The 103,884-nt window shown below is 43.4% G+C and overlaps 4 protein-coding genes across 10 annotated transcripts; all 4 read left to right on the top strand.

Moving 5' to 3' along the window:
• Positions 1-3,407: 3,407 nt before the first annotated feature.
• LOC118088116 (cytochrome P450 4B1) lies at positions 3,408-27,818 on the top strand. The gene is made up of 12 exons (XM_035121278.2): positions 3,408-3,672; positions 4,700-4,841; positions 13,836-13,880; positions 15,323-15,450; positions 17,545-17,669; positions 18,441-18,592; positions 20,381-20,487; positions 20,714-20,904; positions 21,147-21,280; positions 22,230-22,294; positions 23,323-23,405; positions 26,918-27,818. Exons 1-12 carry the CDS (start codon positions 3,487-3,489, stop codon positions 27,084-27,086), a joined length of 1,527 nt encoding a protein of 508 aa, XP_034977169.1. The 5' UTR covers positions 3,408-3,486; the 3' UTR covers positions 27,087-27,818.
• Positions 27,819-29,163: 1,345 nt separating this feature from the next.
• On the top strand, positions 29,164-45,718 carry LOC118088221 (cytochrome P450 4A12B). 4 transcript variants are annotated; one of them, XM_035121566.2, is made up of 13 exons: positions 30,461-30,597; positions 32,219-32,352; positions 33,711-33,852; positions 34,653-34,697; positions 35,191-35,318; positions 36,429-36,559; positions 39,897-40,048; positions 40,405-40,511; positions 40,934-41,124; positions 42,474-42,607; positions 43,229-43,293; positions 44,775-44,857; positions 45,542-45,718. In XM_035121566.2, the coding sequence occupies exons 3-13, from the start codon at positions 33,711-33,713 to the stop codon at positions 45,708-45,710; spliced, it is 1,347 nt and encodes a 448-aa protein (XP_034977457.1). In that variant the 5' UTR covers positions 30,461-30,597; positions 32,219-32,352; the 3' UTR covers positions 45,711-45,718. The 4 variants fall into 4 exon arrangements, with proteins under 4 accessions (XP_034977456.1, XP_060132905.1, XP_034977457.1 ...); XM_035121565.2 differs by lacking the exon at positions 32,219-32,352 and having other exon boundaries at positions 29,164-30,597; XM_060276922.1 differs by having other exon boundaries at positions 30,455-32,352.
• Positions 45,719-46,130: 412 nt separating this feature from the next.
• On the top strand, positions 46,131-64,761 carry LOC118088222 (cytochrome P450 4B1). 4 transcript variants are annotated; one of them, XR_004692963.2, is made up of 13 exons: positions 48,129-48,472; positions 49,644-49,785; positions 50,440-50,484; positions 52,664-52,791; positions 53,185-53,315; positions 53,930-54,081; positions 55,652-55,758; positions 57,510-57,700; positions 58,325-58,458; positions 59,078-59,142; positions 61,099-61,181; positions 61,512-61,744; positions 64,626-64,761. XR_004692963.2 is itself a non-coding variant. In XM_035121570.2 (12 exons), exons 1-12 carry the CDS (start codon positions 46,267-46,269, stop codon positions 61,678-61,680), a joined length of 1,350 nt encoding a protein of 449 aa, XP_034977461.2. In that variant the 5' UTR covers positions 46,131-46,266; the 3' UTR covers positions 61,681-61,959. The 4 variants fall into 4 exon arrangements, 2 of the variants coding, with proteins under 2 accessions (XP_034977461.2, XP_034977459.2); XR_004692964.2 differs by lacking the exon at positions 64,626-64,761 and adding an exon at positions 60,856-60,978 and having other exon boundaries at positions 61,512-61,529; XM_035121570.2 differs by lacking the exons at positions 48,129-48,472; positions 64,626-64,761 and adding an exon at positions 46,131-46,269 and having other exon boundaries at positions 61,512-61,959.
• A 10,469-nt stretch (positions 64,762-75,230) lies between these two features.
• Positions 75,231-97,409, top strand: LOC118088550 (cytochrome P450 4B1-like). Its single transcript, XM_060276924.1, has 12 exons — positions 75,231-75,546; positions 77,914-78,055; positions 78,964-79,008; positions 82,974-83,101; positions 84,420-84,550; positions 86,327-86,478; positions 86,786-86,892; positions 87,320-87,510; positions 89,732-89,865; positions 90,032-90,096; positions 96,111-96,193; positions 97,241-97,409. Exons 1-12 carry the CDS (start codon positions 75,349-75,351, stop codon positions 97,407-97,409), a joined length of 1,545 nt encoding a protein of 514 aa, XP_060132907.1. The 5' UTR covers positions 75,231-75,348.
• Positions 97,410-103,884: the final 6,475 nt, after the last annotated feature.

The raw sequence follows: 103,884 nt of genomic DNA, 5'->3' as shown, positions 1-103,884 counted from the left end.
GCATGCGACGCCTCTCCCTATGGCATCGGCGCTGTCCTGGGACACCAACTCCCGGATGGAAGAGAGGTGCCGGTGGCATACTTCTCCCAGACGCTTGCTGCAGCCGAACGAAACTACTCACAGATTGACAAGGAGGGTCTGGCAATCGTGAAGGGCGTAAAAAAATTCCATGATTTCTTGTACGGGCGGCCCTTTACCATAGTGACTGACCACAAGCCGTTGCTTGGCCTGTTTGCCCCTGAGAAGCAGACCCCCCAAGTGTTGTCTCCACGTGTCCTCAGGTGGTCAATTTTCCTTGCCGGCTACCAGTATGCACTAATCCACCGCCCTGGGAAGGCGATGGGCCACGCAGACGCCCTCAGCAGGCTACCACTACCAGAAACAGGCCCCGACCCAGCGCCTGCACAAGAGGTTATGACCCTGGAGCTGCTTCCCGACCGACCCATTCAGGCACGAGAAGTTGCGCACCATTCCACAAAAGATAGGGTCATCTCCCGGGTCCTGGACTGGGTGTGGCAAGGATGGCCCAGCAGCAGCCCCGGGCCAGAATTCGCTGGCTACACAAACCGCAAACATGAACTGTCGGCCCACAAGGGGTGCCTGTTATGGGGAAGCAGGGTTGTTGTTCCCCAGCCCCTCCGCAAAAGGGTCCTCACAGCCCTACACGAGACACACCCAGGGGTAGTGAGGATGAAGGCCCTTGCCAGGAGTTATGTGTGGTGGCCGGGGATTGACAGAGAGATAGAGGCCTGGGTCCAACACTGCCAGACCTGCCAAGAATCCCGCCCGGATCCCCCAAGGGCCCCAGTCCAGCCCTGGGAGTCTGCCCGACATCCATGGTCACGCTTGCACGTGGACTTCGCTGGCCCCTTCCAGGGAAAAACATTCTTCATAGTGGTGGATTCCTACACCAAATGGCTGGAGGTCGCACTGGTACCATCCACTTCTACGGCGGCAGCCATCCGGGTACTACGTAAGCTGTTTGCGACCCACGGGCTCCCTGACACCCTCGTCTCGGACAATGGAACCGCATTCACGTCAGAGGAGTTCCAGACCTTCACAGCGCAGAAAGCCATCCGCCACATCCGCTCAGCACCATTCCACCCTGCCACCAATGGCCAAGCGGAGCGCATGGTGCGGACCACCAAGGACAGCCTCCGCCGCATGACACAAGGGGACTGGGAATACCGCCTTGCCGCATTTCTTCTAGCACAGCACAGCACCCCAAGCACAACGACGGGCCGGAGCCCAGCTGAATTACTAATGGGCCGGCGCCTTGCAACTAGACTGGACCGACTTCACCCCGACAGAGCTCAGGATGAGGTAGTGGTGGGGAAAGGCAGGAACCCCCGGACATTTGTGGCCCAGGACCCAGTGTATGCAAAGAATTTTGGGGCAGGCCCAGCATGGGTACCCGCCACAGTCACCAAGGTGACCGGTCCCGTGTCGTACGAGGTACTAACGGAAGGGGGGCAATGTTGGCGCCGCCACTGCGACCAGATACGGCGACGATTCCCAGGAGGAACCCGGGAGGAGAGCGGGACAGAGGGGTCCCAAGGGGACAGCAGGGCAGTGAGGCCTGTAGAGCGAGAGGGGTGGGCAGAGGAAGCAGAAGCAGTAGGCACAGAGGGGCGCCCCAAGGCTGGAAGGACACCGGAACCAGAGCTACAACCTAGTGGTTCAGTGGCGCCAGACCAGACAGCCCCGGCACAGCCAGCAGCCTCGGAACACGAGCCAGAACCAGAACCCCTGACCAAGGAACACCCCAGGCCACAACGCACACGGAGGCGGCCAGCAGACCTTGGGGACTACGAATGCAACTTCCCGGGCAGGACTGGAACTTAGAGGGGAGGGGTGTTATGTACTGAGCTGAATCCTAGAACAATAGGATTCAGAATCAGCGGGAGCTACCCAATCCAACTCCAGGTGGAAGTGAATCCGCAACCTGATTGGCCTGCTGGAGCAGCCAATCAGGCGGCTGGCAGAAGTGAATCTGCTACCTGATTGGCCTGTAGGAGCAGCCAATCAGGCTGCAGGCAAAAGTCAATCCACAATATAATTGGCCCACAGGTGTAGCCCTGAAGTAGCCAATCACGCAAGGCCCATTGTGTAAATAATGTATATAAGCAGATGGTTTTGGGAAAAGAGCCATTCGTCTTCTCTTCTCCTCCTTGATGACTATGAGCTGAATAAAGAGCATGAAATTCACTCTTGACTCCGAGTACATTTCAAAGATGAAAGAGACCAAAGCCCTGTAATTTTCGTTTACATCCTCAGACCTGTCAACCCTGTGTAAAACTGCTGGATGAACCTGGTAATCTAGATTTATATCAGTCTTAGTTCAGCACAGAAACTGCTTTAGCTGCTCTGATGAATGACTTACAGTATCCAGGAGAGAAAGAGGGGGCATGTGGCCCTGAAAATTCTCCTTGATCTCTCATCAGCTTTCATTCCTTCTTGATATATTGGCTGGTTTGGGAACTGGAAATACTGTCTTCAGTGGTTCTATTCCCACTTCCTTGTCCAGTTTCAGAAAGTGGTAATGTGTTCGATCTCTTGCTATGAAGTTCCATGGGGTTCTATTTTTGTCTCCCATGCTTTTCAATATTTGCATGAAGCCATTGGAAGAGGTCAGAAATCTAAGTGAGGTGTCATCGATATACAGATGATATCCAGTTCCATGTCTCTTTTGCAATGGAGCCACTGATAGGCTGCCTGAGGGCCAATAAACTGAAACTCAATCCAGACAAAAAGAAGGCTAAATTGGCAGATTATTCATTTGACCAGGTAGGTAGGTTGAACCCATTATGAATGGGATTACAGAGGCATTGCCCCTGAAATATTAATGCCTCTGACATTGAAGGTAGAACATAGGCATGTACTTGTAAGGCAATGTTGCTGAGTTCAGCCCTAACTGATGGATGCACCTGTATCCTTTGCAACCGCACTCCAACACCCACCCAATCTGATTCTTGGGTGGAGGGAGGCACAGTAAATGACAAGAGTAGAGATCAGCCTCTTGCACCTTACATTGCTTAGCTCATTCACGCTGCAAAGCCTCAGATCACAATGGATCGTTTATCCGCCAGCTTGAACCCTAAAAGCAAACAGAAGGCTTTTGCAATTAGCTCTTGTCTGATTCAGTGGCTGAGATTACATACTTTAGGCATAGCCACCAAGGGCCCTTGCTTTATAAAGGCTTACAGATTAATTCAGGTTAATCAGCTGAGCTGTAGTGATATTATTTATAGCATAATCGGTAAAATGCTGGTCTCCACCCCTGTTTTTCTCCCTTCGTTTGTTTGCTCACTTTGGAAGTGGTGTTGCACTTCATGCCAGCCTGATGAAATATGATATCTAAGGTGTTCCCACCTTTTTGTTTCATATACTGTATAGCATTACTACAGGATTGCATATGAGCTGCATCCAGTCATACTTCAACCAAGAGACCCAGAAGCTGCTTCCAGGGAATTCATACTGAGCAAAATGCAACTCGCCTTGCCTGGACTGGGGTTAAACCTTTACCTGTTTTTTTATGCAGCTGCTACCTTCTGTCTGGTCAGCGTGCTCCTGAAAGTCATCCGGCTATGCCAAAGGAGGCAAAAGCTGAGCAGATCTTTGGAGAGCTTCCCAGGGCCACCGAAGCATTGGTTTTATGGACACACCAATGAGGTAGGACTTCTTCACCCAATCTAGTAGAACTCAGGAAAAAAAAGTGAGTGATTGTAATGTTTTGTGCCAAACAAATGTAGTGCTGTTGCCATTGCTGGTACATCAGACTTTTCATGAGCGACTACGATGCGAGTGGCAAAGGGCACAAACTAGACATTGTGGTGCCATGACCTATGTGTTAGAATGTGAGCTAGATTCCTATAAAGCAGGATGTAATTTCACGTACAGAGAGGCAGACATGAAACGAATGTTAGAAGTGCCTATCTGTACTTTACCCCAGAAGCTGCTTGTCCCTAGCCATGGTGCTGTCGCCTTCTGGTTCAGCACCCACTTCCTATTCAACCCACCCATACACTACCTTAAATCAGCCATTTCTCACATTATAGGAATTTGGTGATTAGATTCTAACACAGGGATATGTCGCCATCACACTGAGGTTGCTTCCAGGCTGTTGCTGTTTTGGGGAAAGTACTAGGTTTAGGAGAGAAACCTAAATGGGGTACAAATTACAGGATTAAGGGGATAGTTTTGGAAGGTATCTGATAAGCATGCTATGAAGCAGCCCAATGCTTATTGTGGAGTGAGAGATCCCCAATGGCCTGGGGACTTTGTGCTTTAAAGCAGGCTTGAAATGTTTCTGATCAGAGAGAAGGCTGAATCTCCAAGGAAATGGAGATCTATGTTATGCAGTAGCCCAAAACTTGTTTAGGGGTCTAAAAACATATGTGCTTCCTTGTTCTGATTGCTCATGCAGATCTGCATCAGATATAGGGAATTAGGAATCAGCTTCATCTCATGCCTGATCAAAGACTTTGGAAAACTAAAAAACTTGTTTGTTACACCATGATATTTTAGGTGGATATAGGCTGGGTACAATTGGTTATACCAGTGTAAAGCTTCTGAGACCATCTTTATATGTAATGTTTATCAGGCTGACTTAAGACCCTGAGATGGCCTGGAGAGTGGGAAGCCCACACCTAGTTGACTATAATAGCATTGATTTGATTTTTGTCCCCAATTGCCACAGCTCGGTCGAATTGGAGAACTTTCCACAATGGTGTCATGGTCGGAGAGATATCCCAACGGCCATTCCTTGTGGTTTGGAGCTTTCTTGGGGTTTCTCAATATCTACCATCCAGATTACGCCAAGGCTGTATACAGCAGAGGAGGTAACAAAATGGTCCATTTTAAGGCAATACCTTTACATCTCCTATCTGTACACTCAGTGTCATTTGGTAGCTAATATGTACTGATGGGGAACATGTGGCCCTGCAGATGTTCTTGGACTTCCATTGCCATCAGCCCCAGCCAACATGTCCAATGGTCAGGGATGATGGGAGTTGTATTCCAACATCTGGAGCAGCCCAGGTTTCTCATCACTGTTATGTTGTAAGAGCTTAGCTGTAGAAACATAGGTAAAGGTAAAGGGACCCCTGACCATTAGGTCCAGTTGTGACCGACTCTGGGGTTGTGGCGCTCATCTCATGTTATTGGCCGAGGGAGCTGGCATACAGCTTCCAGGTCATGTGGCCAGCATGACAAAGCCGCTTCTGGCGAACCAGAGCAGCACACAGAAACGCCGTTTACCTTCCCGCTGTAGCGGTACCTATTTATCTACTTGCACTTTGACGTGCTTTCGAACTGCTAGGTTGGCAGGAGCTGGGAACGAGCAACGGGAGCTCACCCCGTCGCGGGGATTCGAACCACCGACCTTCTGATCGGCAAGCCCTAGGCTCTGTGGTTTAACCCACAGCACCACCTGAAGCTGCTTATACTGAGTAAGACCATTGGCCCATCTAGCTCAGCATTGTCTACATTGACTGTCAGTGGTTCTCCAGGGTCTCAGACTTAGGTCTCTCTCAGTCCTAACTGGAGATGCCAAGGATTCATAGCTGCCAAGTTTTCCCTTTTCTTGCGAGGAAGCCTATTCAGCATAAGGGAATTTCCCTTTAAAAAAGGGATAACTTGGCAGCTATGCAAGGATTAAACATGGGACCTTCTGCATGTGAAGCAGATGCCACAACCATATTGTAAACCAAACCAAACCAAACCAAACCAAACCAAACCAAACCAAACCAAACCAAACCAACAGCCATTTTAGCCCAGGAAACCCAGGAAGGTGCGAAAAGTATTGCAAGTATCACTATCGAATTATATGTGAGATAGCAAATGTTAACTTGCCTCACAAATGGTAATTGATTGAGATTGAGGGGGAAATTACCTCTGAGATACAGTGGTTGCACATGGTGCTGAAGCTCCAGAAAGAGTTCGTTGTTCAGAGGAAGCCTAACCATGTCACTTCTTTGAATCATTCTGAGTGTTAGTATCTGTGTTTTGAACTTACCATCATATTTTCTCATACCATTTTGCAGGTTTTTACTTGTTAAACTTGCAGCAAGCCCAAACTTACCTGGAAGGCATAGAAGTTGGCATTTTATAATAAAAGAAGAGTAGGCCTGGCACTCTTCTATTGCAACCCTCTAATTTGCTCTATTGGCATCAATGCTGAGTCTTCTTTTCCCCTGGTCCAGGTCAATGGTAGAACTACCAAGTATTCCTACCAGCCTATGGTTATGAAAAGTCACATACCCAACACAGCTCAGCATGAAAGGTTGACTAGGATTGTACAGATAGTGTAATCAGGAACAGAAATCCAGACCTCGGTGAAAAGCTACAATTCCATTTTAGTAATTACAGAGGCAATGTAAATGCCTATAGTTAAAAAACACCTGCCCATAGGGTGTTCGCCACAACAGGAAAACTATTTACAGATCAGCCAGGGCTCAAACAATGTGATATCTTCAGCAGAGGAGGGGCGATGACCAGCCTTTCAATTTCCAGGTGGAAACAAGCCAGAAATCAGCCCAAGGCAAAGATTCGTCCTTTGAACAGGCACCTGTCTGATCATAGAATCATAGAGTTGGAAGGGACCCTGAGGATCATCTAGTCCAACCCCTGCAATGCAGGAATATGCAGCTGTCCCATATGGGGATTGAACCTGCAACCTTGGCCTTATCAGCACCACGCTCTAACCAGCTGAGCTATACATCCTGCAGCCTATTGTTCAGTGAGTTCTTGTTTAAAGCTCTGTCTACAATTAGCACAGTTGGAGCTAACTGTGTCCGATGGTTCTCATTTGCTTTTCTTCCCCCCTTTTCTCCATATGCAATAATCTTTTTTCTCTTACGCTTGCAAAACAAATGGTCCCAGTGTGCCCTTGCATTCTTTCTTTGTTTACACGCTATAATTACTACATAAATGCCACGTGGAAAATGTTTTTTCTTAAACATCTGGCTAAAAGTGGAAAGTCTCTCTAAAACATGGAACAAAGCCATGATCTTAACTTACTGTACTGAAACATCAGTTTGCCTGGTTTAAATATCACCCCCCCTGACATTTTCCCCTGTTGATGGCACTTTCTCTTTTTCTTAAGGTTCCTTCCAGGTCATGCCAATGCCGTGTGGCCTTTTTAGGTTTGACTTGTCGGCATCTAATCAAGGTGTAACTCGCATGTTCCAGCGTTCTCTACCTCCATGTTAGCTAAAAGCATAATAGTTTACACAGATTCAGAGCAAGAGCTTCACTCATATCAGGCCAGGTTGACTAGGCTTTCAGTGTGTTTGGCTAGAGCAACAGAAGACTGATGTTTTATGTGGTTGATATGCTTCTTGAGATGACAAGAATAAATATCGACATCCTGGGCATCAGTGAACTAAAATGGAAGGGAATGGGCGAATTCAGTTCGGGTGACTATCATATCTACTACTGTGGGCAAGAATCCCGTAGTAGAAATGGAGTGGCCCTCATAGTCAACAAAAGAGTGGCAAAAGCTGTAATGGGATGCAATCTCAAAAATGACAGAATGATCTCGATACGAATCCAAGGCAGACCTTTTAACATCACAGTAATCCAAGTTTATGCACCAACTACCGGTGCTGAAGAAAGTGAAATTGACCAATTCTATGAAGACCTACAACACCTTCTAGAAATGACACCAAAGAAGGATGTTCTTCTCATTACAGGGGACTGGAATGCTAAAGTAGGGAATCAAGAGATAAAAGGAACAACTGGCAAGTTTGGCCTTGGAGTTCAAAATGAAGCAGGGCAAAGGCTAATAGAGTTCTGTCAAGAGAACAAGCTGGTCATCACAAACACTCTCTTCCAACAACACAAGAGACGACTCTACACATGGATATCACCAAATGGGCAGCATCGAAATCAGATTGATTATATTCTCTGCAGCCAAAGATGGAGAAGCTCTATACAGTCAGCAAAAACAAGACCTGGAGCTGACTGTAACTCAGATCATCAGCTTCTTATAGCAAAATTCCAGCTTAAACTGAAGAAAGTAGGAAAAACCACTGGGCCAGTAAGATACAATCTGAATCAAATCCCTTATGAATACACAGTGGAAGTGAGGAACAGGTTTAAGGATTTAGATTTGGTGGACAGAGTGCCTGAAGAACTATGGATGGAGGCTCGTAACATTATACAGGAGGCAGCAATGAAAACCATCCCAAGGAAAAGGAAATGCAAGAAAGCAAAATGGCTGTCCAACGAGGCCTTACAAATAGCGGAGGAGAGGAGGCAAGCAAAATGCAAGGGAGATAGGGAAAGATACAGGAAACTGAATGCAGATTTCCAAAAAACAGCAAGGAGAGACAAGAGGGTCTTCTTAAATGAGCAATGCAAAGAAATAGAGGAAAACAATAGAATGGGGAAAACCAGAGATCTGTTCAAGAAAATTGGAGATATGAAAGGAACATTTCGTACAAAGATTACCATAATCAAGGACAAAAGTGGTAAGGACCTAACAGAAGCAGAAGACATCAAGAAGAGGTGGCAGGAATACACAGAGGAATTATACCAGAAAGATATGGAGGTCTCGTACACCTCAGGTAGTGTGGTTGCTGACCTTGAGCCAGACATCTTGGAGAGTGAAGTCAAATGGGCCTTAGAAAGCATTGCTAATAACAAGGCCAGTGGAAGTGATGATATTCCAGCTGAACTGTTTAAAATTTTAAAAGATGATGCTGTTAAGGTGCTACACCCAATATGCCAGCAAGTTTGGAAAACTCAGCAATGGCCAGAGGATTGGAGAAGATCAGTCTACATCCCAATTCCAAAGAAGGGCAGTGCCAAAGAATGCTGCAACTACCGCACAATTGCGCTCATTTCACACGCTAGCAAGGTTATGCTTAAAATTCTACAAGGCAGGCTTAGGCAGTATGTGGACCGAGAACTCCCAGAAGTGCAAGCTGGATTTCGAAAGGGCAGAGGAACCAGAGACCAAATAGCAAACATGCGCTGGATTATGGAGAAAGCTAGAGAGTTCCAGAAAAACGTCTACTTCTGCTTCATTGACTATGCAAAAGCCTTTGACTGTGTCGACCACAGCAAACTATGGCAAGTTCTTAAAGAAATGGGAGTGCCTGATCACCTCATCTGTCTCCTGAGAAATCTCTATGTGGGACAAGAAGCTACAGTTAGAACTGGATATGGAACAACTGAGTGGTTCAAAATTGGGAAAGGAGTACGACAAGGTTGTATATTGTCTCCCTGCTTATTTAACTTATATGCAGAATTCATCATGCGAAAGGCTGGACTAGATGAATCCCAAGCCGGAATTAAGATTGCCGGAAGAAATATCAACAACCTCAGATATGCAGATGACACAACCTTGATGGCAGAAAGCGAGGAGGAATTAAAGAACCTTTTAATGAGGGTGAAAAAGGAGAGCGCAAAATATGGTCTGAAGCTCAACATCAAAAAAACCAAGATCATGGCCACTGGTCCCATCACCTCCTGGCAAATAGAAGGGGAAGAAATGGAGGCAGTGAGAGATTTTACTTTCTTGGGCTCCTTGATCACTGCAGATGGTGACAGCAGTCACGAAATTAAAAGACGCCTGCTTCTTGGGAGAAAAGCAATGACAAACCTAGACAGCATCTTAAAAAGCAGAGACATCACCTTGCCGACAAAGGTCCGTATAGTTAAAGCTATGGTTTTCCCAGTAGCGATGTATGGAAGTGAGAGTTGGACCATAAAGAAGGCTGATCGCCGAAGAATTGATGCTTTTGAATTATGGTGCTGGAGGAGACTCTTGAGAGTCCCATGGACTGCAAGAAGATCAAACCTATCCATTCTTAAGGAAATCAGCCCTGAGTGCTCCCTGGAAGGACAGATCATGAAGCTGAGGCTCCAATACTTTGGCCACCTCATGAGAAGAGAAGAATCCTTGGAAAAGACCCTGATGTTGGGAAAGATTGAGGGCACTAGGAGAAGGGGACGACAGAGGACAAGATGGTTGGACAGTGTTCTCGAAGCTACGAACATGAGTTTGACCAAACTGCGGGAGGCAGTGCAAGACAGGAGTGCCTGGCGTGCTCTGGTCCATGGGGTCACGAAGAGTCGGACACGACTAAACGACTAAACAACAACAATGCTTCTTGTATCTGCTATATCGCTCAGTAAAATCATTGCAAGTTCTGGGGTTTGCTCCTTAAGAGTGCCCACTGCTCTTCCTTTTCACTACTGTCCTCTCCCTTCCCTGTGCTTCTGAGCTCAGTTGGCACCATCTTCCAGAGAAAGAGAACACAAGGCATGTTCCTTGTCCTTAATCCTAAACTGCTTGTTTGGAGATATCAGATGATCAGGCAGTAATAGCAAGGAGGAGGAGGAGGAGGAGGAGGAGGAGGAGGAGGAGGAGGAGGAGGAGGAGGAGGAGGAGGAGGAGGAAGATGGCCAGGAGGCTCCAGGAATTGGCAGTGGGCCTTTTACTGGGGCATGAGTTATCCAGTGATACCAACTGCTGCCTCTGGCCCTGAGTAGAAAGCTAATACTTTGTGTGTTTGGAAAATGTTTGCCAGACCACTTCAACAGCTTTCGAAAGAGAGCTTTATAATAAGGTTTTCTGAGAAGAAACCTGACTCTGTTATGAAGTGGTGTGATAACAGCAGGATTCCTATCCACTACTTTACCTGAAGGTCACTTCAGCTCTTGACTGTTTTATACCTTCTACAACATTATTATTCCTAACATGCATTTGTAGGAATAATCAGTGGGCTTCGTATGTTTGTTTTCAGCTCCTTACTAAATATATGAGGTGGCAAAATGGTTTTCATTTAAACAACAAGAACCAACACAGTTTTCCTAGCAAATCTTAATTAACAGCACTTCTGCTACGGGGTGAGCTCCCGTTGCTCAGTCCCAGCTCCTGCCAACCTAGCAGTTTGAAAGCACGCCAAAGTGCAAGTAGATAAATAGGTACCGCTACAGCGGGAAGGTAAACGGCATTTCCGTGTGCTGCTCTGGTTCGTCAGAAGCAGCTCTCTTGGCCAATAATGCGAGATGAGTGCCGCAACCCCAGAGTCATCCGTGACTGGACCTAATGGTCAGGGGTCCCTTTACCTTTACCTTTACCTTTACCTGTAGCAGTTGGCACCTTCCTCTGTTGCCTCCAGCTGTTTTCACTGTTACTTCTGCCTTTGGTTGATAAGTTCTTGCATGATCATTCTAGCAAGACAGTGGGAGCTAGTCATAGAGATGCTGGAGAAATTTGATTCTGTGGGCATTTAAAACCAAATTATCAATTTCGCAGTTTCCGAATTTTTGAACCAAAACATGGCTATCCTTTGAAATGCGCAGGTATTTTTGCAATGCAGTATTCTAACAAATGTTTATTAAAAATATATATTAGGGGAAAGTGTGCATAAAAGTGAGGGTATTAGTGAAAAACAACAACAAAGATGCATTATGTTATGGAATGGCTTGCGGAATGTGTACATTCATCAAAACTGCATATAAAATGTGTTTACTTGCACTAAAATTTGCACTAAAATGCTGGTGAAGTTTCATGAGGATTTTCATTTTTTAAAAAAGCAAATAGGAACAACATGTGGATAACTGAATGTCAGATTGGAAAAATGAGACCTGGAGAGAACCAAACTTGACAGATCCTTCCCTCCCTAGCCAGCAGAAGTAGTAGCAGAGCTGAGACCCTACCCAACTCAACTCAGAGTGGTAGTAGTGAAAAGCCAATTTTAAAAGGTAAAACCTTTTCCCCCCAAGTATCCAAGGCAGTGCTGGATTTACATATAAGCTAAACAAGCTATAGCTTAGGGCCCCACAATCTTGGGGGCCCCACAAAAATGTAAAGAAAAAAAATTGGATGTACATTTCCAAAATATAAGATAAAAAAACCAAATAAAATAAAACCTACATACAGCAACAGTGTTTTGTGTTGTGTAGGCTCCCATGATGTAAGTAATGGGCCCTGCCTGCTTTGATAAAATACATATTTTGTTATGTGCAAATTAGGTACATATTAGGTCCATAAATTACCATATAGCATGTATTCAACATAAAAAACAGTGGCAATTTGTTGTTGACAAAGGACAGCTGGATATAGAAAGGGCCCCATTACCGTCAGTAGCTTAGGGCCTCATCAAACCTAAATCCGGCCCTGATCCCAGGCATTAAAAACAACAGCTTAAGTTGATTAAACTTGATGGCATAGCTGCCAAGTCTCCCGTTTTTCGTGGGAAACCCCGTATTTTAAACCGTTTCCCGCTGGCAGCCCAGATTGAAAAAAAAAACCCTGTAAATCCCCCGGATTTCCTACCTGCCAGGGAGGCTCCATTTTGGGTCCTGGCGCCATCTGATTTCCGGTGCTCATGTCCAGACATGTCCGAACATGCGTAGAAGCGACTTCCGGTGCCACTCTGCCCATGCCTGGGCACCGAAAGTCAGGCAGAGCGGCACAGGAAGTTGCTTCTATGCATGTCCGGACATGTCTGGACATGGGCACCGGAAATCAGGCGGCGCCAGGACCCAAAATGGAGCCTCCCTGGCAGGTAGGAAATGGGCACCGGAAATCAGGCAGCGCCAGCGCCGGAAGTTGCTGCTACGCATGTCCAGACATGCATAGAAGCGGCTTCCGGTGCTGCGCTGCTGCTGAACCTGCATTTTTCAGCGGGAGACTTGGCAGCTATGCTTGATGGTAAAAGTCCAAAATGAACTCAGGAATGTAACAGAGACATATTTAAATGTGGAAAGGGATTGAAAGCCAGAGAGGAAAGGTGGAAAAAAAGAGAGAGAACATAGATTGTTTAGTGGAGCCTACATTTCAGATTATTGGAGGAAAAGGGGGATCTTCAGTGTGGAGATCAATCGATGACATTTCCTCCTCCTCATATCAGCATGGAGATAGTTGGAAGGGAAGGGAAACATTGCCTCTATGTATTTCCTGAAGAGCCAGCGACAACATTTTTTATGCCTTCATATCTCAGTATGGAAGTTTTGTAGGAGAGGAAAGGAGAAAAGTTTTCTGTTTATCTTTAGCGATGTTTCTCTCTCCTCATTTCACTGAGGAGATGCAAAGGGAGGGGGAAACATTGTTAAAGATCTGGACACAGCCTTTCATTCTCCCTATTTATTCTTGGAATTGCATGTGTGGCATATGCCTACAACACTTAGGACAGCATGTACAGTATCTTGAGTGTGTGTGAGAGAGGGAGGAGATAATGTATGAGTGTGGAAGAGGAAAATGAGTCAGTGTTTCTGGAAGAAGAACTCCCTACTTCTGGCTCTGATGCTTGTCCACCTTGTGATGAAAATAGATGTACAAGAGCATCATGATCAGCATCATGTGTGTGCACTTTTTTAAAAAGCCATATCCTTAGTCAACATCATTAATTCAGTGTGTGTGTCAACATGATATTTAGAAAGCAACCAAAAATAGAATGTTAAGTTGGAGGGGTACTAATTGTAAATTATATGTTTGTGTGGGTGTTTTTGTTTTTAAGGACAACAACAACAACATATAGATAAGAGGGGAAAATGAAACTACAACAACAAAAGCGAGAAAGGCAATAATAAGACACCATTTCCCCATGATAATATTTTAATTTTTTTGCCGTTTCGTAAGAGTTACTTAAATAAAAATAAAAATATTTCTACTAGTTTAGCCAGCCCTCAGCATTTTGTGTCCATTATTCCATTTTGCTATGCTTTCCCTGTGCTACTTGTCCGCTAATGGTTGTATCCAACCAATGTTAGCCATACTCAGAATAGACCCACCGAGATTATATATATATATATATATATATCCTGCTCTCTTTTTCTGCATTGTTCAATGCACTCATCCTTTTTGAATGTTGCAGATCCGAAGGCTCTTGATTTCTACAATTTTTTTCTCCCATGGATCGGTAAGTATGCTTTTGGTTATTACATTTTGATCAGGAATCTCCAACTTCTTTAGGCCCTGGGGCACATGTGGAAATCTAAGGAACTGGTAGAGAGTGCCCCCCAAATACCCATTTCACAAAAGAAAAATTTGAAGATGCTCAGAACAGTCCCTCCAAAAAGAAAAGAACAACCTTAAAATGACTTGCACACAGCCTAAAACAAGAAACACACAAAGAAAAGGGTGAAGGGTGGGGAGGTTATTACTTAAAAAAGGAAAAGAAAAAGCAAGCAAGTATGGGATGATGAGGGAGCTCTAGCAGGCACCAATGGGCCCATAGTGACCACAGCTGCCACACTAGGGACTCCAAAGTTAGACGAATTAACTTAACTTAGGGATTCTTCTTGTGGTGCTATCCCTGATTAAATGTGAACAAGGAGTTTCCTCATATGATGTACTCTACCCATGACATACTATCAACCTATATGATAAAATCTGAACACCGAGTTCCAAAGAACAGCCAAATAAGAGAAACGTTGATTGGGATTCATCTGTCTCGGGAGACACTGGCCTTTGGGGATGAAGCCAAACTGTTGGAGATACAGAGCCTGCTGTGGCTGTAGAGACCAATAGAGGAGAGACATGTTCTGTTGCAGCTGGGGCAGATGAAGATGTCCGGTTGTGCTGAGGCACTTGTACAATGGCATTACTTCTTTCTGCGCCCCTCCCAGCAGTCATTCCTCCTTCGGTCACTGCTGTGAATATGTACAACTTGTTATTGCATTGGTCCTTGCATTTAATGTATGTGACAGCAACATACCTCAGAAGTGCCAAGGGGATTCAAGCTCTTATTGCTCTTTCAAGCAAATTAGTCGTTTCTCATTGGACTTTCTGTCCCTTGGCTGACCTCATTAGGGGAAGGGCAGCTTTTCACATTCCATTTATGCATTAAGTTTTGTTTGTGTTAGACCACTGGCATCTATTCTGAAGAACGGAGTAATCTTCTTGGGAAGACAGTGTATGAGCAGCTCTTCGGGCCCTTTGGATAAGGTTGCAGTGCATGTCACTAACCATTATGCTAAGTATCTTGTATAATAATGCCCTGTTCAGACTGAAGCCCCTACTACAATACAACCAAAGATCCAATTCCTATTAAAGTTTGTTTCCTGTGTTAAAGTCTGTCATCACGACTGCTGTATCTCCTTTCATTTGTGCCACTCCTTTGTTCTGCGATTCCAGAAACTGCCAAGGTTGAATTCTTTGTGGTAGCAGGGTGGAGATCAACATGATGAACCGCATTAATGCCAACAATCTCTGTATGTCATTTATTGAGAGTATCAGTTGCAGGATTAGATGGGGTTTGGCATGGAATTTTAAATCTTATTAGCGTGCCTCTGTTCAGACATGTTCTGCAGAGATTACTAACAAAAATGAGATTTGACTAGCTTTTTCGTTCCACATTAGGGAAAGGGCTACTGGTATTAGATGGGCCCAAATGGTTCCAGCACCGACGTCTGTTGACTCCGGCATTTCACAGTGATATTTTAAAGTCGTACGTGGCACTGATGGTCGATTCCACCAAAGTGATGCTGGTAAGGGCTTTAAAAACCCCAAAAATCTCACCTCTCTCTTATATCTAATAGAAGATCTAAGCCAATAGTATTGTGGTTAAACTAGTGCTTTTTTCTGGGGGGACGCAGGGGTATGCATACCCCTAAACATTCTGTGAATCTTTGTACTTTTGTCCATTTACCCTATTTATTTTTCCCACTTTGAACTATAAAATGGTGATTTTCTTGAGTCAAAACACTTTTTAAAGGAAAAAAAGCACTGGGTTAAACTATTCCAGCATGGCAATTACACTTTGTGCCCAGGTACCAACCTTGATCAGAAATGTTGTTCCTACTCATAGCTTATTCACAAACTTAAACCATCTTGTTGTACTCCTCTGAGCCTTGATTTCCTTTGGATGGTGGAGTACAAGCCCAGCACTTTCATGCAGCAAGATGAATGTACCTGCTTCAGGCATCACCCTGATGGTGAGATGAAGACATGAATTTGTAGCTCTTTAGTATTGGCCCTGAGGTTTGGCTTGGGATTCTAGAGCTCTATTTCATTCAGCAAAAATGTCTTGGGCTAGTACTATTAGAGGATTCAAGCATTGCTTTATTTTCAAACACATAAGTAAAGCATCAGGGAAAGCAATGAGACAGTCCTACAAGGTACCACATATGTGGCTCCATGTCAGATCACCCTAAAGGGACTCTGCCTTCAACAAATTCATAGCTTTGCCTCTGCCTCTTCCAAACACCCCCTAGCTAGAGCAGGCATAGGCAACCTCGGCCCTCCAGATGTTTTGGGACTACAACTCCCATGATCCCTAACTAACAGGACCAGTGGTCAGGGATGATAGGAATTATAGTCCCAAAACATCTGGAGAGCCGAGGTTGCCTATGCCTGAGCTAGAGGATGAGTGTCACCACTACCCCCAAGCTGAGTACCTCATGCAAGCACAAACATTGATTCTCAAATAGCTCTCATTGAGAAAAAGCTGACTGTCATCCAGAAATCTGCCTAACAAAGGAAATGGGTCTCATGGAATTATATTTAGACATAGTGTTAAAAATACAGGCAAAACACACATACCACCAACAACACCACAACAGGGTCACCAACTGCGATCCTTACTTGTGCCATAAACATAATCTATTAACTCACTAACTGATCATATGTATGTTGTATGTTGCATATATAAAATATTTAAGGGGGCCATACACCCCAGGTTGATGGGCATTGCCATTTAGATGGTGTATCATGTGATCAATTATGTGGGGTGGGGCTTACCCCCCATATTTTATTCAAGTTGGCACCCCTGATAGGCACCTTTAACTGATTGGAATTTGATCATCAAAGATTTAAAGGGCTTCCACATTAGAAAGAAATGGAAACCATGATACCACAGTATATAAAAATAAGAATTCATTGCTTACTACACATGGTAGGTTGGTTAGTAAAAAAGGTAAAGGGACCCCTGACCATTAGGTCCAGTCGTGACCGACTCTGGGGTTGCGCGCTCATCTCGCATTATTGGCCGAGGGAGCCGGCGTATAGCTTCCAAGTCATGTGGCCAGCATGATAAAGCCGCTTCTGGCAAACCAGAGCAGCACATGGAAACGCCGTTTACCTTCCCGCTGTAGCGGTTCCTATTTATCTACTTGCATTTTGACGTGCTTTCGAACTGCTAGGTTGGCAGGAGCTGGGACCAAGCAACGGGAGCTCACCCCATCACAGGGATTCGAACTGCCGACCTTCTGATCAGCAAGCCCTAGGCTCAGTGGTTTAACCACAGCGCCACCTGGGTCCCTAGGTTGATTAGTACATGATCATAATCACCCAAATCTGATTGCTCCACTGCCGTTGAGATGATTGCCAAGTTCTCTCTCCAATCTATAATTGCAACAAGGGATTTTGTGGTATTTGTGGTTGTAGGGGAAATCCCCCGGGTGTCTAATGATCTGACTAAATGTTTTTTACCGTGAATTGTAAATGTACTAAATAAAGAAATGGACAGTGTGCCCTGCTCATTCTCCATGTGGTCTAGCAGCATGTGTGGCATATGGATGCCAGAAATCTAATCATCTGAGAAATTTCCTTTTGCTGTGTGAAACCTTTCTCTCTTACATTAGGATAAATGGGAAAGGCTGATCTCAGAAGATAAATCACTGGATATTTTCCAGCATGTTGGGTCTATGACACTGGACAGCATGCTGAAGTGTATCTTCAGTTATCGAAGCAATTGCCAGCTTGACAGGTATCATGAGAACTGCTGGGGGGGGGGGGAGATAGAGGGAGAGAGAGAAAAGACTTATAGTACAAGGGAAAAATTAACTCCAGTTTATAAATGAACCACAGAACAATTTGGGTGGTGGTGGGATCACTTTTAGTATAAATCATTGTCTAGTGAGAACCAATTCACGTGAGCATCAGGGCACAGAAACTGCTTGAAACCCCTGCACCTGTTCTTTCCAGGTCTATGGGCAGTCTCTCACACGTCCCATGTTACAATCCAGAGTGGAATGGGTCTAACTCAGGGGTCATCAAACTTTTTCAGCAGGGGGCCGGTCCACTGTCCCTCAGACCTTGTCTATATTTTGAAGAAAAAAATTGAACAAATTCCCATGCCCCACAAATAACCCAGAGATGCATTTTAAATTAAATCACAAATTCTACTCATGTAAAAATACGCTGATTCCCAGACAATCCGCGGGCCGGCTTTAGAAACCGATTGGGCCGAATCTGGCCCCCTGGCCTTAGTTTGCCTACCCATGGTCTAACTAATCAATATCCACCAAGAAGGCTTGCAGTTGTGCTAGCAGGCTAGGACTCGGCCACGATAATTTGCTCTCTCAGATTAATTTGCCTCAGAAGGTTGTTGTGAGTATAAAATGGTGATGGTGGGAAAGACTATCTATTTCTTGGAGGATAGGTGGGGTTAGAGTGTGATAAACAAACTACATTGCTTTGTATTGTGCCTGTTAAAAATAATCACATCTCAATTAAACTCTTTCTTTGACTCCTCTAGTAAGAATACATATGTCCAAGCAATTAGTGACCTCAGTTGTTTGATGCAGGAAAGAATACAGACATTTCTCTATCACAATGATCTAATCTATCACCTCTGTCCTCATGGATACCGTTTCTTCAAGGCTTGCAGAATAGCCCATCGACACACAGGTATTTATTTCCTTCGGTTCTTCTCTTCAGTGGAGGGATCTACACCTGTATGTACATAGCCAAGGCAGCAAGCCTAACCCCACTTACCTGGGAGTAAGCCTTATTGAATTAAATGGATCTTACTTCTGAGCAGATTTGGTTAGGCTTGTGCAATAACACCCCACGGGCATGGAGAGCCAGCTGCCAGGCCCCAGGCAGAACCCAACTGCAAAATTTAATCTGCAGAAAGTCAACCTGGGCTCTCCTGGGGGGTGGGGGTGGGGATGCTGAGCAATTCTGGTGCCTCTCAAGGGTTTCTAAACCCTTGATTTTTCAGCAGGGGTACTTCAGCTATGGAATAGCCTCCCCAGAGAGACTCGCCTGGCACCTGCATTACAGTCTTTTCAATACCAGAAGATCTTTTTTATTCACTCACATTTTTTTACTTGTGTTGTAAATCTGGACCATAAACTATTTTATGCTGCCTTTATGTAAGGATGTCTCAATTGCTGTCTTTTATTGATTATTGCTGGTTTCTGATTATTGCATATTGTATTTTAAACATTTTGTTGTAAGGGATTCAGGTAGTGTGGCCATATTTCAAAAATCCAGACACAAAAGTTGTTGAGCTTTTTTGGACAACGTTTTTGAGCTATTTTTAACGAATTCCGCCAAAATCTACACTTACGACGTGTTCCGGACATATGGCAACCCTTATGTTTACTGAAGGGCAGGTATCGACATTGAATGAATGAATGAAAAGTGGGCAGTATTCAGCTAAGGATGCAATCCACACACCCTTTGCTTCCCATGGGTGGGGGTTGGATTGGGCCCCTTCACCCAGCCCTGCCAACCTTTGCCAGCTTTCACCTGTAGAGTGATGCCAGCATTACTCTCCTGGCACAGAGCTTCTCCTTCCAGCCACTGAATGGGTGGGTGGGCAGAAGTGTTACTGGTGGGAACCCCACTTGTGGCAACCAGTGAAAAGCCCCAAAATGGGGGGGGGAGTATTCCAGGAACAGGGAGGGACTGAGCTGGCCTGGGATCTGTTGGCTCCCAGGCTCTCCTCACTGCTATCATGTAACAGCTTCTGGCCTGATCACTGCGCCGGCTACAGGATGGTGCAAAAATTGGTCTGCCCCCACTTTCTGCTCTGGCTGTCCCTGCCCTTCAGTTAAGTCCCACTGGACAGCCTAAAACCGTGGGTTTGCTCTGAGAATGGCTTACTTAATTGCCACCCAAAATAAACTGATGTGTAGACTTTTTTTTAAAAAAAGAATATTTGACAGTTGATAACGTGAGGTTTCATATATGATTTCTGACAAAATCAAGTCAATCAAAAGACACTAGCAAGTCTAAAGTATGCGAGTTTCCAATTTTAAGGTTAAGGTTTTACATTTCAAACTCAAAATGTCACATCCAAAGTTAAATAGCAATGTTTGCAAATATTTGTTTGCAAATATTTGTTTGAGCAGGTTACACCAGGATATGGAACAGTCCTAAGACTCCTAACCTTGGACTCAGTTATACAGCTGCAAAGCAAACATTTTAAGTGCAATATACAATGCGACACTAGATGGTGACGGCGAGCCTTATGGAAAATTCAATGTATTTTTTAAAAATATTGTTAAAAGAAGCATTTTCAGAATGTTTTTTATATGTGTGTAGATTTCACCCTTAAGTCCTGTTCCACTATGGGAATTTCCTCATCCTTTTAAAGTTAGTAACATACAGAAAATTACTTTGAAGCAGTGAATGTCATGACAACTGTTTGGGGAAATTATTAGATTTATTACTTTTTTGACACAGAAAAGGTGATTAGGGAAAGAAAGGCACTCCTTAAAGATGAACGGGAACTCGAGAAGATCCAAAAGAAGAGATATCTAGACTTTCTGGATATTCTTCTCTGTGCCAGGGTGAGTAAAATCCACATCATCATATATTTCCAGATAAGGGATATATGCACATATGCAACCAATAGTCCTGTCCCTTAGATACATTGGTTTACAGTGTTTCTATCTCCCTGCCCAGCCATAAAGGGCTTCCAGAGTGGCTTCCTAATCCCATGAAGGAGGCAAGTGGCTGCATGTGACGGAAAAAGTCTTCCATGGCTTTTGACCTTGATCATACTCCATTTTTCAGGATGTAAATGGTGAGGGATTATCTGATGAAGACATACGTTCTGAGGTGGACACTTTCCTCTTTGAGGGTCACGATACCACCACCAGTGGGATTTCCTGGCTCTTATATGCCATGGCCCAGAATCCAGAGCACCAGCAAAAATGCAGGGAGGAGATAAAGGAGATTCTTGGAGAGCGAGAGACTCTGCGCTGGTGAGAACGTCCTTTGCTCCACTATCTGTTTTTCTTTTGTGAGAGGTACATGTGTCTCATATTCAAGTTTCTCTCCAGTTATTTCACTGCAAGTATAAATGCAGAATATGCAAGGATGCTCAAATCTCCTTTTTTGTCACTTCTTTTAATATTCGACTCCACTGTCTGTGTAGTATTTTTGTCTTTTTGTCACTTGCGAATCTTCCTCACAGTTTGTTTGTTTGTTTGTTTGTTTGTCCCAGGGATGACCTTAGTAAGATGACTTACACTACAATGTGTATTAAGGAAAGCCTCCGTGTTTATCCTCCTGTTCCTCAAGTGTACCGAGAGCTCAATAAACCCGTCACATTTGCTGATGGAAAGACATTGCCTGCAGGTCTGCTTCGTTATGTTTGATTATCACAATCACAATCACAACACCTTTATTGGCATATATGTTTGATTATATTTCACAGCATTTTCAGTGACAGACATGAAGGATGGGAACTGAAAGAGTGGCAATGGTGTTCCGATTGTGAGTTTTGTGACAAGTATCTGGCAAGATGTGATAAGAGTTGACTTGCTCAGTTGCCTTGAAGGATATAATTCTCTATCTGACTTTGGAGTCATGTGCCCCTAAAAGTTGTTGAGAGGCTTAGAAATTGTACTACAAAAGTTCTTTGTGTTAGGACACTGGAACTAAAGAGGCAAGACACAAGATTTGAGACGTTACTAGGGCAACTGCATTAAACTACAACATGAAGAACTTCGAAGCTGAAGAGGAAAAATCCATGTGTGGGAAATACACATCCTCTGTCAGGCTTTTAAGTATACCATGTCCAAATTTCAAAGTAGGGCTGGCTAAGATCCTTGCCTCACTGAAGACAAGTTTGAATTCGACAAGCCAATGCCGGGATAAGGCATCTTCATATCTTCCTCTGCAGATATATTTACATATTAAACTATGCACCACTTCGGAGGCTGTTTGTAAAACTGGCTGTGGTCTGGGAATGACAAAATAAATAAAAATGAAATATAAAGTCACCCCGAGGACTTCCAGCTTAATCTTTCTGTTCCATGAGTTCTGGCAAAACTCTTTGTCACCTCAGAGAATGACCATTCTTCATGAAAGCAGACTCAAACCCCCACTAAGGCATTGTAACCTACATGCATGTAACTCAAAAACACATGCCACAAAATACATTGGGATGCCATAACAGCTGCATCTTAAGCAATCCTTCCCTGGAGCCTTTCTGCAATCCAGCAATGCAGCACTGAAAACACAACTTTGTGATGTGTTCTGTCTTCCATTTACTAATCAGGTATTTCTCTCCTCTCCTTAACAGGTGCTTTGATATCCCTGAATATTTATGTTCTTCACAAAAATCCTGAAGTGTGGAAGGATCCTCAGGTACTTATGCTCTGGAGCATTGTTCGGTCATTGGTTTAGAGCATGCTGGATGCACATTTAAAGCATGTTTATTGCACACTGAAAGCAGGTGACTCCTCCCCCAAGAATAATAAGAACAGTTGTTCCTGCTTCATGGAGCTTCCATTTCTAGCACCCTTAATATACTACAGCTCCCAGGATTCTTTGGGGGTAATCATGTGCTTTGACTGTGCACAGAATATGTTTTAAATGTATAGCATGGATGTGCACTTAGAATCACAGTACCACAGCAGTGTTGCATGCAAAACGAGATAAATGTACAGTTGATCAATTCCTTATGTATGAGGTGGAGAATTTGGGGGTGCTCTAGGATCTGGGCTTCTGGTATTGTACCCCACTTTTTGACGGGGAATCCCTTGAGAATTGTGCAAAATGGGAAGAGTTGGGGCATGAAAATTTGCTGCAACTTGGGACAACTTAGCATTTCACAGCCTAATGTTGACATACCCTCCAACATTTGTCTGATAAAAATAGGGACGTCCCATTCCATAATGATAAGTTTACTGTTTATACACATCTTACTAGGTTGCTACTATTGTGGGATAGTAGAAAGTAGTATGGAGGAGCCACTGGAATAGATGGCGATAACCCTGGGATAAAGAGACATTGATGACAAATCGGGGGCGTTTGGATAATGAGGAAGGGCTGTAGCTCAGAGTACAAGCTTGAGATGCGGTATGTGATGGGTCCAACCCCCGGCAACTTTCTACATGTCTGTGTACATCCCTGTTGCCAAACTGAAGGCTATCCCACATATACATGTACATCACTTGAATTCTGTCTCTGAAGTCTGGCATCTGAATGCATGAAGTGACCTCAGTGAAACCACTGTGCTTTACAAGAGTGAAAGCTCCTCTTGTGATGTTGTACCCATGATTCACTTGTGCAACATCACTTGATATTGCAGTAATCCAGCGATGAGCATGCATGTGTGAAGCAGCTTGTTTCGGATGCAAGCTGCTGATAACTACAGTCTTGCTCTCTTTCAGGTGTTTGATCCTCTAAGGTTTTCACCCGATAATTCATCTCAAAGACATTCCTATGCATTTTTGCCATTTGCTGCTGGACCCAGGTAATACAACTAATGATGTGAAGTTGTTCACTGAAAATAGACAGAAGCAAGAAGAAAGACAGTCAGCCCAAAGCAAAACTTGATTCATATGATGGATGAGTGAAGTTCATCCTCAGAATTATGGGTTGCTGCTTGCCTGTGTGTGGTTCTCACTGATATTGTGACAAGGAGAATGGAACAGCCCTCTTCCATGGGACAGAAGGTTTGTTCCAGAAAGATTAGCTTTCCCCCCTTACAAAGGGGTCCCTGTGTGAGTGTTCTGTTTACTGAGGCTTTAGGACCAATCCACACTCGTTTGGGTCGTTTCTGCCCCCAAGTCCAGGGTAATCCATGTGGGGGTTTTTCTATGGATTGAATGCATCCATAGTGAAGCAGTTTTCTGAACACACCACAGATCTTGCTCTTAATTTAGCATACTATTGTGCTTAATACACGGATTCATGGATCCTTAAGAAATAGTTTTTCTGTGGATATATTCCGCCTGTGATGACAACAAGATTAAAGATTAAAAATAAACTCAAAATGTGGTTAGTGTGAATGGAGTATTGTAAAGACTTAGATGGTCATAACTGAGGATCAGGAATCTTGCACCAGAAGCCAAATTCTTCTTTATTTAAGCCCTCTATGGAAACGCCCCATTGCTTTAGAACAGGTTTTGCCAAGCTGGCAAAACAGTTCCCATCAGCACGAATTTGCTGGCTGGAGCTGAGAGGAGCTGAGGTTCAAAATGGCTGTAGGGCAGCTGAGATTGGCAAAGGCTTCTCTAGAAGTATTCCCACCCCACACCAAAATGTTTTATCTTGTATGTAAACCACTTTGAGATTTATTTCTACAATCAAGCAGAATGGGTGACTCCCCATATGCGAAGTACCGGGAGATCATTAAATAATCCAATTCATGCCTGGAAATGGCAGGAGAGAGGTGTGGAGTCCTCATAGTTCATGAGGAGACCCTCAGTGAGGGCAGAGGAAGCCCCAAAGAGGCCAGAGGTGCAGCAAGGCCTCGGTCCAGTATACCTGAAGGAGCGTCTCCACCTCCATCACTCTGTCCGGACACTGAGGTCCAGCGCTGAGGGCCTTCTGGCAGTTCCCTCGCTGCGAGAAGCCAAGTTACAGGGAACCAGGCAGAGGGCCTTCTCAGTAGTGGCACCCGCCCTGTGGAACGCCCTCCCACCAGATGTCAACAAGAAAAATAACTACCAGACTTTCAGAGGACATCTGAAGGCAGCCCTGTTTAGGGAAGCTTTTAATCTTTAAGAAATTAGTGTATTCTAATATTTCTGTTGGAAGCCACCCAGAGTGGCTGGGGAATCCCAGCCAGATGGGCGGGGTATAAATAATAGATTGTTGTTGTTGTTGTTGTTGTTGTTTTTTAAATACATTTTATTCCAATTTTCCAAATTCAACAAATTAACAAAACCAATCTTTTATACAAAATCTTATATTCACATCTTTTACCTTGCTCCGCCGAGCTATGACTTCCCCCCCTCCCTTCATGCGGGTTTCTTGTTAATTCCCTTTTTTGCAGTTCCTTTTTTGACATATTGGTCAATTCGTAAGGTTTATTTTAATCCTGCGAGAGTTTTTAATGATCTACAGTTTTTCTCCATATAGTCCACATATTTACTCCAGTCCTTTTGAAACCTTGTCTCCCCCTGGTCACGAATCTTGCATGTCAATCTAGCAAGTTCAGCATAGTCCATCATTTTTGTCTGCCACTCCACAATTGTAGGTAATTCCTGTAATTTCCATTTTTGGGCTAACAAAGTCCTAGCTGCGGTTGTTGCATACATAAACAGTGTTTGATCTTCTTTTCTAATCTCTCCTCCCATTATTCCTAACAAAAATGCTTCTGGTTTTTTTGGAAAAGTATATCTAAACATCTTTTTCAATTCGTTATATAAACTTTCCCAAAATCTTTTAACTTTTTCGCATGTCCACCACATATGATAAAATTCACCATCTTTCTCTTTACATTTCCAGCAACTTTTGTCACTCATTCTATACATTTTAGCTAATTTAACTGGAGTTAAATACCATCTGTACATCATCTTATATACATTTTCTTTCAAGGCAGTACATGCTGTAAATCTTAAAGTTTGATTCCATAATTTCAACCACGCATCATATTCAATATTATGCCCCAAATCTTTTGCCCATTTAATCATCACTTCTTTTGTCAACTCATCTTTTGTATACCACTCCAACAACAAATCATACATCTTTGCCAAAAGCTTTGTTTTGCCTTCTAGCACTTCTATTTGAAATTTGGATCTTTTATCCTCAAAACCTATTTTTCTATCTTCTTTAAGCACATCATTTATTTGATGGTATTCTATCCATCCTGTTAACACTCCTTTAATGTCCTCAAAAGGTTTTAAACTCCATCCTTTTTCAGTTTTCATCAAGATTTCCTCATACGTGGCCCGCCTCTTCTCCATATTTACTTTCTTAACTGTTAATACCTCTGCTGGTGAGACCCACCAGGGTGTTTTAGTCTCTAACAGCCTTTTATTTCTTTCCCACACCTCGTACAGAGATCTTCTTATCACATGATTCGTAAACCCGGTATGTGATTTCTTTTTGTCATAACATAAATATGCATGCCATCCAAATCTATTGTTAAAACCTTCCAAATCTAACAAGTCCGTATTCTCTAGAGTTATCCATTCTTTTATCCAACAGATACAAGACGCTTCATAATAAAGTCTCAAGTCTGGCAGGGCGAATCCACCTCTTTCTTTCTTATCTACCAAAATTTTATGTTTTATTCTAGGTTTTTTCCCCTGCCAGACAAATCTTGATAAAATCTTTTGCCACTCTTGGAATTGCCTCGTACCTTTAACCACAGGTATAGTTTGAAATAGGAATAACATCTTAGGTAATACATTCATCTTTATTGTTGCGATTCTTCCTAAGAATGACATTTTCATATTAGTCCATCTTTCCAGGTCTTTCTTTGTTTCCTTCCATACTTGTTCGTAATTATCACTATAAAGATTAATATTCTTTGCTGTCATCCATATTCCCAGATATTTTACCTTTTTAGCCACGTCGAGTCCATGTTTTAACTGTAATTCCTGTTTTTCTTCTTTCGTCATATTCATTGCCATAACCTTGGTTTTTTGTCTATTTAATTTGAATCCTGCCAATTGGCCAAATTTCTCCATTACTTCTATAGCTTCTGCAACACTTTCCTGTTGTTGTTGTTGTTGTTGTTGTTGTTGTTATTTGCGCTGCCCAGCCTCTCTGTCTAACAGCTGATGTAGCTGCTGCTTTCCTGTGTGTCCTTCAGCCTCCTGCCAGCTCCTGATACCGTATTTTTTGGTATGGATTGAAGAGAGAGTAACAGTAAAGGTGTTTAGAGGGGGCTCTGCACCTTATGCATGCAGGCCACACCCCCCCCCGTGTAAGTGGGGCGGTGCTTATATGTGATTCTTATGACATGAAATACTAAATAAAAATTATTATGGGGCTGTTCAAGTTTCAGCTTGAATGTTTTTTCTTCCTCAGGAATTGCATTGGGCAACAGTTTGCTATGATGGAGTTGAAACTGGCGGTTGCTCTGACTTTGCTGCGCTTCCAAGTTGCACCAGATCCTGCTAATCCTCCCCTTGAGAAACCTCAGCTCATCATGCGCTCTTGGAATGGGATACATTTATATTTAAAGAAGCTTACATAGATTCTCTGTCAACCACAGAACATGACTCTTGTAAATAATAAAACTTGTGGAGCTGCTAAGATGTGTTATCTTTATCGCTATTTGGTAGATCAGGAGAAACATATTACAGCCAAACCTCGGCTCTCGAACGGCTCCATTTTCAAACGTTTCTGCTCCTGAACGCCAAAAACCTATCAATAAATGCTCTGGCTTTCAAAGATTTTTCGGAAGCCAAATATCTGACACGACTTCCGCTTGAGTGCAGGAAGCTCTTGTAACCAATCGGAAGCCGTTCCTCAGTTGTCGAATGTTTTGGAAGCCTAATGGGATTCCTGAACAGATTACGTTCGACGACCGAAGTTTGACTGTATACATTTAAAGAGATATGATACCAATTGAAACAGCTGCTATAGCTTCCCCCCACAATTTAGGCAAGTGCCACCCCTGATGTTTTTCAGCACCTGCCAAAGACCTTCCTCTTCCAACAAGCCTTTTAAGTAGAAATCTTTCCTAGCCTGCACTTGTATTGGAATCCCCCCATGTGTTTGAATTTTAAAAATTGCTTGAGTGTTTGCCTCCCTCAGTTCCATTGGGAGGAAGGGTAAGATATTAAGCAAGCAAGCAAGCAAGCAACAAAAGCCTCTATGAGAAGCAGCCATGGTGTTGAACAACTTCAAGTAAACATGCATAACAGAATCCAGCAGGGCCGTCTTAAGCACCTTTGGCGCCCTGGCGCCGAGGTGCGACGGATCCCTCCGCCGCCCCCCGCCGCCCAGTTTGGCGCGACGGGCGGGTGGGCTTAGCGCGCAGTGCTTAGTGCTGCGCGGCGGAGCAGCCAGCGGGCGGGCGGGAGCAGCTGCGTGGCGCCCCGCCCTGGCGGGCCGGCGCCATGGCGCCCTGCGCCACCCAGCCTGGCCGTAGAGCCGGCCCTAGAATCCAGTTACAGACACAGATTATAATAATACCTAGTACAGATGACAGCAAATGGTTAAATTATCTTAGAAGAGTTGTATTGTGTGACCCCCCCCCCCCCAGTGAAGCATGGATATTGGTGGGACCTGACAATTTTGTGTCCTTACTAATAAAGGAAATAAAATAAAAAACCAACTCAGACTTCCTTGAGCCAATATTTCTTTGCTTCACCTCTCTCAGCACTCATCTCTGTTGTGTAAGACATTCAGATAGGGCTATATCCGAGACATTATTGAACCATTCCTCTTTAGGTAGCATCAGACATGACTTCTGACCTGAAGGAGCGTCTCCACCCCCATCGTTCTGCCCAGACACTGAGGTCCAGCACCGAGGGCCTTCTGGCGGTTCCCTCGCTACGAGAAGCCAAGTTACAGAGGGCCTTCTCGGTAGTGGCAAACCACCCTGTGGAATGCCCTCCCACCAGAGGTCAAAGAGAACAACAATTACCAGACTTTTAGAAGGCATCTCAAGGCAGCCCTGTTTAGGGAAGCTTTTAATGTTTGATGGATGGATTTTAATATTTTGTTGGAAGCCGCCCAGAGTAGCTGGGGGAACCCAGCCAGATGGGCAGGGTATAAATAATAATGTATAATAAGGTATAAAGGAACTGTGATATAAGAACTGAATAGAAAACCAAATGAGGGGAGGGAGGGAAGTCAAGCTCGGCAGAGCATTGAGATTGAGAGATTTGGAAAGAATTGTTAAAAAGATTGATGTTTGTGTAGTATTGTATTTTTTAATGTTTGTTTGTTTTGTGTATTGTCTTAAATGTGCTTTAATTGGAAAATTTAATAAAATGCTTTATAAAAATAAAATTAATAATAATAATAATAATTATTATTATTCAATTGTTCCAATGACCATCTAAGCCAAGCATAGGCAAACTCGGCCCTCCAGATGTTTTGGGACTCCAATTCCTATCATTCCTGACCACTGGTCCTGTTAGCTAGGGATCATGGGAGTTGTAGGCCAAAAACACCTGGAGGGCCGAGTTTGCCTATCCCTGATCTAAGGCACCATCAGTAAGAACAAGTCAAGACATCACTTGGCCCTGGTCCCTTCAATTGCCAGGGGCATGGTGGCATGTTTGATTCCATAGTACATCTATGAACTGTGTGGCATATCTGTAACTTGTTTTTCTACCCAGCAGCTCAAGGTTGTGTACATTTTCCTCCCCTACCTGCTTCTATATTTGCAGCAGCCCTGTGAGGGGGGCTAGGTTACGTTAATATAGATACATACGAAGCAGCAGGGGGGCCAATCCACATACAATGTACCAGGCCCAGGGAATCCTGTTGACATCTCTGAGATTACCATTGCTCCTGATCTGGAAATTCTCTCAGCTGGTGCATAATGCTGCAGCTAGACTGATGGTGGGGACAGACTACAGCCAGCACATAACTCCAGGGCTTAAAAGCTTTCACTGGATACCCATACACCACTGGACCAAGTTCAAAGTTCTTGCATTAAATTACAGGGCCCCAAACAACTTGGACCCAGGATACCTGAAGGACCCCCTGGTTCCATATATCCAGGGCTTTTTTTCTGAGGGAACTCACAGGAACTCAGTTCCGGCACCTCACCATTGCCATTCTAAGAAAACAAGGGAGGTGGTTCATAGTGAGTTCCAGCACCTCTTTTTCTAGAAAAATAGCACTGCATATATCCTTGGGAAGTGATTTTTGATTGGCAGAATGTCCCATGGAAAAAGCTGAAGCCCCCTTACCCTGCTCCATAGCTCCAGACAAATTTGCAGAATTTCTGTGTTTTTATTTTGTTTTCTCCTGCATAAATCTTGTACTTCTTAGCTCCTACGATCAGAGGTTTGGGAATTAGCTGTGCAATCTGTGACATGACAACCCATTAAATAAATAATTATACTTCCATACAATAAAACTCAGATTAATGTTTACAGAGAGTAAGTATATGACCTCAACATACACAACACACACACATGCATTCACACCCAACACAGTCACATCTAGGAACTGCATTTTTTTAAATGACTGAATAGATATTAAAGGGTGCAATGGTTGTTACACTGTTTCCTGGCAGAGAAAAAGGAGAGCTGAAAGGGAGAATGTTATTGGTTGTTGGCCCCACCCAGTAGACTTTGGCTGGATTAAAATTACAGTTCCTATAGTCAGTAAGATTAGTGCTTTGGGGAAAGTATGTGGGTGGTTTTTGCAGGCAAATACTTCTGACTTCTGATTTTCCTGGTAATGTACCAGAGATTACAGCAATTTGCAAAAAGATAGTGTACAGTATTAGGACTAGAACTTCTTCTAGAACTGGCACTTTCAGCAATAGGAGCTCAATGGAAGAAGGCACAGTGAACCAAGGTGGGAGTATGAAAACTGTTCCAGAGACGGTCCTAAATTCTTCTTGGTCTTGGCTGCCTTGGGATTTCTCTCATATTTTCCACTTGACAATTATTTTGAGCTTTGCCTATGTGGCCCTGAAAGCTGTTCAGCTGTATCGGAAAAAACAGTACCTGGTCAAAGTTCTCAGATGTTTTCCAGGACCTCCAGCGCACTGGCTATATGGCCATATCAAAATGGTAAGGTGGTTGTGCAGGCGGTATGTATGTGGCAGAGCGAGGGGGGTAGAGAAAGTGTCTTTATGTATTTACTAAGCTTTATGCTAAGAAAGTAATGGATCAATGCCCACATTCTTCTGTGTTATGTAAACATAAGTGAGAAATGTGCTTTTCGCTTGCTTTTTCTACTAATACAGATTTAGGAGAAGGTCTTCACCCTTTCAAATGTAAGGAAAAGTCTGCTTGCACTTTTAAAAGTGCTGTGTAATGTTTGTCCACATTTGCAAGAAGTAAATATTTTTGTGTGCTTTGGGACTCCCTCTTTATTGACACTAGGCAGGCACCCTCACCACAGTGGTTTGGACACTGACTGAACACGTCTTTATTTCAGCAAGCACCTCAAAGTGCAAGTAGATAAATAGGTACCGCTACAGTGGGAAGGTAAATGGCGTTTCCGTGTGCTGCTCTGGTTCGCCAGAAGCGGCTTAGTCATGCTGGCCACATGACCCAGAAGCTGTACGCCGGCTCCCTCGGCCAATAAAGTGAGATGAGCGCCGCAACCCCAGAGTCGTCCGCAACTGGACCTAATGGTCAGGGGTCCCTTTACCTTTAATCTCTGAGTCTCAGTACTCTCTGTTTTTTATTTGTCCAAACTTAAATCTGGTTCTCCACATTTCTGCAGTAACTTGCAAATTATGATTTAAAAAATATATATATTCATGAAAATGATTTAGCATTTTACCGCAAATGTCTCATAAGAAACACATTTTCAATGCACTTTTAACTAATACACATTTTTGAAAACATTTTCCCCCTATACAGTACTGTGTATCTTTGTACATTATTTTCACATACGTTTATTTATTTTTATGCACACCTTTACCTAATATATACATTTTTTCTAAACTTTGTTTGCTTGGAGAACTGCATCACAAAATTCAAAGTAAATGTGAATTTCACACGACGGTTGTGTTTTGATTCTCATATTGTTTTGGAACATGGAAATTTTGCATATCTACCTTTAAATGTGAACTGAATCAGCATCCCTACTCAGGAGTTCAGTTTACATTCCAAGCTAGAGAAGAGCTTTTGGGGGACATTGTGCTCAGTTCAGAACATCGCTGAACATTATGAATGGAACTAAGTCATATTCCAAGGTAAATAATTGCAAACTGCAGCAACACACTAGAGATCAGCTATAGCAGATCTGCCAGCCATTATGCTAAGCTAAGTTGCAAGGGGTGCTTCATGCCATTACTTCCTCATATCTTGTTTGTTTCACACTTTTTGAAATGCAAGGAAGCAACATATGATGGAATTTCCCATCACGTTTGTACTAAAAGCTTTCAGCCATTGCCAGATACAGGGCTGAACTGCAAACATTTAATCCAACATTCAGAAACCAAAGAATCTACTCAGCCAGTAGAAACAAACATTTCTTCTTGAGAGCACTTTGAAGGAAAATAATAGAGAACCTCATATAATCTGTGCTGAACACGAAGAGCAGCATAAACAGCATGTTATGTGCTCATGACTTAAGGACTTTAAGATGATATGATTATTCCACACCCATCCTACATTCTAGAAGTATAACATTAACTTGGCCTTGACTGATACCTGCTGAATATTTTCTTATCATTAGGTACTTGTGGTCGGGGGACAAAGTGCCAATTTGGAATGCCATTCCATTATGAAAAAAATGAGAAGGATTTTGAGTGCAAAATTGTACAGCTGTGACTCACGTGTTATGGAACTCTCAAGCTTTTCAATTCAGGGGTGTGTGTGTCATATTTTCTTTTTCCTAAACAGAAGACTGGCATACAGAGTTTATTTTACTTTGAAAATTAAAGCCTGATCCATAGCTAGGTCAAGAAACTGACAGCCGACAAGCAATTATTAAATTACCATTGCTTATTTTAAATTGAAAATCAATGGTGCAACTTCAACATACCACGGAAGTCTTCCATGAGACATTGTTCATGTATGCTGAGCACTCTGCAACCGTTTGCTGGCTCAGATGATTGCTTGGCAGTTGGAGGGTAAACAACACATTTTCTTTCATTAAGAAAGGGAGGTATCTTGAAATTTTTTAGTTTTCAATGTTTCTAAAGAGCCTCTTTCCTCTAATACTCATGCTTATGATGGAAAGCTCGAAATGTGTGTGCACATTTATCACAGGCATATCCCAGTCCCTCTCTTGTTAGTTTCTATACACTTATATGTCCTACAACAGGTCCAGGGTACCTTTGGCTGACTAGATATTGTTCAGCTACAATTTCCATCAGCCATAGCCACTGCTCATGCTTGCTAAGGCTGATGGGAGTTGTAGTTCAGCAAATTCAGGAGAGCCAAAGGTTCCCTGCACGTGCTCTATTATGTTCTTTGTGATATCCTACTGTGGGCCCAGTCACAGTACCCTCCACCCCTGTGCAAAAGCAATAGCTATGGTGTAAAGGAACAAACATGGCAAGACAACGATCTGGGGTAAAAAGTGGTCAAAACTTTATCGATTACAGGTATAGGTAGACTTTGGCTCAGGCATTGGGTGTATTATTAGCCTCCTACTGGAGGGCTGAAATTTTGAACGGGGTCATGCATTGTTTTGTGGACTCCCCGAGACATGAATCTCTAGTCCCACATTCACCCTCTACTCCCTGGCTCCCCTATTTGACGTGCAAATGTTTGCATTTGTGATTGATCTATTTCTCTTATGCAATCTTACCTAAAACGGGAAAGATTTGCACGCATAAAGGAGCATAATCAATCATAAATGCTATATAATAATGTTATTATAATGGTTCGATTTATTTCAATTAGGAAAAAAAATGTTTTTCTAACTATTATTTGGTGGCTGTTTTCTTCTTCTTAAATTTAGACACCAGTGTATGTTCTTCTACACCTGGGAGGTTCAGTGCAGAACAGAAAGAAAGCAGATTTTAAAAGACTGCGGTGTTGGGACAGAGTCAAGGGGGTGAATAATCCCATTGTTAAATATGCATCCTAGCTTAACGTTATAAACCATTGCATTATATAATCATCTAAGTCTGATTTCATTCTGAACTAAACATTTAATCACGGTGTCTGAGATGTAAACTGACTACTGATCTTTTTTAAAAAAAATAATAATGATGCAGATGAAACCGGAAGAAGAATTCCTGAACATAGCTGCATGGACAGAAAAGTACCCACACTGCCATCCACTTTGGTATGGAAATTTCTTGGCTTTCCTGGCCCTCAACCACCCTGAATATGCAAAGGCAGTGTACAGCAGAGGTGGTAAGAAATTTGTATCTTACGTCCTTCTGATTGTGCAGTTACATAAATATGCTAGAGGCTGTCAAAATTATCCATGCATTTATCTCTGGGCAGTAAGTTCCGCTGTTCTTTGCATTTATCGAGATATGAATGTAAGTGATTCATATTTCAAGGCCATCCTAAAGCAACCTTCCCCAAGCTGGTGCCCAGTTTAGGGAAGCTTTTAATGTTTAACAGACCATTGTATTTTAATATTTTGTTGGAAGCCACGCAGAGTGGTTGGGGAAGACCAGCCAGATGGGCGGGGTATAAATATTATTATTATTTAAGATGTTTTGAACTCTAACTCCCACCAGTCCCTCACTGCCAGGCAAAGAGCTCCAACTCCCAGCTCTAGTTCTACCCAAGTCTTTAATGCTTAGATCAGATTGGTAGAGAAGGCACATTGCAGGCTACAAAGTTCAACAGGTACACTAGAGAACTGGATATTTCCTTTTGGAAATTGGGGGAAGCACAACTGTTTGCCCAACAAATGGCTGGAGTCCCCAGGGCTGGGCAAGGAAATGGTCACACCTTGGAATAAGCTGGGCCTGCAAAGGTTGTTTGTCTTAAATCACATGTGCAAAGATGTGGGAGTGTGCACTGGATCTGGCTGCTGAAAAGCAAGGAAAGGCAAGTGAGTGAGCTCTGGGTGCCCATAAGAATTCCCTGGATTGAGGCAACAGAGTTCAATTTAGCAAATGAAACATCTGCATTTGTTCTCACAAATACTGTATCATCTCATGCTAACCTCATTGTCTCTCATTTATTACACTATTCAGATCCTAAAGCTCTTATAACATACGACTTCCTAATTCCATGGATTGGTATGTATTTTCTCTCACTAATTTTATGCAGCCCTGTATTTCCTGCATCGAGCATATACATATATTCTCAGCTTTCAAAGTTCAAACTTCCGTTGGGTCTACGGGAAGCTGCTAGTGTTTGTTAAGCTGGTGCCCTCCACACTGGCCACATAGGCCAACTGATTTCTGCCCATTTTGCTCAGGAATCAGACTCTATCGTACAATCTCAAAAGTCTGTCCTTATAGAGTCTATGAAGATGGACTTTTCGGGTTGTAAGGAAATATACACACTGCATTCCATGTTTTAGAAATCCTTTAGTAGGTAAATAGATTCTTAACGTGAATTGTTCCAGCAATTAAGTGCCTACTTCAATGGGTTAAATATGGTGCTGGTTCTACTATAAACCCTGTCATCTGTGGTGGATGATTTACCATGTGACCCTGGTGGATGTGCCTAAGAAAGACAACATTATCTTTGGCTTCTGTTCCTCATTTTTCTCCCTTTCCCTGGCAGGAAGAGGGCTTCTAATCCTGAATGGGCCAAAGTGGCAGCAGCACCGGAAACTGCTGACTCCCGGATTCCATTACAATATTCTGAAGCCTTATGTGACTCTTATGGCAGAATCAGTCCAAGATATGCTGGTAATAAACCTCATTGTTACTTTTAGGAGGTCAGTTCCAGTCTCAGAAGTAGCTCATCCATGATCTCAGTCCTGCTTTGAACAGACTCAGAGGGCCTTTAAATTCTCTTTTTCTTTCACCTGAAAACCTCCTCTGATATACCACAAAGATTTTTTTTGGAAAAGTTTGAGTCCGAAGCCCCCATCGAAGTGTGAAACTAGTTGAGCAGCCCTTTGGGTCGCAGGCAATGAGTTTGCACCAGCATTGAATTCTAAGATTCCTTCACAAACTTGTGATCATTAAGATTGTCTTCTTTAGTTCATTCACTTTCTCAAGATAAACAGATGGTGACTACCACTATCTTTCTTTGTGGAATGCCTCTTCATTCTTCTCCACATTTCCTCCCCACAGGCTTTATGTGTGTCCCTGAACTAGGCTTACCAGCCAGTAGAGGAAACTGCCCAGCAGACAGTGGTGGCTGATGCACATTGCGACCAGTAGGGTAGAAGGCAGGGTGGTCAGCAATAAGTGGAGCCAGAGCAAATGACAGACAGAGCCAACTAATCTTATACCATGCCGAGTTCTAGAAATGCAACACTGAGGCTAAAGACACAGGCATGCCTTTGACTGGTTATAAGTAAAAAAGGCATGTGGGTGGGGTCACCCTGAGGTTGATGGGACAGTCCAGTCATCCTAATGAACTAGCCTCCACTGCTAGGAGGGGTCTAGGCAAATTGATGTATGGGGAAAGGGTTAAGCACCTGTCCTTCTCACCCAATGATTCTCCCTTGGAAATGCTTTCTGCCATGCCATGCCTTAGTATTATGGGGTAAGCACCACTGTGGTTACCTTGTAATATGCAATTTCACCTTCAGTGATGTGAGTACATGAAAGGACCCAAAGTCCATTTTTAGAAAGAAGCAGCTCAGAAAATAAATATAACTTATTCTGCAGTTAACTAGCAAAATCCATAGTTGGGCAGCCACTGACATACTTGACAATCTAAAGTTTTCATATATTGACCACAGAAGATCATATATTGTTCCAGTATCTAATAATGAATCATCTAATCATTCTAGAGACTTCCGCAGAATGAGACTTCTCATTTCTGTCCCTTTCCTAAAATATTAGGATATATGGGGGAAGCTGGTACCAAAGAATGGCACAGCATCAGTGGAGATGTTTGAACATGTCAGTCTGATGACTCTCAATACTATTATGAAATGTGCCTTCAGCTACCAGAAAAATGCTGAAACGGAAAAGTGAGTATAAGATGCCTGTTTCAGGCAAAGTGGGAGCCCCAGGCAGATACAGTCTTTCTTTTCTGTGCCATGGGCTAGCAGTCACAGGAGTTGCAATCACCTCTGCAATCTGCATATGGTTAATGAAGCCATTCAGGATGATGGCCATCACTACATCATTCGTGTGCAAATTCTATAGTTTAACTGTGTGAAGAAATACTTTCTTTTGTCTGTGCTGAATCTTCCAACTGTCAGCTTCAACGGATGGCCCTGGGTTCCTTTCTCTAGCCCCTGGACCAGTTTGTTTGTCCTTATTGTGAGATAACCAGCCTCATCTAACCACCATGCTTAAGTCTAATTAATGCATGAAGGGGTTAAGACCATAGAGCACGGGTGTCAAACACAAGGCCCGGGGGCCAAATCCGGCCCGCCAGACCTCGTCATGTGGCCCGCCGAGCACCCCAGCCAGCGGGACCCAGCAGCGGGACCTTGCTGCTGAAGCGCCGCGCCGACAAAGCGCCGACAAACAGCTGGGGCACGGGGGGGGGGTAGAAAGGCGGCCGGAGCAGCGCTGCGTGGAGCGCCCCGAGCCACAGCAGGAGAAGGAGGAGGCAGCTTGCCGGGTCAGCGCCCAGCAGTGCCGCACGGAGAGTCCCGAGCCTCTGCGACGCAGCAGTGCTCTGTAGCACTTTGAATCCTCCTCCTCCTGCCATGGATCAGCGCCTGGAAACGGCTGCTGCTGAAGCACAGACAAAGCACCCAGCAGCGCCGCGTGGAGGAGGAGGAGGATTCGGACTCTCCACACAGCGCTGCCGGGCACCGACCCGGCAAGCCGTTGCCTCCTCCTCCTCTTGCCTCACCTCCTCCTCCTCCTGAACGTGAGCTCAGCAGCGGCTCAGCCTCACGAACATGCAACTCTGAGGCTTTACGCACTTCTCCTAAAACGGACACCCGCTGCCTCACGCTGCACGGGAAATGCTTTTTGCCCCTGGGTCCCTTCGCGCTCTTTTCTGGCGCTGAATCAAGGCGGCGACCCCCCTTCCCTTTCTTTCTTCCTCTCTCTCGTTCTTATTCTTTCTTTCCCTCTCCTTCCTTCCTTCTTTATCTCTGTCTTCTCTCCCTTTCTTTTTCTTTCCTTCTTTATTCCTTCTTTCCTACTCTTCTTTCTCGTCCCTCTTTCCTTCCTCTCTCCCTCCTGCTCCCTCTTTTCTTTCTTTCTTTCTTTCTTTCTTTCTTTCTTTCTTTCTTTCTTTCTTTCTTTCTTTCTTCCTTTCTTCTTTACTTCCTTCCTTTCTTCCTTCCGTCCTTCCCATCTTTCTTCCTCTCCCTCATTCTTATTCTTTCTTTCCCTCTACTTCCTTCCTTCTTTCTCCCTTTCCGTCTTCTCTCCCTCTTTCTTTTTCTTTCCTTCTTTCTTTCCTTCCTTATTTCCTACTCTTCTTTCTCTCCCCTCTTTCCTTCCTTCCTCTCTCCCTCCCACTCCCTTTTTCCTTCCTTCCTTCCTTCCCTTCCCTCCCCTCCCCCTCCTCAGAAACATAGGATGCTGCTTTATACTTCTGGCCCTTAAACCCTGGAACCAGGAGAGCAGCTCCAGTGAGTCAACCTCAGCCAGTCCCTTTGGTGAAGGGTGGTGGCTCACTGGCAGAACATCTGTCCTGCATGCAGAAGGACCCCAGCATCTCCAGGTACTAGTAGCTCTGCAAAGGTCCTGCATGAAACCCTAGCGAGCCTCCACCACCCAGTGCAGTTACCAAAAATCATTTTTCAATAAATTGTACAATAATTGTACATTTGAATATCTACTTGCCATTATTCTGACTATGTTTCTGCTTTCAGAGCTAGTTATTACTTACATTATTACAAAAAACAGTAATAATTGAATGCAGTGACAATAATTCATGATAATAAAGAGTGGACACATAGTCCTACAGATACAACCGGCCCTTTGAGGGTGACCAAACTGCTGATGCGGCCCCCGATGAATTTGAGTTTGACACCCCTGCCATAGAGTAAGCTGTCCTGCCAGGCTTAGCTCACCTTAGAAGAGAGTAGGTCAGGCATCCCCAAACTGCGGCCCTCCAGATGTTTTGGCCTACAACTCCCATGATCCCTAGCTAACAGGACCAGTGGTCGGGGAAGATGGGAATTGTAGTCCAAAACATCTGGAGGGCTGAAGTTTGGGGATGCCTGGAGTAGGTAATCGGAAACTAATGGCAGGCTGGGATGGGTGTAACATGCTCAAACCGTCTTGCCCTGGTGAGTGACCTGGCTGCCGAATTCTGCACCAGCTGAAGTTTCTGAGCTGTCTTCGGTCCAGTCGTGACCGACTCTGGGGTTGCGGCACTCATCTCGCATTATTGGCCAAGGGAGCCGGCGTACAGCTTCCAGGTCATGTGGCCAGCATGACAAAGCCACTTCTGGCGAAACAGAGCAGCACACGGAAAAGCCGTTTACCTTCCTGCTGTAGCGGTACCTATTTATCTACTTGCACTTTGAGGTGCTTTCGAACTGCTAGGTTGGCAGGAGCTGGGACCGAGCAACAGAAGCTCACCCCGTCGCAGGGATTCGAACCGCCAACCTTCTGATCAGCAAGCTGTAGGCTCTGCGGTTTAACCCACAGCGCCACCCGCGTCTTCAGAGGTAGACATATGTATAATGTGTTGCAATATTCTAACACAGAGGTTACCAAAGTATACACAACAGAAGTTGTGTATCCAGATAGGGATACAGCTAGGCTACTAGCTGAAGTTGATGGAAGGAACTCCTTGCTACTGATGCCACCTAGGTATCAAGTGACAGCAAATGATCCAGAAGTACCTCCAAATTATGTCCCCGTTCCTTCAGAGGGTGTGTAACCCCATCAAGAGCAGGCAACCACCCATCCATCCAGCCTAGGGAACCACTCACCAACAATGTCTCAGTCTTATCTGGTTTGAGCTTCAATTTCTTGGTGCTCATACCAAGGCAATTTAATGTTCCAGCATTGCCACACCTGCAGATGTAAAGGAGAAGCAGAACTGTGTTTGATCAGCATAATTGCTGACAACATACTCCAAAACTCTGGATAACTCCACTCCGGAGTTTCATGCAGGTGTTAAGTCGTGGGGGATAAAATTCAACCCTGATGAACCCCACATTAAAGGGTCCATGGAGCTGAGAAGAACTCCCAAAGCATCACCCTCTGGAAAAAACCATCCAAGAAGGAGTGGAACCACTACAAAACAATGCCTCTCACCCCTGCCTCTGATCTCAAATAGAAATGGATCTAGAAATTGGACTTTAAAAAAAGCATGTAATCTAACCTTTTTTTGTCTTCATTTTGTGCTTATATTTGTTTCCATTTTCCTACTGTCCACAGAGACAATTCCTACATTCAAACTGTATTTGATCTCAGCTCCCTGTTTTATCAGAGACTGAAAACACCTTGGCATCACAATGAGCTCATTTACCGGTTGAGCTCCAAAGGGTGTCGGTTTTACAAAGCATGCAAAATTGCCCACCATCACACAGGTATGTATTTTTTACTTCCTGGCAAGAACTTTTTCTTCCTCCTTGTCCCCCTCCTCTTCTTCTGAGCTAATATATAAATCTATTTCCTAATAGAAAATTCAAAACAAAAAACGTACTGTTTCAGTACCATTAGGAAAAATAAAATTTTAACAGTGTCGGTATGATGTGCTAAGGGCATATAAAATGTAGGTGTGAAAAGGAAAAAAACCAAACCAATTTAATATGGGTTAAATGATTAGTAACACAGTGGATTTATTAGGAAGGTTAGAGAAATTAGAAATTTAAAAAGATTGAATATATTTGCTTGCCTCTTGCGCATAGCTTTATTCATTTCATACTGTATGTCTTCAATGCAGAGAAGGTAATAAGAGAGAGGAAGGATTCCCTCAAGAATGAGAAAGAGCTTGAAAAGATTCTGAAGAAGAGGCATTTGGACTTCCTGGATATTCTTCTTTGTGCAAAGGTGAACATTGCAAAAATAATGCACCTATGCATGCTATATTGCTAAGGGCTTTTCCAGCCATCACTAATCAGTTCAGATGACATAGCCCAAGCAAAACTCCCATGGTCTGTAATATATACATAAAATGGTAAGGCTGTCATCACACTGCAGTTTCTGTGGCTGCTGACAGGTGGCCATGTCAACTCCAGCAGGATGGCAGAATGGCGGGTAGGCATGTGAGTGAGCAAGCATCATGGGTGGCAGGTGGCCCAGGTGAGCTGTTTAATTGGGGGGGGTGTGCTTCAGAGAGCAGTTTGGCAAACTGCTTTCTGAAGCACCTCCCCTTTCTTTGATGTGAACTGGGGGAGGAGGAAGGTCTTTGGAGAACTTTAAATATTGGATCTCACCAATTGTATAATACGCTATGTTCCCTGTGCGGTTAGGATGAAAATGGAAATCCATTGTCGGATGAAGACATACGTGCAGAAGTGGACACATTCATGTTTGAAGGTCATGATACCACAGCTAGTGGAATCTCTTGGCTCTTTTATTGTATGGCCCAGAACCCTGAGCATCAGCAGAGATGCAGAGAGGAGATCATGGAGCTTCTTGGGCAACAGGAGGATATTCAATGGTCAGACTCAATTATTGCTCAACCTTAAATGTTTATTTCCTGCTTAATGGGGTTTCTCAAAAATTAAGAGATGATGAAGGAGAGGAACACTGCAGAGTAGTTTAGTATCAAAGTAGTCCTCAGGTTGTGTAAGTTCCAGGGAAGATGGGCCAGTCCTATACTGTAGGAAAAGAAGTGTGGTATCTGAAGAAGTGTACATGCACATGAAACTTAGTTGGTCTCTAAGGTGCTACTGGAAGGAATTTTTTTTATTTTGTAGGAAAAGAAGTTCTGATTTCTATTTCTATATTTAAATCACTACTATGGCTGCTGCACTGATGTACTGTAGCTAGTGTGGTCATGCTTGTATCGCCAAAAATAATGCAAAAATCAAAATATATTATCAAAAAGAGACAGCTCTTCAAAAAAGAGGACTGCCCTATGTAAAGTAGGACACAATTAGCCACCCTCACCCATTACTTGCATGAAGAGGTAACACAGTTACAACAGATGGGCTGTGGACTGAGCCCACCAATACTCCTGGACTCTAATGTCCTGATAACTTCTAAAGAGGGGAGCCTCCTCTATTCAAGTGGGATTCCAGCATGATTTGCTTTCTAGGTGGACTTCCTGCATGGTTTAATTTCCCATAACAAAAACAGTTATGTATGCTGTATTTCATTCAATCAATCATTTAACTTATTTACTGCCTTTCTCACACTATAAGATACAAGGTGACTAACAGAATAAATTAAAATAAATACAGCATATTTTTAACAGGATTATGCAATATATATATATATATATATATATATATATATATATATATATATATATAGCAAATCCTGTTAAAAACATCCCTAAAAGCACAGATATTCACTAATATATGCATCTCCATGCATGCAGTTCGAAAGCACATCAAAGTGCAAGTAGATAAATAGGGACCGCTCCGGCGGGAAGGTAAACAACGTTTCCATGCGCTGCTCTGGTTCACCAGAAGCAGCTTTGTCATGCTGGCCACATGTCTGCGGACAAACGCTGGCTCCCTCGGCCTATAGAGCGAGATGAGCACCGCAACCCCAGAGTCGGACACGACTGGATGGTCAGGGGCCCCTTTACCTTTACCTATTTGGCTGCAGAAGTGCAAATTTGGAAGGATGGCTGTGTTTCAGTTCACATCTTGTTCCAGAAAGTGTGAGTTAGATACGTTCACCTTCGAATGTGAACTGAATCAAATTTCTCCTCTCCCGCCATCTCTTGTATTGAGCAAGGACAAACGAAATAGTGGATTCCACTCTGTCTCCTTTTTTGCTTCATCTTAACAAAAGTTTATGCGACTAACTCCAGTAATTTTGGGCGGTGTCTTTAAGGGACGACTTGGGAAAGATGACGTACAGCACCATGTGCATTAAGGAGAGCCTTCGGCTTTATCCTCCAGTACCTCTCATAGCACGAGAACTGAATTCACCTGTGACCTTTGCTGATGGACGAAGCTTACCAAAAGGTAGGCTTTCCCTCTCTCTGTTCTGCAGACTTCTTTTGAACTCATTCCTTCCTCTGGCACCTTCATTCTTACCCTGTCTTCACTATTTAATTCCACTTTCTCTTAAACTTCCATCAAGGGTGGCTAACCTTTTATGGACCACATTCACCCTTGGCCTACCTTGTGGGGTTACTGACAACTGTGATGCGGCCACCCCACACTCTTGCATGCACACACGCACATTCATGCACACGGATAATATGTGGAGGACACACACAGGTGTGCATGCCTACACAGAGGTACACAGAGGTACATAGCCCCTGTGTTCAGATGGACACTTTCTGGAGCTGCTAGGCCTTAGATAGACCATCTCTTGAGGCCCCACCTACACCTAAATGAATTCATTGGGCAAACAAACAAATATTATATGACTAGGAAAGCACAACCGTATGCTTTCCAACTGCCTTCCTGTACTCTGTGCAGGATCATACCTGGATACTCTGAAAATCTGCCTGTCTTTGCAACAAGTTATGGAGAATGAATGTTTTGCTAAATGCCACTGGATGGCAATTAATTCTCATTACAGTACATAATATCACTGCTGACGAAATGATAATAGATGATGTGTCTCTTTTTTCACAGGCTTTCTAACTGCATTGGATGTTTATGGTCTTCACAGAAATCCTGAGGTTTGGGACAATCCTGAGGTAAGTATAAAGGGATAAAGGGCTAAGCAAAACCTTTCTGGTGAGACTGAGAGAAGCTGACATGTTTTGAGAAAAAAATGGTGGAGAACATCAGAATAATTGCCATAGACACATAAAATTTCTTTGAGAAAAGAGGCCAATTGTTTGTCACACTAATACTGTGTCACTAGATGTGTGGATTTATCCCAGTGTTTTTCCAGCTTCTTGCTTGTTTTACCTTACTAAACGCATCCAGAAGTATTCCAGTTTGGAGGTGAGAAAGGCTGATTTAGTCCATTGCCCCATATCAATGGCCTAATGCCAAACTATCTACCCCCTGATATGATATTAGATGTGGAACAGAAATATATAAACACAAGGGATGCCTACGTTTCCCTATGTGGATAGTACCAGCTCTAGAGTGTGTGCATGAGAGAGAGAGAGATTTACATTGGTCTCATGCCTTTGCTCTCATCGAAATCTCTTCTTTGCCAGCTGCTGTTAGCAAAAAGAAAAAAGTTTGGATATATCTTCACACAACTCTGATGTCAAGTTTAGTGTGTCCCTCTACAGAATTGGTTTAGTACAGTATGAGGAAGATACTGTACTAATTAAGCAGAGGGACAGACCACATGTTATGTATTATGTAGTTATGATTCTTAAAATTTTGCTTAAGCACTAACAAAATGGCAAGAATCTATAGCAAAAAGAAGAAGAGTTTGGATTTGATATCCCGCTTTATCACTACCGGAAGGAGTCTCAAAGCGGGTAACAATCTCCTTTCCCTTCCTCCCCCACAACAAACACTCTGAGGTGAGTGGGGCTGAGAGACTTCAAAGAAGTGTGACTAGCCCAAGGTCACCCAGCAGCTGCATGTGGAGGAGCGGAGACGCAAACCCGGTTCACCAGATTACGAGTCTACCACTCTTAACCACTACACCATTGCAAAATATATTAGCAAAGCTGCTGTGGAATCTTGATCCAGAACACATTCCTAATGAAGATCAGGACCTATGGAAGTGTTCTGCCAAAACTCCACCCACACCCACCCACAAGTCCCTAAAGTGCTGCTTACAAAAATTGTGCAGGCTTCCCATTCAAAGAGCAACTTCAGGAGCAACATCAGCACCACAGCAGGGGGGGGAAAGGTTAGCATTTCCCTCCCAACCCCTGAAGGCCTGTTGCTGATCTGACACCCCAATGACTGTGTACAGTTTTAAAAACATGCACACTGATGAAATAAACATCATGTCTCATTTGGCCCAGGCATTTATAGATATGAATGAATTTTCCTTCAGTTTACACTGGGGAAACATATTGCTAAGAGTTCAGTCCTATAATCCTATACAGAACTAAGCCCCATGGAGCTCAATGGGCATTATGACCTGGTAAGTGGGTACAGAACAGTATTCTTTTTTGTGAATGTCCCTTTTTCCTTTAGCTCTTTCTTCCACTATATCTGTTGCCATTCTAATACAAAGTTCCATGATTTTCTGCTATAGGAATTTAATCCTCTAAGATTCTCCACAGAGAATTCAAAGAATCGCCACCCATATGCTTTCTTGCCTTTTGCTGCAGGGCCAAGGTAAATATTTCCTCACTCTATACTTTGCACTGTTCCTACCATAAAGGGAGCCTTCGACATGAAAGACATAACTATGTTCAAGGCTTATAAAATTGTGGTGGGGACACGGGTGGCACTGTGGGTTAAACCACAGAGCCTAGGGCTTGCCAATCAGAAGGTCAGCGGTTCAAATCCCCGCGACGGGGTGAGCTCCAGTTGCTCGGTCCCAGCTCCTGCCAACCTAGCAGTTCGAAAGCACGTCAAAGTGCAAGTAGATAAATAGGTACCACTACAGTGGGAAGGTAAATGGCGTTTCCGTGCGCTGCTCTGGTTCGCCAGAAGTGGCTTCGTCATGCTGGCCACATGACCTGGAAGCTGTATGCCGTCTCCCTCGGCCAATAACGCAAGATGAGCGCCGCAACCCCAGAGTCGGTCACGACTGGACCTAATGGTCAGGGATCCCTTTATCCTTTGCCTATAAAATTGTGGATGAGTCCACAGCAAAGCAGAATCAACTGCCAGCATAAAACAATATATACTCAAAAGCCTAAAAGGGTTGGGCATACAAAGGAGAACAATGCCAGACATTCATTTCTGGGGAGGGAAATCTAAAAGTGAAGGAGCAACATCAGAAAATGCACTGATTTGACCCTCTCCAGAATGCTCTTCTGTCGGTAATGTAATGTTGCCCTTTATTCTACTCAGGAACTGCATTGGACAACAGTTTGCCATGAATGAAATGAAGGTTGCTCTTGCCCTGACACTCCAGTGCTTTGAGCTTTTGCCTGATCCTGCCAACCTCCCGATTCCCATGCCGCAAGTTGTCACCCGATCCATGAATGGGATCTATCTGAAGCTGAAGGCTCTCCACTGATGCTTGCTGTTACCAGAGTAGTAATGTTTGCTTCAGGACTCTCAATTCCTGCCAATAAAGAGATACATACTGTCCCTGATAAAATATGTAAGCACCCTACATGCAAAGAATTATTATTACAATATTTCCCAATAACAGTGACCTGGATCCAGCAATGATGTGGGGAAAAGGTGGGGATTTAGTGCCCACAGGGTGGAACATATTAGAATGTGTGAGCGAAGGTTCCAGCTGTTCCCATATAACTATAGAACAAGCTGCCACAAAGTTGTTCTGGCATTTTGAGCCAGCAGTGCCAGCCGAATCAGAAAGTCTTCAGGACTTTTTCTAGGCAGTGAGCAAAACGAAGCAGCAGTCAGCTGGCGATGGGGAATCTAATTAATCCCTTGTGGTCCTGGCTCCCCGGGAGTTTCTCTCAGTTTTTCTATTGGACTGTGATGTTGCTCTTCACCTGCGTGGCTCTGAAAGCCATCCAGCTATTTCAGACAAGGCAGAACCTGATCAAGGGTTTTAGAATTTCCCAGGACCTCCAAGCCACTGGCTATATGGCCATATCCACATGGTAAGGGATTCTCTGACTTTCCTGGTGAGATGTTGGGTCTCTCTTTGTGAAATTGCATTTCTCAATAAGGACCTGGAAATTGACTGGATTCTGTGTTACCAGCCACCGTTCAGTTGTGCCTAAAGAGTAGAGCACAGAATAACTACTTTCTGGAGCTCTGGTTCCAATTCATATTGTGGATCAGAGGAATCCTACCACAGTGCTTTCTCTGCTTCATATCACATTCTGAAAGGATATTGTCTATGAAATAATGGTGTTTCATTATTGTTGTCGTGCAGTTTGTTTGCACCTGCAAGGCAACTGGCTTGGGTACTATTGAACCTGTCTACTGCAGAGCTTTGGTTATTTGCAAGATAGACTCTGAAATCAAAGTTTAATATGCCTGGATTTTAATTTTTTGTATGTTTTACATCGTTGACTTTGGGGTTTGTTCTTTTAATAAAACAAAGTATGCATCCATCTGCTAAATAAAAAATAGGTCATAACTATTGTGTTTCAAGGACTGTACAAGGAGAAATCCTGATCTTTTGGACTTTCTCATGCCCCCTCCTTGTTGCTGATCTCACATCAACTGTTCTGTGGGAAGGGTCCTGAACACTTTTTAAAAATATGTAACAAATATTTGTTGTAGTTATTAAATATGTAAGTTATTTGTAAGACTTCTTGGAAACATTGATTTCCTGAACTATGGAATATAAATTACTGTGATAATAGAAGAATGAATAATAAATCTAGAAGTTGCAAATAAGAAAAATTATCATTTTGACTTCTTGTACAACTTATGGAAATGTATTAACCATTTTTTAAAAAAGGTTAACTAAGCTATCTAAATTTACACAACCTACCATATGAATAAAATAATAATTTTATAGAAAATGAGACACTTTTTAGGTATAACTCATGTATTTTTCCTTTCTTGAGCTAACCTAACCTCAGCTGGGAGCCCATGGCTTAGTCCAATAGCAGGGCCTTGAATAGCTCCAAGCTGCTAACTTCCTCCAACCAAACCTAGAGCAGTGCTTTTTCCCACCTTGAGCCCCCAGGTGTTGTTGGACTACAACTCCCATCATCCCTGACCATTGACTAAGATGGTGGAAGATTATGGGAGCTGTGGGCGAACATCATCTGGGGACCCAAGGCATATTTCTGCAAAACAATGTCATTAATAGAATGTGTTGTTCGGTTTCATTTCCCCAAATACATGCATTTTTATGCACCATTTACCTCAGTGTATGTTGGAGAACTACATTGCAAAATTCGGAGAAAGGCAAATTTTGAATAATGTGCTTTGTTTCTTGTATTTTATTGTTTCAATTTAAAAAACAAAAACAAAGATGGAAATTGAATCAAATATGTCCCCTATCACTATTGGGGAATTTGCAGCTACTGGTAGACATCAGTTCCTGAGGGGAGACTGGCTCATGGGATGCCTCTGGCTTGATAGAGCCTTTTCCAAAAGTATAGGATTCAGTCCATGCAGATGATGAGGGAAGCCCAACTCAAGCAGGGGTTGGCTGACACCATTTATTCCAACTGGAAGCAGTTGCTATTGCTCAGTAGAAACACTGCACAAAATAAGAGGCAAACATAAAACCGAAAGAATATTTTCTTCCCTATCAAATGCCCTTCTCTATACCAGTCCTCCCTTGAAGTCACTGTGATATCTTCTTTGAATATCAGTGAATTCTGGGTGTACCAAATACTTCCACGGATAAAGTACATTTTCACCTTGCATGGAGTTAATTAAAACAGCATTTCCCAATAACAGTGATCTGATCCAGCTCTGAAGTGAGAAAAAGGGGAGGATTCATCAGCACCCAATGGGTGAAAGTAATTAGAGTGTGTGGGTGGAGGTTTAAACAGTTCCCAGATTCCTGCAGGACCAGCTGCCAAAAAGTTGTTCTGGTAATTTGATGCCACTCACAAGAAAAAAGCCAGCAAAACAGCAAACCTTTTGAGGACTTATTCTAGCTACTGGAGCAAAGCAAGCAGCAGGCAGCTGGTTATGGAAATTGTAATCAATCTCTTGTGGTCCTGGCTACCGGGGAGTTCCTCTTGGTTTTTCTTTTGGACTGTGGCATTGATCTTCACCTGCGTGGCTCTGAAAGCCATCCAGCTATTTCAGACAAGGCAGAAACTGATCAAGGGTTTTAGGAGTTTCCCAGGACCTCCAAGCCACTGGCTATATGGCCATATCCACATGGTAAGGGATTCTCTGACTTTCCTGGCGAGATGTTGGGTCTCTCTTTGCGAAATTGCATTTCTCGATAAGGAACTGGAAATTGACTGGATTCTGTGTTACCTGCCACCGTTCAGTTGTGCCTAAAGAGTAGAGCACAGAATAACTACTTTCTGGAGCTCTGGTTCCAATTCATATTGTGGATCAGAGGAATCCTACCACAGTGCTTTCTCTGCTTCATATCACAAGGATAAATCTGTTTTTTGTTGTTGTTGGCATGCAAAGACTACATCAGGAACACAGAAAGATAGATGAAATCAGTGGATTTAAACTTTATGATGTGACACAGAATAATTACTTTCTTGCCGAGTGTTTCCTCAGCTTCATGTCACATTCTAAAAGGCTATTTTCTATCAAATGTGCTGCTTCATTAATGTTGCCATTCAGTGTGCTGGCACCTGCAAGGCAGCTGGCTTGGGGACGGCTGTGCTGGGTCAGCAGACTGGGCTCCACTCATTGGCTGCACATGATTGGACTGTTGGAACTTTTGATTTGCCCAAGGAATCTACAATAGCTAGTCACTGGGACATGATTCATGGCACCTTCTGAATGGAGGGCCGCCAACAAGGGGCCGCAACTGCCGCCCACTAGGAACCGGATACATGGCCATTGTGGGCTTAGTCATAGTGCCCTCCCTACTGTGTGAAGGCAATAGTTATAGTGTAAAGGAACATACTTGACAAGACAACAATTTGGGAGGGGGGAAAGGCCACAACCTTATTGAGGTGGACTTTGACTCACATGTATATCCATTTCATTTTCCTGTTGAAGTGCTGAAATTTTGAACAGGGTATTGCCACGTATTGTGGCCTCCCCAATATGCTGATCTCGAGTTCCATATTCAACCCTTACTCCCCGACTCCCATATTTGGCATGCAACAGTTTGCATTTGTGATGGATCTGTTTCTCTTATCCAATGAAATGAAATTGATAAGGGGAGGCCAATGTCGAATAGAAAGAAACAGGTTTAAAAAGACTGTGGTTTTAGGACTGAGCCAAGTGGGTGAATTATTTCTTTGTTACATATGCATCCCAGCTGAAAATTATACACTATTACATTACCTGATTATCTGTTTTCATCCTGAACTAAACATTTAATCACAATAACCAAGATGTAAACTGGTTACCAATACAGATGAAGCCTGAGGAAGAATTCCTGAACGCGGCAGCATGGACAGAAAAGTACCCGCACTGTTATCCACGTTGGTATGGAAATTTCTTGGCTTTCCTGTGCCTCAACCACCCTGAATATACAAAGACAGTGTACAGCAGAGGTGGTAAGAAACTTATGTTCCTCTGATCATGCAGTTAAATGAATATGCTAGAGGCTGTCAAAATTATTCGTGCAGCAAGTTGCACTGCTCTTCTGCTCTTTGGTTTTATCGAGATATAAATGTAAGTGATTCATATTTCAAGGGCATCCTAAAGCAACCTTCAAGATGTTTTGAACTCCAACTACCACCAGTCCCTCACTGCCAGGCAAAGAGCTCCAACTCCCAGCTCTAGTTCTACCCAAGTCTTTAATGCTCAGATCAGATTGGTAGAGAAGGCACAATGCAGGCTACAAAGTTCAACAGGTACATTAGAGAATTGGATATTTCCTTTTGGAAATTGGGGGGAAGCACAACTATTTGCCCAACAAATGTCTGGAGTCCCCAAGGCTGGGCAAGGAAATGGTCACACCTTGGAATAAGCTGGGCCTGCAAAGGTTGTTTGTCTTAATTCACATGTGCAAGGATGTGGGAATGTGCATTGGATCTGGCTGCTGAAAAACAAGGAGAGGCAAGTGAGGGAGCTCTGGGTGCCCATAAGAATTCCCTGGATTGAGGCAACAGAGTGCAATTTAGCAAATGAAACATCTGCACTTGTTCTCACAAATACTGTATCATCTCATGCTAACCTCATTGTCTCTCATTTATTACACTATTCAGATCCTAAACCTCTTATAATATACAAATTCCTAATTCCATGGATTGGTATGTATTTTTTCTCACTAATTTTATGTATTCCTGTATTTACTGTGATATTCTTGCATGAAGCATATACATATATGAACAGCTTCCAAAGTTCAGACTTCCTTTGGGTCTACAGCAGGGGTGTCAAACTCAAATTCATCGGGGGCCGCATCAGCAGTTTGGTCACCCTCAAAGGGCCGGTTGTGTCTGTAGGACTATGTGTCCACTCTTTATTATCATAAATTATTGTCACTGCATTCAATTATTACTGTTTTTTGTAATAATGTAAGCTCATTCCCTCCCCCACGCGGATCACATTCCTGCGTCGTGGCGCGTGTGTGGGAGGGGATGTAAACGAGGGAAATTTGAACTAAAGGTGGGGATCGACGGCTTGGGGGGGGGCTCAACTAAACCTTTGACAGGAAGGAGAAAGCCACTGCTGGGATTAAAAACCTGCAGATGGAAAGAGGGCTTCCCTCTCCTGCCCTGCGCACACCCAAACCCCGCTAGGCAGGATGCCACACCTTGCACCCCCCCCATGTTTTGGAGAGGGGCAGGAACATGTGGTGCAGCGCCAACTCCCTGCTTTGCTTTTGCATCCTCCCTCCTCAGCGCCAGAGTCCCTTCCCCTCGCGCTGAGGGAGGGCAGCGGATTTCCCGAGGAGGAAGGCGGCGGCAGCCCCAGCGGATGTGCATCTTCGCCTCAGAGCTGCTCTTCCCCCCCCCTTTCGCCCGCTCGCTCGCCCACCTCCCGGATGCAGCCGAGGAGAGGAAGGGAAGCGGCGGGCGGCGGCTCCCCAGTGCCGCCTCACTCGCTCTCGGAGACAACAGCAAAGCCCGCCAAAAAAAAATCCAGCGCTGCTCTGTCCCGGCACCAACTTTGCTGGTGGCGCTGTTGTCGTCTTCGCCACCGCCTCTCCCTACCGGGACTGCAGGCAGAGGAGGCTTGAAAACCTCCCCCCCCCAAAAAAAATTCCCCTCCCACCTACTCAAACTGCGAGGCGACTCCATCTGGAGCCCTACATCACGAGGGGCTGAGAGGAGGCGGCGGCAGAGCGGGAAGAGCAGGAATCCGTGCCGTCACCGCCGCCTCCCTCCCGGCCGCCCCCCCCCGGGGATCAGCTCCGCCGGAACTGAGAAGCCAAAGGGCGGCTCGGGGGTGGGGGGCAGAGCAAAAGCCAGGCACCCTCCTGAGTGTCTATGAGGAGAAAACGGGGAAAGAGGGAAGAGAAACCCGGCTCCATCAAGAGAGCGGCTGTTGCGCTTCGCCTACTTCCCCCTCAGGCTCACTCCGCGTCCCTTTCGCCCGCTCGCTCGCCCAACTCCCGGATGCAGCCGAGGAGAGGAAGGGAAGTGGCGGGCGGCGGCTCCCCAGTGCCGCCTCACTCGCTCTCGGAGACAACAGCAAAGCCCGCCAAAAAAAAATCCAGCGCTGCTCCGTCCCGGCACCAACTTTGCTGGCGGCGCCTGTAGGGCTTTCCTATCTCCTCGGCGGGCTTCCTCCTCCTCCTGCATCTCACTTCCCCGTCTGGCCGCTGTGCCACCGCCTCCCTCAGCCTCATTCGAAATTGAAATTCCCTGGCCAAAGCCGTCAGCGCGGCTCCAGCGCCCCAGCCTCCGCCTGCAGCCCCGCCCCCGGTTTTGACCCTCGGCCAATCGCAGGCTCCAGAACTACTGTTAGCTGCTAATGTCGGCGGCGGCTACGCGGGCCACATGACGATGTCTGGCGGGCCGGATTAGGCCCCCGGGCCTTGTGTTTGACACCCGTGGTCTACAGGAAGCTACTGATATTTGTTAAGCTGGTGCCTTCCAGGAGGCTTCAATGCCAGCTTTATTCCTTTGGCCAACTGATTTCTGCCCATGTTGCTGAAGAATCAGACTCTATAGTATGTTTCCCTAAAATCTCAAAAATCTGTCCTTATAGAGTCTATGAATATGGACTTTTCGGGTTGTAAGGAAATATACACACTGCATTCCATGTTTCAGAAATCCTTTAGTAGGTAAATAGATTCTTAACTTGAATTGTTCCAGCAATTAAGTGCCTACTTCAATGGGTCGAATATAGTACTGGGTGGATCCTTCTACTCTAAACCCTGTCATCTGTGGTGGATAATTTACCACGTGACCCTGGTGTATGTGCCTAAGAAAGACAACATTATCTTTGGCTTCTGTTCCTCATTTTTCTCCCTTTCCCTGGCAGGAAGGGGGCTTCTAATCCTGAATGGGCCAAAGTGGCAGCAGCACCGAAAACTGCTGACTCCCGGATTCCATTACAATATTCTGAAGCCTTATGTGCCTCTTATGGCAGAATCAGTCCAAGATATGCTGGTAAGAAATGTCATTGTTAGTTTCAGGAGGTCAGCACCAGTCTAAGAAGTAGGTCATGCACCTTGATGATCTCAGTCTTGCTTTGAGCAGACTCAGGGGGCCTCTAATTTCTCTTTTTCTTTTACCTGACATACCACAAAGATCTTTTGAAAAGTTTGAGTCATAAGCCCCCATTGAAGTGTGAAGCTAGTTGAGCAGCCCTTTGGGTCGCAGGCAATGAGTTTGCAGCAGCATAGAATTCTAAAATTCATTAACTTGTGAACCTTGATATTGTCTTTAATTAGTTCATTCACATTTTCAAGATGAACAGATGGTGATGTCTCTAATAATGAATCATCTAATCATTTGGGAGACTTCTCTATTCTCATTTTTTCCCCTTTCCTAAAATATTAGGATATATGGGGAAAGCTGGAACTCAACAACCCCACAGCATCAGTGGAGATGTTCGAACATGTCAGCCTGATGACTCTTGATACTATTATGAAATGTGCCTTCAGCTACCAGGAAAATGCTAAAACAGACAGGTCAGTATAAAATGCCTAATTCAGAGATGGTGGGAGTCACAGACAGATACAGACCTTCTTTTCTGTGTCATGAGAAGCAAGCCTAGGATTGCAGTCACCTCTGCGATCTGCATATGGTTAAGGAAGCCATTCAGGATGATGGACATCCCTTCATCTTCGGGGAATAATTTCTATAGTTTAAATGCATAAAGAAAACTTTTCTTTTGTCTGTGTTGCTTCTTTTAACCGTCAGCTTCAATGGGTGGCCCTGGGTTCCTTCCTCTAACTTCTGGACCAATTTGTTTGTTCTTATTGTGAGATAACCAGCCTCATCTAACCACCATGCTTAAGTCTAATTAATGCATGAAGGGGTTAAGACCATAGAGTAAGCTGCCCTGCCAGGCTTAGCTCACCATGGAAGGGACCAGGTAATCAGAAACTAATTGGCAGCCAGTGCAGTCAGGCCAGAATTTGTGCAATATGCTCAAAACATCTTACCCTGGTGAGCTACAATGCCGCCAAACACTGCACCAGCTGAAGTTTCTGAAACTGTCTTCAGAGGTAGCCCTATATATATCTAATCTTCTTTTTTGTCTTTTTGTGTTTTATTGGTTTCCATTTCTCACTGTCCACAGAGAAAATTCCTATATTCGAACTGTTTTTGATCTCGGGTTCCTGGCTTATCAGAGATTTAAAACACCATTGCATCACAATGATCTCATTTACCGGTTGAGCTCCAAAGGGCGTCAGTTTTACAAAGCTTGCAAAATAGCCCACCATCACACAGGTATGTATTTTTTACTTCCTGTCAAGAACTTTTTTCTTCCTCCTCCCCCCTCCTCTTCTTCTTCTGAGCTAATATATAATTTTATTTCCTAATAAAAAAATTCAAAAGAAATAAAGATATTATTATAAGTATAAGTATTGGTATGATGCACAAGACAATTTTTTAAAAATAATAATTTATCAATTGGTCATCTTAGAAAAGTTAGAGAGACTAGGGTTTATCATTGAAATCAACCAGCACCTTGGCAATATATTTACCTTCCTATTAATTCATCTTATACTTCATAATAACATGAATTCTCTTTCTGGAACCCTTAAATCTGATCATTTGTCTAACATAATGAATATATCTTTCTTATTAAACCACTGAGCCTAGGGCTTGCTGATCAGAAGGTCGGCGGTTCGAATCCCTGGGACGGGGTGAGCTCCCGTTGCTTGGTCCCAGCTCCTGCCAACCTAGCAGTTCGAAAGCACGTCAAAGTGCAAGTAGATAAATAGGAACCGCTACAGCGGGAAGGTAAACGGCATTTCCGTGCGCTGCTCTGGTTTGCCAGAAGCGGCTTTGTCATGCTGGCCACATGACCTGGAAGCTGTACGCCGGCTCCCTCGGCCAATAATGCGAGATGAGCGCGCAACCCCAGAGTCGGTCACGACTGGACCTAATGGTCAGGGGTCCCTTTACCTTTACCTATACTTCTCAGAATCTTTCATGAATGCAGCCAATTTAATCATTTCTATCTGTCCCCAGAGACATATCTCATATTTCATTGTCCTTTTCCCACATCATTCCTGTTCAGGATTTCTCCCTGGCTTCTAGCAACTGTCTTTGGAGATCATGTAACCTTTACTGAATTTTTAAATGTCCAGCAAGGTGAAAAGACCCTCAGGAAACCTGGCAGATAAAAGGGCAGAGTTTGCATCTGGATTATTATCTTCCCTATATTCTGGGACCTCTTTTCCTTTTTAGCTTTCTCCTATGTGAAGCTTTAATACCAACATGATAATTCTCTCTAAGAATAAAAAAAATCCTTCCAGTAGCACCTTAGAGACCAACTAAGTTTGTTATTGGTATGAGCTTTCGTGTGCATGCACACTTCTTCAGCACACGAAAAGTCCTCATACCAATAACAAACTTAGTTGGTCTCTAAGGTGCTACTGGAGGGATTTTTTTTAAAAAAAAAAATGTTTCAACTACGGCAGACCAACACGGCTACCTACCTGTAACTCTCTCTAAGAACATAGGAATAGCCTGTTGGCTCAGGCCAATAGCCCATTCTAGTGCAACATCCTTTCTCACTGTGGGAAACCAGGAATCAGAACCCGAACACAAGAGAAATCTCCCCTCCTGTGGTTCCCAGAAAACAGCATTCGGAAGCCTTAATGCTCCCAACTGTGGACTGAAATTTGGACTGGAGACCGTTAGCTCTTTAAGCTACTGATCATCCTAAGCTTCCTTTTCAGAGCTCTGCTAACAAAAGGCTTTGTTACCACAAGCATAACACAGTCTAAATATATTTGCTTGCCTCTTGCGCATAGCTTTATTCATTTCATACTGTGTGTCTTCAATGCAGAGAAGGTAATAAGAGAGAGGAAGGATTCCCTCAAGAATGAGAAAGAGCTTGAAAAGATTCTGAAGAAGAGGCATTTGGACTTCCTGGATATTCTGCTTTGTGCAAAGGTGAACATTGCAAAAATAATGCACCTATGCATGCTATATTGCTAAGGGCTTTTCCAGCCATCACTAATCGGTTCAGATGACATAGCCCAAGCAAAACTCCCATGGTCTGTAATCCTATATAATAAAGTACAAGTGTCTCTGCGTCCAGTATTCCCTGTGTCCCTGGGTTTGCGCTACTGCGCATGTGCCCCACAGACACAGGGACTGGACGCACAGAGCGCAATCCCTGCGCACTCACTTGCGCCCTCGAGCTGGGGGGGGGCGGAATGCAGTTCTCTCTCCCTCAACGGCTTCCCCTCCAAACCGCCGTTCCGCGCCTTGCCTCCCGACTAACGGCGCAAGGGGAAGAGGGAAAGGAACCGCGAGGGATTGTGACGTGAGCGTGCGATGGAGCCGCCGTTCCCCACCCCCACCCCACCGCCATCGCCGTTCCCCACCGCCACCCCATCGCCGCATCCCAACCCCTCTCCCCACCCGGCGGTTAAGATAGCCGTAAAAAGAATGAGGCAAGGCGGGCTCAGCTCTGGGTGGGTTGGGAAAGGCGGGAGGGCGTGCGTGCACGCGGCGGGAGACGCGACGACGTCAGGGGAAGCACACAACGGACGCAGGGACACAAACAGCCTAGAGCACCGTGGGAGGGGCCAGAGAGTCCCGAGCCTCTGGGATGCAGCAGTGCTCTGTAGGACTTTGAATCCTCCTCCTGCTGCCGTGGCTTGGCGCCTGGAACTGGCTGCTGCTGCTGCTGCTGCTGAAGCACCGACAAAGCACCCAGCAGCGCCGCGTGGAGCGCCCCGAGCCACGGCAGGAGGAGGAGGATTCAAAGTGCTACAGAGCACTGCTGCGTCCCAGAGGCTCAGGACTCGCCGACCCGGCAAGCCGCCACCTCCTCTTCCTCCTGCCGCGGCTCAGCACCCTCCCCGCTAACGCGCAACTCTGAGGAGGCTATACGCACCTCTCCTAAAAAAAGACACCCGCTGCCTCACGCTGCGCGGGAAATGCTTTTTGCCCCTGGGTCCCTTCCCGCTCTTTTCTGGCGCCGAATCATGGAAGCGCCCCCCCGCTTCCTTTTCTTTCTTTCTTTCTCCCTGTCTTCTCTCCCTCTTTCTTATTCTTTCCTTCTTTATTCCCTTCCTTCTTTCCTACTCTTCTTTCTCTCCCCTCTTTCCTTCCCCTCTCCCTCCTGCTCCCTCCTTCCTTCCTTCCTACCTTCCATCCTTCCCATCTTTCTTCCTCTCCCTCATTCTTATTCTTTCTTTCCTTCCTTCCTTCCTTCTTTCTCCCTTTCTGTCTTCTCTCCCTCTTTCTTATTCTTTCCTTCTTTATTCCCTTCCTTTTTTCTCTCCCCTCTTTCCTTCCTCTCTCCCTCCTGCTCCCTCTTTTCTTCCTTCCTTCCTTAGCTCACTGTTCTAGCACTCGTTATTTTAACGGGCTTCAAGATACTAGTATATACATAAAATGGTAAGGCTGTCATCACACTTGCAGTTTGTGTGGCTGCTGACAGGTGGCCATGTCAAGTACAGCAGGATGGCAGAATGGCGGGTAGGCACATGAGTGAGCAAGCATCATGGGTGGCCGGTGGCCCAGGTGAGCTGTTTAATGGGGGGGGTGCTTCAGAGAGCAGTTTGGCAAACTGCTTTCTGAAGCACCTCCCCCTTCTTTGATGTGAGCTGGGGGAGGAGGAAGGTCTTTGGAGAACTTAAAATATTGGATCTCACCAATTGTATAATACGCTATGTTCCCTGTGCGGTTAGGATGAAAATGGAAATCCATTGTCGGATGAAGACATACGTGCAGAAGTGGACACATTCATGTTTGAAGGTCATGATACCACAGCTAGTGGAATCTCTTGGCTCTTTTATTGTATGGCCCAGAACCCTGAGCATCAGCAGAGATGCAGAGAGGAGATCATGGAGCTTCTTGGGCGACAGGAGGATATTCAATGGTCAGACTAAATTATTGCTCAACCTTAAATGTTTATTTCCTGCGTTATGGGGTTTCTCAAAAATTAAGAGAAGATGAAGGGACAGCAACAGTGCAGAGTATTTTACAATCAGAGTACTCTGACCACAAGTCTCAGGTTGCTTAGGTTCCAGGGAAGCTCTCCTATGCTCTTGAACCCTATTTGCTATATCTTAATAAACAGTTAAAAAGGTAAAAGGTAAAGGTAAAGGACCCTGACAGTTAAGTCCAGTTGCAGACAACTCTGGGGTTGTGGCACGCAACTCGCTTTACAGGCCGAGGAAGCCGGTGTTTGTCCACAGACAGTTTTTCCGGGTCATTTGGCCAGCATGACTAAGCCGCTTCTGGCGAAACCAGAACAGTGCACGGAAACGCTGTTTACCTTCCTGCCACAGCAGTACCTATTTATCTACTTGCACTTTGGGGCGTGCTTTCGAACTGCTAGGTTGGCAGGAGCTGGGATCAAGCAATGGGGGCTCACCCCGTCACGGGGATTCAAACCGCTGACCTTCTGATTGGCAAGCCCAAGACTACCACAGCGCCACCTGCGTCCCTTAATAAATGGTTATGAGACCTAAATCTGGCAATTTTGGGCTGTGTCTTTAAGGGACGACTTGGGAAAGATGACGTACAGCACCATGTGCATTAAGGAGAGCCTTCGGCTTTATCCTCCAGTACCTCTCATAGCACGAGAACTGAATTCACCTGTGACCTTTGCTGATGGACGAAGCTTACCAAAAGGTAGGCTTTCCCTCTCTCTGTTCTGCAGACTTCTTTTGAACTCATTCCTTCCTCTGGCACCTTCATTCTTACCCTGTCTTCACTATTTAATTCCACTTTCTCTTAAACTTCCATCAAGGGTGGCTAACCTTTTATGGACCACATTCACCCTTGGCCTACCTTGTGGGGTTACTGACAACTGTGATGCGGCCACCTCACACTCTTGCATGCACACACTCACATTCATGCACACAGGGAATATGTGGAGGACACACACAGGTGTGCATGCCTACACAGAGGTACACAGCCCCTGTGTTCAGGTGGACACTTTCTGGAGCTACTAAGCCTTAGATGGATCATCTCCTGAGGCCCCACCTACACCTAAATGAATTCATTGGGCAAACAAACAAATATTATATGACCAGGAAAGCACAGTCGTATGCTTTCCAGCTGCCTTCCGGTACTCTGTGCAGGATCTTCCTGGTTACCCGTGCAACAACTCTGAAAATCTGCCTGTCTTTGCAGCAAGTTATGGGGAATGAATGTTTGCTAAATGCCACTGGAAAGCAATTAATTCAGATTACATAATATCACTGCTGATGAAATGATAATAGATGATGTGTCTCTCTCTTTTTCATAGGCTTTCTAACAATATTGGATATTTACGGTCTTCACAGAAATCCTGAGGTTTGGGACAATCCTGAGGTAATAATAAAAGAAGAAAAGTCTTGACCTTTCTGGTGAGACTGAGAGAAGTTGACATTTTCTAGTATACCTGAAGGAGCGTCTCCACCCCCCATTGTTCTGCCCAGACACTGAGGTCCACCTTCTGGCGGTTCCCTCACTGCGAGAAGCCAAGTTACAGGGAACCAGGCAGAGGGCCTTCTCAATAGTGGCACCCGCCCTGTGGAACGCCCTCCCATCAGAAGCCAAAGAGAAAAATAGCTACCAGACTTTTAGAAGACATCTGAAGGCAGCCCTGTTTAGGGAAGCTTTTAATGTTTGATAGATTATTGTATTTTAATATTCTGTTGGAAATCGCCCAGAGTGGCTGGGGAAACCCCGCCAGATGGGTGGGGTATAAATAATAAATTATGATGATGATGATGATGATGATGAAGACGACAACGACATGCTTTAAGAAAAAGATGGTGGAGAACATCAGAATAATTGCCATAGACACATAAAATTTCTTTAAGAAAAGAGACCAATTGTTTGCCTCACTGGTACTGCAACATTTGACTAGATATGTGGATTTATCCCAATGTTTTGTTTTACCAGTTTCTTGCTTGTTTTACCTTACTAAATGCATCCAGAAGTATTCCAGTTTGGAGGTGAGAAAGGCCTATGGAGATCAGGACCTATGGAAGTGTTCTGCCAAAAATCCACCCACCCCCACCCACAAGTCCCTAAAGTGCTGCTTACAAAAACTGTGTAGGCTTCCCTCTCCATTCAAAGAGCAACTTCAGGAGCAACATCAGCACCACAGCAGGGGGGGGAAAGGTTAGCATTTCCCTCCCAACCCCTGAAGGCCTGTTGCTGATCTGACACCCCAATGACTGTGTACAGTTTTAAAAACATGCACACTGATGAAATTAACATCATGTCTCATTTGGCCCAGGCATTTATAGATATGAAGGAATTTTCCCCTTTTTTAATTTTAAAAATATACTTTATTGATCTTTTAAAAATATACAAAATTATTAAATCATATAGCTCATACATGACAAAACCATTCATACCAACATAAACATTGATTAAATCATATAAATCATATAATCACATACATATCTAATCCACTCATACAAACATAAGGATTAATTAAATCAAATTAAATCATATTAAATTAAATCAAATAAATCATATAAATCATAAATGTTTCAAACCCACTCTTCCAACATAATACAACTGATAAATACAAAATCACAATAATTAAATTACATAAAGAAAATGAAAAATGAAAGTCCAGAAAAAGGAAAAAAGAAAAATAGGAAGAAAAAAATAATAATGGTGAAAAGAGCACATGGATCAAAGAAAAGAAAAGAAAATAGATAAAAATTTCCTTCCTACTATTTGCAACACGCTTCCCTTTACCTAATCCCTTTTTCTGCTATTTATCTTTACTTTCTTTATTTACTTTCTATTATTCAAACCTTTTTCCTCTCCTTTTATATCTCTATTCTAGACACGCTACTATATTATTTTCTATGTTCTCTTTTTCCAGATAGTCTTGTACATATTTCCATTCTTCTATTATTTTACGCCTAGGTACATTTCTTGCTATTGCTGTTAGTTTTGCCAATTTTAAATACTCTATTAATTTTTCTTGCCATTCTTGGACTGTTGGTATCTTTTTTTCTTTCCAGTTTTAAAAACATGCACACTGATGAAATTAACATCATGTCTCATTTGGCCCAGGCATTTATAGATATGAAGGAATTTTCCTTCAGATTACACTGGGGGAAACATATTGCTAAGAGTGCAGTCCTATAATCCTATACAGAACTAAGCCCCATGGAGCTCAATGGGCATTATGACCTGGTAAGTGGGTACAGAACAGTATTCTTTTTTGTGACTGTCCCTTTTTTTCCTTTAACTCTTTCGGCCACTATATCTGCTGCCATTCTAATACAAAGTTCCACGACTTATTTTCTGTTATAGGATTTTAATCCTCTAAGATTCTCCACAGAGAATTCAAAGCATCGCCACCCATATGCTTTCTTGCCTTTTGCTGCAGGGCCAAGGTAAATATTTTTTCACCTATACTTTGCACTGTTTCCTCCATAACGGGAGACTTTGACATAAATCTTCCATGAAAGACACAACTGTGTTCAAGGCTTATAAAATTGTGGATGAGTCCACAGCAAATCAGAATCAACTGCCAGCATAAAACAATATATACTCAAAAGCCTAAAAGGGTTGGGCAAACAAAGGAGAACAAAGATGGTGCCAGACATTCATTTCTGGGGAGGGAAATCTAAAAGTGAAGGAGCAACATCAGAAAATGCACTGATTTGACCATCTGCAGAATGCTCTTCTGTCTGTAATGTAATGTTGCCCTTTATTCTACTCAGGAACTGCATTGGACAACAGTTTGCCATGAATGAAATGAAGGTTGCTCTTGCCCTGACACTCCAGCGCTTTGAGCTTTTGCCTGATCCTGCCAACCTTCCGATTCCCATGCCACAACTTGTCACCCGATCAATGAATGGGATATATCTGAAGCTGAAGGCTCTCCACTGATGCTTGCTGTTACCACAGTAGTAATGTCTGCTTCAGGACTCTCGATTCCTACCAATAAATATTGGTAGGCACTATTAATATTAATATTATGCACTACACTTCTACAGAAGCTGGTTCAGGAAATGGCACCTCTTCCAAATATAGATTTCCCCCCTGTATTTTCAGTCAGCTATTACTGCAATAAAAATGTTCAGTCATCGCTTTTACATTCTCAACCCAACATGCTTCCTTTTATCCTACCAGATCATATTCTGAAATAAATGCACTGGATTAACTTAAGTCCACTGGTTTCAAAGTGTTTACTTTGGGCACCACTTATTTGGGTTCCTTCCTTTGTCCATTACACTATAATGTTATATATATAAGAAATCCTAAGAATACACAGATACAAAAAGAAATAAAAGCATTACAAACACAGTTTTCTTAATTGGTCAATCAAGAGATTGAATCGAAAATCAAATGGATGAAACAAAAATTGTTTGATTCTGCAAATAAGTGTGGTAAACTACTTGCCTGGCAATTGAGAAAAAGACAGAAACAGAATACCATCACAAACCTCGTTCAAGAAGGGAAAAATCTGGAACACCCGACTGAGATCAGAAAATGCTTTCAAAAATATTATAAGCAGCTGTACAAAAGAGGAAAGGAAGATAAGGATAACATAGAGCAATTTCTGGATAAAAATGGCTTGCAGAAAATCCCCGAAGACAAGAAATCCCTACTTAGCCAACAAATTTTGAGACAAGAAGTAGAACAAGCGATAATGCAAATGCAACTGGGTAAAGCACCAGGACCTGATGGACTAACCGCTAAGTACTATAGAATGATGAAAGGTTGGCTGATTCAGCCTTTAATGGACTTATGCAACCAAATATTGAAAGGTGGGGAGGCGCCGGAGTCTTGGAAAGAGGCCTACATCACGCTGATACCTAAACCAGACACGGATAGAACCCAAGTCAAGAACTATTGCCCAATTTCATTATTAAATGTGGATTACAAAATATTTGCAAATATATTGGCTTCCAGACTGATAAGAGTTTTGAAAGACATTATCCACCACGACCAAGCAGGTTTTTTACCTGGGAGACATATGAAAGACAACATAAGGAACGTGGTGGACATCTTAGAGATGCTGGAGCAAAAGAAAAATACAAAAGCCATATTGATGTTCATAGACGCCGAGAAAGCTTTCGATAATATTTCTTGGTTGTTCATGAAAAAGAATTTAGAAAGGATGGAGATTGTCCAGAATTTTCTGGATGCAGTAAATGCGATCTATTCAGAGCAAAAAGCTAAAATTATTGTTAACAATGTGGTATCAGAAGAAATTAGAATTGAAAAAGGAACAAGGCAAGGGTGCCCCCTTTCCCCTTTGTTATTTATAACAGTCCTGGAGGTTTTACTCTCATTGATTAGAAAGGATGAGGAAATTAAAGGAGTAACAGTAGGGAGAAAACAATTTAAACTTAAAGCCTTTGCAGATGACCTAGTATTAACTTTACAAGATCCAGAATCCAGTGCAATTAGGGCACTGGAGCAAATACATGAATTTGGATGTGTGGCAGGTTTCAAACTGAATAAGAGTAAAACCAAAGTCTTAGATAAGAATTTAGATTCTATCAAAAGAGAAAAGTTACAGAATGAAACTGGTTTGTCATTTGTTAAGAAGGTGAAGTACCTGGGTGTGAATATGACTGCTAAGAATTTGAATTTATTCAAAGATAATTATGTTAAATTATGGAATGAAATTAAGAATGATTTAGAAACTTGGACAAATCTGAAATTGTCTTTGTTGGGTCGCATTGCAACAATTAAGATGAATGTATTGCCAAAGATGTTATTTTTATTCCAAGCATTGCCAATAATTGATAAGACGGAATGTTTTAAAGAATGGCAAAAGACGCTTTCGAAATTTATATGGCAGGGGAAAAAACCCAGGATTAAATATAAGATTCTAACTGATAGTAAAGAAAGAGGGGGCTTCTCCCTCCCAGACCTAAAGATCTATTATGAAGCGGCTGCCTTTTGCTGGATGAAAGAATGGCTTTTGCTAGAAAATACTGATGTATTAGATTTGGAAGGATATGATAATGCATTTGGTTGGCATGCGTATTTGTGGTATAATAAAGTGAAGGTTCACAAAGGCTTCAAAAATCACATAATTAGAAAATCATTGTATAATGTATGGATTAGATATAAAGATCTATTAGAAAGAAAAACACCTAAATGGATTTCACCTTTAGAAGCTAAAACACATAAGAGATTGAATATGAAAACCGGTTGGTTAAACGGTTGGTTAAAATATAGAGATTTGTTAATAGAAGAAGGAGACCAATGCAAGTTAAAAACATATGAACAGTTAAAAAGTAAACTGAATGATTGGCTCCAATACCATCAGATTAATGAAGTATTTAAAATGGATAGGAAAGTTGGTTTTCGATTGGAAAAGTCAAAGCTGGAAACAGAATTGTTAGAACCAAAATCAAAAATACTTTCCAGAATGTATAAGTTACTGCTTGAGTGGCATACGAAAGATGAACAAACAAAGAATGTTACGATATTGTGGGCAAAGGATGTGAGACATAATATTCTGATGGAAGATTGGGAAAAACTATGGAAACAGAATGTGAAATTTACTGCGTGTAGTCTTTTAAGTGAAAATATAATGAAAATGATGTATAGATGGTATCTTACACCAGTAAAATTAGCTAGGATGTATCATAATAAAGATAACAAGCGTTGGAAATGTAAGAAAGACGAAGGTTCCTTTTACCACATGTGGTGGACTTGCCCATTAGTAAGAGATTTCTGGGGAAAGATTTATAATGAGCTGAAGAGAGTGTTGAAAAACACATTTACCAAGAAACCAGAATCCTTCCTATTGGGTATAGTCGGAAAAGAGATCCCTAAGAAAAATGTTAATTTTTTCATTTATGCCACAACAGCGGCAAGAGTACTATTAGCCAAGAACTGGAAGTCTCAAGAACTACCAACAGTCGACGACTGGCAAATGAAGATGATGGAGTATATGGAGATGGCTAAGATGACCGGGAGAATCCGTGACCAGGGAGAAGAAGCAACTGAAGAAGATTGGAAATATTTCAAAATATATTTGAAAAAATATGCTAAAATTGTGTATTAAGATGAGATTTAGAATTCTATAGACACTGTGGATTTAGAGAATAAGTGAAGTAATAAGAGGGACGAAAGATTTGATATGATATGAAATTTATATAAAAACGTATAAGAAATTGCTAAAGATTAAAATGAATTGAAACGCAGACCGACTGAACCCGAGGAGGTCCCTATATATAATGTTAAAAGAATTTGGAGTTATATTTGGATATATTTTTTCTTGTCTTTTCTTTTCTTTTTGTTGTTGTTGTAAGATTGTTTTTTGTATGTCTTTGTTATTCTTTTCTTTATAAAACTAATAAAAATTATTATAAAAAAAGAAAAGAAAGGATTTAACAAAAAATAATAATAGAAGGCGATTGGGCCGCATCCGGCCCCCGGGCCTTAGTTTGGGGACCGTGCAATAGAGGGATAGAGGATGTTTAGTTGTCATGAATTCTTTGCTACCTTGCTGTGATTTTATGGCAAACTATCTCCTGTGCCTATTGAACCTGTCTACTGCAGAGCTTCGGTTATTTACAAGATAGACTCTGAAATCAAAGCTTAATATGCCTGGATATTCATTTTTTGTATGTTTTACCTCATTGACTTTGGGGTTTGTTCTTTTAATAAAACAAAGTATGCATCAGTCTGTTTAGTAATAAATAGGTCATAACTATGGTGTTCCAAGAATTGTATGGGGAAAATCCTGTTCTTTTGAATTTTCTCCTTGTTGCTGATCTACATCAATAGTTCTGTGGGAAGGGTCCTGAACACTTTTTAATATGTCACAACTATTTGTTGTGTTTTTAAAATATGTAATTTACTTGTAAGCCTTCTTGGAAAGATTTCCTTCCTGAACTGTGGAGTATACGGTAAATCGCTGTGATAAGAGAAGAATGAATAAATAAATCTAGAAGTTGCAAATAAGAAAAATTATCATATTGACTTCTTGTACACCTTGTGGAAATGTATTAACCTTTTTTTCTTTTTTAAAAAAAGGTTAACTAAGCAATCTACATCTGCAAACATTACCATATGAATAAAACAATAATTTTATAGAAAAGGAGACACTTTTTAGCCCATGGCTTAGTCCAGTAGCAGGGCCTTGAATAGCTCCAAGCTGCTAACTTCCTCCAACCAAACCTAGAGCAGTGTTTTTTTTCCGTCTTGGGCCCACAGATATTGTTAGACTACAACTCTCAACATCCCTGATCAGTGACTAAGATGGTGGAAGATTATGGGATTTGTGATCCAACATCATCTGGGGATCTAAGGTGGAAGAAAGCTGAAACGGCACTCTGTCCTCATGAAAATCTATAATATTAGTGCCAATTTTTCCAAGCGTACAAATGTATGTAATTTTGTCTAATATGCATATTTTTTACAAAGCAATGTCATTAATAGAATGTGGTTTTTTAATTTCATTTTCACTAATACATGCATTTTTATGCACAATTTACCTCAGTATATGTTGGAGAACTACACCGCAAATTTCAGAGAAGGGCAAATTTTGAATAATGTGCTTTGTTTCTTGTATCGTTTCAGAGACTGCGTATTGTTTCAATTTTTTAATATGAAAAAATGGAAATTGGGGGATTTGCAGACTCTTGATTACAGATGTAGGTGGACTTTGGCTCAGGGGTTGGGTGTATATCTATTTCAGCCTCCTACTGCAGGGCTGAAATTTTGAACAGGGTAATGCCATGTATTGTGGCCTCCCCAAATTGATAATCTCTAGTCCCACATTCAACCTCTACTCCCTGCTCCCATATTTGGCATTTGTCATTTGTGATGGATCTGTTTCTCTTATCCAATGTTACCTAAAACTGGGGAAAGATTTGCAGATTTGCACCCACAAAGGAGCATAAGCAAACAAAAACTTTATATTACAGGTAGGTAGCCGTGTTTATCATGTATCATTATACATGATAAAGCTATCTTTAGCCATCTCACCCTTTGCTTTTTCCTGTAAGACAAATTGCAGTCGTTAACAGTCATCATTGAGTTTCCGCACCTATATCAGTCAAACACCCAATTCCCACCACCCTCCTGAGAATACCCTTCCCCACCCTCACACTATATCTGGAGACTTCTGTTTCAGTGTATCTGAAGAAGTGTGCATGCACACAAAAGCTCATACCAATGACAAACTTAGTTGGTCTCTAAGGTGCTACTGGAAGAATTATTTTTTTTAAAAAAAAAAGCTTTATAGGATTACTTTACAATTGCTTCTTCATGCTTAGCTAGTGTATGTTCTTCTACACCTGAGAGGTGGAAATGAAATTGATAAGGGGAGGCCAGTGCAGAACACTGGCTTTAGGGCCATGTCCACATGGTAAGGGATTCTCTTACTTTCCTGGCGAGATGTTTGGACTCTTGTAAAACTGTGCAGAACAGAAAGAAACAGAATGAAAGCAGGTTTAAAAACTGATTAATGATTCAGATGTAACCTGAGGAGAAAACAGCTTATAAAGTCAAAGTCAAAGAAACGAGAATTCCGAGACCCACTCTTGCTCATCCAAATCTGCCCCCTTTTTCTGCCCCTGTGTGAAAGCCATTTAATGACAGCTCCCCGGTGTGCCAAGTTTCCTGGATGAGAATAATATCAAAGCCAGTTCAGCATGTAATAAACCTCAGTTCTCTGTTGGATGAAGCCGAGCCAGCCATGGTCCAGGTGAGATGGGCAATCTTTTGCTGTTCTTTTCATTGTCATGCAGCTACTTTGCCAGCCACAAGATGAAAATGAGTTCTTCTAGGAGGTACTTGGCTCTTGTAGGAAGAAGGCCCAGGTAATTGAGACTGCCACTCCTCTGTTGCAGGCAAGTATGTTATTGCATTCAAATCTATCACCTCCAATTCTTGCCATGGCTCAGCAAAATCAGATTGGTAGATAAAGCCCATTACAGGCTACGAAGTTCAACAGGAACGTAAGAGACTTGGATACTTCCTTTGGGAAAGTGTGGGGAGCACAACTATTTGTCCCACAAATGGCCGGAGTCCCCAAGGCTGGGCATGGAAAGGGGCACACCTTGAAGCAAGCTGGGCCTGCAAAGGTTGTTTGTCTTAATTTGCATGTGCAAAGATGTGGGAGTGTGCATTGTATCTGGCTGCTGAAAAGCAAAGAAAAGCAGGGCCGTCTTAAGGTCATTGGGCGCCCTGGTGCAGGGATCCCTCGGGCACCCCCTCACTCTTTAAAAAAAAGGAAAACTCTTACCTGGCGTGCCGGGCGGCGGGAGCCTCACGGCGGCCCCCGCACCTCACAGCAGGGCTGCGCTGTGCCGGAGGCCGCCTGCCTGTCCAATGCCTCCGGATTGAGTGGGGGAGGGGGCACCGCTGCTCCACGCGGCCTTCCTCCCTTCTCCCAGCAGAGCAGGGTGCCTGGGCAGGCTGGGCCATGCCGGGTTCCTTCCCGCCAACAGGGTGCTGCGTTTCATTGGTAGAGGTGCTGCCATGTGGCGTCACCTCTACCAATGAAATGCAGCGCCGGGGTGAGGGATGACCCTAGCTTCCTTCCCTGCTCTCGCGGCGCGGCTGGTGGAGGGAAAAGGGAGGCCGTCGCGATGCTCTCCCACTTGCTGGGGCACCCCTCAGCGCCCCCTGATCGCCCAGGCGCCGTGGTGTATTGCGCCACTAGAGTCAATGGGGGAGCTGGGCCTGAAGAAAAGCAAGTGAGAGAGCTCTTAGTGCCCACAGGAATCGCCCAGAATGAGGCAACATAGTGCAATTTAGCAAAGCATTTACCGGTAAGTGTGTTCTTACAGATACTGTTTACCATGTCATGCTAACCTCATCTTCTCTCATTTATTAAAACTATTCAGTTCCTTAAGCTCTTGTGATATAAAACTTCCTTATTCAATGGATTGGGATGTATTTTCTTTCACTTATTTTATGCATCCCTGTAGTTACTGTGATATTCTTGCATAGAGCATATACATATGTGCCCAGCTTTCAAAGTTCAAACTTCCTTTGGGTCTACAGGAAGCTGCTGTAGGTCAGTATAAGGTGCCTATTTCAGACAAGGTGGCAGCCCCATGCAGATAGTCTTTCTTTTCTGTGCCATGGACTGGCAGTGGCATGAGAAGCAAAACCACTGTTGCAGTCAGCTCTGCAATCTGCATATGGCTAAGGAAGCCATTCAGAATGACAGCCATCATTACACCTTTGGGGAGTAAATTCTATAGTTCAACTGTGTGAAGAAATACTTTCTTTTGTCTGTGCTGAATCTAACAACTGTCAGCTTCAATGGATGGCCCTGGGTTCCTTCCTCTAGCCCCTGGACCCAATTGTTTGTCCTTATTGTGGGATAACAAGCCTCATACAGTGGTACCTCTGGTTACTAACTAAATTTGTTCCGGAGGTCCATTCTTAACCTGAAACCGTTCTTAATCTGAGGTACCACTTTAGCTAATGGGGCCTCCCGCTGCTGCCGCGCCGCCAACACGCAATTTTTGTTCTCATCCCAGGCAAAGTTCTTAACCCGAGATACTACTTCCAGGTTAGCAGAGTCTATAAGCCAAAGTAAAATAAAAAATTCCTTCAGTAGCACCTTAAAGACCAACTAAGTTTATATTTTGGTATGAGCTTTCGTGTGCATGCACACTTCTTCAGATACACTAGAAACAGAAGTGTCAGACCCTATATATATACAGAGGGTGGTGGGGGTGGGTGGGTGGGAATGGGTGATGGGCTGATGGGAGTGGTAAACCTGTAGATGGATGTTAATGGCTGCTGATGGCTGCAATTAGTCCTGGGCTGAGGTGCTAAAGAAAGCTTGATCATGCATAATGAGATAAGAATCCGATGTCTCTATTCATCCCAGGTGCTTCCATGGTTTTAAGCTTGGTAATGATTTCCAATTCAGCAACTTCCCTTTCCAGTCTGTTCCTGAAATTTCTCTGTAATAAAACAGCTGCTTTGAGATCTTGTATAGAATGTCCTGGGAGATTGAAGTGTTCTCCTACTGGTTTTTCAGTCTTATGGTTCCTGATGTCAGATTTATGTCCATTTATCCTTTGGCGTAGGGTTTGGCCTGTTTGTCCAATATAGAGAGCTGAAGGGCACCGTTGGCATTTGATGGCATACACAATGTTAGAAGATGAGCAATTAAATAGTCCTGAGATGGTATGTTGGATGTTGTTGGGGCCAGTAATGATGTTGTCCGGGTGTATGTGGCAGCAAAGTTGGCATCTGGGTTTATTGCAGGCTCTGGTACCATGTTAAGTCTCATTATGCATGATCAAGCTTTCTTTAGCACCTCAGCCCAGGACTAATTGCAGCCATCAGCAGCCATTAACATCCATCTACAGGTTTACCACTCCCATCAGCCCATCTCCCATTCCCACCCACCCCCACCACCCTCTGTATATATATAGGGTCTGACACTTCTGTTTCTAGTGTATCTGAAGAAGTGTGCATGCACACGAAAGCTCATACCAAAATATAAACTTAGTTGGTCTTTAAGGTGCTACTGAAGGAATTTTTTATTTTGCTTCGACTCAGACCAACACGGCTACCTACCTGTAACTATAACCCAAAGTGTTTGTAACCCAAGGTGTTTGTAACCCGAGGTACCACTGTAGAACTAGCATACTTGAATCTTATTAATGCATGAAGGGGTTAAACCCATAAAGTTAGCTGTCCTTAGCTCACATTGGGAGGGACTAGGTAATCCCAAACTAATTGGCAGTCAGTGCAGTTGCACCAGCATTGGTGCAATACGTTTGCAACCTGGTGAGCACAGACTGAATCTTCTGTAACTGTCTTCAGAGATACACCCAAGTATAACGTGTCGCAATAATCTAACATACAGGTTATCTAATAGTTACAGATAGGTAGCCGTGTTGGTCTGGCACCTTAGAGACCAACTCAGTTTGTCATTGGTATGAGCTTTCGTGTGCATGCACACTTCTTCAGATACACTGAAACAGAAGTCACCAGACCCTTATATTGTATATAGTGAGAGGGTGGGTAGGGGTATTACTTAGAAGGGTGGTGGGAATGGGTGATTGACTGATAGGTGTGGAAACCCGTTGGTGGCTGTTAATGACTGCAATTGGTCTTACAGGAAAAAGCAAGGGGTGAGATGGCTAAATATAGCTTTATCATGTGTAATGAGATAAGAATCCATGAATTTATTCAGACCTGGTTTTATCTTGGTGGTATTGGTGAGTTCTTTTTGGGTGTGTGGAGGGGTGTTGAAGCACAAGGCTTCTGATTTTGCAAAATTTACTCGTAGGCCCGACGCCATTGCAAACATTGCTGACAATATACGCCAAACAAATACTTGACACAGGTTACATTGTTCCTGGCAGCTTAATACTGCACCCATAAAGCTGATAAACCAGTAACACAAGATATTAGTCCACCACATCTATTGCCACACCTGCAAATGTAAAGAAGAACTAGAGTTGTGTGTCCTCAGAATATTGCTGACAGCATACTCCAAAACTCTGGATGATGCCACTAGCAATTTCATGTAGGTAATAAACAGCATGGGGGGGGACCCCACATTGAAGTCTCAATGGGGCTGCAAAGGTAAAGGTAAAGGGACCCCTACCATTAGGTCCAGTTGCGGACGACTCTGGGGTTGCGGCACTCATCTTGTGTTATTGGCCGAGGGAGCCAGTGTACAGCTTCCAGGTCATGACTAAACCACTTCTGGTGAATCTGAGCAGCACACGGAAACGACGTTTACCTTCCCGCCGGAGCGGTACCTATTTATCTACTTGCACTTTGACATGCTTTCGAACTGCTAGGTGGGCGGGAGCAGGGACCGAGCAACAGGAGCTCACCCCATCGCAGGGATTCAAACTGCTGACCTTCCAATCGGCAAGCCCTAGGCTCAGTGGTTTAACCCACAGTGCCACCCGCGTCCCTTCAATGGGGCTGTAGAGAACTTGGAATATACTCAGGGTTGAGTAGTGATTTCATGCTCTTTATTTCAGCTCATAGGAACAGTGATTGAATCCCCCCCCCAAAAAAAAAACCATCTGGCTTTATATACATTGCAGTGGTACCTCTGGTTGCTCCCTCTGTGAGGGAGCATTCCCAGACCTGCTGAAAGAGGCAGTCATTAAACCGCTTCTTAAAAAAAACATCTTTAGACCCGGCCAATACGGCCAATTACCGCCCAGTCTCAAATCTTCCATTCTTGGGCAAGGTGATTGAGCAGGTGGTTGCCGAACAATTCCGGGCACGCCTGGAGGATGCGGACCATTTGGATCCCTTCCAATCGGGATTCAGGCCTCATCATGGGACTGAAACTGGCTTTGTTACACTGGTTGATGATCTCCAGCGGGCTAAGGACAAAAGTGAGAGCCGTTTCCTAGTTCTGCTGGATCTCTTAGCGGTTTATGAAACAATCGATGATAGCATCCTTCTGGACTGTCTAGAGGAGCTGGAAACTGGGGGCACCGTTATGCAGTGGTTCCACTCCTTCCTCCTGGGCCGTGTTCAGAAAGTGGTGTGGGGGGTGGCTGAATGTTCAGACCCCTGGGCCTTCACTTGTGGGGTGGCTTAGGGTTCCATCCTCTCCCCCATGCTTTTTAACATCTACATGAAGCCGCTGGGAGAGATCATCAGGGGGTTTGGGCTGGGTGTCCATCAATATGCGGATGATACCCAGCTCTACCTCTCTTTTAAATTGGAACCAGTGAAGGCAGTGAAGGTCCTGTGTGAGTGCCTGGAGGCGGTTGTATCGAGCTCCATGCGGCACAGGAGCCCCTCTATTTGCACCTCAATGTAATTTTTTTCTATGTTGGAATGGGGTAACTGGTATACCTGACAGTCCGTGATCTCCGTCGAGTTGCCTTGGTGTGTTGGGCTGCAGGGCCTGGGACTCTTGGGTCAGCCATCTGATGCGGGGCGTTGGGTGGGGCAGGCATAGCACACCCGGGCGATATGTCCCTATTTTCTGAATTGTCTGCACTCTGCATTGCAGAAACGGCAAGTCCTCTTCTCGTGGCTCTCCCCGCAGCTTGCGCAGTTCCCCTCTTCTGGCCAAGGCAGATGGGCGTGTTGCTTGTGTGCGCTGCTGCACTCAGTGCACGTCCTCCCTGTCGGATTTTGAGTCGTTGGCTGGAACCCTTGTGTGGACCTCTCGGAGGCTTCAGATGCCAGGGCCTCCTCTAGGGTGACCTGGAACGTCAGATCCTTCTTGGCGTTGAGGCATCGTTGCAGATTCTCGTCCCTCAGGCTACCCACGAAGCGGTCGCAGAGCATGTTCTCAAGCTCTGTGAAGTTGCAGAGCCTGGTGGCCTGGGGGGAGAGAGGTCACATACTCAGTTATGGCTTCCCCGGGGGCCTGCCGCTTTGTGTAGAAGGCATTGCAGCATGCTACCACTGAAGGCTGTGGCAAGAAGTGCCCCTTCATCCGTGTTGTAGGGAACAATCGTAATCTTTTCAGGTGCGAGGAGGGCCCGGGCGATCTCGAATGTCTCCTCTCCACAGATGAATGTCGTCCTCTTCTTGACTGTGTTGGTGACATCCTTTGCCTCAAGGAGGAACTGGAAACGGGTGGTGTACCCTTCCCAGTCTCCTGAGGTTGGGCTGGACTGCGTGAAGCTGCTGTCGGTTGCCATTCTGGGTCCTTGGGTCCCGGAGCTGTAGCTTGGATGCACGATGCGATGTAGTGGTGTGACTGGCGGTGGGCTACGGTACGTGGTGCGGTGCGTGATAGTCAGCTCAGCGGAATCCCATCCTTGTCGCCAGTGAAATATACTCAGGGTCGAGTAGCGATTTCATGCTCTTTATTTCAGCTCATAGTAACAGTGATTGAATTTTCCTCCAAATCTCTGGCTGTATATACATTATTTACAAATGGGTCCCATGTGAATGGCTGGTTCTCCTTCCCTCCTGGAGCCTGATTGGTCTGAACCTGCAGGCCAATCGGTTGTTGCATTCTAGGATCCTACCTGACTATTGTTCTAGGATCCAAGCTCAGTACATAACAGAACTCCCCAAGCATCACCCTCTGGAAACAACCAACCAAGGAGGAATGGGAAAACTACAAAACAAAAACACCTACCCCCCACTATCCAAGACGGTTGGGCATACATTGGAGAACAAAGATGGTGCCAGACATTCATTTCTGGGAAGGGAAGGAGCAACATCAGAAAATGCACTGATTTGACCATCTCCAGAATGCTCTTCTGTTTGTAATGTAATGTTGCACTTTATTCGGAAGGATGACGAATCTGCATATAGGCGGGAAGTAGATCATCCTGTCTCCTGGTGCAGCAGGAATAACTTGGTGCTAAATGCCCAAAAGACAGTGGAAATGATAATTGATTTTAGAAGGCATCCTCCCATCTTGTTGCCAATCTCCATTCTTGGTAACATGTAGTGGTAGAGTTCTTTAAGTTCTTGGGCTCTATGATCTCTCAAAAATGGAATTGGTCAGATCAATGTTATTATTAAAAAGGTACACCAGAGATTGTATTTTTTGCAACAACTAAGGAAATTTAATCTGCCCCAAGAATCGCTGGTCCAATTTTATAGAGGTACTATTGAAACTGTTCTCTGTAATTCCATTACTGTCTGATATGGTACAGCCTCTAAGCTGGATAAGAAGAGGCTCCAGCAAGCAATAAGAACTGCAGAGAGGGTAATTGGTGTTAGTTTTTCTCCAATAGAGACACTTTATGCCGCTCGAATCAGGAAGAGAATAGAGAGAATTGCTGTAGACCCTTTGCATCCTGGTCATCACCTGTTTGATATACTCCCATCTGGACTCTATATACAAAAACGTCCAGGCACATGAATAGCTTTTTTCTTTGTGCCATCAAACTGTTGAATCTGTAGTTGTGGGTGAAAGGGAGGCCAGTTGGTGGTATGGGGTTTTTAGCTGTGCTGTTGTATTGTGAGGGGAATAGTGTTTGTATGAGGTACGTTTTTCTTTACATTGCAATGTAGTCAAAGCAAAATTCCAAATATGGTTGATACTTGGCCAATAAATTATTCTAAATTCTAATTCTAAATTCTACTCAGAAACTGCATTGCACAGCAGTTTGCCATGAATGAGATGAAGGCTGCTCTTGCCTTGACACTCCTGCACTTTGAGCTTTTGCCTGATCCTGCCAACCTCCTGATTCCCATGCTGCAGATTGTCACCCAACCCAGCTGAAGGCTCTCCACTGATGGCTCTCCACTATTACCACAGTAGCAATGCTTGCTTCAGGACTCTCAATTCATGCCAATAAATAAATACATACGTCCCTGATAAGATATATAAGCATCCTACGTGCAAATTATTATTATTACTCTACAGTATTTCCCAATAACAGTGATCTGGATCCAGTGAATTATTACAGTATTTCCCAATAACAGTGATCTGGATGCAGCTCTGAAGGCAGGGAAAGGTGAGGATACAGCGCCCACAGGGGGGAAACCAATCAGACCGTTTGGGTGGAGGTTCAAGCTGTTCCCATATAACTACAGCACCAGCTGCCACAAAGTTGTTCTGGCATTTTGAGCCAGCAGTGCCAGCCGAATCAGAAAGTCTTCAGGACTTATTCTAGACAGTGAGCAAAACGAAGCAGCAGTCAGCTGGCCATGGGGAATCTAATCAATCCCTTGTGGTCCTGGCTCCCTGGGAGTTTCTCTCAGTTTTTCTATTGGACTGTGATGTTGATCTTCACCTGTGTGGCTCTGAAAGCCATCCAGCTATTTCAGACAAGGCAGAACCTGATCAAGGGTTTTAGAAATTTCCCAGGACCTCCCAGCCACTGGCTATACGGCCATATCCACATGGTAAGGGATTCTCTGACTTTCCTGGTGAGATGTTGGGTCTCTCTTTGTGAAATTGCATTTCTCAATAAGGAACTGGAAATTGACTGGATTCTGTGTTACCAGGCACAGTTCAGTTGTGCCTAAAGAGTAGGGCACAGAATAACTACTTTCTGGAGCACTGGTTCCAATTCATAGTGTGTGATCACAGGAATCCTACCACAGTGCTTTCTCTGCTTCATATCACATTCTGAAAGGGTATCTTCTATCAAATGTGCTGTTTTATTATTGTTGTCATGCAGTTTGTTTGCACCTGCAAGGCAGCTGGCTTGGGTACCATGGCGCTTGTTTGAGAGACCAGGCTCCAGTTTATTGGTTGCCCATTACTGGGCACTTTGAACTTTAGTTTTGGTGGGCTATCCCACCCTGCAATGTGGCTGGGATGTGACTCCTCTCACCTTGTGAATGGAGGGTCACCCATGAGGGGCCACAGTCGCTGCCCACTATGAACAGGGTGCACAACCACTGTGGAAGTCATAGCGCCTTCCACCACTGTGGAAGTCGTAGCACCTCCCACACCTTTGTGAAGCCAAAAGCTATGGTTTAAATGAATCAACTTGGCAATACAATGAGCTGGGGGTGGGCACAACTTTATTGATTGCATATGTTGCTGGACTTTGGCTCAGCTATTGCATGTAAAGTGGTAGCTTGTTTTAAGAACAGCTTAGTTTATGAACAACTTGGATTAAGAATGCTGCAAACTCGGAAGTAGGTGTTTGGGTTTATGAACTTTTCCTTGGAACAGAACATGTTCCGCTTCCTGTTGAGTGTGTTCCATTTGTAAATTGAGTCCCCCACTGCTAATCAGAGGCTTCCTGTTGAGTCTGTCAGCTGTTGAGTCCTGAGCACCCACACAACACAGAGGTGATATTTGCAGCGTTTTTTGCTCTCTTTTTTTGCATTTTGTGTGTGTGTGGGGGGGTGGTTGTGGCTTTTTCATTTTTTTGACTGTGACTTGTTCTTCATTTTATGGGACTGATTTGGGACTGTGGCTTGCGACTTCGTTTTTGTGACTGTGGTTTGTTTCTTCGTTTTTGTGACTTGTTTTTGTGACTCTGTGGAACCCAGTTCAGCTACTGGTTGATTGTGTGACTGCAAAAATGGATAAAAGCCCCCCATCCAAACAATGACTATCATCAGTGCACATAAGGAAAAAAAATAATTTTGATTTTATCATCTACAATACAGTCTTATTTATTTTGTAGTACAGTGCATTGATTCTTGCCTTCATTTTATGGATCAATGGTCTTGTTAGATAGTAAAAATCATGTTAAATTGCTGTTTTAGGGGTTGTTTTTCATTGTCTGGAACGGATTAATCCATTTTCCATTACTCTCTATGGGAAAGCACGCCTTGGTTTAAGAACGGTTTGTTTAAGAACGGACTTCCGGAACGGATTAAGTTCATAAACCGAGGCACCACTGTATATCTATTTCAGTCTCCTTCTGGAAGGCTGACAATTTGAACAGGGTTATGTATTGTGGCCTCCCCAAGTTGATAATCTGTAGTCCCACATTCAACCTCTACTTCCTGGCTCCCTTATTTGACCTGCATCTGTTTGCATTTGTGATCAATATGTTTCTCTTATCTAATCCTATGAAAAAACGGGGAAAGATTCTCAGATTTGCACACATGTCTAATGCACACATGTCTAATGTTTTGCAGGGACCCAGGTGGCGCTGTGGGTTAAACCACAGAGCCTAGGGCTTGCTGATCAGAAGGTCAGCAGTTCGAATCCCTGTGACGGTGGTGAGCTCCCGTTGCTTGGTCCCAGCTCCTGCCAACCTAGCAGTTCGAAAGCACGTCAAAATGCAAGTAGATAAATAGGAACCGCTACAGCGGGAAGGTAAACGGTGTTTCCATGTGCTGCTCTGGTTTGCCAGAAGCGGCTTTGTCATGCTGGCCACATGACCTGGAAGCTATATGCCGGCTCCCTCAGCCAATAATGCGAGATGAGCGCGCAACCCCAGAGTCGGTCACGACTGGACCTAATGGTCAGGGGTCCCTTTACCTTTACCTAATGTTTTAATTTATTCTAATGGGGGGGGACTTTTGAACTGTAAAAATCGGTGGCTCCCCCCCCCCAAGAGGTTCAGTTGGACTTGGTAAGGGGAGGCCAATACAGAACAGAAAGAAAGCAGATGTAAAAAGACTGTGGTTTTATCATTGAGCCAAGTGGGTCAATAAATCAGCTGTTACATATGCATAGCAGCTTAAAGTTATAAACTTTTGCATTATCTGATTATCTGTTTTCACATCTGAAATCACATCTACTAATCACAATGACGAAGTTGTAAACTGATTACCGATCTTGAAAACAAAATGATGCAGATGAATCCTGGGGAAGAATTCCTGAATGTAGCTGCATGGGCAGAAAAGTACCCACACTGTTATCCACGTTGGTTTGGAAATTTCTTGGCTTTCCTGTGCATCAACCACCCCGAATATGCAAAGGCAGTGTACAGCGGAGGCGGTAAGAAATTTGTATCTTATGTCCCTCTAACCATGCAGTTACACAAATATGCCAGAGGCTGTCAAAATTATCCATGCACTTATCTCTGTGCAGTAAGTTCCACTGTTCTTTGCTTTTATCGAGATATGAATGTAAGTGATTCATGTTTCAAGGGCAGCCTAAAGCAACCTTCCCCAACCAGGTGCCCTCAAGATGTTTTGAACTACAACTCCCATCAGTCCCAGTCAGTGACCTGGCCGTCACTGCCAGGCAAAGAGCTCCAACTAGGGTTGGAGGACAACCCTAGAGGACAGGACTTCTGTGCCCTTAATTGCCCTGCTCTCTTTTGAGTCTGGAAACCTTAAAGAGAAACCAGCAGACCCTTTGCTTGGAAATTAAACAAAGGGTCTGCTGGTTTCTCTTTAACGTTTCCAGACTCAAAAGAGAGCAGGGCAATTAAAGGCACAGAAGTCCTGTCCTCTATTGAGTCTGGCAACCCTAGCTCCAACTCTCAGCTTTAGTTCTCTCCAAGCCTTTAGTGCTCAAATCAGATTGTTAGATAAGGAACATTACAGGCTACAAAGTTCAAGGTTCTAACAGATACGTTAGAGACTTGGATGCTACCTTTTCAAAATTGGGAAAACACAATTATTTGCGCAACAAATGGCCGGAGTCCCCAAGGCTGGGCAAGGAAATGGTCACACCTTGGAATAAGCTGGGCCTGCAAAGGTTGTTTGTCTTAATTTGCATGTGCAAACATGTATGAGTGTGCAACAGATCTGGCTGCTGAAAAGCAAGGAAAGGCAAGTGAGAGAGCTCTGGGTGCCCATAGGAATCCCCTAGATTCAGGCAACAGAGTACAATTTAGCAAATGAAACATTTAAATTTGTTCTCACAAACAGTTTTCTCTCATTTATCTCACTATTCAGATCCTAAAGCTCTTGTAGCGTACAACTTCCTAATTCCATGGATTGGTATGTATTGTCTCTCACTGTATTTACTGTAATATTCTTGCATCAGACAATTATGTATATGCCCAGCTTCCAAAGTTCAAATTTCCTTTGGGTCTACAGGAAGCTGCTGGTATTTGTTAACCTTAAGCTTTCCACGGGTTTAGGTGCCAGCTGTATTTGTTTGGCTAATTGATTTACAGGTGTACCAGAAAATAATCTTAATGGGAGATACAAATGAGGTAGTCTCCTTAGAGATGGATAGAACAATAAAGAAAACTGAATCTAAAGAAGGGAGACTGCCCATAACCTTCTTCAAAATGGTGGAAAATTTTAAATTGACTGATATTTGGAGATTTAAAAAGCAACTGGACAGAGAATTCACATTTTTTTCCAGAGCTAAATCAATCTGCCAGGAGAAATGACTCGATATGGATATCAAGTGAACTGTAATTAAGAACTAAAATAACAGATATACAACCAATGACACTTTTGAATCATAATTGAGTATGATTGGAATTGAGAGAAGGGAACTCTGCATTTAGGTGGAGATTAAATGAAACAGTTTAGGATAATCAAACCACCTGTCATGAATAAACCACTTCCCAGGGAAGAAGTACAGGCAGATGGAGAAGGCAGACAGGAAGAAAGGTGATTAAACACAAGACTAGATGAATTCAGTCAGGAGCATAGCTGCCAAGTTCTCCCTTTTTTAAAGGGAAATTCCCTTATGCTGAATAGGCTTCCTCACGAGAAAAGGGAAAACTTGGCAGCTATGGTCAGGAGGCCTCTCCCTAACACTCAGGAATGTCAACTGGAACCAGCATTGATGGCCTACAGCCAGCAGTTTGGCAGCTTACCAGTGAAGTTCAAATGACAGAGATGAGAAACAGTCTTAGCTCAGAGAGCGGGAATGAACATGGAAGCTCCGTGTCTGGAAATGAGGAAGGAGAGGGGTCTGACCCCCTTAGCCCCTGCTCTCATCGAATAGGCAGCCTTCAGGGCAGAATACGTCACAAAAGGAGGCTGGGCTGCTTTTGGTTTCGCCAGAAGAAGCCTCCTTAGTAGGAACGTCTTTACTGATCGGTGGACAGCAGCGTTTGCCGCTCTGTGAACTTTACTGGGGTTTCCCCCCCCAATAAATCTTATTTCTAATTAACCAGGCTCATTTGTTTTCAAGACTCCCTGACACCACCTTGCAGAAAGAAGAAAAAACTTTGAGATTTTTTTAAAATTAAGCTTAAACCAAGGAACAGACCTTAACATGGTTTGGGATACAAGCAAGGCAGTAATGTGAAGTTTCTTTATGCAACAAAGTGCCTATCAAAAACCCGGTAAAGTTTCAATAAAACAGAATATAAGAATGCTACAAAAACAATTTTCAATGTTAATAAATCAAGAAATTGAATGGAAGATAAAATGGTTAAGGCAGAATTTTTTTGAATTTGCCAACAAGCCAGGGAAATTATTGGCATGGCAGTTGAAGAAGAAACAGGGGATGAAAACAGTCAATAAATTGAAAATAGAGGGGAAGATAATAAATAATCTGAAAGATATAAGAAACAATTTGTATAATATTATACAGAGGTATATCGAGCAGATAAAGAGAATAAGGAAACAATTGAAGAATATTTATAGCAGAATAATTTACCAAAAATTCTGAAAGAGAAAATTAATTATTTAAATGCACCTATAACAATGATGGAGATACAACAGGTAATTAGCCAAACTAAAATAGGAAAGTCGCCAGGGCCAGATGGACTATCAGCAAAGTATTACAAGAAACTACAAGATTTTCTGGCACAACCTCTTAAAGATGTAATGAATAAGATACTGAATACGGGAAAAGTGCCAGACTGTTGGAAAGAAGCCTATATTACATTAAATCTAAGACAAGACACAGATTTACTTTCAGTTAATAACTATAGGCCGATCTCCCTATTAAATAATTACTATAAATTATTTGCCAATGTGTTGGCAAATCGTATGAAGATGGTGTTAAAGGAGTTAATTCACAAAGACCAAGCCAGTTTTCTTCCTGCCCACTAGATGTAAGATAATATAAGGAATATAACTGATATAATAGAGTATCTGGAGGTCAGGAATGAAAAGCAAGTGGCATTAATGTTTGTAGATTCAGATAAGGCATTTGATAACATTTCATGGACCTCTTATGAAGAAAACGTTTGAAATTTCAGAGAGTCATTCCCTTGAGGAATTGACACAATTTATTCAGATCAGCAGACAATGCTGGTTGTAAATAATGTAATAACTGAAAAGTGTAAAATATCAAAAGGGACAAGAAAAGGGATGTCCCGTTGCCATTATTTTTTATTTTAGTTTTAGAGACTTTGGTGAGGAATATGATGGAATAAAAGGTATAACGGTTGGGTGCAAAACATATAAACTTTAGACTTGGAAGGTCATGACAATAGATTTGGTTGGCATGCATATTTATAGTATGAAAAAGTAAAAGTCCATAAAGGTTTCTTAAACCATTTGGTAAGAAAATCAGTTTATGTAGTATGGGAGAAATAAAAAAAAATATTGAAACAGAAAACACCATGGTGGCTTTCCCCACTAGAAGCACTATCTTTGAAAAAGTTAAAACCGAAAAGTGAATGGGCAGCATATAAAGAGCTGTTAACGGAAGTAGAACATCAGTTAAAATTGAAACATTTTGAAGACATAAGACATTTACTAACTGAATGGTTGCAGTATTACCAATTAAAAATGCATATTTCAGATGGACAAAAGAAATGCATTTAGTAATGAATTTTCAAGGTTTGAAAAAGAATTAGTGGGAAATAATGTAGAATTACTTTCGAAAATGTATAAAATGTTATTAAAGTGGCATACGGAAGATGAAGAAGTTAAATCAGTAATGATACAATGGGTGAGACATTTTGGATATAATATCCAATTTCATCATGGGAAAAGTTATGGAGGGAGGATTTAAAATTTACGGCATGTTGTACGTTGAAAGAACATTATATGAAAATAATGTATCAATGGTATCTGACCCCTAGTAAGTTAGCAAAAATGTATAGGACTAGTTCAAATACATGTTAGAAATGCAAAGAAAAGGAAGTCATTACATTATCATAAGTAGTGGAAGTATAAGATAATAAAAGTATTCTGGGAAATGATATATAATGAGTTGAAAAAAATTGTTTAAAATAACTTTTGTTAAAAAACCAGAAACTTTTCTATTAGGAATTATAGGTGCAGAAATACCAAAGGAGCAGAAAAGACTGATTATGTACTTGACAACAGCTGTGGGGATGCTTCTAGCCCAGAGGTGGAAGGAAGACAAAATCCCTACTAGAGAAGAATGGTTGATCAAGTGGATGGATTACGTTGAATTGGCAAAAATGACTGGAAAGATGAGAAACCAGGAAGATAATTTTTTTAAATAAGGAATGGGGAAAATTTATAATTTACCAGCCTCCTGTGTCATTCTTGTGGCCCTCCCTTCACCTGCGGTGGCCATTATGCACCTATGCTGACAAATATTTGCACTGCCAGTGCTATGTTTCTAGAAAAAGAGGTGCTAGAACTCACCATGACCCCCTCGCCTGTTCTCTTATAATGACAATGGCGGCCTTCTGAGAGGTGCAGAAACTGAGTTCTGGCAAGTTCCAGCTGAAAAAAGCCCTCCCCACTGCAAACAATGTTTCAGAAATCCAGTAGCAGGTGCACAGATTCTTATGGAAGGGAGCTTCCTAACGTGAATGAAACAATTAAGTGCCTACTTACACGGGACACAGATGCAGGTGCACAGATTCTTATGGAAGGGAGCTTCCTAACGTGAATGAAACAATTAAGTGCCTACTTACACGGGACAAATATAGGAGGGGAGGGATCCTTCTACTGCAAACTCCTTCATCTGTAGTGGATAATTTAACATGTGACCTTAGTGCATGTGCCTAAGAAAGATAACACTATCTTTGGCTTCTGTTCCTCATTTTTCTCCCTTCTCCTGCCAGGAAAGGGGCTTATTGCCCTGAATGGGCCAAAGTGGCAACAGCACCGGAAATTGCTGACTCCCGGATTCCATTACAATATTCTGAAGCCTTATGTACCTCTTATGGCAGAATCAGTCAAGGAGATGCTGGTAAGAAATGCCATTGCTACTTTCAGGTGATCTCCATTCTAAGAAATTGCTCATCTACCACCGTCGTTATAGTCCTACTTTGAGTAGACTCATAGGAACTTCAATATTTTCTTTTTCTTTGACCAGACTTCCTCTGCCGTTTCCCAAAATCTTCTGAAAAGTTTGAGTCAGAAACCCCCTTCAAAGTTTGAAGCCAGTTGAGCAGCCCTTTGGGTTGCAGACAATGAGTTTATACCAGCATTGAATTTTAAAATTGATGCATAAACTTGTGAACCTTAATATTGTCTTAATGAGTTCATTCACATTTTCAGGACAGACAGATGCTGACTACCATCAGCTTTCTATGTTGAATATTTAAATGCATCACTTTGACGGGATGTGCAGTGTTGTATTTGCTTTTCAGCCAGAGTTGGGGACTGGGATGCCTGCTATGTGCTATCACTTTTTCCTTTATACCCATGTGAATTAATGATCAGTTAATTAGCTCCCAAGAACCTCCTGAACTGTCTTCTTTGCTCGAGAGTCCACATACAGTCAGCAACCTCTGAAGCACACTGCTATGTCTCTCTCAGAGGACAACCACACATCACCTTGGCAAAACCATTTCCCAGATGTAGGGGTCATTTCAGGGGAATGTTAGTGGGCAGCATGGAGGTGCATTACGTTCAGTGTGAGACATTACTGCTGTAGGCTGTATGGCAGGCATGTCAAACCTGCGGCCCTCCAGATGTTTTGGCCTACAACTCCCATGATCCCTAGCTAGCAGGACCAGTGGTTGGGGAAGATGGGAATTAGTAGTCCAAAACATCTGGAGGGCCGCAGGTTTGACATGCCTGCTGTATGGGATTGGGGAAGGAGAAAGAAGGGGGGACACAGTAAACATTCATTCTACAGTGGTACCTCTACTTACAAATTTAATGCATTCCGAACACACATTTGTAAGTCAAAAAAAATTGTAAGTCGAATCCTATAGGAATGCATTGGGAGAAAAAATTCGTAATTCGAAGCAACCCTATCTAAAAATTCGTAAGTAGAAAAAATCCTATCTAAACCGCATCCAAGATGGTGGACGGAGCTCCATTCATAAGTAGAAAAATTCGTAAGTAGAGTTCTTTGTAAGTAGAGGTACCACTGTATTACATTAAACAGCAAAATCCATTGTTGGACATATTTGATGATCCGATGCACTGAAAACTAGAAGTTTTATTGTTTTCATATATCAACCACAGCAAATTATATTCCAGTGCCTAATAATGAATCATCAAAACATTCTGGATACTTCCCTATTCTCATTTCTGAACCTTTCCTAATATATTAGGATGTGTTGGAAAAGCTGGTACTCAACCACGCCACAGCATCAGTGGAGGTGTTTGAACATATCAAAGTGATGACTCTCGGTATCATTATGAAATGTGCCTTCAGCTACCAGAAAAATGGTGAAATGGACAGGTCAGTATAAGATGCCTGTTTCAGACAAGGTGGGAGCCACAGGCAGATACAGCCCTTCTTTTCTGTGCCGTGGGCCAGCAGTGACATGAGAAGTAAGCCCAAGATTCCAGTCACTTCTGAGATGTGCATATGGTAAAGACAGCCATTCAAGTTGATGGCCATCACTCCATTTTTGGGGAGCAAATTCTACCTGTATAGTCTCTTCCTTTAAATTTCTAGGAGTTTATCTCAGTGAAGACCTTACTTGGAAAAATCAATACAACCCAGGTGGTTAAGAAAGCCCAACAGAGACTCCATTTCCTTAGAGTATTGTGAAAAACGATGTCAATCAACATTTGATGATCTCCTTCTACCGGTCCACAATAGAAAGTGTCCTTTCATACTGCATCATGGTGTCATCCTGGTAGCAAGGAAATGGAAAAGCGAAAAGATCCCTATAATAACCAAATGGCAGGTCAATATGATAGAATATTTACAGTTGGCTATTATGACGGGGAGAGTTAGAGGGTATCTGATATAGAAGGTACATGAAGAATGGAAAATATTCAAAGAGTAATTTAAAAAACTATTGCAACAATTTAAAAAAACTCCTGGCAGACCTTGAATGATTCTTGCAAAATAAAGGTAATAAATAATAAATTTCTTTTGAACTAGGAAAGCAAAATAATAATATGATGCTGTGTGTAAAGCAACAAAACAAGTGACAGTACAATGGGTTTAATCAGAAGTCAATTTTATTTTTTATTAATCTTCTTTCTTCTTCTCTTTTCTTCTTTTCTTTTCCTATATATACTGTTCTTTTCCGTGTATAAGACTATGATTTTTTACTCTAAAACAATGTTCAAAATCTGGGCTTGTCTTATGCACGGATAGTAACTCCCCCCAATTTCTTAAATCGTAGTCCCCCCCAAATAGGGGTCGTCTTATACATGGGGGCGTCTTATAGACGGAAAATATGGTGCTGTATCGTTGTGTGTTGTTGTGTATGTTGTATAGTTAATGTTTTTTGTCAAATAAAGTGTGTGTGTGTGTGTGTGATATAACATAGAGGTTACCAGAGTACAGTGGTACCTCTGGTTAAGAACTTAATTCGTTCTGGAGGTCTGTTCTTAACCTGAAACTGTTCTTAACCTGAAGTGTTCTTAACCACTTTAGCTAATGGGGCCTCCTGCTGCCGCCACGCCGCCGGAGCATGATTTCTGTTCTCATCCTGAAGCAAAGTTCTTAACCTGAGGTACTATTTCTGGGTTGGCATAGTTTGTAACCTGAAGCGTTTGTAACCTGAAGCGTTTGTAACATGAGGTACCACTGTATAGACAACAGACGTTGTACTATCCCTGTCCAGATAGGGATGCAGATGGGCCCCTAGTCAACATTGATGGAAGGCACTACATGCCACCAGGACCACCTAACCCTCAAGGGACAGGAAAGGATCCAGAAGTACCCCCAAACTATGTACCCACTCCATCACAGGAAGTGTAAATCCATCAAAAACAGGCAACCCCCACTCCTTCCAGCCTAGGAAACCACCCGCTAACAGTACCTCAGCCTTATCTTTATTGATTTTCAGTTTTTTTGGCTCTAATCCAGTCTACTACTAAGCTAATACAATGTTCCAACACATCTACTGCCACAGCTGTGAATGTAAAGGAGAATGTGAGCAGTGTGTGTTGCTGACAATGGGATTTTTAATAAATATGTAACCTGCACTTTTTTGTGTAGGTTTTTGTGTATATTCTGTGAATATATTGGTTTCTACTTTCTCACTGTTCACAGCAATAATTCCTACATTCAGACTGTATTTGATCTCAACTACCTCATTAATCAGAGAATGAAAACACCATTTTATCACAGTGATCTCATTTACTGGTTGACCTCCAAAGGACGTCAGTTTTACAAAGCTTGCAAAATAGCCCAGCATCACACAGGTATGTTATCTTTTCTTTCTGGCAACAACTTCTGTGGGAAACCAGGAATCAGAACCTGAACACAAGAGAAATCTCCCCTCCTGTGGTTCCCAGAAAACAGCATTCGGAAGCCTTAATGCTCCCAACTGTGGACTGAAATTTGGACTGGAGACCGTTTAGCTCTTTAAGCTACTGATCATCCTAAGCTTCCTTTTCAGAGCTCTGCTAATAAAAGGCTTTGTTACCACAAGCATAACACAGTCTAAATATATTTGCTTGCCTCTTGTGCATAGCTTTATTCATTTCATACTGTATGTCTTCAATGCAGAGAAGGTAATAAGAGAGAGGAAGGATTCCCTCAAGAATGAGAAAGAGCTTGAAAAGATTCTGAAGAAGAGGCATTTGGACTTCCTGGATATTCTTCTTTGTGCAAAGGTGAACATTGCAAAAATAATGCACCTATGCATGCTATATTGCTAAGGGCTTTTCCAGCCATCACTAATCGGTTCAGATGACATAGCCCAAGGAAAACTCCCATGGTCTGTAATATATACATAAAATGGTAAGGCTGTCATCACACTTGCAGTTTGTGTGGCTGCTGACAGGTGGCCATGTCAAGTCCAGCAGGATGGCAGAATGGCGGGTAGACACATGAGTGAGCAAGCATCATGGGTGGCAGGTGGCCCAGGTGAGCTGTTTAATGGGGGGGGTGCTTCAGAGAGCAGTTTGGCAAACTGCTTTCTGAAGCACCTCCCCTTTTTTGAAAGGTTTTGGGGTGAGCTGTGAGAAGGAGGACAGTATTGGAGGATTTTAAATATTAGATCTCACAAATTGTATAAAACACTGTTTTCCGTGCGGTTAGGATAAAAATGGAAATCCATTGTCGGATGAAGACATACGTGCAGAAGTGGACACATTCATGTCTGCAGGTCATGATACCACAGCTAGTGGAATCTCTTGGCTCTTTTATTGTATGGCCCAGAACCCTGAGCATCAGCAGAGATGCAGAGAGGAGATCATGGAGCTTCTTGGGCAACAGGAGGATATTCAATGGTCAGACTAAATTCTTGTTTATCTTTAAATGTGTATTTCCTGGGTCATGTTATGAGGCTTCTTAAGAATTAAGAGAAGATGAGAGAGAACAATATTACAGAGTACTTTAGGATCAAAGCAGTGTGACCAGAGGCCTCAGCTTGCTTAAGTTTCAGGAAAGATGGGCCAATCCTATAGTGTAGAAAGAGAAGCTCTGATTTCTATTTCTACATTTAAATCACTGTTATTGCTGTTACACTCATATACTGTAGCTAGTGTGGTCAGGTCCGCATTGCCTAAAAATAATAAAGGAATGAAATATATCACAAAAAATATCTCACTGATTTATATAAGTTTGGCATGTGAAAATTTATACCGTATGTAGAGATGCAAACTGAATAGCAATTCTTAGAATTTAAACAAATATAGTCTCACCAGGGTGCTGCAACTACAAGGTCCTTCTCCTACCTTCTAATGTTCTTAAACTGGAATTGGAGCAGACAGATGAAGAGGTAAGACAGTTGCAATAGATAGGCCCAATGTCTCACCCATATTCCTGGTCCCTAATGTCCTGAGGGATAACGTCTAAAGAGGGATGCCTCCTCTATCCATGTATGCTCCCTACATGATTTTTAGAACATCTGGTTTGATTTCCGATAATAAAATGTAGGATTGTATGCCATATCTCATTTTTATTTTTTTATTTAACTTGTTTCTAAAGAGAGCCAGCGTGGTGTAGTGGTTAAGAGCGGTGGACTCATAATCTGGTGAACTGGGATGGCTTCCCCGCTCCTCCACAAGGAGCTGGCTGGGTGACCTTGGGCTAATCACACTTCTCCGAAGTCTCTCAACCTCCCTCACCTCAAAGAGTGTTTGTTGTGGGGGAGGAAGGGAAAGGAAATTGTTAGCCGCTTTGCGACTCCTTAAAGGGAGTGAAAGGCAGGATATCAAGTCCAAATTCCTCCTCCTCCTCCTCCTCCTCCTCCTCCTCCTCCTCCTCTTCTTTCTCTTAGCACAGGACACAAGGACACAAATGACATAAATTTAAAAAGATACAGCTAAAAATAAAAAAACCTGTTAAAAACAGCCCTAAAAGCACAGAATATATTCAGAATAATAATATAAAAATAAATTATTATTTATAACCTGCCCATCCGGCTGGGTTTCCCCACCCGCTCTGGGCAGCTCCCAACAGCTTAAAAACAGTATAAAACATCAAACATTAAAAACTTCCCTAAACAGGGCTGCCTTCAGATGTCTTCTAAAAGTCAAATTGTTGTTTATTTCCTTGGTATCTAGCACTCTCCTGCCCCGGCCATGCTCCCAAGGTGGAGTCTACCTCTTTCTGAATCTGAGCAACTTTATCTCCAAAAAAACTTTGCAAAATCATTGTAGGAAATCTTGGGGTCCTTACCAGGCCCTGATGCCACAGGTGGTTCCGCTAAATTGCGAGCCACCTGAAAGAGTCTCCTGCTGCTGTTTTCTGCAGATGCAGTAGAGGCGGTGAAGAAGGTCCTCTTTGCCATCACTATTGCCACTTGGTAGGCTCGATGTTGAGCTCTAACCCGTGTCCATGTCCGGTCATATTCAGAGTGAGTTTTCCACCCCCAGTGCTCTAGCCATCTTGGCAATTGTTTCATCACCCTCAGCTCCAGGAAAAATAAACCATGGGTCTGTCCAGGCTCCATGCCATTGGGGAGGGTGCTTCGGAACCAGACAGTCTATAGCCCTGGTTAACTCCACATTCCAGCGGGCCACCAGGGAATCAGCTGAAAGGCCATTACATGGGATAAAGCATCCCCTACCACTCTCTGGAAACCATTTGGATCCATTAAGTGGTGGGGGTAGACCATCCGAATCAGTCCCACCTCCCTGCAAAGGGCAAGGGTTGCGGAGAAGTCCAGTTGCACCAGGAAGGGATCCGACCATGGCACTATTCACTAATATATGCATCTTCTTGTACACTTTACAACTAGAATGTCCATTTTTGCACATGTTATTTGGCTGGAGAAATGCAGGTTTTGAAGCGTGGCTGTGTTTCAGTTCACATCTTGTTCCAGAAAGTGTGAGCTAGATAAGTTCACCTTTAAATGTGAACTGAATCAAATTTCTCCCCTCCCTCCATCCCTTGTATTGAGCAAGGACAGCTTAAATAGTAGATTCCACTCTGTCTCCTTTTTTGCTTCATCTTAACAAAACCTTATGCGACTTAACTCCAGTAATTTTGGGCTGTGTCTTTAAGGGACGTCTTGGGAAAGATGACGTACAGCACCATGTGCATTAAGGAGACCCTTCGGCTTTATCCTCCAGTACCTATTATAGCACGAGAACTGAATTCACCTGTGACCTTTGCTGATGGACGAACCTTACCAAAAGGTAGGCTTTCCCTCTCTCCATTCTGCAGACTTCTTTTGAACTCGTCCCTTCCTCTGGCACCTTCATTCTTACCCTGTCTTCACTATTTAATTCCACTTTCTCTTAAACTTCCATCAAGGGTGGCTAACCTTTTATGGACCACATTATGTGTCTGTTTTTTCCACAGGCTTTCTAACTGCATTGGATATTTATGGTCTTCACAGAAATCCTGAGGTTTGGGACAATCCTGAGGTATAATAGTAATAATAATAATAATAATAATAATAAATTTTATTATTTACACCCTACCTATCCGGCTGGGTTTCCTGAGCCACTCTGGGTGGCTTCTAACATATATTGTTGTTGTTGTTTAGTCGTTTAGTCGTGTCCGACTCTTCGTGACCCCATGGACCATAGCACGCCAGGCACTCCTGTCTTGCACTGCCTCCCTTAGTTTGGTCAAACTCATGTTCGTAGCTTCGAGAACACTGTCCAACCATCTTGTCCTCTGTCGTCCCCTTCTCCTAGTGCCCTCAATCTTTCCCAACATCAGGGTCTTTTCCAAGGATTCTTCTCTTCTCATGAGGTGGCCAAAGTATTGGAGCCTCAGCTTCACGATCTGTCCTTCCAGGGAGCACTCAGGGCTGATTTCCTTAAGAATGGATAGGTTTGATCTTCTTGCAGTCCATGGGACTCTCAAGAGTCTCCTCCAGCACCATAATTCAAAAGCATCCATGAAGGGGCTAACATATATTAAAACATAATAAAAACAGCAAGCATTAAAAACCCACTACAGGGATTTCTTCAAATGTCTTCTAAAAGTTGTGTAATTTTTTATCTCCTTGACATCCGAAGGGAGGGCGTTCCACAGGGTGGACGCCACCACCGAGAAGGCCCTCTGTCTGGTTCCCTGTAACCTCACATCTTGCAGTGCGGGGAACCACCAGAAGGCCCTCGGAGCTGGACCTCAGTGTCCGGACAGAATGATGGGGGTGGAGACACTCCTTCAGGTATACTGGGCTGAGGCTGTTTAGGGCTTTAAAGGTCAGCACCAACACTTTGAATTGTGCTCGGAAACTTACTGGGAGCCAATGTAGGTCTTTCAGGACTGGTGTTATATGGTCTCGGCCACCATTCCCAGTCACCAGTCTAGCTGCCACATTATGGATAGTTGCAGTTTCTGGGTCACCTACAAAGCTAGCCTGATGTAGATTGCATTGCAGTAGTCCAAGCAGGAGATAACTAGAATCATAGAATCATAGAATCATAGAGTTGGAAGAGACCACAAGGGCCATCCAGTCCAACCCCCTGCCAAGCAGGAAACACCATCAAAGCATTCCTGACAGATGGCTGTCAAGCCTCTGCTTAAAGACCTCCAAAGAAGGAGCCTCCACCACACTCCTTGGCAGCAAATTCCACTGCCGAACAGCTCTTACTGTCAGGAAGTTCTTCCTAATGTTTAGGTGGAATTTTCTTTCTTGTAGTTTGAATCCGTTGCTCCGTGTCCGCTTCTCTGGAGCAGCAGAAAACAACCCTTCTCCCTCCTCTATATGACATCCTTTTATATATTTGAACATGGTTATCATATCACCCCTTAACCTTCTCTTCTCCAGGCTAAACATACCCAGCTCCCTAAGCCGTTCCTCATAAGGCATCGTTTCCAGGCCTTTGACCATTTTGGTTGCCCTCTTCTGGACACGTTCCAGCTTATCAGTATCCTTCTTGAACTGTGGTGCCCAGAACTGGACACAGTACTCCAGGTGAGGTCTGACCAGAGCAGAATACAGTGGTACTATTACTTCCCTTGATCTAGATGCTATACTCCTATTGATGCAGCCCAGAATTGCATTGGCTTTTTTAGCTGCTGCATCACACTGCTGACTCATGTCAAGTTTGTGGTCTACCAAGACTCCTAGATCCTTTTCACATGTACTGCTCTCAAGCCAGGTGTCTCCCATCCTGTATTTGTGCCTTTCATTTTTTTTGCCCAAGTGTAGTACTTTACATTTCTCCTTGTTAAAATTCATCTTGTTTGCTTTGGCCCAGTTGTCTAATCTGTTAAGGTCATTCTGAAGTGTGATCCTGTCCTCTGGGGTGTTAGCCACCCCTCCCAATTTGGTGTCATCTGCAAACTTGCTCAGGATGCCCTCAAGCCCATCATCCAAGTCATTGATAAAGATGTTGAACAAGACTGGGCCCAAGACAGAACCCTGTGGCACCCCACTAGTCACTACTCTCCAGGATGAGGAGGAGCCATTGATGAGCACCCTTTGGGTTCGGTCAGTAAGCCAGTTACAAATCCACTGAATGGTAGCATTGTCTAGCCCACATTTTACCAGCTTCTTTACAAGAATATCATGGGGCACCTTGTCAAAGGCCTAGAGCATGCACCACTCTGGCGAGACAGTCTGCGGCAGGTAGGGTCTTAGCCTGCATACCAGATGGAGCTGGTGAACATCTGCCCTGGACACAGAATTGACCTGCGCCTCCATGGACAGCTGTGAGTCCAGAATGACTCCCAGGCTGCGCACCTGGTCCTTCAGGGGCACAGTTAACCCCATTCAGGACCAGGGAGTCCTCCACACATGCCTGCTCCCTGTCCCCCCAAAACAGTACTTCTGTCTTGTCAGGATTCAAATCCAATCTGTTAGCCGCCATCCATCCTCCAACTGCCCCCAGGCACTCACCCAGGACCTTCACTGCCTTCACTGGTTCTGATTTAAAAGAGATGTAGAGCTGGGTATCATCCGCCTACTGATGAACACCCAGCCCAACCCTCCCTGATGATCTCTCCCAGCGGCTTCATATAGATGTTGAAAAGCATGGGGGAGAGGACAGAACCCTGAGAGAACAAGTGAGAACCCAGGGGTCTGAACACTCATTCCCCTATACCTCTTTCTGAACACAGCCCAGGAGGAAGGAGCAGAACCACTGCATAACAGTGCCCCCCGGATAAATGATAAAAGGATAAAGGGCTAAACAAGACCTTTCTGGTGAGACTAATGTGTTTGGAGTAAAGGAGAGCAGAGAACATCAGAACAATTGATAGGAACACAAAAAATTCTTTAAGGAAGAAAGGCCAAATGATTAACAATTTCTTTGTCACACCCACACTGCTGCAAGTGATTAGAGCTGGATCTAGACAGCAATTCAGTTAAACATGTCGTATACTTCACTCAGGGAATTCTCATTTGAGACAGACAGGACTCCACAGCACCATCTTGTGTCACAGTGTTATAATGCATATAAAGTGCTTTGTGTTTACGAATGTACACATCTGTAGTCCTAGATGTGCTAATTTATCTCAATGGTTTGTTTTACTAGCTTGTTGCTTGTTTTAATTTAGCTCCTCTACAAGTATTCCAATTTGCAGGGGAGTTTTATCCCAACTTTCTCCAACTAGTTCCCCTCCAGGTGTTTGGGCTACAGCTTATTGACCATGAGCCTTGTGCTGGGGTGATGAGAGTTCTGGTCCAGCAATATCTGGAGGGCACCAAGCTAAGCAAGGCTGATTTAGTCCATTGCCGCTTATCAATGGCCTAATGCCAAATCATCTATCCCCTGATATGGTATTAGGTGTGGAGCAGAAACATATAAGCACAACTGATGGCTGTGTTTCTCCATGAGGATAATACCAGCTCCACAGTATGTGCATGAGAGAGAGAGACTTCAGTGTGTGTGTGCGCGCGCACGCACACACACACACACACTTATAGAGCTAAATTCCTTCTCATCCATATACCATGACTCTGATCCAAATCCCTTCCCTGCTAGCCGCTGTTGGCAAAAAGAAAAAAATTAGATATATCTGCACACAGCTCCGATATCAGACCTAGTTTTTCCCTGTATAGAATTGCTTATGAACAGAATGATGAACATATGAGTTAATTAAATAGAGGGACATTTATTCAAAAGTTACAATACAATACATTTTCAATTAATATATCCCCTCCATAGACACCTCTGTGATGATGGTGGCATTAAAATATCCTGTTCTCCTTCCTTCAATAAAAGAGAAAAAGGGAGATCAGATCATGTTAAATGTATCTTTTTTGGAGATGCCTTTGATTAATCACCCATGGTATGTGAGGCATTCTGAGAGAGCAATGCCCCAGATGTTATTAACACAAGCCTCTATTATTATTTTTTAGAAGTTTCCTTCCATCATTGGACAATAACTAGTCTGGCTATTGTGAACAGGAAGGAAATTAATTCTTTAGATTTACTTTGCCTTTAATGAGAGGTATCAATGATTTAATTTGGAAAACTGTAGTATGGTCCACGATTGGATATTCCTAGCCCCCTTCCTTTATTCCTATGTCTAAATAAGATTTGATGACTGAGTCTGGCTCTTTTTTCTAATGAAATAAAAGAAAACAATTTGTTTTGCCATTTTTAAAAGCGTAGCAGGAGAGATGTATGTTGGTAAAACCTGAAACAGGAAATATAATTTTGGTAGAATTGACATTTTTATAGCTGTGGTAGGGCCTAGCCAGCTAAGACGTGTCTGCTTCCATTTGGACAGGTTTTTTTTGTTTATCATTTTGAGCAGGGACTTATAATTTTTCAATTTAGTGGTTTGAGATCAACTGTTAAGGTTATCCCGACGTATTTAAATCCTCCATGGACTATCTTTATATTTGACGTTTCTGTCAGCTGTGTTTGAACTGTCTCTGTCAAATTAATTGGTAGTACTTTTGATTTTGCATAATTAATTTGCAATCCTGCAACTAGATAAAAACTTTCTAAATGTTCTTTCAAAGACTGAAGCACAGCAATTGGATCTTGCACCCACAGCAATTGGTTCAACGTGGCACCCACAAACATATTAATTTATGTTCAATGTTTCCTGTTTTCACTCCCTTCACACAGGCATCTGCATGTAGTTGTATAGCTAAGGTCTCTATTGCTACTGCAAATAGCAGTGGCGACAGAGGGCATCCTTGGCAGGTGTTCATGCTGAGGTTTATTGGAGCAGCATCATATACATTTACTGTAATTATAGTTGAAGGTTTTGAATAAATTTGTTGAATCATGTGAAGAATTTCTTTTCCAAATTGTAATTTAGAAAGTAAGAGTTTCAAATATGACCATTCAACACTATCAAATGCTTTAAAGACATCAAGTGGAATTAATGTCCCCTGAGTATTTCGTAGCTGCAAGTCATAGATTACGTTGTGTCTGATATATTCCTTGAGGGTATAAATCCTGTTTAATGTGGTGATGTATTGCATAGCTGCCAAGTTATCCCTTTTTTAAAGGGATTTCCCCTTATGCTGAATAGGCTTCCTCGCGAGAAAAGGGAAAACTTGGCAGCTATGGTATTGACCTATGAAAACACTTAATCTCTTAAGCATCACAGCTGTGAATAGTTTCGCTTCTACATTTATTAAAGCAACCAGCCTATATGAATCATGTTTAGTGGAGTGTTTCTCGGACATAAATATTGAAATTCATTTTGACGTGTGTCAAGCTTGCCCACCCTCTAGCACTGTGTTAAAGAGCTTAGTTAGCCATGGTTACAATTCTACTTTAAAAACTTTATAGTATTCTCCTGGGAGTCCATCAGGCCCTGAAAACATTCCTGGTTTTATTTTATTTTTATTGCTTCTTGTACTTCCTCTAAAGATATTGGTTGGTTTATGTAATTTCTGTGCCCCTCTGACAATGGTTGAATAGTTACTTTTAAGAGATAATCTTCTATTGATGCTTGTGATGGATTTTCAAAGGAGTACAGAGGAATCCTGATCCAGGACACATTTCTAATCCAGAATAGGGTTTATGGAAGTGTCCTGCCAAAATTCCACATGCACACCTGGGCTGGTATTTGCTGTCTAAAGTGCTGTTTCCATAAACTGTGAAGGTTTTCCTCTCCATTCACAGAGCAACTTCAGGAGCAACATCAGCACCACAGCGGGGGGGGGGGGGAGGTTAGCATTTCCCTCCTAACCCCTGCGGGTTAGTTGCTGGTCAGACACAGACACCCCAATGGCTGTTTACAGTTTTAATAACATCCACACTAATGTGGCCCAAGCATTTAATGATGTGAAGGAATTTCCTTCAGATTACATTGGGGAAAACATATTGCTAAGCGTGCAATCCTATAATCCTATATAGAACATAGACCCATGGAGCTCAATGACCTGGTAAGTGGGTATAGAACAGTATTCTTTTTTGTGACTGTCCTTTTTTTTCTTTTAGCTCTTTCAGCCACTATATCAGTTGCCATTTTAATCCAAAATTCCATGACTTATTTTCTGTTGTAGGAATTTAATCCTCTAAGATTCTCCACAGAAAATTCAAAGCATCGCCACCCATATGCTTTCTTGCCTTTTGCTGCAGGGCCAAGGTAAATATTTTCTCACCTATACTTTGCACTGTTCCCCCCATAACAGGAGACTTTGATATTAATCTTCCATGAAAGACACAACTGTGTTCAAGGCTTATAAAATTGTGGATGAGTCTGAACCCTATTGGATACCCAATATTTTCAGATCTTTGTAAATCAATACCTGGATTCACTTTTTAGGATTAATATTTCCTCTGCCTAAGTCAGACATAGGCAAACTCAGCCCTCCAGAAGTTTTGGGACTACAACTCCCATGATCCCTGACCACTGGTCCTGTTAGCTAGGGATCATGGGAGTTGTAGTACCAACACATCTGGAGGGCCAAGTTTGCCAATCCTGGCCTAAAGGTAAAGGGACCCCTGACCATTAGGTCGAGTCGCAGACTACTCTGGGGTTGCGGCGCTCATCTCGCTTTACTGGCTGAGGGAGCTGGTGTACAGCTTCCGGGTCATGTGGCCAGCATGACTAAGTTGCTTCTGGCAAACCAGAGCAGCACAAGGAAACGCCGTTTACCTTCCCACCGGAGCGGTACCTATTTATCTACTTGCACTTCGTGCTTTCAAACTGCTAGATTGGCAGGAGCAGCAACTGAGCAACGGGAGCTCGCCCTGTCGCAGAGATTCAAACCACTGACCTGATCAGCAAGCCCTAGGCTCTGTGGTTTAACCCACAGTGCCACCCACATCCTATGCCTCGCCTAAGTGCATTTAATTACTGTTCTGTTTATAACTTTTATGTATCAGCTGCTTCCTAGCTGAACCTCTCAGAACAGCTTTGGAATTAAAACACTGAAATGCTAGAAAATGCAATAAAAATAATTGACAATGCATATTACAGCAAAGCAGAAAAAATTGCCAGCATAAAACGATATATGCTCAAATGCCTAGAAGGGTGGGGCATAGAAAGGAGAACAAAGATAGTGACAGACATTCATTTCTGAGAAGGGAAATCTAAAAGTGAAGGAGCAACATCAAAAAATGCACTGATTTGACCATCTCCAGAATGCTCTTCTGTTTGTAATATAATGTTGCCCTTTATTCTACTCAGGAACTGCATTGGACAACAGTTTGCCATGAATGAAATGAAGGTTGCTCTTGCCCTGACACTCCTGCGCTTTGAGCTTTTGCCTGATCCTGCCAACCTCCCGATTCCCATGCCGCAAATTGTCACCCAGTCCATGAATGGGATATATCTGAAGCTGAAAGCTCTCCACTGATGGTTACACTTGCTTCAGGACTCTCAATTCCTGCCAATAAATATTGGTAGGCACCATGGATATTATGCAGTGCACTTCTGCTTTTCTTCTGAAGGGAATTGTTGTCCTCTTTAGGCATACAGAAACTGGTTCAAAATACAGCATGATTTCCAAATATAGATTCTTTCAGTATTTTCAGTCAGCTATTACTGCAATAAAAATGTTCAGTCATCGCTTTTACATTCTCAACCCAACATGCTTCCTTTTATCCTAACAGACCATCAGGGCCGTCTTAAGTACCTCTGGCGCCCTGGCGCCGTGGTGCGATGGATCCCTGCGCCCCCCCCCCCGGCGCCCCATTTGTGCACAGCCGGGCTCAGTGCACAGTGCAGGTGCCGAGGACGCTGCTGCGCGGCGGGCGGGCTGGCGCCGTGGCGCCCTGCGCCACCCAGCCTGGCAGTAGGGCCGGCCCTGCAGACCATATTCAGAGTAGAATCATTGAAATAAATGTACTGGATTAACTTAAGTCCACTGGTTTCAAAGTATTTACTTTGAGCATCACTTATTTGAGTTCCTACCTTTGTCCATTACACTTTAATGTTCTAATTAAGAACATTATGTATGGGGCAGGGGCTGTCACCTTCATTTGGGGGGCTGGACTTAGGAAAGTGGCCCTATTCCTACTGTTAATCATGAAATCACATTATGTGGTCAAGAATGAATCCCCTTCTGTGACATTTAAAATAAGTTACCTTCTTGGAAAAATTCACACAGTGGCAAATAGTGACAACTGTTAATTTTCCTTTTCCTGGGACCTCCCCAAACAGTGATAGACCAGGAGTTATCTTAGCTCACCAGCAGCTCTCTTCATTTCAGTCCTATCAGACTAGTTGAGCAAATATCTACCAGAAGATGGTAGCAAATCATTATCCAGGCAAGGCCCTGTTAATGATTTCAGATAAGTATTTGCCCCTGAAAGACAATAGAGGAATAGAGGATATTTAGTTGTCATGAATTCTTTGCTCCCTTGCTGTGCTTTTATGGCAAACTATCTCCTGTGCCTATTGAACCTGTCCACTGCAGAGGAGCTTCGGTTATTTACAAATATGCCTGGATTTTAATTTTTGTATGTTTTACATTGTCGACTTTGGGGTTTGTTCTTTTAATGAAACAAAGTATGGATCAGCCTGCTTAATAATAAATAGGTCATGACTATTGTTCTTTCAAGGACCATACAGGGAGAAATCCTGATCTTTTGGAATTTCTCATGTCCCCTCCTTGTTGCTGATCTCACATGAACTGTTCTGTGGGAAGGGTCCTGAAGACTTTTTAAATATGTAAAAAAATATTTGTTGTAATGTGTAATTTAATTGTAAGCCTTCTTAGAAATATTTATTTCCTGAACTATGGAATATAAATCACTGTGATAAGAGAAGAATATAATAAATCTAGAAGTTGCAAATAAGAAAAATTGTCATATTGACTTCTTGTACAACTTATGGAAATATATTATCCATTTTTAAAAGGTCAACCAAGCAATCTAAATTTACACACACTAACATATGAATAAAACAATAATTTTATAGAAAAAGGAGACACTTTTTAGATCTAACCCATGTATTTTTTTCCTTTCTTGAGCTAACCTAACTTCAGCTGGGAGCCCATGGCTTAGTCCAGTAACAGGGCCTTGAATAGCTCCAAGCTGCTAACTTCCTCCAACCAAACCTAGAACAGTGCTCTTTTCCACCTTGGGCCCCCAGATGTTGTTGGACTACAGCTCCCATCATCCCTGCCCATTGAATAAGAGGGTGGAAGATTATGGGATTTGTGATCCAACATCATCTGGGGATCCAAGGTGGAAGAAGGCTGAAACTTGGCACTCTGTCCTCATGAAAACCCATAATATTAGTGCCAATTTTTCCTAGCCTACAAATGTATGTAATTTTGTCTAATATGCATATATTTTGCAAAGCAATGTCATTAATAGAATATATTGTTCAATTTCATTTTCACCATTTACCTCAGTGTATGTTGGAGAACAACACTGCAAAATTCGGAGAAGGGCCAGTTTTGAATAATGCGCTTTGTTTCTTGTATCGTTTCAGAGATTGTGTATTGCTTCAAAAAAAAAATAATGGAAATTGAATCAAATAGGCCCCCTATCATTATTGGGGGATTTTCAGCTACTGGTATAAAGACTTCAGTTCCCGGGGGGAGACTGGGATGCCTCTGGCTAGATAGACCCTTTTCCAGAAGTCTAGCGTTCAATCCATGCAGATGATGAGGGAAGCCCAATTCAAGCAGGGGTTGGCTGACAACATTTATTCAAACTGGAGGCACTTGCTCAGTAGAAACATTGAACAAAATAAGAGGTAAACGTAAAAGTCAAAGAATGTCTTCTTCCCTATGAGAAGTTTAAAATCTGCCTCAAGTGTCCTTCTCTGTACCAGTCCTCTTTGAGGCTACTGTGGTATCTTCTTTGAATATCAGGTAATTCTGGATGTACGAGATAGTTCCCCTCATAAAATACTTAAGCACCCTGCATCATGCAGCTAATATAATAACAGTTCCCAATAACAGTGATCTGGATCTAGCTCTGAAGGCGGGGAAAGGTGAGGATACAGCGCCCACAGGGGGGAAACCAATCAGACCGTTTGGGTGGAGGTTCAAGCAGTTCCCATATAACTACAGCACCAGAGGCCACAAAGTTGTTCTGGTAATTTGAGACAGCACTGCCAACAGAACCAGAAACTTTTCAGGGCTTATTCTCAATACTGCGCAAAACAAAGCAGCTGGCAGCTGGCAATGGAGAATCTAATCAATCCCTTGTCATCCTGGCTACTGGGGAGTCTCTCTCAGTTTTTCTATTGGACTGTGGTGTTGATCTTCACCTGTGTGGTTCTGAAAGCCACACAGGCAGAAACTGATCAAGGGTTTTATTGGACTGATTTGGCAAAATATCAGCGTGTGAGGAGATATTGCAAACCTATGGAAGGGAATCATAGGTATAAAATCCCCACAGAATCATATATTGCTTGGTTAAACTCGCTTGCTGGAACAACTCAGAGGCTGTGAAAGAAAAGACAAAAGGATAACAGCAGAATTATTGGAAATGACTTTGATTACTGTATATTGATTAGAAATGCAGTAAACTATAAGGTGATCAGACCCTCCAAATCTGAAGCAAGGGAAGTCCTGTTAAATTTTTATAATTTGGCAGAATATTTGGATTAATTGATTAATTGGTATTTGTATAATTTGTATATTTTGGGATATGATTGGATGGTTAAAGTGGAAAATTTAATAAAAATGATTTTTTTTTTTTTAAAAAAAAAGGAAAGTGAATCAAATATGTCCCCTATCCCTATTGGGGAATTTGAGGCTACTGGTATAAAGACTTCAGTTTCTGATGGGAGACTTAACCATCCTGCATACAGTTGATTATAGAATCATAGAATCATAGAGTTGGAAGAGACCACAAGAGCCATCCAGTCCAACCCCCTGCCAAGCAGGAAACACCATCAAAGCATTCTTGACATATGCCTGTCAAGCCTCTTCTTAAAGACCTCCAAAGAAGGACACTCCACCACACTCCTTGGTAGCAAATTGCACTGCCGAACAGCTCTTACTGTCAGGAAGTTCTTCCTAATGTTTAGGTGGAATCTTCTTTCTTGTAGTTTGATGAGCACCCTTTGGGTTCGGTCAGTCAGCCAGTTACAAATCCACTGACTGGTAGCATTGTCTAGCCCGCATTTTACCAGCTTCTTTACAAGAATATCATGGGGCACCTTGTCAAAGGCCTTGCTGAAATCAAGATAGACTACATCCACATTTAAAACATTTCCCAATAACAGTGATCTGGATCCAGCTCTGAAGTGGGGGAAAGGGGAAGATTCAGTGCCCAGCAGGTAGAACTAATTAGAGCGTGTGGGTGGAGGTTTGAGCAATTCCAAATTCCAGCAGCACCAGCTGTCAAAAGGTTGATCTGATATTTTGACACAGCACACAGAGCAAAGACAAGCAAGCCAGAAAGTTTTCAGGACTTATTCTAGATCAGGCATCCCCAAACTGCGGCCCTCTAGATGTTTTGGCCTACAACTCCCATGACCCCTAGCTAACAGGACCAGTGGTGGGGGAGGATGGGGATTGTAGTCCAAAACATCTGGAGGGCCGAAGTTTGGGGATGCCTGATCTAGATGCTGGAGCAAAGCAAGCAGCAGGCAGCTGGTGATGGAAATTGTAATCAGTGCCTTATGGTCCTGGCTACCGGGGAGTCCTCCTCAGTTTTTCTATTGGACTGTGGCGTTGATCTTCACCTGCCTGGCTCTGAAAGCCATCCAGCTATATCTGACAAGGGTTTTAGGAGTTTCCCATGACCCCCCAGCCACTGACTATATGGCCATGTCCACATGGTAAGGGATTCTCTGACTTTCCTAGTGGGATGTTGGGTCTCTCTTTGTAAAATTGCATTTCTCAATAAGGAACGGAAAACTGACTGAATGTTGTGTGACCAGCCAGGGCCGTCTCTAGGCCTGGGCCCGGTGGCGCGGGGTGCCAGGCCACCAGGGGCGCCGCTGCGGCCACTGTGCCCGCGGAGAGGCGTGGCGGAGGCAGCCCCAGGTGGCGCAGGGTGCCGGCCCTCCAGGCGGCAGCCGTGCTGCGCTCGCCCGCCCGCCGCCCTGGGAAACAGGGCGGGGGGGGGGCACCGGAGGGATCCGTCGCACCACAGCGCCAGGGCGCCAGGTATACTGAAGACGGCCCTGTTACCAGCCACCATTCAGTTGTGAATAAAGTGTAGGGAAATCCCTATGAAACTGGAAAACTTTATGTCCACAGCAGGGCAGACTCGAGCAGGCCGCGCGCCCTGGTGCTGAGGGGCGGAGGTTGCTCTGGTGCCCCCGCCGGGCGCAGCATGGTTTTTGCGTGGCTTTGCCCTGGTGCCCTGGCGCCACCGGGGGTCTACCTAGAGCCGGCCCTGGTCTACAGAGTGCTCTGCTTCTTTGTTGATTGAACACCTTGAGACATGTTTATCAGGGCATGTTTGCAGGGGTAAATCCAGTTGCCTGCTGTTTTTGGGAATGATGAATAAAGTATGCATGCCGAGGTAATTACTTGAATGAAAAGAATTTAGCTGGAGGTGAGAATGGCAGGCTGAAGCTATCATTGCTGGCATAGCATCCATGTGGTTGTTTTTTACTTTTCATTCCTTGTTTCCTTTCTTTTTCTTTTTACCATTCTGTATATAATTTCTATTAAGTTTTCTGTTTTGCAATTTACATCCTTAAGATATCAATGACTTCCCTTCTTCTCTTTCCATAGTTCATTTTACATAAATCCCTGCATATTTTGCAAAACATGCAGGAGTAGCTGATGGAGTAGAGCAGGGGTGGTCAACTCCCAAGAGACTGTAATCTACTCACAGAGTTAAAAACTGGCAGTGATCTACCCCCTTTTGGGGGTTCAGGTCAAAGTTGTTGAACTATCTTTATGGAGGAGGAAAGCCCTGTTTTTTGAGGGTACAGGGCAAAAATATTGAGCTGCTTTGGGGGGAACCAGTGATCTACCAGTGATCTACCACACATGTCCAGTGATCTACCGGCAGATCACTATCTACCTGTTGGACGTGCCTGGAATAGAGCAAGGCCATGCGGCTGCCAATCTAAACACTGGTATTGCTGCCACTTAGTGGCAGGGCTGTTTTTCAGCTGGAATTCACCAGAACTCAGTTCCAGCACTTCTCATGTGGGCGCCATTGCCATTATAAGCAAACAAGGGAGGTGTTCATGGTGAGTTCTGGCACCTCTTTTTCCAGGAAAATGGCATGCTTTACTGGGATGGTGCCTGGGCAGGGCAGGAAGGCACCATGGTTGGCACTGTGCAGCCCCATTGGCAGAGCTAATCTGTTGCTCCCACCACGATGCACACTCGCAACCTTGCCATAATGCTGCCCCGTAAGTAGCAGCAAAACGTATGTTGTGAGGGTGGCTTTGTGGCACTGCCCTGCTGTGCTGACCACTCCTTGGCACAAATAGATGAGGCATGTGCCATGTGTCTGCCTGGCATGTTTGAAATGGCTCTGAAGTAATGGAAGTGATTAGGATAATCATTAAACCTTACTCAGCATGTTTAGCTACAATATCTTGCAGTGTTCCTATATTCAAGCATGGCCAATGACTTTGTTGACTAAGATACAAACTAGCAGGCCCGGCTCTAGGTATAGTCCCAGTGGCGCGGGGAGCCAGGGCGCCGGGCCAGGAGGGAGGGCGCTGTGCGACGAAGCCGTGCGAAAGCCATACTGCACGCTGCGAGGGCGGGGGCTCCAGAGCGATCTCTGCGCCTCAGCGCCAGGGCGCCCGACCTGCTTGAGACGGCCCTGCAAACTAGATATGATTTGTGAGTTTCAGCCAGCAGGCCAGCTCCACTGCATTTATTTATTCCATTTATTTTTTTTAATTTATATCCCACCCTTCTTCCCAAAGGAGCCCAGCACTGCCAT

This window comes from Zootoca vivipara, chromosome 7 (genome assembly GCF_963506605.1).
Source record: "Zootoca vivipara chromosome 7, rZooViv1.1, whole genome shotgun sequence".
Classification (NCBI taxonomy): domain Eukaryota; kingdom Metazoa; phylum Chordata; class Lepidosauria; order Squamata; family Lacertidae; genus Zootoca; species Zootoca vivipara.
This window is presented reverse-complemented; position numbering and strand designations above follow the sequence as displayed.

Bases quoted from the DNA above. Each gene is read 5' to 3' on its own strand.
- LOC118088116 (XM_035121278.2), top strand. From the start codon at position 3,487: ATGCAACTCGCCTTGCCTGGACTGGGGTTAAACCTTTACCTGTTTTTT. The intron at 13,881-15,322 runs GTAAGTATGCTT...GTTCCACATTAG, and splicing joins TTTTTTTCTCCCATGGATCG to GGAAAGGGCTACTGGTATTA. The intron at 17,670-18,440 runs GTATCATGAGAA...TGACTCCTCTAG, and splicing joins AGCAATTGCCAGCTTGACAG to TAAGAATACATATGTCCAAG.
- LOC118088221 (XM_035121565.2), top strand. From the start codon at position 30,355: ATGGAAGAAGGCACAGTGAACCAAGGTGGGAGTATGAAAACTGTTCCA. The intron at 33,853-34,652 runs GTAAGAAATTTG...TACACTATTCAG, and splicing joins GGCAGTGTACAGCAGAGGTG to ATCCTAAAGCTCTTATAACA. The intron at 40,049-40,404 runs GTATGTATTTTT...TCTTCAATGCAG, and splicing joins AATTGCCCACCATCACACAG to AGAAGGTAATAAGAGAGAGG.
- LOC118088222 (XM_035121568.2), top strand. From the start codon at position 48,275: ATGGAAATTGTAATCAATCTCTTGTGGTCCTGGCTACCGGGGAGTTCC. The intron at 58,459-59,077 runs GTAGGCTTTCCC...TCTTTTTCATAG, and splicing joins TGGACGAAGCTTACCAAAAG to GCTTTCTAACAATATTGGAT. The intron at 61,182-61,511 runs GTAAATATTTTT...TATTCTACTCAG, and splicing joins CCTTTTGCTGCAGGGCCAAG to GAACTGCATTGGACAACAGT.
- LOC118088550 (XM_060276924.1), top strand. From the start codon at position 75,349: ATGGGGAATCTAATCAATCCCTTGTGGTCCTGGCTCCCTGGGAGTTTC. The intron at 78,056-78,963 runs GTAAGAAATTTG...CTCACTATTCAG, and splicing joins GGCAGTGTACAGCGGAGGCG to ATCCTAAAGCTCTTGTAGCG. The intron at 84,551-86,326 runs GTCAGTATAAGA...CACTGTTCACAG, and splicing joins AAAAATGGTGAAATGGACAG to CAATAATTCCTACATTCAGA.